We start from the raw sequence: 123,027 nt of genomic DNA on the forward strand, positions 1-123,027 counted from the left end.
CAACACATAAATCACTCAAAGAATCCTGATATAAAGAGATGAAGAAACAACCTCGCATAAAAAGTTAATTTTCCTCGATGTTTAAAACCCTTTCAGAAATTGGTGGGAATTTCCTAGATGGTCTTTTATAGATTCCTTTTATATTCCTAAAGAGCCTCTTATGCACCATCTTTCATCCGTATTTACCATAGAGTATATCCCTTCCATAGTGAGACTAGTTTTTACCCACAGGTTTCAGGAAGGGCTAATGATTTGGGATGCTCCCATGCTAAGGACCCTACCTTGACATACCTGGAAACGTTGAAAAATATTTAAGCTGCCTAAACGGCACCATCCATCACTTTCAAATTGGAATGACTACAGGACTTCTGTTCAGCCCCTACTCTGCTCCATTAGCCTGAGAACCAGACAACTCCTAGGCTTTCATTTACACTATGCTCTCAGTCATGCAGTGTCAAAGGGCACCATTTAAGATAGTCATGCTACTGTGAGGGATTCCCTTCATCTTTGTACTTTCTACAGCTGCAATATTAGGCAATTAAAGAATGTGACTCAGGACATGTCTACACAATGCAGTGCAATGCAGAGATTTTCAGTCTACCACTGATTCATCCCATACTGGAATTTGCCCTGACTCACAAGAGTCATTACAAAAAATGAGATTATGAACAGCTTCCAGAGTTGAGACTTCTGTTACAATAGTTTGGATCTTTCAGTGCCTTCACAGTAACAGAGATTATGTTAGCTAACTGGGAAGAGTTAAAATATTTTTATGCACGGAGAAACATTTAAAAGACACCCTTTTGTAGTTCCTAGCCAAAGGTTGCCTAAAAGACCAACAGATACCTGGTAGAAATTGGAAGACTTCCATTTTTAAGTGTCAGGTGATCAGGACACTTCACTTCTCCTGCCCAGCTTAAAGCTACCCTGAAGAAGCTCGGTTTTCTGAGGCCATCAGGAGCTCATCACTTGAATATCTTGAAATGGAGGCAGTCAGAATAACTACTTACTTTTGAGAATTTGAGCAATTAAAAGTAGAACTCTGCTGCTGTCGTCAGTTACTAATGACATAGCCAAACTGAACAGTTTGGGACAACATTTTCCATAGGATTGTGAGCCTCAGGTTTAGTTTTGCTGGTGTACTGCAACCAGAACGCTGGTCATTTAAAAGAAACTCCTCCAAAACAAGACAAAAGTTCTATATGGTCTGTATTTTACAATTCTAGTGACCTTTTCCTCATTAGAGGTTAGTACTCTCTCCCTTTGAAAAAAGGGGCTTATAATTTGCTTGGGGGGAAGTGCATATATCAAAATCATGCTTTTTGACACCATGTCTGTCCAACTTCACAAAGAATTAGATTTCTGGCCAGAATACAGTTCAGCCAGATCCCTGTAACCGAATTTCCTATTCTGGCTGCATTAAGTGCAAGCAGCAGGCTCCAGACCAACTGTATGTGAGCAAAGCCTCATTTGCCCAGCACCAAAGTGTTGCTATGGACTAAACAGGTCAATTATGAGGAACCAGATCTGTCATCCTGCTTCCTTTTCACTCGCAAGCTGCTGCCCCAGTATCACTGGGCACAGATAGGTAGGAGAATGACAGTGTCCAGTTCAGATCTGGACACAGAGCCACGTGAAAGGCATATTGGAACAGAGACCAGTGTGACAGTAGGAAAGGAAACCAGACTGCAAGCAACAGGAGTTGGAAATGTGATTGTGGAGAAACACTAAAGACAGAACCAGGTGAGGTAGATAGATCATGGGGAGAGAGCAAGAAAAAAGCATGTAGGGGTAGAAGTCCAAGGAGTGAGGACAGGATCCGGGAGAGGAGTCTGGAACAGGTAAGATGACAGGAAGGAGCAGCCTGGGGCAGAGTCAAGGAAGGGCAGGATGGCTCAGGCACACAGAAGATGGAAGAAAGTGCTGTGCTCTGCTGCTAGAAAGCAGCGGCAAAAGCAACGGCAGAGCAAATAGATCATCTGCAAGTACTGAAACAGCCAAAGTGTGAGGAAGTAACAAAAGCCACTGGTAATGCCATGAGGCAGCAGAGCTAACGAGCCCCACATCACTGGTAACTTTACGGTATCATTACAAACCTGAGGAAGTACTTCTCTTTTTAGTGTACTCTAATAAGAGAGGAAAATACGACACACAAGAAAACTATTCCACCACATGCAGAACTCTGTTAAAAAAGCCAAAAACCAACCAAAGAAAGCTCACATCTTTATACAATTTATAGAATCCAAGACTCAGTAATTTCATAGTGACAGAATTTAAAACTACCTTTTCTATTTCCTTCACTTTGTCCTCATTCTCTGTAGTCATTACGACATTTAAGTGCATCTTCACATATTATTTACACAACAATATAATGTTTTTCAATGTTCTAAGCTTCTTCTACCTGTTCTCTTCCATTATCAGTTCAGTATTTTCAGCAGGTTTCTTGAACATTTGACTCCAGACTAAAATAACATACTCCAAAAGAGCAAAAATGCTTAGCCGACTATCTCTCCCATAGCCGATTCAGCATTCCCCCCAAATCACATCAGCCCTTCTGTTTATGATATTGAATTCTGCTGATTGTATACTGCGAACACCCAGTCTTTTGGAAAACTTCTTTTGCCCTGTCACCTTCCTTTAAGTATAGCTTGTATTTTGGTAACAGAAGTACAATTGTACATTGCCTTAAGTAATGTGCGTGCATATTACAAGCACTACAGGTCTCTGTACCACTGTTATATAGGATTCCTTACCTACTATATCCGCAAATCTCTGTCACCTACACACCTCATCAGTCATGATTTTACGGTGTCTTCCGCATCATTGTTCAGAATGTTAAACAGCATACGCCCAAGAACTGAGCCTAAACTACACACCCAGACTCTGTAGGGAAACACACCCAGACTGTGATAATTCCTTTGCTTATAGTTAACCCTCTGGGGTTTAGCAAATAATGGAGCTGGAAATGGAACTCCTCAGAAATTAAAATTTCTTCTCACGAAAACATTTTGCATAGCACATAGAATGCAGCTTTGCTAGAGAATTACATTAGCGTCAAACTCTACTAGCTGCCAGGCAGGGACCATGTAAAACTATCTATACTTACAACGTTTATTCAGGTATTGACAGCCTGTGAATGATCATGCAAAGAAGTATTAGATGTCAGACATACAGAAGTAGGGTGTCTCTTTAGAGACATCCTTAGACATCTCTTCTACAGCCTAAGGCATCAGCAAGTCTTTAATTAAAGGACCACAGCACAGTTCAACAGTGGCCATCATCTGCAGCGCTGAGATTATCCAGGCATTAGTGCAGACTGGCCCTAATAGACACCCCCTCCCCATTGTCTTACCCTTGTTTCCTTTTAGGCAGATTCCTCAGTGTCTGCTGGTCTCCAGAGACAGCAGATTGACAAAAATGAGCAAGAATAGCATCAAACAAGTAGACTAGAGAAATTATTGTCTTTCCTCCATTACTATCCGCAGTTATGATGTACGGTGTTTGACTCCATGGATTTTGCTTCAGTCTGTTAAAGAGAGAGTTATTTGTGAAATTCAGCCCTGAAGTCTGGAGGGAAGAGAGGACTGTGCCTAAAGATATGCAGAAGTGCAGAAACAAAAATGTTTGCCAAACATTATGGAGGTTTATGCTCAGTTTCATAGCATCCCAGGGCTGGAGTCTGCAAAATGTCCAAGAAAGCTCAAAAGTACTTGAGGCCTTGTCTAAGCTTACTGAGATCAATAGGGCAAAACACAGGCCTGTCAGAAGGTGTCCTTAAACACCTCATTGAACCGGGTCTGAAAGGCAAAAGATTGGACGTGATCTTACCCAATCCCAGGATATTAAGCAAAAGGCAAAGGTCATGATAGCTGGCTGTTTGACTTAACCTTTAAAAACTACCCATGCTTTTCAGGCCTACCCAAACCTAATACTGACATTAAAATCTAGCAAGATAACTGAAACAATAGTTCTTTTCTCATTTTCCTTGTTTTATCTGCATATATCAAAGCAGTTGACAACTTTGCACAAACATCAAGACGAAGCAGCTTGCGACGAAGTACTAATTCAGCGGGTCCGCAAACAGGAGCAGATACTGGACTCCAGCCAGCTACACGCGGGCCGTGCTGTCATGGTGTCAGTCAAAGCTCACTCTTTTAAACACCAGGTGTGGTGAAGATGGAGTTTGGACTCAAGGAAGAAATCACTGCCATGGTGCTTGCTCAACAGCTGACTTTCTCACAGATCAAAATCAGACCAGACATCAGAAATGAAATTAAAGAGTGACTCCAGCACGAATGAAAGATTGCTATGGCATTACTGCACGATCCCCCGATCGTGAAAGCCCCATAGGGGACTGCGTAATGGGTAAAACAATCTCAACGTGGAGAACCTCCTCCTGTGAGGAGACAGGCGGTGTGAGACACTGGGGTCCTGCCCGCCACGGCTTCCATCCGTGTACCAGTCTCTTCCCTGTCAGCGGAGGCACCACACCAGCAGCCCCCCGGCCGGCTGCAGCACGGGCCCCTCATGCACCAGCTCCTGAGCCAGCTGGAACCGGCTCTGACCCGCCCGGGGCAGTTCCTGACCCCCCAGGCTGAGGCGTGAGCCTACATGCGGCTTCAGGATGAGGCTCAGTGAGGAAACCAGGGTCGGGGACAGCCTGGGATGGCTGGGGCTGTGGGGGCAAGCCAGGATGTCAGCCCGCAGGGCCCGCAGCCGGGCAGGGCAGGGCTGTGGCAAGGCCCCAGGCTGGACTGAAATGGAGCTGCTGGGCCCATGGGCAGGGTTTGTGGGTGGAGGCCCCAGGTGAGGCTGGGCAGGGCTGGCAAGATCTCTTAGTGCACTCAGTGCCCTGAAGTTACGCTCGACACAGATTGTCTTGCTTTTGTAGTTCAGGTTTTAAGTACCAAAACTTAACTCCCTGCTTACCACCAGCTGCTGTTACCTGCATCTCTGGCACATGTCCCAGCCCGCTGACGGGCGCAGGGGAGTGTCCTTCACAAGGCCAGCTGCCCCAGTGGCTTACCATGGCGACTCCCAAAAGTGATTTACCGTCATCTCACCAAAAGCAAATTTGCATTTACAAAAGCCAGGGGAAGCTTGGCAGTGTCTCAGGTACTTACCTTCCAGGAAGAAGCTTCACCCTTCACTGCACTTTCCAATACACGGTTTTTTCTTTGCTAAATGGCTGACACAATGCAATTTGACCACCTTCATGCCTTAAGGGTTGCTCATCTGCTTGTGTACCTGTAGCTTCCATCACTGCCACTGTTTCACTTTGGTGAAACTTTGGTGTTTTACAAATCAGGCGAGTGCTCTAGTCCCTGAACTAAACAGGTAATTTCACTCACGTTTTTCTTCTTTGGGCCTGCGCATTTTCTGTGAAAAATTAAATACCCTCTGGGCCAGAAGGACAGCCTGACTCACGTGGGCTGTGGGAGACCAAGCTACAAGAGCTCACTTCGCAGAACAGATGTTTGAGATAAAGGAAAGGCTGGGTTTCCTTTTCACTCTGTGACCTCTGGCAAGTCCTGTCATCTTGTACTGTTCCACCCTGGGAAATGGGAACAAACCAGCAACTCTGAAACCTGACCCTGGGTAAAAATTTTCAGAAATAAGGAGCAAACCCATGTGGCTTCACTGAGTGAATGCAACTAGAGTAATTTATTGCACCTGGTCCTTTGAGCACAGCAGTCTGGAAACCTGTTCCTAGCTGTCTGCATGCAAAGAGAGCCTAGAGCAATGCTTTACAGCCTATGGTTACTTAAAAGATTTTTCTAAGTATGTTATCGTATTATTATTTTCTTCATTTTATTCCTCTTCTGGATTTGCATGTTAACACAAGGCAACAGAACTGTTGGATAAAATGAAAGCTGTTTTCTGTAGCAAAATCTTAACTGATTAGTATACTTAATTTTATTTAGGTTTTTTTTTGATACAGCTTTTCTCACAGATTATCCTCTGCTATAGTCCTTGTATAGCAGGCCTAGAATAAAGAGAATTTGTCAGGACTTGGGGGTGTCATACACTCCATCTCTAAAAAGCTTATTCAAAACTACAGGGAAGATTTACTGGTTTGCTTCTCTTGGAAGTCCTGTACTTACAACATTAACAGTGTGAAGGGAATTGCTTCTGCTTCTGTTTCCCAGCTTTACTCAGGTGTTTCTTTATCATTGCTAATTTTCCCATTTTGATCCTAGTCTTAAGAAATTGTTTTCATAAACCTAAACTTGTGGAGTTAAGCAGATATTTTTGACTCTCAGATGGTGTTTTGCTTAAAAACAAACAAGGGAGAGAAGCATTCTACTTCTTTGAAAACCTGAAAACAACCTGATGATGACCTGGAGGCTCAGAGCTCTTAGGGCAGTGAAGAAAAAGCAGAGATGTAAGCTTTGTTATTATTAAGCCATCACAAGATGATTTCTGAAGCCTAACATCAATTTTCAACGCTCACAGTTTTAAGTCCTGCTCATGTACTATCCAGGTAAATCACATGTTCTCTCTTGTCTGGTTTGGCTATCAAAGAAAGATCTGTCTGCTCTGTATTGTGTTATTCCTGGTTAGAGCACGTTTACAGGCACTTCTGCATGCATTCCTGAATGCAGGTGTGAAGAGAAGCTCATTCCATGATGGGTATATATTGCTAATTACATTAAAAAGTCTTCACAATGGAGGTGGTCAAACACAGGAATAAGAAAGGGACCCAGATAGGTCATGGTATTTCTATCGTGACTAGACAAGGCCCAGATCACCTTAATATAATTTTAAAGTTACTTAGGCTTTAAGCAGGTTGTGAATCAGGTGACTTTCAGAGTTTTAATTCCTCCTTTAATTATGGTATGATTCTACAATTTGTATGCATTGCCATGGGCCTGTCCAGCTGGGGAATGTTGGCTGATATAATTCCAGATGAATCAAAACATTGCCATAGTTTTACTCATACAATTACACACGTGGGCATACTATCCTGAAATAAGGGTAAAATATTCTGATATTATTGATCTGCCTTGGAAACTATAGTATTATTGTTCAATTTCCCTATGCCCAAGAAAAGAAGGAAGAAGGAAGATTGTATGTGGCAGATATATCTATTCTCAATGAGGCATCACTGCAGGGGTCTAGCAAAAGTGTTTTCCAGCCCTACATTGTTAAGTATGCAAAGGTTGCTTATTTCTGTAGAAGCTTCTACCTTTCTGGGGTCATATATGATTTTAGGATAACAGCAACGTATTTTATCTTTCTGAATCATGTTAATAGCCACTCATTTCCTTACTCTTATCGGTATAATACAAATCAGTGATGCTCAGCAAGAACTGGGTGTCTCAGAAATCACTACCTTGGCTGTCAACAGCTTTGGCATCCCTGTTTCCAAGAACTATTTGCTTCCTAGGTTTGGTGTGCATTTCCCAGGTCACATCCTCCACTCAGGCTCTTTCTTTCAGCAGTGAGAGGCTACATTGCCATGCCTTTCTACCTACTGAACTCTAAAATAACGTATCCAGAGGCTTTCCTCTTGGGTCCATATCCACTGCTTTGGGCACTCTTTCTCAACAGATTATATCATATTTAAAGGTTGAAGATCATGTCTTAATTTAGGTCGTAAAAGCAATTTATATGCATGTGTTCTGTTTCTTAATCAACATTTCACTTTATAGCAGCATGGTAGTTGGTATTCTTCATCTTTTTTCTACATGTGTTTGACTTTGATTATCCATGATTTTAAGATTCAGTGGCAAACAGGGAAGCTTGGAGGTCTTAAATGTGTAAAGTTTGAATTTTGACCATCAGAACCCAAACCGAAGCATTTCAGCTTGATCAAAATACAATTATGACTTCTACAATGTCACACTTTGAGCAGACTCAATCTGATAGAAAATGCTATCCAACTATCTTTGGTTTCTGGAAAAGGAAATCACAGTCATACACACAAAAAAAATAATTTCCTGCGGCCCGCTGTATTTCCCAAACTTCATTCACATAAATTTTTATGTATATATAAGTATGCAAACACACCCAAATGGCATCTAGAGTCCTACGTGCTTTGCTGATAAGGAACCCCGCTTACCTCCGGAGACATAAGCCTTGTTTTCCTGCATAGCTCAAAACTCAAGTACTCTTTTATAAATACAGTTCACTCCAAAGCAAACAGCAGAATGCTGATCACTTACTCTGAACCCGTCAATGACACAAGTGATCTCCATTTCAGTTTAGTTCATCTCCGATGTAGAGCTTGTAGAACGAAGTACAAATAGCAATGCATTTCACAAGCTTCATACCTTGCTGGGGTCTGGAGTGGGTTTAGTTTATGATCTGGGGAAGACTGAGCAATAGGTTAACTTTCCTGTCTCTCTCCATTGGTAAAAGCAGCAGGAGCTGCCAGACTGAGACTTTTTTTAGCTCAACTCAGTCACCTCTCAGTGGGTTTTCCTGTAGACCAGGCAGGGAGGTGTCTGTGATCTAGGTAATGGAGAGCAGTACATAGCTCCAGTAGTCATGGGAAGTGTAGGATTTAGATCAGAAAAGACATATGAATAGATGTTGACAAGTTTCTTCATTTTTAAGTAATTGATAATTGTACATTTCTATATATTTACATAAAAAGAAAATTGTACTAGGAGTTTTTGTGAAGCAACTGTAATAACAAGGTTTAATAGCTTGCAGGAGCCGTTGGATATCCAGGGCGCTCTTGCTGTAAGAAGTGACTGCACCTTAGGACAATACCTTCAGAGGAAGCAGCCTTACGCAGGAGGTAACAGATGGGAGAAGTCACCCTTCCTGAAATGACCAGGAAGAGGTAAGAGGTTTGCAGGATTACTCAGGGCATGAGGAATCGGGTTGGAAGGCAAAGAATGGCACCAATTCATTTGGGATCTGTAGAAAAAAAAACAACCAGGCACAAACAGCTGTTTAAAATGAGGTTCAAGTAAGTGAAAGGCTTGCTAATGTCAGCATGCTGAGGATGGCAGAGAATGCAGTCTTCATCAGCGTCAAAGGAGTGCGCAATGGTGAGCTGAAAATTCAAACAAACTTCAGTATTCATTAAGCCAAGCCTGAGATTTCTAATTTTAGACACAGCTGCATCTGTAATACCAGTTATGTTATAGAGAGTGAGCCAGGAATCCCTTTCATTTACACTAGAATGAACGAGGACCAACACCACCAACTTTTACAGTAGAATATTGGAATCGAAACAGTGCAAGAGTGGAATCAGACCTTTGCAGTAGTCTAAATCCTTTATCTCTGTAGGTAGCTTGATTTTACAAACTCATTGACAGAAATATACAGCACCACTCTGCCTCTGAAAGAAACTACTCTTAGAGAACAGTCTTTGCAAACCACAGCTTTGTTCTGTATCCAAGCCAAAAAATGTAAAATACATCGTGAGTCAGAAGCAGTCAATTAGATTATCACTGAATAAAAAAAACAACCCTATATAAAGAAGGCAGTTAAAGAGATAAATATCAGCAGTTTCCTCCTGCCAGAGATCTGCTCCCAAAATACGTATTCAAAGTTGTCTTTTATATCTCATCTATTATTAAGAGTCAGACTTGGAAAAATTTCTGGGCTTTTATGAACTGAGTTACTAATCTCATGATTGCAAGTGTAGCACCCCAAAATTAAGAAGACAGTAGTTTTACTTATGATGGTCTTTTCCTTATTCAAATATCCATTGGAATGCCAGCAAAAACTCTATTGCACTAACCGGGAGGAATGTTATATTTTTTACCTTGGTATGCTGGAAATGAAATACATTGTGAGTGTATTTCAACTCAAATATGAGAAAGGTCTTAATAGTTACAGTTTTAATAATACATTATCCATATAGCACACATTTGTAAGCACCTAATAAACTCATGAACGTTACCTTGAAAATGCATTTCTTTTAGGTCACAGTGTAAGAGTACTATTTACATGCAGGAATTTTGTCCATAGGCAATTGACAACTGAGAATACTGACTGAATCTTTTTATTTCTGCTATCTTTTTATTTCTGTTAGCTCTGCACTGTTCAAACCGTAAGAAAGAGAATGAAATTTTAATCCAACACCTGCACTCTAATAAGAATGCTACATTCTGTTTTCAGAATTATTACAGATCTCAGACCAGGAAAAAGACAGCTTGAATTTCAAACCTAAGCTTCAGTTTGGAAAGCCAGCAGTTAGAAAAACAATGTCAGCTTGTGCTCAACAGAACACAAGTACACTCTACTCATCAAAGAAACATCCATTTATTTTCTAGCAACAGAGATTTTTTTTGTGTACTTCCTCCTCAGCCTATCAAAGCATGTTACTTAACAGAGCAAAGGTGAGATTAGTTGCACTTCTGTGATATCTAAATTTATCTGAATTATGGATTTATGGGTGCTGATTGTTTGTGTCATAACTCCTTAGTGAAGGTTTACCAGAGCAGTGATTTGGGGGTGGCTCCAACAAGAGTCCAGCATAGATAGATGTCTGAAGAAGCCAGAGATCTGGTAGTGCCTACTCATACATGACATCAGTAAAGGCAGAGTGGAGCCCAGAGGGCACTGGGAGTTCCAGAAACAGTAACAGATATTACATGCTGCAAAAGCTGACTCAGACATTTGTTAGGACAGAGGAAGAACTTAATTATTACCTGAATAGAAACAACAGAGGGATCCTTTTACTCATGCACATTGTATCAATTTAACTAAAATTGATTCAAAAACCCAATGCAGTTAAGATCCCTATCGGCATCTTCTGCAGATTTTATGGGGGAAATCTGTTTGTGTCACCTAAATGCAATTAGTTCCCAGGAGAAGCACCAGTATGCCTTGTCAACAGGCAGCAGGTGAGGAAAATTTCTAATGCTGGCTGCAGGTGGGGCAAAATCTGTTGTCTGGTTTCAAAAATAAACACAGCAGTATAGAGCACTGGGAAGCCAGTCATAGGGCTTAGCTGCCAGGTGTGCATCACTTGCATCCTTGGTTTAAGGCAGAAGTAAAACATAACTTGTTTATAAGATTGCCTGCAAATGCCCTTCCTTGGAAAGAATTTTAGCTCTGTTGTATTAGAAATGAAGAACTGCTGTTCTTCTTCTTCCTCAGGTTGCTGTGCAGTCCAGAACAGTATTTTTATACAAATGGCAGTGTCTCCCAGGCACCTTTCAGAGATACAAAGCATGCAGATGGAGAAGAGAAAGAGTAGGCCTGCAACATGATCCGTTTGACTGTCGGGAATGCAGGATACTGACACGTTCCACTAGAATCAAATGGCAAGTCATTTCCTTGTCATCCTTCCTATATGTAAAAGAGTTTAATATTTGTCCCTCGCTCAAAAGCCCTAATCAGTACTCCAGTTCACATTTCACAGAGTACCTGAGCTGGCATTAAACAGGAGTGACAAAGTGACAGAAGAGGTCACACAGCATGGCTGGAGAGCATGCCATGTTCTATTGACAGGAGCATTCATGGTGCTGCAGTGCCTCGTATTTGCTATAGGTGAGACGGGGTCAAAGACAGTGCATCAAATGGATGGATGGATTTACCAGAGGGTTGCTTTCTTTCCAAGATGGACTCACATCTTCTTGTCAGAATCATACAGAGCAGCATCAGATTCACGAGGAATTCCTAAATTGTCTGCAGAAGGAAAGCATGTGCGTACATGGGGGGTCCCTTGCTACCCGTTACAGTGCTAAGGACAGCTATTGCCCAGATTAACACTTGCTGGACCAGCATCTCAGCAGCCCTGTGGAAAATGCAGTGCACTCAATGCAACTTTTATCTGAAGGTCACTTGTATTTTCCCCCTCACACTGAGCTCTCCTCAACTGAACTGGAAAAGTGTGGTCAATGGTTTTATGCAGGGAATGTGTCTCTTTTTTCTCTAAATCACAGAAATCCTTTTCCCTGTTTACTGATTGGCAAAAATACACACATTTTCCTAGGAAAGGATTTTTATTGGAGGGGATGATCACCAGCCAAGTGAACATCCACCCTCTGTCTTTGGAGGGGCTTGTGTGGGGCATGAGCTTGTGGCAGAATGCAGCCACAGGCCCATTGTCAACACATCAGTTAACATCTAACTTGAAATATGTTTGTGTTTCTGCCGAGCGTCCCTTGATCCTTCCTTATTTCTCTTGTTTCTGTAAGCAGCCTCCTCAGTTACTTGTTAATGGCAAGTGAAAATATTTTGTGCTGAGCAGGGGGAAAGGGAGTTGAAGAAATTCCAGACATAAATTATGAAGCATTAATGACCTTAATAATCAGAATATAATCACAAGGGGAAACTAAGAGGCCACTTTTCCAGAAAGCCCCAGTCCCAGAGACATCCTCCTTTTAGAAAAAAAAAAAAAAGAGCCATGGTCTGGGGTTTCCAGGCAATGCAAGGAAACACTGTACACTTTCTGATACTCCTTTGATTCTCATTGCTCATGAAATCCAGCTGAAGTAGGGAATTTGGCTGCCTTGGAGCCATTTCTTTGCAGACCCCAATGCAAGAAATACTGTAAAAGAACAGAACAGCAAAGGCCCAAGTGGCGGTGGGAATGATCCGCCTGCTTTTTCTTTGCCAGCAACCAACAGAGACTTCATTGCAGCCCAGAAAATGATCCTTTTATTTTTAAGCAGGGGCAATACGGTCGCAATAATATTTCAGCAAGTTTCTGAATTGTGCCTATGACAACATGACTGTTGTGAGTAAATGGAAAGCTTGTTATCTCCTCTGCTGAGTCCTAGTTTCAGAAAGGGAGAAAATTCAGTCAACATGAGAAATCTCACTTCTACTAGCAGTGAAAGCTGGGCAGGAGTTTTAAAATGAAGAAAGCTGTCTTGCTATGCATGTGAGAAAAATCGCTTTAAAATTGCAGACTTTTTTAATATCCAACAGCAGCAACAAAAATTGCCAAAATTAAATCAATTTCTTCAGCAAACAACTAAGGATGTCAAAGCAAGTGACACGGAATATGATCTTTTGGTCCATATGTGCTTTTCTCGAGGTAGATAACCCAGGGAACATAACTGATACACGGTTGGACAGATTTTTATAATCACCTCCACCCTCTGGTCAATATATTCTTCTGTTTCACTGTAGGTCGTCCTCATTTCCTCCTTGCTGAGTACAGCTGGTGGATTACTATGCAAACTGTACCACACAGAAGACTTAACTCTGTCTTCTAGCATGGGGACCCTCTGGCACTTACAATACACTTTAATTTTATTCTGTATTTCCGTGCTGAATACCACAGGGTAAGTAGCACAGTACTGAATGTAGCTTAGCTGTTAATGATAAATATCTTTTCTTCACTTTTTAAATGTGGAATGTTGTATAATTGAACCATGTCATTTTTAAAATCAAGAAATAATTCAATTTTGTTGTTGCCTAATTCTGCACTGGCTGGCTCCTGTCTGTAAGAGAAACCTGAAACGTGGATTTCTAATCGCACTTCTGAAGAGCAGAGATCTTGACAAAATAACCACAGTAGTTATAAACCACTTTTGACTCTGAATATACCTACAGTAACCTTTGCACTAGGACTTGCCTGATGTGTAACAGTTAATTGATAACACTGAATAGAGAACAAGTGGTAACTTGTGACATCTTTCCCTTTCTCATGGAAGAAGAAATACAGGAATGAACAGCGAAGACAATTTTCTTACTTCATCTGTCCTCATATTCTCTTTCCACCTTGGCCTTAGCTCAGTCTGTTTTCCAGTTGCTTGCTGCATTTCATTGATTAATTGATTGTGTGATATTTGCTCCTAGTCTCCCTAGTTTCTCTGAATACTATTGCTTAGATTTTGAGGGGCAGTGGGGACATTCACTGCAATCCGTTCACTTAAGGACAGATTCTCTATACTGTGTCAAGCACAACAAGGATAATTAAGGAGGGGGCACCCCAGAGGTTGGAACTGAACCCTGCCTCCTGAAACTGTGGACCACTGTCAGAGGATGTCTGCCTTGCAGTCCTGGAAATCCCTTCCCTATGCAAAACATCCAAAGAGAGCCATTTATGCTGTGATCTGTGGTGAGATTTTGGTCTTGTGTCAACTCATCTCTGCAGGACTTTGTAGCACCACAAGGACTATGCATTTGTAACTACTTTTGTTCTGCAGCATTTTCAGGGTAAATTAGAAGAGCTGAATGAGATGACAGCTTTGTGCCATGAGAGATTTGCAGGGGTTAAAGGAAATATATAGCCTTCCAACAAATAACAGCGTTACACGGTATACTAGTTTACTGGCATTTACACACTTTGCAACAGTGGGGATGACGATGCCATGAGCAAGTTAATAGCAAGTCTTTGCTATTATCCTGGTATTGTCTGAGCTGAGCTGCATCCATCCATCCCTTCCATAGCTCCCTGTACCTAGGAGAGCTGGTCTTCTTTCAGTTCAGTGGGATAAAGAGCAGAGGATCCTTCCACACTAGATGAAGTGAACATATCCTACCTTTGACTCACTCTCAGAGCTTTATCATGAAGGACTAAGTACATATGGGAAGAGAAAGAATCAGATATGGATGAAACCCTGGATCTATTCAGTTTTTCAGTGAAACACCCAAAGATATATGTTGAGGTCCCAACATTTTTTCTTAAACAATTTTTGAGTTACTAATTCCACAAAGGCTTCACTGTGTTGTTTTTCTTGGCAGGATCAAGCAAAGACCAACTGGTGGCTTGACAACATGGGATCCTGAAACAGGTAACTTCATGTCATTAGTGCTGTTAACATCTGAGGCAGATTTTGAACATACTAGCTCCTCTTCCTTATTTTAATGTGTTGTATTTCAGCTTACCTCACCAGATGTGATTTTAACAACAACTCAAGACCATTTTGTGACTGGACCCAACCTTGCAATGCCAACCATGGAATGTGGATACGAACCAAGCATGACACTCCGACTGGTGGAACGGGTCCTAGTGGAGACTATCCTGATGGAAGTAAGTGCTCGGTTGTGGCATTGTTGATTTCCTTTTGAAGACAGCTTGACTACCTTTATTCTTCTTTCTTTGAAAGAGAAAAGAGATTCATGAAGCCTGTTGAAATGTGTCAGTTTCGTTTCATGCTGACACCTGTCTTCTTTGACTTTTCATGTGTCAGTTCTGAGTAAATTAAACTGGGTTGCCCCGTCATGGGTTGGAAATCTTTATCAGTGCACGGAAGTAGAAGGAAGCTAATTATGTGATACTTAAGGCCTCATAGAGGATGCAGTGATGTGCAACAGATCATTATTCAAGATAGGTCTCATGGCCAAATTACACCGTTATCAGCTAATGGCAATAAATGCGATGATCTCTCTACGCGCACTAGATAATGTTCATGCTGGCAAAGTATTACAAGATCAACTCTGAAATTAAAGAATATTTTTAAAAAGCTTGTCCTCAGCTACATGTGATTGAAAAATTGGGGTCCTACATAGTCATATCATCAAACAAGTGCTTAGTATGTCTCCATCTCTATCTGTTTGAACTGCTATCCTTGCACTAGCAGATCCATTTATGGGGGATGAGTCTGCAGTCATACTGCTTTCTGTAATTATCCCGAGACTGAAAGATCAGCTACTGTCAGACTCCGAAAGTGGATTAGAACAGTATTAGTTGGGATTTTTGCTAAATAATTTTCTGCATTTTTAGTATTTTTAATTTGGATTCACACAAATAATAATTGTATTGTTTTTTGAATTGACGCAGACCATATAGCTTTAAATGTGATTTACATTTTCTTGGCAACTAAAACATATGACTGAATGTTAGATGCTATGTGTGGAGCCATACTTAACCATATAGAAATGGTCATTCATTTCTTTTTGATTCCATTCCATAGCGAGATGGGAGAGACTTGACTTTAACTGCACTGGGGAAATGTAGCTTTGACTTTAGCCCATGGGAAGAAATAACTTCAGCCCTAGTAGAGCAAAATGTGATCTCATATTGAACCAATTCAGACTAAAGCATTTCAATTCCTAAAAGAAATACTGTGAGTTTCTGAATTTTGAAAAGTTTCATTGCTTTTCATAATGTCAAACGTAAATATTTTCATGGATATATCTGCATTGCTTTCTGTCCCTTCCATTTTGAGACAAAACCAAATGCTGATGGGTTGGAATTTTCCTTGTGCTAGGGATTTGCTCATCTTGAGACCAAAATCTTTAGAAAAAAATATATCCTGCAAGAGAAGGTATATAGCAGGTTGCATTATTTTCCTTTGAGGAAACATTAAACTGAACATGGATCAGTGGGGCACTGTGTTTGGAGATGCTGTCTCTTGAAAGAGGCCTACATCTTTATCTGTGATGCCAAAATAACTGTTCATGTGAGATGGGATGTATTTGCTTTGCTCTCCAGCTCACATTCTAGTTTAGATAACTACATGGTGCTAACCATTGCAATGTAAATTCCAAACACCCTCTACTTTGTTTCTTTGCACTGCTAATGATGCCCTTGATTTCTTCTAGAGTTGGGTTGTACTTCAGTTTTAAATGACACCTAACAAGTTACAAAGATTCAACCATATTTTAATTTTTTTCACTCTGCAGAAGGCTATTTCATCTACCAAGAAGCAAGTAATCTGATCCCATTTGACACTAACAGACTTGAGAGCCCAGATACTGTAGTTTCTGAAAAAATATGCATCGACTTCTGGTACTATATGTTTGGGTCAGAAGACATGAATGAGCTGAGAGTGCTTATCCAAGACAGCACAGGGGAGTCTGTGGTGTGGAGTCGGAAGGGAAACCAGAGTTCCTTGTGGAACTATGGTTCCATCACTCATACTTTTCCAACACAGAGAACAATAAAGGTATTATATTTTCAGAATAAATTTCTTTGTACAGTGTCAGCATTTGTTCTCCCCTTGCAGGCTGCAAAAGGTTGTGCATGTAAACTAGAAAATATAATCAAGGTTTGCTTGGTTTATATTTTGTAAATATAATGGCCTCATGCTTTGTGACAATGAACTAAGAGAAGAAACAAACAACCCCCCGAGTTTTACTGGTGCTGTTAGTTAGGGGACAAAATATATTTAGTTTTCTCTCTTTTTCCTTCCTTCCCTCCTTCATTTTATCACAAAGTCAAGGACTTCAGGTGCCTTAATTAAATGCAGGTTTGACTGGTGTAAGTTAAGGTTTGAACTTTAGGATGCTGCCTACATTGGACTCCTGCATAGAGTCTAGACAACTAGTTATCATAAATCATCAGCCAACAAAACAGAGGACAAAGTTTCTTGAAGTCCTTACCTTATTACAGAATATATATTTTAGGCTTCTGAGGGAAGGTAGAAAAACTATTATAGCCTCAGTTTACTTCCTGCCTTTAGAGATAGACCAGAAAGAATATTTTGAAAACATGCTAAGGGAAACAGTCTCATATTTGCCTAAACAACTCTGATGCAGTGATTCATTTTGCATCCTGCCTAGGTCATTTTTGAGGCTGTCCGAGGACTGACAGAGTATGGGGATACAGCACTGGACAATGTGAGAGTAAGGGATGGATCCTGTGGTAAGTCTGTGTTTGCACCTTAGTGTATACTCCTTCCTCATCTTTGTTTAAGCTGTTGACCATTACTCAATTCCATATACAATACAGAAACTCCTCATAACTTTGAACCACAAAAGAGAAATAACAAAAACTTTACAGCTCGCTTCATTTGAATGTTATGTTTTGTTGTAGTTTCTTCCTAAATCTTTCCTCACCACCTCAAACATTCAGAATAAGCTATCCCCTTCTCTGCAAATGTGACAATTTTCACAAGGTCCAGCAAACTTTACCTTCACTTTAAGTCTGAAGTGCATTTCTAAACCCATCCAAGGCTATGCACATTGGTCTTGGATTCCAGATTAAATGCTCTAATCAGCATTTTACAGCAAATCTCAGTTCATACAAGCTCAGCAAATACACAGCACTGCCATATGTCACAAAAAGAAATAGCGGTGAGTCAGTAAAGCTGAGTTGCACTAACAGCTCTGACTATGAATCATCAATTTGAGCTTGATCCCTGACCCTGTAACAAATCAGCCAAGATTGGCACAAGCTGTGGATGACTAGGATCTGGAAGTGAATTACAGTTTCATCCCGTCTTTACTGACAAGCATGCAATACTTACAAAATGGGAATTGAACAAGAAACTTGCTGAAAACCATATAGAAACTATCATTAGGTCCTAATAGGCCTTGCTCTCTGTGAAATACTGCTCATATAATGACAATACAATGTTTCAAATTTACACTAGCCAGGACAAAGATTTCCATTCAGGTCCACACCCTTTGAACATATAATTTTCTTTAAAATTCTCTGAAAAATACTTGGTGCCTTTTTTTTTGAGGTCTAGGGAGAGCCAGTTCTTCATTTTCCCAGGCGTATTAGCACATGATTCAGCCACTGGATGGTGCACTAACGTAACTCCAAGAGACAAGAGGAAAGTGCTCCTCTCTCTCTTCAACTGTATGGCTACTAATATGATGAAAGTTAAGTGAATTATTAGGTCTGGTAAAAGTCAAAGTCCTCCCAACCTTTTTGTTTGTACAAGAATGTTTGATTGAACAGCCATTTCAGTCACACTCATGAAAACTAAATATATGTCCATTTGTCACATGAAAAATTAGCTTCCAAGGCAACTTTAGCAAGCAGTCTTTAGGTTATGATGTTTGATATTCATACTGTCATTTGCAGAACTTCTTCATCTTAGATCTCAAAGGACAATAATCTTAGGAAGAGGTTTTCTTCTGGTTTTTTTTTTGTGGTTTTTTTTTTCCCTCAGCTCTACAACAAAGTTAACTTAAAGCTTGTTGGGAAGTATCTATTGTGGGAATACAGCCATTATCAGGATTCCTGTAATTTTTCACCAATGTTGAAAGAGCAAAAAGAGCAATTCTGGACTAGATATGCAAAAACTGCATTTACACTGGAGTAGGGAGCTGAATGTGAAGAAATGGGCATATAAGAAACAGGTGTACAAGAAACCAGTGCATGCAAAGGAGCTGATCCCATTTTGCAGGCAGGTTATTACAAAATATCTTCAGCTTTGAAGTTAGAGCTCATTAAGTGAACGGGATCATTTTGTGCAGAGATTTATCAGTATAGTAGTGTATACTAGACTTCAAGTTATGTGAAATCTGTTGGCTTCTTCTAAATTATAATCATAAGTATCTTGCAAAACCCCCACATCCGGCTGAGTTTGAATCACATGGTTAATGCAAAAGCAGTGCCATCATAGTATGTAGTTACTGCATCATTATTCAAAATCTCTAACTTGTCCTTGTATGACTTGTTTTCTATATTACAGCTTACTCCTTATAAATAATGTTAGCAGTGTCAGTAATATGGAAGACCAACTGCCTTACTTGTGGATTCATTTAGGTGATTATATCTAGCGGGGTTCTGCAGGGATCACTTAGGGCCAGTGCTCTTTAATGTCTTCATAAATTACTTGGATGCAGGACTGGAAGGATTACTATCTTTGCCGATGACACAAAACTGGGAGGAGCTGTTGACACTCCTGAGGGCAGAGAGGCCCTGCAGAAAGAACTAGACAAATTAGAGAGCTGGGAGATCACCAACTGTATGAAGTTTAACATGGGCAAGTGCTGGATTTTGCACCTGGGTCATGGCAACCCTGGATGTACATACAGACTGGGGAATGAGAGGCTGGAGAGCAGCCCCGCGGAGAGGGATCTGGGGGTTCTGGTCGATGACAAGTTGAACATGAGCCAACAGTGTGCCCTGGCAGCCAAGAGGGCCAACCGTGTCCTGGGGTGCATCAAGCCAGTGCTTGTCCCGCTCTACTCTGCACTGGTGCGGCCTCATCTTGAGTACTGTGTGCAGTTTTGGGCGCCACAGTACAAAAAGGATACAAAGCTACTAGAGAGTGTCCAGAGGAGAGCCACAAAGATGGTGACTGATTTAGAGGGGAAGCCGTATGAGGAGCAGCTGAAATCACTTGGTCTGTTCAGCCTGGAGAAGAGGAGATTGAGGGGAGACCTCATTGCGGTCTACAGCTTCCTCACGAGAGAAGGAGGAGGGGCAGGCACTGATCTCTTCTCCCTGGCGACCAATGATAGAACCCGAGGGAACAGCAGGAAGAGGGGAGGTTTAGGTTGGATATTAGGAAAAGGCTCTTCACCCAGGGGGTGTGGAGCACTGGAACACGCTCCCCTGGGACGTAGTCATGGCACCAAGCCTGACAACATTCAAGAAGCATTTGGACAACACCCTCAGACATATGGTGTGAATTTTGGGGTTGTCCTATGCAGGGACAGGAGTTGGACTCAATGATCCTTGTGGGTCCCTTCCAACTCAGGACATTCTATGATTCTATGATATACCTATACTGCATCTATAAGTAGTTTGGAAAGCATTGTTCTCCATGAACCAATTCATCACTTGATTATCGCCTTGTACACTGACTGTTATTGCACACTCAGTGCATGGTAGAGGGCTCACAAGGGTGCAATAGGAGAGTACCTGGATGAGGAGAGTTGTTCTTTGTTCTGCAAAGGGGCAGGAGTGAATGCATGCATGCTCTGAAGGTTTTAGTCAGTCTGTTGTACTTCCAAAGATTCAGATCCATCACTCATCTGCATGTCACCAGGTGAATGAACATGACATCAAGAGAATACTCACCCTGGTGTTGCTAGCTCACACATACAAGTACACCAAGAGGACCGCTTCTTTTAGAAGATATCTTTGTGATGGATAAAGAATAGGTGGAGAAGATGCTAATATTTGTTAGCAAGCAGAAGCAGGCAGGAGGAAAGACTTCACAACACGACTCTGTTGTGTCTGTCAGTAGAAGGCTCTTACAGCTGTCACATTCCTAAGAAATAAATATAATTTTGAAGAAACAACAAAACTCTCTGATTAGAAACGACCAGTGCCCTAAGAGTTATTTGTTTCTGCTATATGGCGTCCGCTGGCAGGCTACTCACTCCCAGACCTGCCAATATGTGCAGACAGTATGACCTTCATACACCACCAGTATGTTGGTGTATAAGTAGTGTTCACCCTGTAATGTTATAACTTATTATATTGCCTTGTCTTTTCTACTAACAGAAGCTGTCCCTAACCCTGTACCACCAACAACTACAACAGATTCTTCACCACCTCCATTGACACATAATTTTAGCCAATCACATATGCTAGTCAATGGGTTGTAGAAGGGCACCTACAATTTTTACTACCAGTGCTACTTATTTGCTTCATGTCATTTCTTTGGGTATCTCTCTATGGCATTGCCTTATGCCATATAAATCTGCCTTTCCGTTTCGGTTCTTTCATATGTAATTTATAAAATGGGGAAGATTGTGATTTCAAGTAGGTACAAGGCTCGGCCCGGGGAAGGGCAGCTTGAGGAACATTGCGCGTCTTGTGGCAGTCAATGTGGCTTCTGTCTTGAACAAGAGCCGGTCAAGGAGGACTGATTTGCTTCTACCATTGTCTCTTTAGTAGGCGATGTGACTCCGCCACCACCAGCCACCACCACCGCCACCACCACACCTTCAACAGGGCATCCCACGCTACCACCCGCGCCAGACTCAGGTGAGTAGAGTAGACCCGTCATGGGGCCACCGTCCTTTGTGCAGGGCCTGCCGGGCAGCAGAGGCGGCAGGAGGTGCTTAACTGAATGTTTCCTCTGGTCTTTCCACTGTGAGTAGGGACCTGCGTGGTGGAGGGAGACCCTCACTACCACACGTTCGACAAGCAGCTCCACCACTTCATGGGCACCTGCACCTACACCCTCTCCAAGCTGTGCGAGAGCAACAGCTCGCTGCCCTACTTCAACGTGGAAGCGGCCAATGAGCACAGGGGAAGCAACACTCGCGTGTCCTATGTCCGATATGTGGATGTCGACGTGGCTGGCCAGCGGATAAGGCTGGGGAAGGGTGGAGCAGTGACGGTAAGCGCAAGGAGGAGAGGCGGTGGGGCTGTGCGAGAGGAGAGAGCTGCGCCAAATGGGTTGCTCCAACCCTATCTCGGTTTCTGTCCTTGCAGGTCAACGGAGTGGCAGAGCTCCTGCCCTGCACCCCATCCGTGGGCGTGCAGGTCTCATCCAGCGGGTTCTACACTGTGGTCACGACAGACTTTGGCTTGAGAGTGAAGTTTGATGGGAAGCATCGGGTGGAGGTGATGCTTCCGAGCACCTTTGGGCAGAAGGTTTGTGGCATGTGTGGGAACTACAACGGGATGGCAGCAGATGACTTCCTGAACCCGGAAGGGGTGATGGAGCCAGACTCCACCAGCCTGGGCAACAGCTGGCAGGTGTCCAACGACAGCAGGTGCGTGTGGCCCCCCAGCAGGTCTGGGGACGTGTCGGGCAAGGGGAGGGGGAGGCACCAGGAGAAGCCCACGGATGACCCAGGGGCCCTTCTGCCTGTCCTTCCACAGCTGCGCAGCCGGACCGCTCCCCACCCCAGCCTGCAGTGAGACGGACAAGCAAGTCATTGCCAGCAGCCGCTTCTGCGGGCTCCTCACTGACGCCAGCGGCCCGTTTCAGATGTGCCACGCTGTGGTGAGCCCCAGCGACTACTTTAACACCTGCCTTTATGACCTGTGTGAGCTGGGGCTGGATCGCGAGGCCCTGTGCAAGAGCTTGCAGTCCTACGCGGACGCCTGCCAGTCGCTTGGTGTCAAGATACCTGTGTGGAGGAACGCAACCTTCTGCCGTAAGTCCACACGCGGTGCCGCGGATCGTTCCTCTCAGGAAAACACAGAACAGGAATGAAAGAGTGGGGTGGGGAATAAGAAATAATTTTATTAGGTGCGGTGGGGATTTACAGGCAGTTGTCAGTATTAGAGGCACCATTTTCTGTTTCATTTGATCAGGTATGACTTAGAATACTCACGGAGCCAAGCAGACCACAGAGAAAACACAGACTCTTAATTTTTCAGAGGGGAAAATACAGAGCAAAGCAGTGTTATGTTCCCCAAGTAACGGCCATGTCTTCTGTCTCGGCAGCCATCACCTGTCCAGCCAACAGTCACTATGAGCCCTGTGCTCCAGCCTGCCCTGCCACCTGTGTTGACCCGATGGCTCCTGCTACCTGCAGCCTGCCGTGCGTGGAGGGCTGTGTGTGCGACAGCGGGTACCTGCTCTACAACGACCGATGCGTGCCCAGCCAGCAGTGCGGGTGCTGGCACAACGGGCAGCACTACCCCGTGGGCTCGGAGTTCTGGACGGACAACACCTGCTCCTCAAAGTGCAGGTGTCCCGCGCAGGGAAGCAAAGTCCAGTGCGCCAGTGCCTCGTGCCCTGCGGGCCAGTACTGCGGGGTGCAGGATGGGAAACCCGAGTGCCTCGAACAATCCTACGGCATCTGCCACGTCCACGGTGACCCTCACTACACCACCTTTGACAAGGTGACGCACCACTTCATGGGCACCTGCACCTACACCCTGGCCAAAGTGTGCTCCAACACCACCTCCCTGCCCTACTTCAATGTTGAGGCCAAGAACGAGCATCGTGGGAACACCAGAGTGTCGTATGTGCGTGAAGTCCTGGTTGAGGTGTACGGAGAGCGCATTGTCATTGTCAAGAAGGAGAAGAGACAAGTGCTGGTAGGCAGCGGGGCTGGCAGGAGCGTGGCGCAGCTGCAAGGCGGGGCTGGCTTTTCTTGGCAGGGCCTGGGCTGTACCAGACACCTCCATTGCCCCAAGCCCGGGTGGGTTCCCTTGCAGCCACTAGGTTGCTTTGTTTTCCCTTTCCGGAGGGGTTGGAGGCGGGAGAGGCAAACGGGGAACGTGGCCCGTGTTGAACAGAGGCCCCTGCAGAGTGCAGAACACAGGCACGGGGCCTGCAAGCCACAGGGGCGTCTGGGTGTGAGGGCATCATGGGCGCCGGTTTGCCGGGCCCGGCCTGGCAGCTGATTTCCCTGGGGCAGGAGACCCCAGGGAGGCCAGGGACAAGTCCCGGGCCCATTGCGGTGTGTCTGCCCTAGGTGAACAATCTGCGCAAGACCTTGCCGGTGAGCGCAGCGGGAGGTGCCGTCACGGTGAGCAGGAGCGGCCGCTACATCGTCCTGGAGACAGACTTCAACCTCAGAGTGTCCTACGACACTGACCACTCGGTGGAGGTGAAGGTGCCCACCACCTACTTCAACCTGACCTGTGGCATGTGCGGGAACTTCAACAGCCGGAGAGAGGACGATTACATGATGCCCAACGGGCAGCAAGCCGCGGACTCCAATGAGCTGGGGGAGAGCTGGCAGGTCCCAGACGACGACCCCTCTTGCGGTGTCCCCTCCCCCCCCGGACCCTGCGGTGCAGAAGAGGAGAAGCTCTACCGATCGGACCAGTTCTGTGGCATGCTGACTGCCAGGCCTGGCTCTTTTGAGAGGTGCCACGCCGTGATCAACCCCCAGAGCTACTTTGAGACCTGCTTCTATGACCTTTGTGCCCTGAATGGTGGCCAGGAGGTCCTGTGTGCTGCTCTGGAGGCCTACGCTGACGCATGCCAGGCAGCCGGCGTGAGTCTTCTTCCCTGGAGGAATGCCACCTTCTGCCGTGAGTACCTGCCTTGCAGTTGCCAGAAGGGGAATGTGCCGCTCCCCGTGCCCAGAACCGCTGGCCAAAGCAAGTCTTTGGTCGTCCCCTTCCCAGGAGGTCGTCCTTCCTTGAAGGCTTGCTGGTCCTAATTGTCCCCTTCCCATTGCAGCCCTGCCGTGCCCCGCCAACAGCTACTATGACCCTTGCATGACCGGCTGTCCTGCCACCTGCGTTGACCGACAAGCCCCGCAGAACTGCTCCAAGCCCTGCGTGGAGGGCTGTGCGTGTACCTCTGGCTTCCTCCTCAGCGGAGACACCTGTGTGCCCGAGGCCCGCTGCGGCTGCCTCTTTGAGGGCAACTACTACAGCGTGAGTGAAAAGCCTGCCCTGGCTTGCCCCCCTCCCAGGGCACTCCCTTGCCTCTACTTTCCTGCCTGACGCGCTGACGCTCGGTGTTCCTCTGCCCGCAGGAAGGCGAGTACTCCGTGAACGAGAACTGCACTCGCAAGTGCTGGTGTGAAGCCAACGGCCAGATGGCTTGCTCTGAGTTGTCCTGTGGTGAGGACGAGGTCTGCAAGATCCAGAACGGCCAGAGGGACTGTTACCCAGCCAGCACTGCTCTCTGCCACATCTACGGCGACCCGCATTACAGCACCTTCGATGGGAAGCTTCACCACTTCCAGGGCTCCTGCAACTACACGGTGGTGACGGGCTGTGACAACTCCTCCGTTGGGTTCAGTGTCACCACCCGCAACGAACATCGCGGCAGCCAGAAGTGGACAGCTCTGAACTCTGTGGCACTGTCCGTGGAAGGCCTCCACATTGCACTGCGCAAGAACAAGGCGGTCTACGTAAGCCCCTCATTTTTACACCTGGAAACAACACATGCCCTAGGCACCATTAAGTACCACTCTGTCCCCAGGAAGAGCTTGATATTCCCTGAGCCTGGAGCACGGCGAGGCTCTGAGCGGGGCAGATAGGGCTGCTCGCGCAGCAACAGATTCTCGGCTAGTTTTCCTGACCTTTCGGTGTGCCGTAGGTAGAGTCGCCGCCGTTCTTGTAGGCCTGGACAGGGTTTCCCATGCCATCAGTGCTCCTGACTCACTGGGCCCTGGCGCCATCGCAGTGAAGAACAGCGACCTCTCAGCGGAGGGCATCTCTTTATGCTTCTGTCTCCCTCTCTCCCCCTCATCCAGATCAACGGTGCTCTGGCCTCCCTGCCTGCTTCTCCTGCCCCCGGTGTGACCATTTCCCTGAGCGGCTCCTACGTGCGGGTCTCTACCAAGCTGGGCCTGCAGCTGCAGTTCAATGGGGACCATGAGCTCCTAGTGCAGGTGTCTGAGAAGCACAAGGGCAAGCTGTGTGGGCTGTGCGGGGCGTACACTGGGAGCCAGCAGGACGACTTCATGCGCCCCGACGGGGTTGTCGTGCCCAACTTCAATGACTTTGGAGACAGCTGGATGGTGCCGGATGAGGAGTGGGCGTGAGTCCTTGTTCCGTCGCGTAGATGACGGACAAAAGGGAGCGTGGGGGAGGGGAGCTGTGAGGGGCGCAAGGGGGGAGGGGCGGTAACGGCAGGCATGGGGCAAGGGAGAGGAGGCAGGCAGCTGTGGGAACGCGTGTGCGAGCACACAGAGGCTCCACGGCAGTAGGCGTATCGTCCTTGCGCCTCACAACCCTGCTTCACCCACCAGCGGGATGTCCTGTCTGCAACTGGGTGCCAGACGTGCGGCCGTTCCCCTTTCCCCTCAAGGCTGGCTTGCTTGTGCCAGCGTCCAGGCCCCCCCGCCGCGGTCAGGGTGCACGGTGCTCTCTCCCCCTAGGCGCTCTGCTCTGGGGTCCTCGGTGACCTCTGTGCAGGGCCCCGCTGTCCCACTCCAGACGCTGCATCTCACTGTTCCTGACCCCAGAGAGAGCGGGCCGCGGCCTTGGCGTGATGCTTTTCCCAAGCTGTTGCGATCGCGACTGCCTCGGCCATTTGTTTCTGTCCACCTGATGCCACGGAGGGGAATGGTGACTGTGGGCCACGTTGCCCACCCTTGCGGGTGACAGCCGTGGGTGCCTCGTCTTAGCGAGGGATCTGGACTCCAGAGGCTGAGGTTTTGGCTGGGGAGGAGGTCAGGAAACAGCGTGGCTGGGGTCCACAGGCTGCCGTGAGCTCAGGGCTGTCTGTCTGCTTTGCAGGTGTCACCCAGGCCCCATCCCGCCTGCCTCCTGCTCCCCTTCCGAGGAGGAGGCAGCTAACAAGCAGTGTGCAATCCTCACGCAACTCGGTGGCCCGTTCCAGCCATGCCATGCAGTTCTGCCGCCCAAGACGTACTTTGAGAGCTGTGTCTATGACCAGTGTGCCACGGGTGGCAGCGCGGAGCACCTCTGCAATGACCTGGGGGCCTATGCCGCAGCCTGTGCTGAGGCAGGCGTTGCTCTGGGAGACTGGAGTGCTGGCACTGTCTGTGGTAGGTGTTCTGTTGATCTCCTTTGTGGCCCACATTCAAGGAATGGGGCAGCTGTGGTGCAGGTTTCTCCGCGTGTCACCCAGCCGCTCTGGTGGGCCACCAGCCCTTGGGTGAAGAGACTCTTTGTGACAGGGATACCGTGGAATGACGCTCTGTGATTCCTGCCCAGGGCCTCTCTGGTCGCAGCGTTGGGTGCTTGGGAAGGGTGGGCCAGCTGCCTGCAACAAATCTCCCATGTCGGTGCAGAGCTCCTCTAACTCTCTCTTGTGCTAGGTCCATCGACACCCAAACCCACCATCCCCTTGCCAAGCACTACAACACAGCCTCCACGCACGCCGTCAACACCAAGACCCACACCGACCTCAGGTACTGCCGTGTTCCATTCCCATCTTCTACTGCTTGTTGAAACTGTTCATTTCACTTCCTCCAAGGCCCACCACCCCGGTATGGAGTGTCTGTAGCGAAGGGGCTGCGCGTCTCTTTCTATCCTCCAGCTATGCTGGTGGATGAGCACTTGAGCGCTGGAATTTTTGCTGAGGAGACACTGGGCAATCCCTGCCCTGCGCCCGTCTGGTCGCGGTGTTGGGTGACATCAACCTATTATCTAGGTCGACTAGTCAACACAGGGGTAAGGCTAGAGGCAAGAAATTGCTTCTTCTAGAAGTACCAGAGGTGATTACCAAAGCCAGCGGAATTGGCCGCCTAAGTGTGAGGCTATGACATGAAAAGGCATTCTATAACCTCCTTCCAATTCCGAGACAGTACTTCTCATCCCAGTTTTTAAGCAGTAAAAGGACATGTCAGACCATTCTCATTACGATGTCTAGATTTCCACCTAAGCAGGACTTTTAGAGCCAGCTGAACGCTACTGTGCCAGCTTTGAGCAATTTGCAATGACCAAGGATTATGATTGTGGCACCGTGTAAAAATACAGGATATTAGTGCATTATGGTGACTATTGAGGAAGGGACTTGTAAAAAACCACACATTCTCAGGAACTTAAAATTTCATATTTTATAGTCAATTTTTCAGTCCTGGTCACTTCTACTCATTCCATTATAATATCTTCATATTTTTCATGAACACGCGTGCATGAGACCTAGAAGGGCATTGTCAGAACAGAGAGAAGATTCCAAACCTCATTGTGGAAACTGTTTTTCTTTCTGTACCGTATGCAGCTGCACCAATAGCCTGCAATATGTCCTGCACATTTGATGTTGACTTCTGTGAATGGGAACAGGAAACCAGTGACAACTTTGATTGGATAAGGCACAAGGGGCCGACACCCACACCAAATACCGGCCCTTCCCACGACCACACGACCGGAGGTAGGAACAGCAAAGAATACCTGGCTGTGCTTCTCTTGGAAGAGGGCAAGGACCCTCTTTTAACAGCAAAGCCAGGCCACGTGTTTCCTAAGCTCAGTCCAGAGCCTTCTGCAGCAGTCAGGAATCTGTTGTGGGGTGGATGAACGGTGCAGGACATTGATAAGCATGTGACCTGTTAGCATAAGTTCCTGTAAAGAGCCTTCAGCAAAGGCATATCCAGGCTGAGACTGGATCGCTGTGGCACTCAGCATTTCCTTTAGGAGGCTTTCCTTTCCCTAAGTAGGAGACCAGTGTAATCTGATGGAAATCCATTGGGGGACTGAAAGTTTAATGAAGGTTCTGGGTGAAGAAATGTTGTACTGTAGACGATCTGCAAATGAAGTGACTTGCCTTGTTGTGGCCCATTCATGCGAAAAATTGACACTCTGCTGTTTCCAGATGGCTATTATATCTACCTGCAAGGAAGTAAGCAACAGCCAAGTGATGTAGCCCGCTTGGTCAGTCCCGTGTGCAGTTTGGAAGGACCGCACTGCTTCCACTTCTGGTATCACATGTACGGAGTGGCTGAAGCAATGGCGCTGCGCGTGTATGCAGTCCACAATGAAACATCAACACTGGAATGGAAAGATGCTGGAAGCAAAGGGGACAAATGGAACTTGGGAGAGGTCACGGTGAACAGCACAGGAAACGTGCGGGTAAGGGCGCAGGCTCTCACTGCCGTCTGAGATGAACTGTGCTTTCTAAAGGAATTTCACACATGCGGCCGGAGCTAATGCTGGGAACCATCCCTTCCGTAGATTGTCCTGGAGGGCATGATAGGTGAAGATTTCCGGAGCGACGTAGCATTGGATGATCTGTCCATCGAAAAGGGACCCTGCACAGGTACAAGGCTCGGCCTGGGGAAGGGCAGCTTGAGGAACATTACGCGTCTTGTGGCAGTCAATGTGGCTTCTGTCTTGAACAAGAGCCGGTCAAGGAGGACTGATTTGCTTCTACCATTGTCTCTTTAGTAGGCGATGTGACTCCGCCACCACCAGCCACCACCACCGCCACCACCACACCTTCAACAGGGCATCCCACGCTACCACCCGCGCCAGACTCAGGTGAGTAGAGTAGACCCGTCATGGGGCCACCGTCCTTTGTGCAGGGCCTGCCGGGCAGCAGAGGCGGCAGGAGGTGCTTAACTGAATGTTTCCTCTGGTCTTTCCACTGTGAGTAGGGACCTGCGTGGTGGAGGGAGACCCTCACTACCACACGTTCGACAAGCAGCTCCACCACTTCATGGGCACCTGCACCTACACCCTCTCCAAGCTGTGCGAGAGCAACAGCTCGCTGCCCTACTTCAACGTGGAAGCGGCCAATGAGCACAGGGGAAGCAACACTCGCGTGTCCTATGTCCGATATGTGGATGTCGACGTGGCTGGCCAGCGGATAAGGCTGGGGAAGGGTGGAGCAGTGACGGTAAGCGCAAGGAGGAGAGGCGGTGGGGCTGTGCGAGAGGAGAGAGCTGCGCCAAATGGGTTGCTCCAACCCTATCTCGGTTTCTGTCCTTGCAGGTCAACGGAGTGGCAGAGCTCCTGCCCTGCACCCCATCCGTGGGCGTGCAGGTCTCATCCAGCGGGTTCTACACTGTGGTCACGACAGACTTTGGCTTGAGAGTGAAGTTTGATGGGAAGCATCGGGTGGAGGTGATGCTTCCGAGCACCTTTGGGCAGAAGGTTTGTGGCATGTGTGGGAACTACAACGGGATGGCAGCAGATGACTTCCTGAACCCGGAAGGGGTGATGGAGCCAGACTCCACCAGCCTGGGCAACAGCTGGCAGGTGTCCAACGACAGCAGGTGCGTGTGGCCCCCCAGCAGGTCTGGGGACGTGTCGGGCAAGGGGAGGGGGAGGCACCAGGAGAAGCCCACGGATGACCCAGGGGCCCTTCTGCCTGTCCTTCCACAGCTGCGCAGCCGGACCGCTCCCCACCCCAGCCTGCAGTGAGACGGACAAGCAAGTCATTGCCAGCAGCCGCTTCTGCGGGCTCCTCACTGACGCCAGCGGCCCGTTTCAGATGTGCCACGCTGTGGTGAGCCCCAGCGACTACTTTAACACCTGCCTTTACGACCTGTGTGAGCTGGGGCTGGATCGCGAGGCCCTGTGCAAGAGCTTGCAGTCCTACGCGGACGCCTGCCAGTCGCTTGGTGTCAAGATACCTGTGTGGAGGAACGCAACCTTCTGCCGTAAGTCCACACGCGGTGCCGCGGATCGTTCCTCTCAGGAAAACACAGAACAGGAATGAAAGAGTGGGGTGGGGAATAAGAAATAATTTTATTAGGTGCGGTGGGGATTTACAGGCAGTTGTCAGTATTAGAGGCACCATTTTCTGTTTCATTTGATCAGGTATGACTTAGAATACTCACGGAGCCAAGCAGACCACAGAGAAAACACAGACTCTTAATTTTTCAGAGGGGAAAATACAGAGCAAAGCAGTGTTATGTTCCCCAAGTAACGGCCATGTCTTCTGTCTCGGCAGCCATCACCTGTCCAGCCAACAGTCACTATGAGCCCTGTGCTCCAGCCTGCCCTGCCACCTGTGTTGACCCGATGGCTCCTGCTACCTGCAGCCTGCCGTGCGTGGAGGGCTGTGTGTGCGACAGCGGGTACCTGCTCTACAACGACCGATGCGTGCCCAGCCAGCAGTGCGGGTGCTGGCACAACGGGCAGCACTACCCCGTGGGCTCGGAGTTCTGGACGGACAACACCTGCTCCTCAAAGTGCAGGTGTCCCGCGCAGGGAAGCAAAGTCCAGTGCGCCAGTGCCTCGTGCCCTGCGGGCCAGTACTGCGGGGTGCAGGATGGGAAACCCGAGTGCCTCGAACAATCCTACGGCATCTGCCACGTCCACGGTGACCCTCACTACACCACCTTTGACAAGGTGACGCACCACTTCATGGGCACCTGCACCTACACCCTGGCCAAAGTGTGCTCCAACACCACCTCCCTGCCCTACTTCAATGTTGAGGCCAAGAACGAGCATCGTGGGAACACCAGAGTGTCGTATGTGCGTGAAGTCCTGGTTGAGGTGTACGGAGAGCGCATTGTCATTGTCAAGAAGGAGAAGAGACAAGTGCTGGTAGGCAGCGGGGCTGGCAGGAGCGTGGCGCAGCTGCAAGGCGGGGCTGGCTTTTCTTGGCAGGGCCTGGGCTGTACCAGACACCTCCATTGCCCCAAGCCCGGGTGGGTTCCCTTGCAGCCACTAGGTTGCTTTGTTTTCCCTTTCCGGAGGGGTTGGAGGCGGGAGAGGCAAACGGGGAACGTGGCCCGTGTTGAACAGAGGCCCCTGCAGAGTGCAGAACACAGGCACGGGGCCTGCAAGCCACAGGGGCGTCTGGGTGTGAGGGCATCATGGGCGCCGGTTTGCCGGGCCCGGCCTGGCAGCTGATTTCCCTGGGGCAGGAGACCCCAGGGAGGCCAGGGACAAGTCCCGGGCCCATTGCGGTGTGTCTGCCCTAGGTGAACAATCTGCGCAAGACCTTGCCGGTGAGCGCAGCGGGAGGTGCCGTCACGGTGAGCAGGAGCGGCCGCTACATCGTCCTGGAGACAGACTTCAACCTCAGAGTGTCCTACGACACTGACCACTCGGTGGAGGTGAAGGTGCCCACCACCTACTTCAACCTGACCTGTGGCATGTGCGGGAACTTCAACAGCCGGAGAGAGGACGATTACATGATGCCCAACGGGCAGCAAGCCGCGGACTCCAATGAGCTGGGGGAGAGCTGGCAGGTCCCAGACGACGACCCCTCTTGCGGTGTCCCCTCCCCCCCCGGACCCTGCGGTGCAGAAGAGGAGAAGCTCTACCGATCGGACCAGTTCTGTGGCATGCTGACTGCCAGGCCTGGCTCTTTTGAGAGGTGCCACGCCGTGATCAACCCCCAGAGCTACTTTGAGACCTGCTTCTATGACCTTTGTGCCCTGAATGGTGGCCAGGAGGTCCTGTGTGCTGCTCTGGAGGCCTACGCTGACGCATGCCAGGCAGCCGGCGTGAGTCTTCTTCCCTGGAGGAATGCCACCTTCTGCCGTGAGTACCTGCCTTGCAGTTGCCAGAAGGGGAATGTGCCGCTCCCCGTGCCCAGAACCGCTGGCCAAAGCAAGTCTTTGGTCGTCCCCTTCCCAGGAGGTCGTCCTTCCTTGAAGGCTTGCTGGTCCTAATTGTCCCCTTCCCATTGCAGCCCTGCCGTGCCCCGCCAACAGCTACTATGACCCTTGCATGACCGGCTGTCCTGCCACCTGCGTTGACCGACAAGCCCCGCAGAACTGCTCCAAGCCCTGCGTGGAGGGCTGTGCGTGTACCTCTGGCTTCCTCCTCAGCGGAGACACCTGTGTGCCCGAGGCCCGCTGCGGCTGCCTCTTTGAGGGCAACTACTACAGCGTGAGTGAAAAGCCTGCCCTGGCTTGCCCCCCTCCCAGGGCACTCCCTTGCCTCTACTTTCCTGCCTGACGCGCTGACGCTCGGTGTTCCTCTGCCCGCAGGAAGGCGAGTACTCCGTGAACGAGAACTGCACTCGCAAGTGCTGGTGTGAAGCCAACGGCCAGATGGCTTGCTCTGAGTTGTCCTGTGGTGAGGACGAGGTCTGCAAGATCCAGAACGGCCAGAGGGACTGTTACCCAGCCAGCACTGCTCTCTGCCACATCTACGGCGACCCGCATTACAGCACCTTCGATGGGAAGCTTCACCACTTCCAGGGCTCCTGCAACTACACGGTGGTGACGGGCTGTGACAACTCCTCCGTTGGGTTCAGTGTCACCACCCGCAACGAACATCGCGGCAGCCAGAAGTGGACAGCTCTGAACTCTGTGGCACTGTCCGTGGAAGGCCTCCACATTGCACTGCGCAAGAACAAGGCGGTCTACGTAAGCCCCTCATTTTTACACCTGGAAACAACACATGCCCTAGGCACCATTAAGTACCACTCTGTCCCCAGGAAGAGCTTGATATTCCCTGAGCCTGGAGCACGGCGAGGCTCTGAGCGGGGCAGATAGGGCTGCTCGCGCAGCAACAGATTCTCGGCTAGTTTTCCTGACCTTTCGGTGTGCCGTAGGTAGAGTCGCCGCCGTTCTTGTAGGCCTGGACAGGGTTTCCCATGCCATCAGTGCTCCTGACTCACTGGGCCCTGGCGCCATCGCAGTGAAGAACAGCGACCTCTCAGCGGAGGGCATCTCTTTATGCTTCTGTCTCCCTCTCTCCCCCTCATCCAGATCAACGGTGCTCTGGCCTCCCTGCCTGCTTCTCCTGCCCCCGGTGTGACCATTTCCCTGAGCGGCTCCTACGTGCGGGTCTCTACCAAGCTGGGCCTGCAGCTGCAGTTCAATGGGGACCATGAGCTCCTAGTGCAGGTGTCTGAGAAGCACAAGGGCAAGCTGTGTGGGCTGTGCGGGGCGTACACTGGGAGCCAGCAGGACGACTTCATGCGCCCCGACGGGGTTGTCGTGCCCAACTTCAATGACTTTGGAGACAGCTGGATGGTGCCGGATGAGGAGTGGGCGTGAGTCCTTGTTCCGTCGCGTAGATGACGGACAAAAGGGAGCGTGGGGGAGGGGAGCTGTGAGGGGCGCAAGGGGGGAGGGGCGGTAACGGCAGGCATGGGGCAAGGGAGAGGAGGCAGGCAGCTGTGGGAACGCGTGTGCGAGCACACAGAGGCTCCACGGCAGTAGGCGTATCGTCCTTGCGCCTCACAACCCTGCTTCACCCACCAGCGGGATGTCCTGTCTGCAACTGGGTGCCAGACGTGCGGCCGTTCCCCTTTCCCCTCAAGGCTGGCTTGCTTGTGCCAGCGTCCAGGCCCCCCCGCCGCGGTCAGGGTGCACGGTGCTCTCTCCCCCTAGGCGCTCTGCTCTGGGGTCCTCGGTGACCTCTGTGCAGGGCCCCGCTGTCCCACTCCAGACGCTGCATCTCACTGTTCCTGACCCCAGAGAGAGCGGGCCGCGGCCTTGGCGTGATGCTTTTCCCAAGCTGTTGCGATCGCGACTGCCTCGGCCATTTGTTTCTGTCCACCTGATGCCACGGAGGGGAATGGTGACTGTGGGCCACGTTGCCCACCCTTGCGGGTGACAGCCGTGGGTGCCTCGTCTTAGCGAGGGATCTGGACTCCAGAGGCTGAGGTTTTGGCTGGGGAGGAGGTCAGGAAACAGCGTGGCTGGGGTCCACAGGCTGCCGTGAGCTCAGGGCTGTCTGTCTGCTTTGCAGGTGTCACCCAGGCCCCATCCCGCCTGCCTCCTGCTCCCCTTCCGAGGAGGAGGCAGCTAACAAGCAGTGTGCAATCCTCACGCAACTCGGTGGCCCGTTCCAGCCATGCCATGCAGTTCTGCCGCCCAAGACGTACTTTGAGAGCTGTGTCTATGACCAGTGTGCCACGGGTGGCAGCGCGGAGCACCTCTGCAATGACCTGGGGGCCTATGCCGCAGCCTGTGCTGAGGCAGGCGTTGCTCTGGGAGACTGGAGTGCTGGCACTGTCTGTGGTAGGTGTTCTGTTGATCTCCTTTGTGGCCCACATTCAAGGAATGGGGCAGCTGTGGTGCAGGTTTCTCCGCGTGTCACCCAGCCGCTCTGGTGGGCCACCAGCCCTTGGGTGAAGAGACTCTTTGTGACAGGGATACCGTGGAATGACGCTCTGTGATTCCTGCCCAGGGCCTCTCTGGTCGCAGCGTTGGGTGCTTGGGAAGGGTGGGCCAGCTGCCTGCAACAAATCTCCCATGTCGGTGCAGAGCTCCTCTAACTCTCTCTTGTGCTAGGTCCATCGACACCCAAACCCACCATCCCCTTGCCAAGCACTACAACACAGCCTCCACGCACGCCGTCAACACCAAGACCCACACCGACCTCAGGTACTGCCGTGTTCCATTCCCATCTTCTACTGCTTGTTGAAACTGTTCATTTCACTTCCTCCAAGGCCCACCACCCCGGTATGGAGTGTCTGTAGCGAAGGGGCTGCGCGTCTCTTTCTATCCTCCAGCTATGCTGGTGGATGAGCACTTGAGCGCTGGAATTTTTGCTGAGGAGACACTGGGCAATCCCTGCCCTGGGCCTGTCTGGTCATGGCGTTGGGTGTTTGGGAAGGGTGAGCCAGCTGCCTGCAACAAATCTCCCATGTTGGTGCAGAGCTCCTCTAGCTCTCTTTTGTGCTAGGTCCTGGTACTCTTGTCTCCTGTCCATGTTTGTTACTGGCTGTGCTAGGCACTCTGCTCGTGCATTTCCACTTGGCTGGCCATCCTTACCCGGCCATGACCATGCTAGGGATGTAGGTGTGCCCTGTGTGACACAGGGAAATGGTGACCCCACCCTCACTCTAGAAACTCTGCTTTCCTTTCTGCACCGTATCCATCTCCCCCAGGAGACTGCAATTTCACCTGCACATTCGACAATGACTTCTGTGAGTGGGTCCAGGCAGATTACAGCAGCATTGACTGGATAAGGAACAAGGGTCCAACGCCCACGCAAAATACCGGCCCCTCCTCTGACCACACGACAGGAGGTAGGAACAGCAATCTGTACACAGTAGACCTTCAGGCAGAGGGGTGTTCCTGGGAAGACAGTGACAAACCTCTTCTAAAAGCGAATACAGGCCACGTGTATTTGTGTATCTGTATCTTGATCCAGAGCCGTTTCTGGCAGTCTCCCCGAGAGCCAGAGCCTTCCTTTAGGAAGATTTTCAGCCCTGGGAATCAGTTTGTGGTACCCACAGGTCAGGCAAGGACCTGCCATGCAATGGGGAAAGTAATGCAAAGCTTGATGACACGGCTGTCTCAGGGGAACAGGAATGGGTCTCTCTTTTAGGAGACGCTGGCTTCTCCAGAAGACAATGATGAGTGGGCCCCGAAGCTGCAGAGCCATGCGAGCAGGGTTCATAGGTGGACCCAGGGCTGGGGAGGGTTACGGCTAGCGAAGGACCTGTGTTTGCTCTCCCCTCCTTTCGCCTGACTTGAACCGCAGCAGGCGGTACTCCCAGGACTGTGCTTGGGTTGTCCCTGGCTGCTTTGTCTAGATTTGATATGCGTGTGACAGTGTGGCTCACGCTTTGTTTCAGACGGCTACTACATCTACCTGCAAGGGAGCAACGCCCTCCCCGGCTTTGTGGCTCAGCTGATCAGTCCGGTGTGCAGTTCCGAAGGACCGCACTGCTTCCGCTTCTGGTATCACATGTACGGAGTGGCTGAAACAATGGCGCTGCGGGTGTACGTGGCTAAGGGCGAAGAGCTAGTGCTGGTCTGGAGCAGTACTGGGAACCACGGGGACAAATGGATCTTGGGAGAGGTCATGGTGAACAGCACAGGAAACATGCAGGTAAGGGCACAGGCTCTCACTGCCATCTGAGATGAACTGTGCTTTCTAAAGGAATTTCACACATGCGGCCGGAGCTAATGCTGGGAACCATCCCTTCCTGTAGATTGTCCTGGAGGGAGAATGGGGTGAAGATCTCCGGAGCGACGTAGCATTGGATGATCTGTCCATCGAAAAGGGACCCTGCACAGGTACAAGGCTCGGCTTGGGGAAGGGCAGCTTGAGGAACATTATGAGTCTTGTGGCAGTCAATGTAGCTTCTGTCTTGAACAAGAGCTGGTCAAGGAGGACTGATTTGCTTCTACCATTGTCTCTTTAGTAGGCGATGTGACTCCGCCACCACCAGCCACCACCACCACCAAACCTTCAACACAGGATCCCACACCAACAAACATGCCAGACACAGGTGAGTAGAGTAGACCAGTCATGGGGCCTGAGAGATGTCACCAACTGAGGTGCCAGGCTGTGTTAGAGGCAGGAGCACAGCTTGTCTTGCAGAGCCCTGTGGGCCAGTGATGCAGCCTATGGCCAAGCAGCTGTCCTCTGGGAGAGTGGAGCATTGGCACTGCCTGCAGTCACTATTTAGTTCGTGTATTACAAGGCCCACAGCCAAGACACTGAGCATAGATATTGAAGTGCCTAATCTGCTTTTGTCACCCACCTGTGCTGGTGGCAGAACCCTTGAGTGGCAGGGCTCTTTCTCAGATGACACTGTGCGATCCCTGCCTTGGGCCTCTCTGGTCGTGGTTTTGGGGTGTTTGGGAAGGGCAGACCGGCTGCCTGTAACAAATCTCCCAGGTTGGTGCAGATCTCTAACTCTCTCTTGTGCTAGGTCCATCAACCGCAGGACCTGAGACCACCTTGCCAGACATCACAACGCAGACTCTGCATACACCAAGACCCACACCGAGCTCAGGTACTGCCATGTTCCATTCCCCTCTTCTACTGCTTGTGGCAAGTGTTCGGTTAGCTTTCTTCGAGGCTCATGGCCAAGGGATGGAGTGTCTGTAGTGCAGGACCAGTGTGTCTCCTTTTATCACTCACCAGTGCTCTGTGGAGAGCACTTGAGTGCAGAAACCTCTGCTGAGGAGACACTGTGCAATCCCTGCCCTGGGCCTCTCTGGTCATGGTTTTGGGGTGTTTGGGAAGGGCGGACTGGCTGCCTGCAACAAAACTCCATGTTGCCACTGACCACTTCTGTGTCTCTCTGTAGGTCCACTTCCTTCTACACCCACAACCCCACGGTGTTGGGTGTTTGGGAAGGGTGGGCCAGCTGCCTGCAACAAATCTCCCATGTCGGTGCAGAGCTCCTCTAACTCTCTCTTGTGCTAGGTCCATCGACACCCAAACCCACCATCCCCTTGCCAAGCACTACAACACAGCCTCCACGCACGCCGTCAACACCAAGACCCACACCGACCTCAGGTACTGCCGTGTTCCGTTCCCATCTTCTACTGCTTGTTGAAACTGTTCATTTCACTTCCTCCAAGGCCCACCACCCCGGTATGGAGTGTCTGTAGCAAAGGGGCTGCGCGTCTCTTTCTATCCTCCAGCTATGCTGGTGGATGAGCACTTGAGCGCTGGAATTTTTGCTGAGGAGACACTGGGCAATCCCTGCCCTGCGCCCGTCTGGTCGCGGTGTTGGGTGACATCAACCTATTATCTAGGTCGACTAGTCAACACAGGGGTAAGGCTAGAGGCAAGAAATTGCTTCTTCTAGAAGTACCAGAGGTGATTACCAAAGCCAGCGGAATTGGCCGCCTAAGTGTGAGGCTATGACATGAAAAGGCATTCTATAACCTCCTTCCAATTCCGAGACAGTACTTCTCATCCCAGTTTTTAAGCAGTAAAAGGACATGTCAGACCATTCTCATTACGATGTCTAGATTTCCACCTAAGCAGGACTTTTAGAGCCAGCTGAACGCTACTGTGCCAGCTTTGAGCAATTTGCAATGACCAAGGATTATGATTGTGGCACCGTGTAAAAATACAGGATATTAGTGCATTATGGTGACTATTGAGGAAGGGACTTGTAAAAAACCACACAGTCTTAGGAACTTAAAATTTCATATTTTATAGTCAATTTTTCAGTCCTGGTCACTTCTACTCATTCCATTATAATATCTTCATATTTTTCATGAACACGCGTGCATGAGACCTAGAAGGGCATTGTCAGAACAGAGAGAAGATTCCAAACCTCATTGTGGAAACTGTTTTTCTTTCTGTACCGTATGCAGCTGCACCAATAGCCTGCAATATGTCCTGCACATTTGATGTTGACTTCTGTGAATGGGAACAGGAAACCAGTGACAACTTTGATTGGATAAGGCACAAGGGGCCGACACCCACACCAAATACCGGCCCTTCCCACGACCACACGACCGGAGGTAGGAACAGCAAAGAATACCTGGCTGTGCTTCTCTTGGAAGAGGGCAAGGACCCTCTTTTAACAGCAAAGCCAGGCCACGTGTTTCCTAAGCTCAGTCCAGAGCCTTCTGCAGCAGTCAGGAATCTGTTGTGGGGTGGATGAACGGTGCAGGACATTGATAAGCATGTGACCTGTTAGCATAAGTTCCTGTAAAGAGCCTTCAGCAAAGGCATATCCAGGCTGAGACTGGATCGCTGTGGCACTCAGCATTTCCTTTAGGAGGCTTTCCTTTCCCTAAGTAGGAGACCAGTGTAATCTGATGGAAATCCATTGGGGGACTGAAAGTTTAATGAAGGTTCTGGGTGAAGAAATGTTGTACTGTAGACGATCTGCAAATGAAGTGACTTGCCTTGTTGTGGCCCATTCATGCGAAAAATTGACACTCTGCTGTTTCCAGATGGCTATTATATCTACCTGCAAGGAAGTAAGCAACAGCCAAGTGATGTAGCCCGCTTGGTCAGTCCCGTGTGCAGTTTGGAAGGACCGCACTGCTTCCACTTCTGGTATCACATGTACGGAGTGGCTGAAGCAATGGCGCTGCGCGTGTATGCAGTCCACAATGAAACATCAACACTGGAATGGAAAGATGCTGGAAGCAAAGGGGACAAATGGAACTTGGGAGAGGTCACGGTGAACAGCACAGGAAACGTGCGGGTAAGGGCGCAGGCTCTCACTGCCATCTGAGATGAACTGTGCTTTCTAAAGGAATTTCACACATGCGGCCGGAGCTAATGCTGGGAACCATCCCTTCCGTAGATTGTCCTGGAGGGCATGATAGGTGAAGATTTCCGGAGCGACGTAGCATTGGATGATCTGTCCATCGAAAAGGGACCCTGCACAGGTACAAGGCTCGGCCTGGGGAAGGGCAGCTTGAGGAACATTACGCGTCTTGTGGCAGTCAATGTGGCTTCTGTCTTGAACAAGAGCCGGTCAAGGAGGACTGATTTGCTTCTACCATTGTCTCTTTAGTAGGCGATGTGACTCCGCCACCACCAGCCACCACCACCGCCACCACCACACCTTCAACAGGGCATCCCACGCTACCACCCGCGCCAGACTCAGGTGAGTAGAGTAGACCCGTCATGGGGCCACCGTCCTTTGTGCAGGGCCTGCCGGGCAGCAGAGGCGGCAGGAGGTGCTTAACTGAATGTTTCCTCTGGTCTTTCCACTGTGAGTAGGGACCTGCGTGGTGGAGGGAGACCCTCACTACCACACGTTCGACAAGCAGCTCCACCACTTCATGGGCACCTGCACCTACACCCTCTCCAAGCTGTGCGAGAGCAACAGCTCGCTGCCCTACTTCAACGTGGAAGCGGCCAATGAGCACAGGGGAAGCAACACTCGCGTGTCCTATGTCCGATATGTGGATGTCGACGTGGCTGGCCAGCGGATAAGGCTGGGGAAGGGTGGAGCAGTGACGGTAAGCGCAAGGAGGAGAGGCGGTGGGGCTGTGCGAGAGGAGAGAGCTGCGCCAAATGGGTTGCTCCAACCCTATCTCGGTTTCTGTCCTTGCAGGTCAACGGAGTGGCAGAGCTCCTGCCCTGCACCCCATCCGTGGGCGTGCAGGTCTCATCCAGCGGGTTCTACACTGTGGTCACGACAGACTTTGGCTTGAGAGTGAAGTTTGATGGGAAGCATCGGGTGGAGGTGATGCTTCCGAGCACCTTTGGGCAGAAGGTTTGTGGCATGTGTGGGAACTACAACGGGATGGCAGCAGATGACTTCCTGAACCCGGAAGGGGTGATGGAGCCAGACTCCACCAGCCTGGGCAACAGCTGGCAGGTGTCCAACGACAGCAGGTGCGTGTGGCCCCCCAGCAGGTCTGGGGACGTGTCGGGCAAGGGGAGGGGGAGGCACCAGGAGAAGCCCACGGATGACCCAGGGGCCCTTCTGCCTGTCCTTCCACAGCTGCGCAGCCGGACCGCTCCCCACCCCAGCCTGCAGTGAGACGGACAAGCAAGTCATTGCCAGCAGCCGCTTCTGCGGGCTCCTCACTGACGCCAGCGGCCCGTTTCAGATGTGCCACGCTGTGGTGAGCCCCAGCGACTACTTTAACACCTGCCTTTATGACCTGTGTGAGCTGGGGCTGGATCGCGAGGCCCTGTGCAAGAGCTTGCAGTCCTACGCGGACGCCTGCCAGTCGCTTGGTGTCAAGATACCTGTGTGGAGGAACGCAACCTTCTGCCGTAAGTCCACACGCGGTGCCGCGGATCGTTCCTCTCAGGAAAACACAGAACAGGAATGAAAGAGTGGGGTGGGGAATAAGAAATAATTTTATTAGGTGCGGTGGGGATTTACAGGCAGTTGTCAGTATTAGAGGCACCATTTTCTGTTTCATTTGATCAGGTATGACTTAGAATACTCACGGAGCCAAGCAGACCACAGAGAAAACACAGACTCTTAATTTTTCAGAGGGGAAAATACAGAGCAAAGCAGTGTTATGTTCCCCAAGTAACGGCCATGTCTTCTGTCTCGGCAGCCATCACCTGTCCAGCCAACAGTCACTATGAGCCCTGTGCTCCAGCCTGCCCTGCCACCTGTGTTGACCCGATGGCTCCTGCTACCTGCAGCCTGCCGTGCGTGGAGGGCTGTGTGTGCGACAGCGGGTACCTGCTCTACAACGACCGATGCGTGCCCAGCCAGCAGTGCGGGTGCTGGCACAACGGGCAGCACTACCCCGTGGGCTCGGAGTTCTGGACGGACAACACCTGCTCCTCAAAGTGCAGGTGTCCCGCGCAGGGAAGCAAAGTCCAGTGCGCCAGTGCCTCGTGCCCTGCGGGCCAGTACTGCGGGGTGCAGGATGGGAAACCCGAGTGCCTCGAACAATCCTACGGCATCTGCCACGTCCACGGTGACCCTCACTACACCACCTTTGACAAGGTGACGCACCACTTCATGGGCACCTGCACCTACACCCTGGCCAAAGTGTGCTCCAACACCACCTCCCTGCCCTACTTCAATGTTGAGGCCAAGAACGAGCATCGTGGGAACACCAGAGTGTCGTATGTGCGTGAAGTCCTGGTTGAGGTGTACGGAGAGCGCATTGTCATTGTCAAGAAGGAGAAGAGACAAGTGCTGGTAGGCAGCGGGGCTGGCAGGAGCGTGGCGCAGCTGCAAGGCGGGGCTGGCTTTTCTTGGCAGGGCCTGGGCTGTACCAGACACCTCCATTGCCCCAAGCCCGGGTGGGTTCCCTTGCAGCCACTAGGTTGCTTTGTTTTCCCTTTCCGGAGGGGTTGGAGGCGGGAGAGGCAAACGGGGAACGTGGCCCGTGTTGAACAGAGGCCCCTGCAGAGTGCAGAACACAGGCACGGGGCCTGCAAGCCACAGGGGCGTCTGGGTGTGAGGGCATCATGGGCGCCGGTTTGCCGGGCCCGGCCTGGCAGCTGATTTCCCTGGGGCAGGAGACCCCAGGGAGGCCAGGGACAAGTCCCGGGCCCATTGCGGTGTGTCTGCCCTAGGTGAACAATCTGCGCAAGACCTTGCCGGTGAGCGCAGCGGGAGGTGCCGTCACGGTGAGCAGGAGCGGCCGCTACATCGTCCTGGAGACAGACTTCAACCTCAGAGTGTCCTACGACACTGACCACTCGGTGGAGGTGAAGGTGCCCACCACCTACTTCAACCTGACCTGTGGCATGTGCGGGAACTTCAACAGCCGGAGAGAGGACGATTACATGATGCCCAACGGGCAGCAAGCCGCGGACTCCAATGAGCTGGGGGAGAGCTGGCAGGTCCCAGACGACGACCCCTCTTGCGGTGTCCCCTCCCCCCCCGGACCCTGCGGTGCAGAAGAGGAGAAGCTCTACCGATCGGACCAGTTCTGTGGCATGCTGACTGCCAGGCCTGGCTCTTTTGAGAGGTGCCACGCCGTGATCAACCCCCAGAGCTACTTTGAGACCTGCTTCTATGACCTTTGTGCCCTGAATGGTGGCCAGGAGGTCCTGTGTGCTGCTCTGGAGGCCTACGCTGACGCATGCCAGGCAGCCGGCGTGAGTCTTCTTCCCTGGAGGAATGCCACCTTCTGCCGTGAGTACCTGCCTTGCAGTTGCCAGAAGGGGAATGTGCCGCTCCCCGTGCCCAGAACCGCTGGCCAAAGCAAGTCTTTGGTCGTCCCCTTCCCAGGAGGTCGTCCTTCCTTGAAGGCTTGCTGGTCCTAATTGTCCCCTTCCCATTGCAGCCCTGCCGTGCCCCGCCAACAGCTACTATGACCCTTGCATGACCGGCTGTCCTGCCACCTGCGTTGACCGACAAGCCCCGCAGAACTGCTCCAAGCCCTGCGTGGAGGGCTGTGCGTGTACCTCTGGCTTCCTCCTCAGCGGAGACACCTGTGTGCCCGAGGCCCGCTGCGGCTGCCTCTTTGAGGGCAACTACTACAGCGTGAGTGAAAAGCCTGCCCTGGCTTGCCCCCCTCCCAGGGCACTCCCTTGCCTCTACTTTCCTGCCTGACGCGCTGACGCTCGGTGTTCCTCTGCCCGCAGGAAGGCGAGTACTCCGTGAACGAGAACTGCACTCGCAAGTGCTGGTGTGAAGCCAACGGCCAGATGGCTTGCTCTGAGTTGTCCTGTGGTGAGGACGAGGTCTGCAAGATCCAGAACGGCCAGAGGGACTGTTACCCAGCCAGCACTGCTCTCTGCCACATCTACGGCGACCCGCATTACAGCACCTTCGATGGGAAGCTTCACCACTTCCAGGGCTCCTGCAACTACACGGTGGTGACGGGCTGTGACAACTCCTCCGTTGGGTTCAGTGTCACCACCCGCAACGAACATCGCGGCAGCCAGAAGTGGACAGCTCTGAACTCTGTGGCACTGTCCGTGGAAGGCCTCCACATTGCACTGCGCAAGAACAAGGCGGTCTACGTAAGCCCCTCATTTTTACACCTGGAAACAACACATGCCCTAGGCACCATTAAGTACCACTCTGTCCCCAGGAAGAGCTTGATATTCCCTGAGCCTGGAGCACGGCGAGGCTCTGAGCGGGGCAGATAGGGCTGCTCGCGCAGCAACAGATTCTCGGCTAGTTTTCCTGACCTTTCGGTGTGCCGTAGGTAGAGTCGCCGCCGTTCTTGTAGGCCTGGACAGGGTTTCCCATGCCATCAGTGCTCCTGACTCACTGGGCCCTGGCGCCATCGCAGTGAAGAACAGCGACCTCTCAGCGGAGGGCATCTCTTTATGCTTCTGTCTCCCTCTCTCCCCCTCATCCAGATCAACGGTGCTCTGGCCTCCCTGCCTGCTTCTCCTGCCCCCGGTGTGAACATTTCCCTGAGCGGCTCCTACGTGCGGGTCTCTACCAAGCTGGGCCTGCAGCTGCAGTTCAATGGGGACCATGAGCTCCTAGTGCAGGTGTCTGAGAAGCACAAGGGCAAGCTGTGTGGGCTGTGCGGGGCGTACACTGGGAGCCAGCAGGACGACTTCATGCGCCCCGACGGGGTTGTCGTGCCCAACTTCAATGACTTTGGAGACAGCTGGATGGTGCCGGATGAGGAGTGGGCGTGAGTCCTTGTTCCGTCGCGTAGATGACGGACAAAAGGGAGCGTGGGGGAGGGGAGCTGTGAGGGGCGCAAGGGGGGAGGGGCGGTAACGGCAGGCATGGGGCAAGGGAGAGGAGGCAGGCAGCTGTGGGAACGCGTGTGCGAGCACACAGAGGCTCCACGGCAGTAGGCGTATCGTCCTTGCGCCTCACAACCCTGCTTCACCCACCAGCGGGATGTCCTGTCTGCAACTGGGTGCCAGACGTGCGGCCGTTCCCCTTTCCCCTCAAGGCTGGCTTGCTTGTGCCAGCGTCCAGGCCCCCCCGCCGCGGTCAGGGTGCACGGTGCTCTCTCCCCCTAGGCGCTCTGCTCTGGGGTCCTCGGTGACCTCTGTGCAGGGCCCCGCTGTCCCACTCCAGACGCTGCATCTCACTGTTCCTGACCCCAGAGAGAGCGGGCCGCGGCCTTGGCGTGATGCTTTTCCCAAGCTGTTGCGATCGCGACTGCCTCGGCCATTTGTTTCTGTCCACCTGATGCCACGGAGGGGAATGGTGACTGTGGGCCACGTTGCCCACCCTTGCGGGTGACAGCCGTGGGTGCCTCGTCTTAGCGAGGGATCTGGACTCCAGAGGCTGAGGTTTTGGCTGGGGAGGAGGTCAGGAAACAGCGTGGCTGGGGTCCACAGGCTGCCGTGAGCTCAGGGCTGTCTGTCTGCTTTGCAGGTGTCACCCAGGCCCCATCCCGCCTGCCTCCTGCTCCCCTTCCGAGGAGGAGGCAGCTAACAAGCAGTGTGCAATCCTCACGCAACTCGGTGGCCCGTTCCAGCCATGCCATGCAGTTCTGCCGCCCAAGACGTACTTTGAGAGCTGTGTCTATGACCAGTGTGCCACGGGTGGCAGCGCGGAGCACCTCTGCAATGACCTGGGGGCCTATGCCGCAGCCTGTGCTGAGGCAGGCGTTGCTCTGGGAGACTGGAGTGCTGGCACTGTCTGTGGTAGGTGTTCTGTTGATCTCCTTTGTGGCCCACATTCAAGGAATGGGGCAGCTGTGGTGCAGGTTTCTCCGCGTGTCACCCAGCCGCTCTGGTGGGCCACCAGCCCTTGGGTGAAGAGACTCTTTGTGACAGGGATACCGTGGAATGACGCTCTGTGATTCCTGCCCAGGGCCTCTCTGGTCGCAGCGTTGGGTGCTTGGGAAGGGTGGGCCAGCTGCCTGCAACAAATCTCCCATGTCGGTGCAGAGCTCCTCTAACTCTCTCTTGTGCTAGGTCCATCGACACCCAAACCCACCATCCCCTTGCCAAGCACTACAACACAGCCTCCACGCACGCCGTCAACACCAAGACCCACACCGACCTCAGGTACTGCCGTGTTCCATTCCCATCTTCTACTGCTTGTTGAAACTGTTCATTTCACTTCCTCCAAGGCCCACCACCCCGGTATGGAGTGTCTGTAGCGAAGGGGCTGCGCGTCTCTTTCTATCCTCCAGCTATGCTGGTGGATGAGCACTTGAGCGCTGGAATTTTTGCTGAGGAGACACTGGGCAATCCCTGCCCTGCGCCCGTCTGGTCGCGGTGTTGGGTGACATCAACCTATTATCTAGGTCGACTAGTCAACACAGGGGTAAGGCTAGAGGCAAGAAATTGCTTCTTCTAGAAGTACCAGAGGTGATTACCAAAGCCAGCGGAATTGGCCGCCTAAGTGTGAGGCTATGACATGAAAAGGCATTCTATAACCTCCTTCCAATTCCGAGACAGTACTTCTCATCCCAGTTTTTAAGCAGTAAAAGGACATGTCAGACCATTCTCATTACGATGTCTAGATTTCCACCTAAGCAGGACTTTTAGAGCCAGCTGAACGCTACTGTGCCAGCTTTGAGCAATTTGCAATGACCAAGGATTATGATTGTGGCACCGTGTAAAAATACAGGATATTAGTGCATTATGGTGACTATTGAGGAAGGGACTTGTAAAAAACCACACATTCTCAGGAACTTAAAATTTCATATTTTATAGTCAATTTTTCAGTCCTGGTCACTTCTACTCATTCCATTATAATATCTTCATATTTTTCATGAACACGCGTGCATGAGACCTAGAAGGGCATTGTCAGAACAGAGAGAAGATTCCAAACCTCATTGTGGAAACTGTTTTTCTTTCTGTACCGTATGCAGCTGCACCAATAGCCTGCAATATGTCCTGCACATTTGATGTTGACTTCTGTGAATGGGAACAGGAAACCAGTGACAACTTTGATTGGATAAGGCACAAGGGGCCGACACCCACACCAAATACCGGCCCTTCCCACGACCACACGACCGGAGGTAGGAACAGCAAAGAATACCTGGCTGTGCTTCTCTTGGAAGAGGGCAAGGACCCTCTTTTAACAGCAAAGCCAGGCCACGTGTTTCCTAAGCTCAGTCCAGAGCCTTCTGCAGCAGTCAGGAATCTGTTGTGGGGTGGATGAACGGTGCAGGACATTGATAAGCATGTGACCTGTTAGCATAAGTTCCTGTAAAGAGCCTTCAGCAAAGGCATATCCAGGCTGAGACTGGATCGCTGTGGCACTCAGCATTTCCTTTAGGAGGCTTTCCTTTCCCTAAGTAGGAGACCAGTGTAATCTGATGGAAATCCATTGGGGGACTGAAAGTTTAATGAAGGTTCTGGGTGAAGAAATGTTGTACTGTAGACGATCTGCAAATGAAGTGACTTGCCTTGTTGTGGCCCATTCATGCGAAAAATTGACACTCTGCTGTTTCCAGATGGCTATTATATCTACCTGCAAGGAAGTAAGCAACAGCCAAGTGATGTAGCCCGCTTGGTCAGTCCCGTGTGCAGTTTGGAAGGACCGCACTGCTTCCGCTTCTGGTATCACATGTACGGAGTGGCTGAAGCAATGGCGCTGCGCGTGTATGCAGTCCACAATGAAACATCAACACTGGAATGGAAAGATGCTGGAAGCAAAGGGGACAAATGGAACTTGGGAGAGGTCACGGTGAACAGCACAGGAAACGTGCGGGTAAGGGCGCAGGCTCTCACTGCCGTCTGAGATGAACTGTGCTTTCTAAAGGAATTTCACACATGCGGCCGGAGCTAATGCTGGGAACCATCCCTTCCGTAGATTGTCCTGGAGGGCATGATAGGTGAAGATTTCCGGAGCGACGTAGCATTGGATGATCTGTCCATCGAAAAGGGACCCTGCACAGGTACAAGGCTCGGCCTGGGGAAGGGCAGCTTGAGGAACATTACGCGTCTTGTGGCAGTCAATGTGGCTTCTGTCTTGAACAAGAGCCGGTCAAGGAGGACTGATTTGCTTCTACCATTGTCTCTTTAGTAGGCGATGTGACTCCGCCACCACCAGCCACCACCACCGCCACCACCACACCTTCAACAGGGCATCCCACGCTACCACCCGCGCCAGACTCAGGTGAGTAGAGTAGACCCGTCATGGGGCCACCGTCCTTTGTGCAGGGCCTGCCGGGCAGCAGAGGCGGCAGGAGGTGCTTAACTGAATGTTTCCTCTGGTCTTTCCACTGTGAGTAGGGACCTGCGTGGTGGAGGGAGACCCTCACTACCACACGTTCGACAAGCAGCTCCACCACTTCATGGGCACCTGCACCTACACCCTCTCCAAGCTGTGCGAGAGCAACAGCTCGCTGCCCTACTTCAACGTGGAAGCGGCCAATGAGCACAGGGGAAGCAACACTCGCGTGTCCTATGTCCGATATGTGGATGTCGACGTGGCTGGCCAGCGGATAAGGCTGGGGAAGGGTGGAGCAGTGACGGTAAGCGCAAGGAGGAGAGGCGGTGGGGCTGTGCGAGAGGAGAGAGCTGCGCCAAATGGGTTGCTCCAACCCTATCTCGGTTTCTGTCCTTGCAGGTCAACGGAGTGGCAGAGCTCCTGCCCTGCACCCCATCCGTGGGCGTGCAGGTCTCATCCAGCGGGTTCTACACTGTGGTCACGACAGACTTTGGCTTGAGAGTGAAGTTTGATGGGAAGCATCGGGTGGAGGTGATGCTTCCGAGCACCTTTGGGCAGAAGGTTTGTGGCATGTGTGGGAACTACAACGGGATGGCAGCAGATGACTTCCTGAACCCGGAAGGGGTGATGGAGCCAGACTCCACCAGCCTGGGCAACAGCTGGCAGGTGTCCAACGACAGCAGGTGCGTGTGGCCCCCCAGCAGGTCTGGGGACGTGTCGGGCAAGGGGAGGGGGAGGCACCAGGAGAAGCCCACGGATGACCCAGGGGCCCTTCTGCCTGTCCTTCCACAGCTGCGCAGCCGGACCGCTCCCCACCCCAGCCTGCAGTGAGACGGACAAGCAAGTCATTGCCAGCAGCCGCTTCTGCGGGCTCCTCACTGACGCCAGCGGCCCGTTTCAGATGTGCCACGCTGTGGTGAGCCCCAGCGACTACTTTAACACCTGCCTTTATGACCTGTGTGAGCTGGGGCTGGATCGCGAGGCCCTGTGCAAGAGCTTGCAGTCCTACGCGGACGCCTGCCAGTCGCTTGGTGTCAAGATACCTGTGTGGAGGAACGCAACCTTCTGCCGTAAGTCCACACGCGGTGCCGCGGATCGTTCCTCTCAGGAAAACACAGAACAGGAATGAAAGAGTGGGGTGGGGAATAAGAAATAATTTTATTAGGTGCGGTGGGGATTTACAGGCAGTTGTCAGTATTAGAGGCACCATTTTCTGTTTCATTTGATCAGGTATGACTTAGAATACTCACGGAGCCAAGCAGACCACAGAGAAAACACAGACTCTTAATTTTTCAGAGGGGAAAATACAGAGCAAAGCAGTGTTATGTTCCCCAAGTAACGGCCATGTCTTCTGTCTCGGCAGCCATCACCTGTCCAGCCAACAGTCACTATGAGCCCTGTGCTCCAGCCTGCCCTGCCACCTGTGTTGACCCGATGGCTCCTGCTACCTGCAGCCTGCCGTGCGTGGAGGGCTGTGTGTGCGACAGCGGGTACCTGCTCTACAACGACCGATGCGTGCCCAGCCAGCAGTGCGGGTGCTGGCACAACGGGCAGCACTACCCCGTGGGCTCGGAGTTCTGGACGGACAACACCTGCTCCTCAAAGTGCAGGTGTCCCGCGCAGGGAAGCAAAGTCCAGTGCGCCAGTGCCTCGTGCCCTGCGGGCCAGTACTGCGGGGTGCAGGATGGGAAACCCGAGTGCCTCGAACAATCCTACGGCATCTGCCACGTCCACGGTGACCCTCACTACACCACCTTTGACAAGGTGACGCACCACTTCATGGGCACCTGCACCTACACCCTGGCCAAAGTGTGCTCCAACACCACCTCCCTGCCCTACTTCAATGTTGAGGCCAAGAACGAGCATCGTGGGAACACCAGAGTGTCGTATGTGCGTGAAGTCCTGGTTGAGGTGTACGGAGAGCGCATTGTCATTGTCAAGAAGGAGAAGAGACAAGTGCTGGTAGGCAGCGGGGCTGGCAGGAGCGTGGCGCAGCTGCAAGGCGGGGCTGGCTTTTCTTGGCAGGGCCTGGGCTGTACCAGACACCTCCATTGCCCCAAGCCCGGGTGGGTTCCCTTGCAGCCACTAGGTTGCTTTGTTTTCCCTTTCCGGAGGGGTTGGAGGCGGGAGAGGCAAACGGGGAACGTGGCCCGTGTTGAACAGAGGCCCCTGCAGAGTGCAGAACACAGGCACGGGGCCTGCAAGCCACAGGGGCGTCTGGGTGTGAGGGCATCATGGGCGCCGGTTTGCCGGGCCCGGCCTGGCAGCTGATTTCCCTGGGGCAGGAGACCCCAGGGAGGCCAGGGACAAGTCCCGGGCCCATTGCGGTGTGTCTGCCCTAGGTGAACAATCTGCGCAAGACCTTGCCGGTGAGCGCAGCGGGAGGTGCCGTCACGGTGAGCAGGAGCGGCCGCTACATCGTCCTGGAGACAGACTTCAACCTCAGAGTGTCCTACGACACTGACCACTCGGTGGAGGTGAAGGTGCCCACCACCTACTTCAACCTGACCTGTGGCATGTGCGGGAACTTCAACAGCCGGAGAGAGGACGATTACATGATGCCCAACGGGCAGCAAGCCGCGGACTCCAATGAGCTGGGGGAGAGCTGGCAGGTCCCAGACGACGACCCCTCTTGCGGTGTCCCCTCCCCCCCCGGACCCTGCGGTGCAGAAGAGGAGAAGCTCTACCGATCGGACCAGTTCTGTGGCATGCTGACTGCCAGGCCTGGCTCTTTTGAGAGGTGCCACGCCGTGATCAACCCCCAGAGCTACTTTGAGACCTGCTTCTATGACCTTTGTGCCCTGAATGGTGGCCAGGAGGTCCTGTGTGCTGCTCTGGAGGCCTACGCTGACGCATGCCAGGCAGCCGGCGTGAGTCTTCTTCCCTGGAGGAATGCCACCTTCTGCCGTGAGTACCTGCCTTGCAGTTGCCAGAAGGGGAATGTGCCGCTCCCCGTGCCCAGAACCGCTGGCCAAAGCAAGTCTTTGGTCGTCCCCTTCCCAGGAGGTCGTCCTTCCTTGAAGGCTTGCTGGTCCTAATTGTCCCCTTCCCATTGCAGCCCTGCCGTGCCCCGCCAACAGCTACTATGACCCTTGCATGACCGGCTGTCCTGCCACCTGCGTTGACCGACAAGCCCCGCAGAACTGCTCCAAGCCCTGCGTGGAGGGCTGTGCGTGTACCTCTGGCTTCCTCCTCAGCGGAGACACCTGTGTGCCCGAGGCCCGCTGCGGCTGCCTCTTTGAGGGCAACTACTACAGCGTGAGTGAAAAGCCTGCCCTGGCTTGCCCCCCTCCCAGGGCACTCCCTTGCCTCTACTTTCCTGCCTGACGCGCTGACGCTCGGTGTTCCTCTGCCCGCAGGAAGGCGAGTACTCCGTGAACGAGAACTGCACTCGCAAGTGCTGGTGTGAAGCCAACGGCCAGATGGCTTGCTCTGAGTTGTCCTGTGGTGAGGATGAGGTCTGCAAGATCCAGAACGGCCAGAGGGACTGTTACCCAGCCAGCACTGCTCTCTGCCACATCTACGGCGACCCGCATTACAGCACCTTCGATGGGAAGCTTCACCACTTCCAGGGCTCCTGCAACTACACGGTGGTGACGGGCTGTGACAACTCCTCCGTTGGGTTCAGTGTCACCACCCGCAACGAACATCGCGGCAGCCAGAAGTGGACAGCTCTGAACTCTGTGGCACTGTCCGTGGAAGGCCTCCACATTGCACTGCGCAAGAACAAGGCGGTCTACGTAAGCCCCTCATTTTTACACCTGGAAACAACACATGCCCTAGGCACCATTAAGTACCACTCTGTCCCCAGGAAGAGCTTGATATTCCCTGAGCCTGGAGCACGGCGAGGCTCTGAGCGGGGCAGATAGGGCTGCTCGCGCAGCAACAGATTCTCGGCTAGTTTTCCTGACCTTTCGGTGTGCCGTAGGTAGAGTCGCCGCCGTTCTTGTAGGCCTGGACAGGGTTTCCCATGCCATCAGTGCTCCTGACTCACTGGGCCCTGGCGCCATCGCAGTGAAGAACAGCGACCTCTCAGCGGAGGGCATCTCTTTATGCTTCTGTCTCCCTCTCTCCCCCTCATCCAGATCAACGGTGCTCTGGCCTCCCTGCCTGCTTCTCCTGCCCCCGGTGTGAACATTTCCCTGAGCGGCTCCTACGTGCGGGTCTCTACCAAGCTGGGCCTGCAGCTGCAGTTCAATGGGGACCATGAGCTCCTAGTGCAGGTGTCTGAGAAGCACAAGGGCAAGCTGTGTGGGCTGTGCGGGGCGTACACTGGGAGCCAGCAGGACGACTTCATGCGCCCCGACGGGGTTGTCGTGCCCAACTTCAATGACTTTGGAGACAGCTGGATGGTGCCGGATGAGGAGTGGGCGTGAGTCCTTGTTCCGTCGCGTAGATGACGGACAAAAGGGAGCGTGGGGGAGGGGAGCTGTGAGGGGCGCAAGGGGGGAGGGGCGGTAACGGCAGGCATGGGGCAAGGGAGAGGAGGCAGGCAGCTGTGGGAACGCGTGTGCGAGCACACAGAGGCTCCACGGCAGTAGGCGTATCGTCCTTGCGCCTCACAACCCTGCTTCACCCACCAGCGGGATGTCCTGTCTGCAACTGGGTGCCAGACGTGCGGCCGTTCCCCTTTCCCCTCAAGGCTGGCTTGCTTGTGCCAGCGTCCAGGCCCCCCCGCCGCGGTCAGGGTGCACGGTGCTCTCTCCCCCTAGGCGCTCTGCTCTGGGGTCCTCGGTGACCTCTGTGCAGGGCCCCGCTGTCCCACTCCAGACGCTGCATCTCACTGTTCCTGACCCCAGAGAGAGCGGGCCGCGGCCTTGGCGTGATGCTTTTCCCAAGCTGTTGCGATCGCGACTGCCTCGGCCATTTGTTTCTGTCCACCTGATGCCACGGAGGGGAATGGTGACTGTGGGCCACGTTGCCCACCCTTGCGGGTGACAGCCGTGGGTGCCTCGTCTTAGCGAGGGATCTGGACTCCAGAGGCTGAGGTTTTGGCTGGGGAGGAGGTCAGGAAACAGCGTGGCTGGGGTCCACAGGCTGCCGTGAGCTCAGGGCTGTCTGTCTGCTTTGCAGGTGTCACCCAGGCCCCATCCCGCCTGCCTCCTGCTCCCCTTCCGAGGAGGAGGCAGCTAACAAGCAGTGTGCAATCCTCACGCAACTCGGTGGCCCGTTCCAGCCATGCCATGCAGTTCTGCCGCCCAAGACGTACTTTGAGAGCTGTGTCTATGACCAGTGTGCCACGGGTGGCAGCGCGGAGCACCTCTGCAATGACCTGGGGGCCTATGCCGCAGCCTGTGCTGAGGCAGGCGTTGCTCTGGGAGACTGGAGTGCTGGCACTGTCTGTGGTAGGTGTTCTGTTGATCTCCTTTGTGGCCCACATTCAAGGAATGGGGCAGCTGTGGTGCAGGTTTCTCCGCGTGTCACCCAGCCGCTCTGGTGGGCCACCAGCCCTTGGGTGAAGAGACTCTTTGTGACAGGGATACCGTGGAATGACGCTCTGTGATTCCTGCCCAGGGCCTCTCTGGTCGCAGCGTTGGGTGTTTGGGAAGGGTGGGCCAGCTGCCTGCAACAAATCTCCCATGTCGGTGCAGAGCTCCTCTAACTCTCTCTTGTGCTAGGTCCATCGACACCCAAACCCACCATCCCCTTGCCAAGCACTACAACACAGCCTCCACGCACGCCGTCAACACCAAGACCCACACCGACCTCAGGTACTGCCGTGTTCCATTCCCATCTTCTACTGCTTGTTGAAACTGTTCATTTCACTTCCTCCAAGGCCCACCACCCCGGTATGGAGTGTCTGTAGCAAAGGGGCTGCGCGTCTCTTTCTATCCTCCAGCTATGCTGGTGGATGAGCACTTGAGCGCTGGAATTTTTGCTGAGGAGACACTGGGCAATCCCTGCCCTGCGCCCGTCTGGTCACGGCGTTGGGTGTTTGGGAAGGGTGGGCCAGCTGCCTGCAACAAATCTCCCATGTTGGTGCAGAGCTCCTCTAACTCTCTCTTGTGCTAGGTCCATCGACATCCAAACCCACCATCCCCTTGCCAAGCACTACAACACAGCCTCCACGCACGCCGTCAACACCAAGACCCACACCGAGCTCAGGTACTGCCGTGTTCCATTCCCATCTTCTACTGCTTGTTGAAACTGTTCATTTCACTTCCTCCAAGGCCCACCACCCCGGTATGGAGTGTCTGTAGCAAAGGGGCTGCGCGTCTCTTTCTATCCTCCAGCTATGCTGGTGGATGAGCACTTGAGCGCTGGAATTTTTGCTGAGGAGACACTGGGCAATCCCTGCCCTGGCCCTGTCTGGGCATGGCGTTGGGTGTTTGGGAAGGGTGGGCCAGCTGCCTGCAACAAATCTCCCATGTTGGTGCAGAGCTCCTCTAACTCTCTCTTGTGCTAGGTCCATCGACACCCAAACCCACCATCCCCTTGCCAAGCACTACAACACAGCCTCCACGCACGCCGTCAACACCAAGACCCACACCGACCTCAGGTACTGTCGTTTCCTATCCCCATCTCTTACTGCCTGTCATAACTGCTGAGTTTTCGTAATCCAGGTCCCACAGCCAAGTGTCAGAGTTTTTATACTGGCAGGTCAGAGCTTTTGCTTGCTCACCGAATCACACTGATGTGACAGTCCTTCAGTGCTGGGACTCTTTCTGAGTAATGACTATGGAAGTCTTGCCCTGGGTCTCTTTTGCCACAATGTTGGTGTTTTTGGTAACAGTAGACCAGCAGCCTGATAGTTATTTCACATACACTTTATTGCTATGTCCATAAGTATTTGAATTACTCTTCTTTATGGCAAGATTTCACCTATTATACAGCTGTTATTGTTTGTAGTATTTTGAAATTTAATTTAGCTTCCAAATTTTATTTTTATTTTGGATATAATCCAATTATATGGTCCTAGAAAAGACTGAGTCATTGTGGTTATTTTTATTTTAATGCTTAGGAAATACACTAAAAAAATATCAGTTTAGATAAGTTTTATCTGCTTCTTTCCTTCAATTTTAAGCATCACATCTTCAACATGTGTCAGCTTTTACAAGGGAGTGCTAGCTCGCCTAGTCAGTTTTAATTTCTTCTGTGTTTTTTTATAATTTTTATGTATGTAGTTCCTGGAGTTTTAATAGTTTGGGTGTAAGAAGTTAAGGTTGACATGTAGACAGAACCCTACGTGTAACTGTTTTTGTAACATGCCATCGAAAAGCAGAGAAGAGGTAAGGACCTCATTATTTTTTGTTGTTGTTGATAAACACCATAAAACACCTGCAAGCTCAACTCTGCTAAGATTTGATGGGAAGATTTTTTTTTGCTGAAAATGGGAATTTCTTATTAGCACTCAAACCCTTACCCAGCTTACACACACAAATGCACACACACTTTGTACCTCCATTTGTACATATTATTACTAGCTAATTAACTTCAATCTTTTTTAAAAGTGTGTAAGGGACATCTTGTGTACACAGTGTTCAATAGGAGTTCCGTAACTGACGTGAGTACAGAACCCCAGACAGCTTGTAGTGCAGCGGTCTATTCTGGCTAACCAACCCTGTGAAGTTTTTGAGTAGACTCTTCCTGTTTAGTCAGAAATAGCCTTTCAGACATGGACATTAAAAACTCACTGCTTCTCTTTATATAATGATGTCTTAATAGCAAAGCTTGTTTTAATATCAAAGCTTTTTGCTTATATTTCTTCCTCAACCTCTAGCATAGATTTTTGATACATAAGAGTACAGATTCTTTATGGGTCCAAAGACAGGAGGCTGGGCTGGGCTTTGAAATGTTCTTGACTCATGCCATCACTGTTATATCTGAGCAGAATTTACAAAGTAAAACAAACAAAGTGGGAACAAAGCAACTGCAGAAGTCTGGTAGGGATTCAGAGGGAATTATTATGTCTTTCTTTCTTCCCAGGCCGTGCTTTCTGCAGTGCCTCTGGGGATCCACATTATAACACTTTTGACCAGAGAGTTCATAATTTCATGGGAAATTGCACTTACACCCTCTCCAAAGTGTGCAACGTCTCTGAGAGTCTTCCATACTTTGATGTGTCCACAACGAATGAGCACAGAGGAGCCAACACCAAAGTCTCTTACGTGAAGTCAGTGCAAGTGGAAGTCTATGGCAACCAGATTTCTTTGCTGAAAAACAAGAAAGTGAATGTAAGAAAATACTTGTTTAAAAGACATATATAATATTTTTAAACTGACGTGCAGATAACGAAATATTTTCTCCGACTGTAGAGTTCGTAGCAAACTTTCTTTTGTTATTAGTTAAATGTACCTCCTTTAGTGAGATGTCCAACAAATTTGCTCAGCTCAGTGTTCTTTAATTACTTCCGGTTCCCTTGTGCACAAGATCATATCTTTCACTAATCTATTTTAGCTGCCGGTAGCTGTAGGAGTCCCAGCAGCCGTACACTAACTTTTACAACTTGCTGTACAGGTCAATGGCAGCAGAATGAACCTGCCTGTATTTATTGAGAAGAAGATCAGTATTCAAAGCAGTGGTGGATATGTTGTCTTGCAAACTGACTTTGGACTGTGGGTGAGATATGATGGAAATCACTATGCAGAAGTCTCTGTGCCCTCTAATTACAGAGGTCTGCTCTGTGGCCTCTGTGGTAAGTCATAGGCTTAGTCACTTTTTAGTGAGTTTTGGAGGCTGGTGATTACTTAAACTTTTCTTCTTAGCATGTCATACTCTATACACAACTCGCCCTTGTCAAATGGACTAGAATTTACAGCAGTGAAGAAAACTTGCTAGAATTTTTCAGTTTCTAAGAACTGTTACTTACAAAATTCCTGGTAACATGCTATCTGTTTGTAATGTTGTAAGGTATAACTACAAATAACAATTTTAGCCAAATAAAAAACCTCAATTCAGTTCTACAGTTTAAGTTCAGGAAGAGTAATGATTTGCATGCATCTACTCAAGAATTCTACAAATACATTTTTCTGTTATTTACATTCTGATGTATTTGCCTTTTGTTGGGTGTGAGGAATGCTATACCGTTTCATTTTGTGAATCATAAAAACTTGAGGCTGTTTCCACAGCAGAGAGCAATCTTCAGAGTAGCTTACTGTCAGCATCCTCAGACTTTCCTGCTGCTGTTTTCCTGTGCTGTTTTAGGAGGTATTTGTACAACCCAAATGATCATGTTTATTTGATCAAAGGAAAAAAAAAAGAAGAAGATATAAAAGAAAAAGAAAGACATGAAAAATTAGACTACTAAGGCTTATTTTTACCTACTTTTTATTCCAGCTAAGATAGGCATTGTCTACATTAAAACAAAGCAATGACAAGGATCCAATATGGACGATCCTGAGCTGACAGACTTGATGAATAAGCAAGAAAATTCATACTTTATTTCCAAAATTCAAATACTACAAAACATCAAGTGCTCTATATGATACAAAACACAAAGGCCTTTTAGGGTACTGTAAGAAAGATCAGTCACAAAGGACACATTCTACTGTGTTCTGCAAGAAATTCTGATGCAATAGGATAGCAAAGTAAATAAGTCACAGGTGGCTTACGTAGCTAATGAGAGTAGGAGCTCACTGGAATTAGTAGTGTCCAGTAATTTTTTATCAGCGATGTTGCTAGTGCCTGAACCTGACGAGGTTTAGTTGGAACAACATTCTGAAATCCAGCTGATTCTATGAAATGTACTTCAGGATAGAGATGGGACTGTAGAAATTACGAGAGTAGCTTGTCTTGTGAGTTTCTGATGATTCTTTAATTTGGATCACCTGAAATTTCCTAGTTCAATTATCTCTCCATGGGTTTTTCACACTTTCAATTCAGGAAATCCACCTAAGAATATAATGGTGCAAATAACACCATTTGATTTTTAGTCCAATATTCTACGGGTAGGATCCAACGAAATGAGTTGGGTTTTTTTTAGCTAAGCAATTCTTTCTTGTATGCAATGTAATCTAGTTACATAAGAACTTACGGACTTCTTGCTTCAAGTCCACAAGTCTCTGAACTACAGCTCTTGTCAGTGGTCAAAGTCTAAAACACAATTGAGCTCTTCTTGTTTTGCCCAGTACACATTGATGTTGCATATATACTCTCCCTAGCTCATTGTAGTTTATTTTACAGCCTGAAACCTAGATTTGTTCTACAGGTGTGAACTTCATGTGTCCCATAAATCTCTCTTTACCCTCACAGGTAATTATAACAGCGATCCAAATGATGACAACATAAAGCCCAATGGTGACATTGCAAGTGGTTCCACTGATCTTGGACAAAGCTGGCTTGTGCCTGAGAATAACACCATGTATGTATATTAATTTAATCACATAGCATTTGCTAATCAAACTCTATAAAATCAAACATCTATCCACTCACTGACTTTGTCGTCCAGTGCCATTTTACATCTTCCAACTGCCTGTTAGAAGTAGGGAGCTGCCTCTTTACATTAAACAGGGAATGAGAAGAGGACTTATGTCTTTTAAGTCATGTTTTCCAAAGCAAGAACTGTCTGCTGAGTGTGAGGGGGGATGGGACTTCAGTCCAGTTCCCTGACTGGAAACCATAACTGATCAGATCCCATAGGTCCTTTTTCAGCTAAGAATAAGACTTTGAATAGCCCAGAAGGCATCAAAAAGGGAGTCCATTCAGTGATAGAGCTGACATCAGCTTTTCAAAGAAGCTGGGTAAAGTCTTGTGACTGTAATAAAATACACCCTGTTGTGCACGGTTGTCATGTGTCAATCTTCCACTGAAAATCTGATAGTAAGAGATGTGAAACACACACTTGATTTTGCTTGCTTTCCCCAGATGCTCCAGTGGGACAGAAGAGCAATGTGATCCTGTGCTGGAGAGTGAAGCAAAGAAGAACACAGCATGTGGCATGATCACAGACGCAACAGGTAGTATGTTGGTAGTTCTCTGTGAACCATATGATGGAGCACTTTATAGCTTGTGTTGTCTCCTCTCTATGGTCCATTGTTCTGAGCTCACATTGGAAGCATATAAAACCTCCAGTGTGAATGGCCAATATAAAACTTATAGGTGCTTGGTCAAGATATGTCAACCATTCAGACAGTGCCAATGTGTCCATGAAGATTATCTGAGAATGTGCGCAGGGAGCCATAGCTGCTATTTGCTTTATAGTGACTTGCACTCTGCTTGCTAAAAGGAATAGTTAGAGGGCACTGTCATTGCATGTATTGCAGATACTTTATCTGAAATTCTGTAGAGGTTCCCTGTGTTGGAGAGCCCCTGCAGTTGACTAGAATTAGTGGCTTACCTAGCCAGCAACTCTTAATTTATGTAGGCTATGGTGTATCAACCATGCAAAAAGAAGAAAGCCAGATCCAGAGGGCCAAGTCTCATTGTGCATGCTCCATTTCAAGTGTTGGTTTGACTTACTAAACAAAGTTAGCCTGGAGCACTCACAATACATTTGCCGTGACAGAAGATAGATGGTGGTAGTGATCTTGTCATTCCCAATTTTTTTTCTGTCCTTCTAATATATCTTTCTTGATTTACACAGGAATCTTCAAGGATTGTCATACCAAAGTGCCTCCAAAGAATTTCTTTGAAAACTGTGTTTACGACATGTGTTTCACTGGTGGACAGGCAACATCCTTATGCTATGGACTGCAGGCCTATGCTGAGTCGTGTATCAATGCTGGGATATGCATAGAGTGGAGGAATGCTACACTTTGCCGTGAGTGTTGTGGCTTATAAATATCTATTCTGGATTTAAACTTCAAATGTATGCGCATTCTCCTCTACCTTTTCCATACATGTTATTTCATTTTATGTACTGTTTTGAGTATAGTCTATCTTTTGTCATGTCTTGAGCCTGCTTCGGTTTCAGCATCATTCCAGTATTTGTATAAAACACTAATTTTCATGAACATTTGGATACATGTAGGTCTAATCCTTAAAGTTTTAACAATTTACTATTAGTTTCTTGGAAAAGTTTTATTACATTCAGCTGTATCTTACATGAGCTTCTGCATTGGGGTAATAACTGTTGCTTTGCTCCACTAAAAATCTACCATCCTCAGTGTAAGTGGAACTAGTAGCCCTCCATACACAAATGCTTATTGATGGGTTTTGGGTCAGAAACTAGTTTAAAAGAGACCTCGAGAAACAGCTGTTTCTAGGCAGTTCACAAGTATTTGTCTATAAAGCAAAGAAATCAAATATTCTCACCTATCTCCCGATTAATTCTCTTCAGAATGACCTTATGGGAAATTTCATATAATGAACTCATATTTCTTAGAATAAAGCTTTCCAGGGGTTCCACTGGTGCCGATTTTATGGAGCACTGGGCAGTTTTCTGCTTGCCAGACATCCTCTAAAGGACCTTTATCTCCACAAAGTACGCACATGGAGAAAAAAAAAAATCCTCTAAAGGTCAACCACACTGAAATAAACCATAATTCTTCTCTATGTTTTTTTTGTCTTTTACACTAATTTTAATTATACCAGTTACCACTGTATTAATTTCTGCAGATTTGCACCTTTTTTTTTCTTTTCTTTTTTTTTTTTTTTTTCTGTGATCAACAATTAGCTCTGCATTGAAACTAAACCATAAAAAACCATTGAGAGATTCTGGGAGCTGCTCAGTTTGAAAAAAGAATTGCTGTGACTTTAGAACGGCTTTAAAGCACCCAGTAAGTCAGCACTGGGAGGACAGAGCACAGAGAATTCATATATAAAAAGAAGACAGAGCAAGAAACAAACTTCTAACCCTCCAAATCAGATTAAAGCTATGGACATCCAGACTCCACAGTCTGAGGCCATAGCCCAGGGACTAAACATCTATGGCTCGATTATAGTGATAGAGAAGACTCAGTCACATTAAGAGGATTGACTCTCAAGTGCTCCCTCCATCAGTAATTCAAATAAAAACTCAATTAAGAACCTGACAAAGGGCAGGTACTCTGGCTAGATGACTGGAGATGTTGGCTGTAGTTATCTGACAGGACTAAGAGATCCTGCTGTAGGGACAGAAGTAAATGAGAGTCATATGTAGTGATTTATGACAGAATCTAGCCAGAAACAGTATTTAGGGTTTTTTTAGATGACAGAAATGGACAAATACTTCAGAATTTCTGTATAACATAATGTCTTCCCTGGGGAGCATGCTTTGAGTGGTAGAAGCCCAATTCTACCATCAGCAGGAGGGGTGTGACAGTATAATATATTTTCCTCAATGGGTCTCAGTGAAAGACAGAGTCTGATTTTTAGTTCTAGTTTTAAATATATGGCAGGTATTCAAATAGTAACTACAGTAATGGGGCCATATCAGCTGGTATGTGAAGAGATTCTTCTATTCCCTTCATGGAATGACTTTACATCTTTAAACCTGCAGAAAAAGATTTACTAAACCAGGCACAATTAGTCCTAGATGATCACATCAGACCTGCCCTCAAAGCAAGCCTACAATGTTTGACTTCCTTTGTGAGATAAAGTGCAGGGTAGCCCACCTGTCTTACCCACCTCTACCAAAAGCCACCCATCTCACACTGCAAGAAAATCCTTTGTATGCAGCAGTCTCCAGTGTCAGACTTTCTAATAGCAATTTTTATATATTTTCAGGAGCAAACAGTGAAAGCATCAGGAAAAATTTTACCATGATTTTGGCCTTTTGAGTGACCTTATTTTTTCTTTTTCTCTCTAGCCATGTCCTGTCCTGGAGGCAGCATCTACAAGAGCTGTGGTACTAGGTGTCCCTCTACCTGTTTGAACATCTCAGCAGTTGATTCCTGCAGTTCCTTACCAGTGGAAGGTTGCTTCTGTAAGGAAGGCTATGTTTTGAGTGGAGACAAATGTGTGCCAGAAAGCAGCTGTGGTTGTGTTGATAAAAAAAACCAGTATCACCAGGCAAGTTACCTCAGACATTTAAAGAAAAAAAAAAAAAGAAAGAACAGGGGATCTCATTTTTTATCACTATGAGAGAAAAAAATGTTAATAACACTAACACAATTATTATTTACACCATCAATAATAACAAAATAGACTCACTTTGCCAACCTTCTTGATCTGTGAGCTGTGTGGCTACAATTGCCCAAATGATCATCTATCATGCATCTTCAAATACTAGTAATTTGATCGTCCCTTACGGTATTACCTTCCAATTTATCTTATAGTATATACTTGTACACTCTTTTTTCCACTCAGCTGGATGAAAGCTGGTTCACCAGTTATCCCTGCACTGAACGCTGCACCTGCAAGGCTAACAACACCATTGTATGCACATCCTGGGAGTGTGGAGTCCGAGAGGAATGCAGTATTCAGGATGGTGTGCTCGGCTGTCATTCCAATGGTGAGTCCTGCCTGAAAATGGTTCTCAATGTCAATTCCATAATTAGATCCTTCTTCTCCTTCTAGCTTTATTATAAATATCTTTTCATATGTGATGGCAGAGAAGTCCCAACTGACTGCTACCAGTGCTAAGAGATGAAAAGACATGATGATCTGTCTTGGAAGCACAGATCCCCTTCCTCTGTTATAGTGGATATCAGCAAAAACTGATGCTGCCCAAAAGCTTGCAAAGTCACTTGGGTTCCTTTTGTCTTGATAATACAAATTCAAGTCCCACATCACCAGTGCTGCAAGCTCTAAATATGGGAATAATTGAGAACTGCATTTCTGAAAGTCTGGGTGATGGCAAGTGCATTAAGTATCTATGTATATAGATGCAAATTTATTTACTTTTATATTTACATGTATATGTATACATATAATTATGTATTTTCACATACCTAAGTACAAAAGCTCTGTATTACTCTCAACTACCACAAATCATAGCTACAACAGCATATAGAAATGTATAAAGAGGTTCATTTGCTGCCAACTTGCCAGTTTGTACAAAATTTGCAAATTAAATTTAGGAGGCACTTTCTGGATATTTCTTACTTCCAAATAAATGCCATTGGCACAAACCTGAGATACCTTTGTGAAGTTTTGCCCACATAATAATGATCAGGATTAGGTTGCTGCATTAATGCAAACATCTTTGGTCAGCTGTGTCCATGGTGAAATCCAGTCCAAAGTTCTTAGATCATTTTTTCACCTTCAGGCCAAGCAACATGTCAAGTGGCAGGAGATCCCCATTATTTCACTTTTGATGGAATGATGTACACTTTTGTGGGTACCTGCACCTACACCTTGGTTGAGGTTGTCAACAAGAACAGTGTCATTCCTATAACCATCCTTGGCAAGAATGAAGACAGAGGACTAAGAGGGGCCACATACCTGAAAGAAGTCTACATAGATGTGTATGGTGTACGAATCACCCTTCAGAAAAGCCAAGGAATCCTGGTAGGTGGTGGTGCTCCTTATTTTGGCAAGAAGCATCTTAAAATTAGCTCACTACAGTAGCTGTAGGAAAAAGGATCTTCATGTTTCTTAATGAATATGTACGCATATGCTTAATACTTGTGGGCACCTCCATTAACTGGATATCATGGGGAAATATCATTTCTTACTAGTTCCAAGGCTTCTTGGTTTGGGTTTACTGTTCTATTGGCCGTATCTTGGAGATGGAGCCCAGAGCCCCCAGATCAGAGAATTGTTGCCTGAACTAAAGAATGGGGCTCCCCACTTCAATAGCTGTTGTAAACCCAATCAGCTATAGCTAGCTAACAAGAGCAGAGGAAAAGCAAGTCATACTGTATTGGTTTAGAACAGCAAGGGGATCTGTGGCAGTACCAGAGGCAGGGAATCCACCCTATGGGTGGGTAAGAGCTTGCTTACTACCAGGGATCTTTCCAGCTTCCTGTTAAAAGGCACACACTACGAGTTCTGCCCAGCTCTCCTCAGCTAAAAGGCTGATTCCTGCAACCCATAGTTAGAATATACAATGGTGGAAATGTAGAGGAGCTAAAACTGTCATAGAGAAATCTTCAGCACTGCAAGGAATATAGATTGTAAGCAGAAAAGCTTTCACAGAAGAATGTCCATACTGATAAATGACATGTCTCTCCAGTTGAACAACGAGAGAGTCTACACTCCAGTGGAGAACCGGTTGCGAGGCGTGTCCATTGGAAACGTTGGCAGATTTATAGTAGTGGAAACTGACTTTGGTGTGATAGTGAAATATGATGGCAATCACCATCTGGAAATCACCCTCCCACAGTCTTATTTCTCAAAGGTAAGATTTAGCATGTAAACATTTGGCACTGTTTCAAAACCACTGCTTTGTGCATTTACTTTTAATTTCTTTTATTCCTGTGTTTTGCTATTGCATCTTTCTTTTGTAATCTTCTGTACTGTAATACATATCATTCTTTCCCTTTCTGTTTTTTTCTCTTCACAACAATTTCCTTGAGTTCCAAGGGGTAGTTAGAGAAAATGAGCTGGCTAGGGGAATACATCCAGCTTATAGAATTAAATGCCTTGAAGCCTAAGGGAACCACAGATTTACTGCAGTTTCTATTTTATTTCTCCATGGGTGAAATAGTCAGACACTAGTGAGTATGTCTGAAATGTCTGGTACAAGATTGGTTGTTGGTGGTGATTTGGTCACATCATTTCATAGGCAATGAATAAGAAATTATTGGGGAAGCCGATGTAGAACAGATTGTGCTTAGAATACGGTTATTGTTCATTTGCAGGTACATGGCATGTGTGGTAACTTCAATGATAATCGTGAAGATGATCTGTCCTTGCCCAATGGTACACTCGTCAATGTCCCACAGTTTGGAAATAGCTGGAAAGTGGAGGAAGACAGTGATGAAGGGTAAATGTAACTTCTTTTCATACCTTCTGTCTTCCTTCAGGAAACAGTCTCCTTTCAATTGTTTTGACTGTTTGCTACTTTGTAACATATAAGTAGTGTATATGAGACTTCTCTTGAACTTGAAGCTCAAAAAAAAGCCATCACCACAGGAAACCACTGCACAGGCCAGAGGGGAACCACAGCCATTCTTTTGACCTACATACACACTTGGGGAATTAGACTTTGGGGTAGTCCACAGTGTGGACATAGCCTCTGTTTATTTTACACTGAAAATGCCTAGAGCAGGATGATGGTGTTGGGGAACAGTGAGGGCCAGCTGCTCCCTAAGGGACAGGGAGCCAAGTGTGATAACACAGCCAAGAGAACAGTGGCCTCACCAGCCAGGACCCATCCCGCACTACCCAAGCAAGGCAAGCAGGGCAGGCCCAGGGGTGGAAGCCAGGGGAAGCCAAGAGTCCAGATCACCACACAAGTTTGCAGTGATGAGACAGGTCCAAGGCCAAGATGAGCAGTCAAACCTCTAGTCAGGGTCAAGTTCAGTGAGAGCAACGAGGGTCAGACACAGTATGGTGATTGCCAGGCAAGTCTACCTCTGCCTAGTCTTTCACTCATAGACAGAAAGAAGACTGTAGTTTTTAGTGTTCTTTGTTTAATACCTTTCAGTAGAAACAAACTTTACAGTTTCAGTCTCTGTCTTATACATGCCTTTGAAACTTAAATGCAGCTGTGTCTGTGCTTTCATACAGTTGTTTATCAGACTTAAGAGAAGATGATGTTCCTCTTTGCACTGCTGAGAATAAACCAGTCATTGAAAGCCAGTGCAATGTCCTAAAATCAGACAAATTCAAAGCATGTCATAATCTAGTCAAGCCTGAAGACTTCATACAGATCTGCATCTATGACATGTGCCAGTACGATGGCATGAAGTCTGCTCTGTGCGACATAGTTCAAGTCTATGTGGACACCTGCAGGAATCATGGAATCACCATTAAGTGGAGGAATAGCACATTCTGTCGTAAGTGCACAAGCAAGTGAAAAAACTGAAACTTGGATGGCTGATAGCATGAAAACAGATTAGCAGTATTGGGTGAACAAGTTATGTAAAAGAAAATTAAACCCAAATTTTCACAAAATGCAATTCTATTATTATGATTTTATGGCTCCATTTTTGCACTGAACTGTGTTCAGGTTGAGCTAAACCCAGTGATAACTCAGGACTAGACAAGTTATGGATAATAATGTGGAGTTAGAATGGCTTTAGGAGCCAAAAGAGGCATTTGCAGCTGAACTGGAATACTGAATCTGAATGATCTAGTGCCAGGTGCCACCAGTTCAGGCATACCTGTAACAGAACTGAATCAGCAGCTCCAGAGAGGGTTCTCTGTTTTGTTTTTGTTGTTTTTTTTAAATAAAATATAGAAAATCAAAGCTGGTTGATGATCAAAATCAGCTATTAAAAGGCAATTCTGTACTACCATTTTATAGGCCAAGCTGTAGCTTTCAGGCAGGCACATGTGTTTGCAGTGCACTTTCTAAATGTCTTTAATAATGCTGGTTCTATTCTCTTCACCCACACAGCATTGCCCTGTCCACCCCACAGCCATTACACGGACTGTGTCTCCACCTGCCCATCAACATGCAATGACATTTTTGCCTCTTCCCTTTGTGAGAAGACAGACGAGTGCACAGAGGGCTGCGAGTGTGATAATAATTATGTGCTCAGTAATGGCAACTGTGTACCTCTGAGCAAGTGTGGCTGCAGGGATGATGACAACAATTACTACAGTGTAAGTAGTGTGTCTGTGGAGCAAACCTCTGGCTGCAAAACTTGTAGAAAGTTAGTCTCCTGTCCATCTGAGTGAAAGAGAGAGAGAGAAATCTTCAAGCTCTACCTCTTAAATACCTATTAGCTCATTAGTAAAAGCTGCAGGCTCAGGTATTAGGAGATGCAGGAGCTTGGTACTTTGCACCTGAGGCCAAAATTGAGGCATATTCAAAACTAGTCAATTGATCAGAGTTATTCAGGCAGTCTGTCCTAGTCCTGTTCTGTGTTCAAATTCTCATGTCGAAGACAATAATATGAATGGACTGGGATCCCCCCTCCCAGGCTTTTGGTGAGAATACACCTGGATTGAGCAGTTGTGGAATCACTAGCTGGACAGGTTGCACCTAGCCAGCCCCCACACCCTTTGCTATTGAACTTTTATTGCATTGCAAAGCTGAGCACCTTGATAACATATTATTAACAAACACAACTTGTCTCCAGGCTGGGGAGACTTGGATAACTCCACACTGCACCAAAAGATGCCAGTGTCAGAAGAACGGTGTCATCAAATGTAAGAGCTATAGCTGTGATTCTAAAGAAACCTGCGTGATCAAAAATGGAAAACACAAGTGCAATCCAACAGGTACGTGCAGGCAGCTCTTCACTTGGTGTTCCATGAGGGCTGGAGAAGGAGGAAGGATGTGGGTGTCCATTCTTTCTTCCATGGCACTTCCAGTCTTTTCCACAGGGCAAAAAGGCAGCTCTGACAGTGCTGTTGATGACACATTATTGAACACAAAAAAGCCTCAGTTCTCAGAATAGAAAGTTCCAGTACAAGACAGAGAATTTGTAGAGGGAAGTGGAACAAGAGTTTGAAAATTTACTTATATCTAGAAACTTGACGGTTTGGTCTGACTAGTTTAAATAAAAAAAAAAAAAAAGAAAAGAGATTTGTGCTGCATCTACCAAACCCAAAACTCAGATATGTATGTGAATCCTTTGGCAATGATCTTGTTTCTTCCATTGCATGTTGATTTGAGAACAGAAAAAAATAAAGGCAAAACAGGACAGAGAAGATCTGAACAGATACGTAATAGGCCAGTCAGAGAACTTTGGTGGTTTTTCATTCAATAGTTGCTTTGGCTAAGCAAAGTTAATCCCATATTCTCCAGGTAAATTGGATTATTTAGGAGACAGCTTGTTGCCTAGTGACTCTACACTTCAATTTTGAAGAATAGTAAGGCATAGTTCCTACTGTATTGATGATCAGTACAAGAGCATAATGCAAATCCAGCTTCCCCCTGCTCGTTTTTGGTAAAATACCACAGCAGAGGCACCCCAACAGTCTTAAGGAGAGACTTGCTCCTGGGATAATGGTTTGCTCGGCGCTCAAGGGTCAAGGAGAATACTTAAGACAATAGTCACTGCATCTGATTGTTAGGTCTGTTGAACCCAATGATCAATTTAGTAACCTCAGAAGAAATCAGTGTAACAGCAGTGAGCCAGCCATAGTTAGACATTGCTTTTCATGTTCCAATAATTTTGTAGCAACACATTGCTGAGGATTATGAAACCGACATCTCTAAGAGCCCACTGCAAGCCATGCTCTGTGGCAGAGTCATTCCTCTGCAGAGGACCAATGTGCACAACTTAGTCTCTATAAAGCCTATAAACCCTAATGTTCTGCTTCAGTTCAGTTGGCTCACACTGGTTCTCAGCAGAGGAATGAGTTTCTCTGGTCGTCTCTCCATTTGAGTGTCCATTCACTAGTGTGATGCCTGAGCACCCATCTCTACTTTAGGAGACCTGCATGCTAGCAGCAATTATTTTTATGATGTAACTTATTTTAAACTGATCCATGCATGGGATCTGGCACATGCACATTCAGACTCGAGAGTAATGAAGCTCTTCCCCTTTAGGTTTTGGGAAATGCCGGGTCATGGGCGACCCACACTACATCACCTTTGACGGTCTGGTGCACCACTTTCAAGGGAAATACACGTATATTCTGTCTCAGACCATCCCTGACCTACCTGATACTCTGACGCCATTCAGCATTGAAGGCATGAACTATCCTTTTCATCGAAGTCGACATATTACTTACCTGAAAGAGATTGTCGTCAATGTTTACAATCACACAGTGCGATTCAGGCAGAACAAGCAGCTTGTGGTAAGTCTTTTTCTGACTGCAGAGCACAGAGAAAGGCCCTCCCTTGGAGTAAAACACCTTTGAGTAATAAATGTCTGTTTTGAAGAATTTAAGTATTAAAGTTAACTGTATTATTACAGCAGTGCTATTGGGGCAACCACAAATGTGATTTTCAGTTGTGTCAAGTCTTTTTTCTCTATAGCTATGACCAATATAATTCTACTTCAAACAAATAAATTAATAAATAGAGCTTTAGGAATAAAACACCAAATATCCCAAGACTTACAATAAAGCCATACAAATTTTTATCAGTGGTAAGGAAAAGAAAAGTGTGAATTACGCTAGGAAAATTTTATTTCCATCCCCTTTATTAGTGCATAACAATATATATAGCTCATATATACATTTTTAGCTCAATAATAGAAATCTCTTACGATGATATGAAAATACTGTGCCCAGATCACTTTCCTCAATACATGATTTTGTTAACTTTAAAAAATTGAATACTGAGTTTTTTACCTTGTTAAATTATCTGAGATATTTATCATAAAACCAGAGAAGGGGAGTGTTCATTTGTGGCACTGACCTGTACTGAAAGCAGATTTGAATTTGACCTATATATTATGAATTTTAACTTATTCTTTCCCTGTTAGTTGGATGGTGTGAGGGTGAGACCCCCTGCTCATCCTCATGAAGGTATTCATATACATGAGAGTATAACAAGAATTTACCTGAAGACAGATTTTGGCTTATACCTGAGCTTTGATGGCAATCAAAATGCAGGTAAGTGATACTAAAACAATGTACAGGAATATTAATGCACTGTCTCAAAAAATGTTCTCATTCCAAAGGAGGTCTAAACCCAGCAAAATTAGAAACCTTCACCCTTTGAGCCTATGGCCCTTTGTAATATGAACTTCCAGAAAATTAAAACAAAAAAGTTTCCCAGGAACCAGAAAAACCATAGAACTAGCATTTCTTTATCTGGATCCACCTGAACTTAGGAGAAATGAGGTGTAGAGTCAGACTGTTCTACTTTTTTTCATGTTAAGTAAGGCCTGAGTGATAAAAACGAAAGCAAATAAGAACGATGAGGTGAAGTCTGGATCTGCCCCTTTGCCAGCTTAATCCAGTCATAGGACTGAGGGCCTCAAGCTATACAGCTGTGAATGCATCCTTTTACATCTTCCTCTCAAGCCTGTTCCAGGTAAATCTCATTCTTTAGTGTTTCTCAGCAGGACTCTTATATCACATACATGCAACTCACTCATGTAAGTTGAACACACGTTACCTCCTCTGTTCAAAGCAGAGTTACTCCTGATTTACAACAGAATATAGCCATGTTATTTCTGAGTGTGTGGTGAAAGTGCCAAGCCATTTATACATACAACCATCATTCCAAACCCTAAAATTGCAACTGCAGAAAGCAAAGGTCTGTTTTATAGGAATTCTGTTTCTCAACGAGCAAGTAGATTGTAAGTGAATGGCAAAAAGTGGGTGGTGCATTCAGTTTGTTGCAAAGCAGTAAGTAGTACGCACCAAGAATGCTCAGGTGGTGATGTCATGTTATATAATACCTTATTGGCTGCAAGAAAAGACTTTTTTTCATGATCCATGTTGCAGAGCACAGAAACAGTCCTGTGAATGCATGTATGATTATGTATGTTTAGGGCTGTGTTCATATCCTACGTATGTGGCCCATATCACATTACCAGCTCCGACCTGAATTATGAAATGTGGTACTACACACTGCTTTCCACCTCTTCCATACACTCAGAAGCAGAGATTTCTGTGTAATGGCTTTTTTTTCTTCTGAACTTCCCTAGATATAAAGCTGGCCAACACCTACAGAAACAGAGTGGAAGGCTTGTGTGGTGACTTTGATGGGAGACATAGAAATGACTTCACAAAGCCAGATGGTGTTTGGGTGAAGAACGTGGATGTATTTGGTGACAGCTGGAAAGTTCCTCTGAAAAGAAAAACCTCTCGTCTCAGGTACTTAATTTTCTGCTTAATATCCATGGCAAGCACAGCCACTGGAAGTGACTGAATTAAGCCATAGTTAATATCCAGGAATTACTATACTGTCTTATTTCTGGTCTTTCTTCTTCCCTTGGTCTGTGTGTAGGGACTTTTCCTGCTCATCACTAAGGTGAACTATCAGTGCCCTTCTGTCTAGCCAAAAGAGGCTTGAACTATCACTGCATTACTCCAGTAGCCCTCTTTGGAGTCACAGCCATTACAACTGCTAGGGCACAGGAATGAATAAGATCTTTGCCAAGCTTATGGTTCCTGGCAATGATAAATACATCATGTTGTGCTGGATGGGCCTGAGGGAGGGCAAATCCTGGTTCAGTGTCATCCCTCCCTCTGGAACAGAAGGAAGGTAGCTTTGAAATCCATCAAGATGAATTCCCAATTCCTCCCAAAAGAGGTTCTTGAAGAGTCTGATTTCCTTACTTTCATGGCTATCTAGTGTTTTCTGCCAGTACACAAAAAGTAAGGACATTCTTTTGAGTATAAATGAGCATGAGATTTGTGGTCAGGCAAATTCTGTGCTAATTAGTCCATACAGAACACTGAAACAGGTAGGAAAAGAAGTTTCCTTCCTTCCTTCTCAATTTGCTTTGAAAGACCTTTGGAGGTTGCTTAGGCACTAACACAGAACTCTTTCAGCAAGTAAATGGAATTGTATTAGCTGCCAGGATATAATTTGGCTGCAAAAACTTTTCTGCCAGAATAGCAGAAAGCAGTATGTAGGCTAGTGTTGAGCATAAAGGGGCTCTGGAGGCGATGCCTGCAGGAGAATTCTGGCACCTCAGGCATGCAGCCAGTTGTTCAGTGAAAGTGAGCATAGGTCCAACAAATAGTGGCCTATTCCAGCTGCATCATTCTGCCTAACGTTCAAGTTTTATTGAATAGATTGGATGAAGGTGATATTGAATGAAGCCTGTGTCATGCAGAATTTCCAAAGAGATAATTACAGCATCCCTTTTGATCTAAATACTCGTAAATCTCTGAGATGGTAGGAAGTATTCTAGGACATCTTTGATTTGCTTTGTCTATCCCCTTTCAATTCAGGATAAATCATGAGAGAGAAATAAGCTTATACTTGCACCACAAGGCAGAAGTACTCTTGTGGTGTTACTTAGAGAGTAGTACCATGAATGCTGGATGTACAGAGAATTGACGGTTTCATAATGACTTCAATTACAGACGAGATGTCATCTCAAAAGATGAGTCTGAGGAGGAACCAGATCCAGGGCTCTTCCAAGGCTGCAATGAAAAACAGCTGAATAAAGAAAACAGAACTTCGAGATGTCAAATCCTGACTGACTCAAATGGTCCTTTCGTAAAGTGTCATTCTACGGTCTCACCAAATTTCTATTTCACGTAAGTGTCTACTGCAGACAGTTATTCTCCCCATTTGCTAAATCATTTTGGTGCTAGTTTCTGACAAGAACTTTGCATCTTCAGTCTCCAGGGTATTAACAGGAAATGAGGATAGTAAGTGTCTTTGGAAAACTGGGCCCAGTGATTCCATTATTGATATACTTAAATCCTCTTAATTATTTTTAAATAATTGTGATGATCTGTCTTTCCATCTAGAGTTTCACTTTTCTGTTAGCTCTAGAAAGTAGCTTTCCTCTTTCCCTACACAAATAAAGCAGCAGTGTTAAGCATTTTACCTGTAGGCTGGGATTTCCAGTGTGCTTACAGTTCTCATCCACATTCAGTGAGAATTTAGTACCTGGCTCTATTAGTTTCCTTTTAGCAATTCTAGCTTCATAAAATCTAGCCTTCATGCTATAGCCATAAAGGCTAAATCTGTCAGTGACACTTCTTGAATCTTTTATGGAGAAGTGAAAAAAACAGATTAGTGAACAGTAACTAACCCAGTATCTTCAAGAAAGTTCCTTCTGCTGTGTTTCAAGGCTGCTCTGGCCTCCTACATATACAATTCCTACACACCTAATTTTGAGCTGTATGAAACCTGTTGATTCGTCCCGACATTCATCAGTCATCAGTCACAAAATTGCCAGGTAGCTGCCAGTTTTCTTTAGTTATATAGTTGTACCTAATGTTTAAAGGTAGATAACACCCACCCCAGTCCTCTTAGCTGCGAGAAGAATGTGAAGGTATCTTAAGCCAGATAAACTGGACCACTAGCTTCAATGTATATATCCTGATTCTTAACATAAGCCTACTTTTCTCCTCATTCTAGAATTTGGTTGGGCAGCCTGTTCTGCCTTTGTAGTGGTTGCCTGATTTTTCTGAGGTGCTGCATACTTGCAGATCCCGTTCATCTTGGATCTCAATGCCTCTGAAAATCAGGCCATGGATATCCAGATGATGAGCAAAGCTGAGAAGGTAGCACTGGCAAACAAACAGAATTCTCTGTTCAATATTCAAGGCATATGGACATGGGGAGGGCTCCCATGTATTGAAAGAAGCGTGTAGTCCAGCTATAAGACTTAGAAGCATTAAAAAGTGCTCTATAACCAAGATGCAGCCATGCTAGCCCAAAACAGAAGCAGATAGCAAAGAATAACTTACTGTGACAAGCGGTCAGGTACCTGTTTATTGCTTGTTCATATATGAATACCTCATATGTTAGCAGCAGCTGCACAACAAATGACCTGATCTTCCCAATCATGTGGCTGGGGTTTTTTTATTCCTCTGTTTTCCTGTCAGCCAGACACAGGAAAACAGAACTAATTCAGAGTTGGGCAGAAAAGCAGCTGAAAATAAACAATAGCAAAGGAATTGGGAATGAACGCTTTCTTATCTTGCACATAGGAGCTGCCTGTTTGATATGTGTGTGGAAGGAGATGAGGATGCTACCTTATGTCGCAGTCTGCAAGAATACGTGTTGGCTTGTCAGGAGCAAGGAGTCCGTATGGAAGGCTGGAGGCAACAGACAGTTTGTGGTAAGCACAGGAAGAACCAGAAAGTATGGTTTCTGCCTAAAGGGCTCTCAAAATCTGAGATTTGAGGCTTTTCCTAGATGCACCGTATATCAAAGCTTCTCAGGGACCAAAAGCACGTTGATTCATGCTTCGATCACTGTTCACAGTTTAGCATGAACACTTGCTCTTGTGGCCTCTCTTCTGTGTCCTATGCTGACTTTTGCATTTAGACCCCAGCTTAGAAAGCTACTTAGGAAAGCAGAGCTCCTCTGTCATCAGAAGTTTTGTGAGAGAAAAAAAAAGTCCCCATTCCCACTGGGCAAAAAAGTTAAAATTTTGGAAACCATCACAAGCCACAAACCTGAAGGAAAAACATTTCATTTCAATCTCTTTTTAAATCTACAAAATATACCAATTCTCTTTTTTACCTGTGAAATTTCAAGATGCAAGATTCAACTGAAAACTCCAAATCTTTCAGACTAAAAAATGCTGAAATAAAACTTATAATAACATCAAACCTTTTTTTCCTAATTTTTTTTTTCCAAGTTGGGAGATTCATCAAACCATACTTCCCCTACATCACCCATGGTTAGATGACTTTGTATTCCTGGTGATACACAGTTCCCAGAGTTGTGAAACAGCTCTGGTACTTGGAGGGATAGCTACCTTGAATGTGTGAGAAGTTATTTGAGATCAGTGAAGACCAGGAATGAGAGCACAGCATTCAGAGAGCTTTGACAATGCATTTCCTGACTTTGGAGTGCTTTACTTACAACTTCAGTACTACTACATTTGTATGCACATCTCTGTGTATGTGTGGTCATCATATTGCCTCCTACAAAATGGTAACATCCTCTGGATCTCAAAGGGCATTGTGTAAGTAAGTAACGCACAACAGCCCGCTGTAACTGGATTCTCCTTATTTTTACAGCTATGTCATGTCCTGCCAACAGCAACTACAGCTCATGCATGTCTGCATGCCCAGCGTCCTGCAGCGATTTGACCAGCCCCTCTGAGTGTGAATTACCATGTGCTGAAGGCTGTGAATGTCTCCCTGGCTATGTTCTTAGTGGTCTTGACTGCGTACCTTACAAACAATGTGGCTGCACATACCTTAACAGATATTATGAGGTACAGTCTCTCTGTGGGTCAGACAGCTCCCGCAGCACCAAACAATATTTTCTTCTGCTAATTATTTTGACAATCTCCTCATTCTCCTCAGCATGTAATTTTGCATTAGAAACAAAGAATAATTGTTTAATAAAATTCTGGCCTCTGGAGGAAGGGAAGAGAGAGTAGATCACTCAGTCTGCCTCTGCCTGCCAGAATACTCAAGGCAGGTATTTGAAGAAAGTATGATTACACTCTGACCTCCATGTAAATTCTCCACCTTTATTATGCTAGATAACAGCCTCATAGGCTCTAAAGTTTACAACACACCAGTTGCAGAGAAATTCTGTCAGTCACTGTGGTCCCTCTCCTCTCAGTGAAGGGTGGTATAGGAGGGTTGGGAGTCTGTAGAGTTGCCTATGACATGAAGAGAGCCCCAAGCAAGGCTGGATTCTGAGGAACACAGACTCTTCCATTATCACTGCAGGACAAAACAGCTTCATAATCTCATAGCTTTCTGTTTTAACACTAGAGATTTGGTACAGGAAAGGCCTAAACCAGGAAAGATTGTTTTATGGGAGGAGGGAGACACTTACTATGAACAGGTGGCACTTGCCAGAAAAAATGGCACATAGCATTTCCACATTGCCTTGGAGGCATGATGTGATGCATCTGCCACTCTCTCTTACCTCCAGCAACAGTTGGACATTGTTGGTTGCAGACATACCCCACCTGGGGCTAGGATCTCATACCCCAAACTCTTCTTTTTCCTTCTTTCTTGGGCCATCCTTGAGTTTCGAAGAGCTGGATTAATAAGCCGCTTGCTTTCTTTTTTGTACAAACTACTAAAAAAAACCCAAAACTGCACTGTTGCCATTCATCACAAAGGCATCAGAGAGAGTAGCATGGGGCCCCAGTGCTCCATTCATGTTTTTTTCTGGCTAATTTTGACATTTTTTAACACTTAACTGCTGTCTTCCAGATTGGAGAAATATTCACCACCGATGACTGCTCTCAGAGATGCCAGTGCACAGACAGCTCCACTGTCTCCTGCTCTAACATAGCGTGTGGCTCTGATGAAATCTGTGGCATTTCCAACTACAGTCGTGAATGCTACAGGAGTGAGTCAACCATCATCATGTTGTCTTTGATGTTAAGAAGTCTTGACTTGCTGCTTATAGGACATCACTGGGTTGGGGACAGTTGCAACAGAGTGTGTACAGAAGGGATCTTGCTCTGATGTTTCATTGTAGCAACAGTGTTTCTTTCCCTTATTCCTGTTGTCAAGTACAAGTAATGTGCCTTAAAATACAGGGGATGTCCAGCATTGGGAGTCAGTGTAATCTAAGCAAGAACAGTTCTCTCAGGGGTGGATTATCTGAGAGTCTGAAGTGTTTCTCCTTCCTTTTTGCTAGGTGGACCATGTATGCCAGATCCTTGTAAGAATGATGGAGTTTGCTCTGAAACTACCAACAGCTCTGCTTTCCCCTTCTACTGTGAATGTTCAGAACTGTACACAGGACCAAGCTGTGAGACTGAAAAGATTGGTAATAAAACTATTTTGGATTTCAGTGTCTGCATTACACACACCACTTTCAAAAATGGGTGTCATTATGGAGAAGACTGAGCTTGCTCTTCATTTCCATGCTGTAAATTAGTAACCCGGTGGGTAAGGGCCTGTAGTCATCCAAACAGAAAGAAGGAATCAGATCCCCCAGTAGAGAGGTGCTAGAAGGCATGACAGCAGGGCTCTGTAGAGCATACAGGACCTGGGTCAGACACCGCTCCAGAAAGCCACATTCATCAGAGAACACAGTATAAACCAAACAGACAGGCAAGGGTTGAGAAAAAGTTTCTGTTCACAGTATGGTGAGCTTCCACTAACAGGGCTCTTATTTCTTCTTCATTTGAAGACTCTCCCATATTTGATCCTGTGGACCATACAGTCGCCATCGTCATTGGAGTTGTGGCAGGCGTAGTTGTTATCGTCATTCTCATCTCCTCTGCAGTGTACCTTTACAGGTAAGGCTTTTCCCAGCTTTGCTATGTTCAGCAGAGTCAAGACACACACACCCCTTTTAGCACCTGTAAACCTCAAAACTCCCATTAATCACATACCTGCAGGACCAAAATCTGACTTCATTCATGCTCACACCATTATTTGACCTTTCTCTACAGCTAATAGAAATTAAAAATGGTTGTTCTTTTTTTTTTTTTTTTTCCATTGTACAGAAGGAAGAAAAAGATGAATACAGCTCCGAATTCAAGGGATTCTTCTTTTAAATGGTCCAGGAACAATCCGGATGACAGAGTACATGATCAAGATTATGGCTGCATCATGAACACTGCATTTGATCAAAATGAATCCCAAAATACTTACCTATAGTTAGCAATATTTTTCCAATTCATTTGTATTACTTTCTGCTCTTGTATTTTAATAGTATTTCTAATAATTTGAGATGGTATAATAATAAATAAATCATTGCATTTGCTGAGAGCCTTTTTTGTATTTTAATAGTATTTCTAATACTTTGAGAAGAAATAATAATAAATAAATCATTTTATTTGCTGAAAACCTTTGAAATTGTTCATCTGAAATATCTCTCAGATCTCATGTTGTAGACCTAAATTGAAATATGTCCTAACTCACATAAGAGACTGTGTTGTCTTCAGAGGCTGTTTAAAAAATGAAGTCCGGACAGAATTTGCCAGCACAAGTGTGCTGCATACCATTGCATACGTACCTCTGATAGATGGACAAACTGCAGACTGATGCAGTCAGAATTAATTATAGCATCCCAGGCAGAGCTTCATGAGATCATCTTACCCAGTCCTTCCATGGGGAGTGTGCTGGGTCTTCCATGAGCTAACTGAGCTGGACACAGTCCTTACTCCTCTTCTGGCAAGGCATGTCCAACTGGGGAGAGAAATATATAAGAAGACACTGAGCTCATCTGGTGACAGGTGTAGTAAAAAGGATGACCCTCATTGTCCCCCTTGGGAGTGCTGGACTGAAAGAAGTGATTGTTTGAAGAAGAGCTGCCTCCTTGCTGTCAGGGTGGAGTGGACAAGAAGTAGGGCTGTCATCAGCCCCTGGCCTGTGGGGGCTAAGCAAGAGCATAACTTAACAAAAACTTTCTGAAGAATGAGATCCTGTCATAAACTCTCCTTGAGGTCTTTGCAAACTCTGAAGCTGCCACACTCCGATGAATGTGGGTAGAGATCTGCATCGGCGCAGACCCAGACCATGCTAAGGACCACCCTACAGCAGAAGATCAGAGAGGTGTTTGTGGCAAGGCCTAATAACACGCAGCGTGCGAGACACCCACCCCATGACAGACCACTCACAAGGCTCGGGGGACCGAGGCACTGCCTGGGCCTTGTACAAGCCCTGAATGAATTTCCAGTGCCATGAGTGAAGCTTTGAGAGACAAGGCATGCACCATTAAGGCTTCTCTGATGCTTTTCCAGTTCTTTGCAGGTTCACTTCTGATTACAGTGAGGAACAGTGTGGGCTTCCCCTTGTTTCTGCCATAATGCTGGTTATTACTTACTTACCTACCCTTTCTGCATCCCTTGTATCTATAAACTCATGTGTGCTGTTAGCCAAAAAAGTATTTGTAACCTCCATGGACAGTTAGGCAGATAAAAGGCATTTTATTCTAGTCCATTCAAGAATATGCCAGCTGCCCATACACGCACAGGTCAGCTATTTTGGAGAGGATGTGAATGGAAAGGGGCTTTCAGCCTCGTTACATAATGAAAATGAATCAGCGCGAGAGACCTACCCATGCACAAATGAACTGTCAACCTTATGCTGGAATTTCACTGCAGTTATAAAAGCATTTTTCCTGCCTGTTCAGCGGCAGCTTCCTATTGCGCTCTCGCGCTTGCCAACAGTGCGATTCTGTGAACACTGAGCAGTGCTGACCATGCTCGCCTCCCCTCGCAGCTGGTGGGAGCACAGGCCCGTCCCTACCCTGCAGGATCCCAGCCCAGGTTCTCCCAAGCAACAGGCCCCAGCTGTGCCCAGGTAAAGCAGATTTCTGGGTTTCCATGGACACATCTTGCTATTTCAATACCTCAAGAATTGCCTTGGCTTTCCACTGAAAACCTTGCAAATACTTCAGACTTGAAACAGGGGCTAATACAGAGTGCAGAATTGCAATTCAGTTCTCCACCGAATTAACTATGTTATGTCAATAGAAGCCAGAGAGATGAGGGATCTTCTGCTGCTCTGATCTTTTACATCAACTGGCTTGCTCATCTGACTTTCAAAATGATGGGCTGCAAATACACTGCTGTTGTGGTTTAACCCCAGCCAGCAACTAAGCACCACACAGTCGCCCACTCACTCCCCCCAGTGGGATGGGGGAGAGAATTCGGAGAGTAAAAGTGAGAAAACTTGTGGGTTGAGATAAAGACAGTTTAGTAGGTAAAGCATCTATGAGCCACAGTCTCTTCAGGGGTATACCTGCTGTGGCATAGACTTATCCGCAGCCACAGTTACTTTGAGGTGCACCTGTTCCAGCGTGGCCTTCTCCATGGGCCACAATGCCTTCAGAGGGATACCCGCTGCAGCATGGCCTTACCCACAGCCACAGTCTCTTCAGAAGTAAACCTGCTCCAACATGGCCTTACCTATGGCTGTAATCCCTCCAGGGGTGTACCCGCTCTGTCAAGGGCTTATCCATGGCCACATGCTTTGAGGTGCTCCAGCATGACCTCATGCACAGCCACTGATGCTTCAAGGTGTACCTGCTGCAGCATGGACTTATCCACAACCACAGATGCTTCGAGCTGTACCTTCTCCAGCATGGACTTATTCTTGGGCCACAATCCCGTCAGAGGTATACATGCTGCAGCACAGACATAACCACGGCCACAGACGCTTCGAGATGTACCTGCTTTGGCATGGGCTTATCCATGGCCACAGACACTTCGGGGTGTCCTGCTTCCATGTGCACTCATCCACAGGTCACAGTCCCTTCGACTCGAGTTCACACTGGGGTTCCAGCCTGTCCAGTACAGCAGCACAGAAACAGCAGCGGTACCCTGGCCATCTGCCAGCCCAGGCGCATCGCCATTCCTGCTATCAAAATGTTCCCAGGCACAGCAGAGTAAGATGATAAGCAGTGCAGCAGCACAGCAAGCAGCAAAAGCAAAAAAGCAGCCACTAACAAGCACCAGACTCTAACATACAGTGAGGCACGCAAGCCCCATGGCAAGCACAGGAGCCTGCCGATCAATAGCTAAAGGGCAATAACAGCTATAAATTTGATCTAGCACATTCCAATCAAATCTGTTGTTACCTTGAACCCTTTGAGCCCCATATTGGGCGCCAAAAAAGGACTGTCGTGGTCTAAACCCAGTCAGGAACTAAGCACCAGTTCGCTCGCTCACTCCCCCCCCAGTGGGATGGGGGAGAGAATCGGAGGAGTAAAAGCGAGAAAACTCGTGGGTTGAGATAAAGACAGTTTAATAGGTAAAGCAAAAGCCACGCACGCAACCAAAGCAAAACAAGGAATTCATTCACTGCTTCCCATCAGGGGGCAGGTGTTCAGCCATCTCTGGGAAAGCAGGGCTCCATCACGCGTAACAGCTACTTGGGAAGACAAACGCCATCGCTCTGAATGTCCCCCCTTCCTTCTTCTTGCCCCAGCTTATATACTGAGCATGACGTCATGTGGTACGGCACAGCCCTTTGGCCACTCTGGGTCAGCTGTCCCAGCTGTGCCCCCTCCCAGCTTCTTGTGCATTGGGCAGAGCATGGGAAGCTGAAAAGTCCTTCACTAGTATAAGCACTACTTAGCAACAACTAAAACATGAGCATGTTATCAACATTATTCTCATACTAAATGCAAAACACAGCACTATACCAGCCAGTAGGAAGAAAATTAACTCTATCCCAGCTGAAACCAGGACAACTGCTTCGTTCAACTCACCCAGGGGACAGTTTTGCTGACAGCGAGCCCTCCTTTTCAGCATCCTGCACCGGCAAGAGCCAAGGAGCCAGCCGTACCTGCTCGGCTGCGCTCAGGCTGCCTGCCCTGCCCGCCCCTCAGCTCAGAGGACTCTTGCTGGGCACAATCAGGAGACTTCTCTGATGTCCTGAAGGAAATTCCTGGGCCACAACATGAAAGACACATGAAAAGCCATCCTAGAAATCTCTTTGCCCTAAAATGGCCACTGGGATTTACCCTGAGCTCCACCTCCTCTGCTTCCCTTCGCCAGCAAAGAAGTGAAACGGCAGCTCTGCGCTGCCTTTCGCTCGGGGAAGGTTTCCCGGTGAGGGCTGCCCGCGTACCCCTCGGCTCGGCAGGACAGCTGCCCCGGCTCCGCGCACCGGAGCCCCGGGAGCCGCGGCCGGCGGGGCCCCGGGAGCCGCGGCGGGGCCCCGGGCAGGGAGGCGGTGGCCCGTCTTCCGCGGGGGCAGGACGAGCTTTTCCACCCGGACGGGTGGTTTTGGCAGCACCCGCTGGAGCGGAGCCTCCGCCGGCGGAGCGGAACGGCTGCTCGGCAGGCAGGGAACTCCCCCCGGCCCGGGCAAGCGCCGCCTACCCAGAACCCGCCCGGCTCCTCGTTATTTACAGCGGCCGGGAGGAGCCAGGCCCCGGCCCGGCTTCCGCCGCTGCCCCCCCGCCCCCGGGGCGCAGCCCTGCCGGGGCAGCGGCGGGACGGGCGCCGGCGGTGAGCGGGGCGCGGCGCGGGGATGCGGGGCAGCGCCGGGGGTGGGAGCAGGCGTCTGCCAGCAGGATGTGGCCCCCTTCGGGGTGCCGGGTGCTGTGCTGCGCTGCAGGGGTGCCGGCGGCGGGCGCGGCTCTGCCGAGCTCCCGGGGGTGCCCCAAAGCCTGGGGACGGGCTGGGCGCCCCGGGTGCCCCCCCGGGGAGCTGCGACCCCGCACCGGGGCTGGCCCGGTACTGGCACAAGCAGAGCCCCGAGAGGAGCGCGGCCGGCCGTGCGCCTTGCGGCGGGGACGGTTCGGAGCGCCGGCCCGCGGAGGGCGAGCCGGGGACGGGCGCTGCGAGCTGGTGCCGGCCCGGCACGGCTTCGCCCGTCCGCAGCGCTGGGCGGGAGGGGGCGATTGCATTTCGTACCCGAGGGCAGCGCGTCGGTAGCGGGCGGGACCGGCTGGCCCTAGCCAGGGCCCTGCAGAGAGGGGCACCTCCGCAGCAGCGGTTGGGTGCCAACTCGACGATGCTCCGCAGGCAGTACCAGTGCCAGGCCCTAATGATCTCCCTGCCTGCGATCCCCCAGCAGATGCCCTTGGCACATCCCAGATCTCCCCTCTCCACCGTGCCTTGCACTGAGCCTGCCCAGCAAGAGGGGCATGTCCTGACCTCACGCTCTTGAGATGGCATCTATCGAAAGCTTCAGCGCCGCCCACCCCGGAGACCCCCAGCCTGGGGACCTGATCGAGATCTTCCGGCCAGCTTACCAGCACTGGGCCCTCTACCTGGGGGACGGGTACATCATCAATGTGACACCTGTAGGTAAGGCTGGCGGAGCCCAGCAGGGTGCAGAGGGGGCTTTGGGGTGACCTGGGAACCCAGTCTCCCTCCACAGACCAGTGGTGGACCCCATGTGTGTAGATGGCATTTCCAGGAGCCAGCCAGAAACCCCTCTGAGGTCTTGGAGGGGCCAGACAGGGCCTGCCTGGCTGATCCCATCCCTGCCTTCCCCAGATGAAGGGCCCCCAGCCACGTTCAGCAGCGCCAAGTCAGTGTTCAGCAGAAAGGCCCGGGTGAGGATGCAGCTCCTGAAGGACGTGGTGGGAAACGACACCTACCAGATCAACAACAAGTACGACGGCACCTACACTCCCCTCCCAGTGGAGGAGATCATCCGGCGTGCTGAGTACCTCATTGACCAGGAGGTATCCTACGACCTGCTCGGCAACAACTGCGAGCACTTCGTGACGCTGCTCCGCTACGGCGAAGGGGTCTCTGACCAGGTAAGTAACACGGGGTAAGCCCCTGCGTGCCCCACAGTGCACCTCCTTGCTGCTCTGTGTGAGCCCCTGGACCAGAGCACAGCTTGCAAACTGCATGGGGACAGCAAAGCCCCAGGCACGAGGTCCAGATCATCACTGCCTCTGGCCTCACTGGAGACCCTGGCCCAGGAGGTTCAGCATGGTCTGTCTGCACCCTGATAGTGCCATCTTACTGAATGCCACAGCCCGAGGATAAAAGCCTGGGTGTTACCCCTTCTGCTTATGGGGCAGGTGTCTCTCATTCATTTAATTGCTTTGATTATCTCTGCCTGCTCTTCATTAGTGTGCCTGGGGGTAAAAAAAAAAAAAAAAGCTTATCACATTTCCAGCCTGTGTTTTGCTTCGCCTTTGCAGGCCAACCGAGCAATTGGTGCCATTGGGTTTGTAACAGTTGCCGCCGGTGCCTTCTCCTTGCTGGGCTTGCTCCGGAGCAGATCCAGAGAGAGACAGTACTGATGGGCCGCTGGGATGAGCTCGGAGCAGGGCAGGGAGCCCCTGGCCGGGAGGGACCCAGGACAGTTTGTGGCCACAGCTGCCACCGAGACTTACTAACAACTGTGTTGCCCTTGCTGAGAGCGGCACTAGCCTATTTGCCACATCTGCTTTTATTTCATTGCCTGTGATGATTTTTGTGGTAGTCTGGGAGCGCTTGCAAGCAAATTCTCCATCCTCACACCCCCGGTGCTCTGCTGAGGGCTGCCACGGGCTTTCTACACACATCCTGGTTTTATCAGCTACATCCTGTGGGCCCTTTCTGTGAATAACCTATTTCAACCCTAACATTTTTATTTTTTTAATCAAAAGTAATGTAAAAGATTGCTGAGGGTTTATTGTGTGTCCTCCAGCTAAGGGCTTCTGCAAGTGGAAAACCCCATGTTCCCAGGCCTGCGAAAGGGCAGACAAGGCATGTACTCTGTCTCAGAGCCTGTGCCTGTGGTGCCTAAACTGAGCTGATCCTGCGAGGGTGGGAGGGAGGAAGGAAGGGCAGGTCGTACAGGCTGTATCCCTCTGTTTTAAATGAGTGCTCTGGTTTTGGCATGATGGTGCTTTGCTCTGTTTCCGTCTGCCTGGAAAACATCCCTTTCCCTGGCTTTTCTGACTTTGGGAGCAGCAGACTCACAGTCTGGGGGGGGTCTGACAAAAAACCCAGCTAGCTTTTTCTCTGGCAGCTGTTCTAGGTTGGGACTACTGTGCCACTGAAATTTCCCTCTTCATCCCTGTAAGTGTAGTAATTGTTGGCATTGGACCTGACCAAGCTTACCAGATGATCTTTAAGGTCACTTCCAACCATTCTATGATTCTACTCCTTGGGCTGCCAAAGCACTGAGGTTTAAAGAAAGATCACCATGGATTGCAAGGGCAGCCCCCTGGAGCTGGGGCCATTGGCTCTTCAGTGACCAGAAGTTGAATTTAAACAGTTTGTAGCCCCAGCACAAGATCGATCTTCCTCCAGCCAGCAGGAAGGCAAAGCCAGGGTCCCTGCAGTGCTGTGGGCAACATAGCTGGAGAATGAGCTGTGGCTGCACCTACGCCCCATCTCCAGATCTATAGAGCCCCACTATTTCCTTGTCACAAAGCTGATGTGTGGCTTGTCTTAGAAGAAAACTGTTTTGGAGAAGTGTCATTTGTTACTCTTTACCAGGAGTATCTAGCTTGTGTGTTTGGAACCATGTTATTTGCAGACCTCATGTAAGAAATTAAATCCTGTGTTGCTTTCACCACATGCAACTGCCTGGACTGTAAGAAGAGATGAGAGCAAAAGAGCTGTCTGTAAGAGGCCTGCTATTTTTGTCTGCTCTTAACATCTACATAGGATCAGAAGCTTTTTTTAAACATCAGTTGTTTCAATGTTTGAAATAACAAAACCAAGACTTCTGGTCATATTTTGTAGTGCCCTCTGTTATTACATTTAAATAAAGTTCTTTTATAATATGTTTTCCCATATTAAAATAAAAGTGAACCTGAAAGTCCTTTTTTGCTTCCTGCAAATGTAATCAAAAGTTCTTTCATGGCTAAACTAATGAGGTTGTTGAACAACTGAAGATAAAAGAGCAAGTAGAGAGGGGCTCAGTTTCTTGTGCCTGTCCAGCAGCCGTGCGCCAGAGCACATTAAAACCCCTGCTCCGTGGCATGACCTAGTTACAGCAAGAAGCCAAGGCTTAGCCCTGCTTTCTGCCACGTGACGCCAAACCTGGGCCAGGACGTGGCAGCAGCTGAGCGTGAACTGGGGCGTCATGTGTGCCCAGCAGCTCTGCTGTCCTCTGCCTTTGCAAGCTTAAGTGGAGCATATCCTCTCCAGCCTTCCCAGGCTGGTCTTACAGCAATCTGTGAGCTTTAACCTTTCCTGTACTCAGAGGATTATGTCTGCAAGAGCTGGCAAGGGAGAGCTGGGTGAGGGCAGTGTATGCACCCTCTCACATCTGTAATTCACTCTGGGATGCAAGAAAACTGGAATTACTTCATCTGGGGAACGTTCTTGGAAGCCACAGCATTTCATTTAACTTGGGGTTTTGCAATTGTACACGTGCTCCTCTGCGGTCAAGATTAGGTCAATTGTATTGGACTGCCCTTCCATCGAGCCTGATGGGTGCATTGACTGGATTTGGCGGAGCAGTGGCTGAAACATGGAGTGAAAGTGTGACATGGAGCAGCAGAAGCCATCGCTTTGCTGTATTCAGTATTTTTGAGCCTTTGTAGGAGATGTTGGCAAGGCCCAAGATCTGCTGTTGCCATGGAGTAGAGTCAAGGCTGTTATTTTACCAGCAGCCCAGAGAATAATCCTTGCCTGTGCTCCGGGGCACAGACAGCACAGGCCCAGCCTGCCCCTGAATGGATGGGTTTGTGCAGGGACATCAAACATCTGAATCTGGTGTACGTCAAAGGATGAAAACACAGGCTGTTCAGCACAAGCCGGGGAAGCTGCCAGCACTGCACAGCCCCATGCCTGGCTGCAGGGTCTTGCCTAGTCCTCAGCGCTGTATTCATAGGTGGGGTTAATGTAAATCTCGTCCATACTTTTTGCTGTAGTCTTTTGCATTCATGGGAGGTCAGCTGGGATCCCTCTGCAGCATCCTCTGCCATTTTCGGTACTGGCTGTTTGACTTGTACCCAAACCAGGCTTTAATCAGCAGCCAGAGGTGCTTGTTCTGCAAGATAACCTTTTGGGCCCCTCACTACAAGAAGGACATTGAGGTGCTGGAGCGTGTCCAAAGAAGGGCAATGAAACTGGTGAAGGGTCTAGAGAACAAGTCTTAGGAGGAGCGGCTGAGGGAGCTGGGGTTGTTTAGCCTGGAGAAGAGGCTGAGCAGAGCCCTTATTGCTCTCTACAACTGCCTGAAAGGAGGTTGTAGCGAGGCAGGGTTTGGCCTCTTCTCCCAAGTAACAAGCAATAGGACAAGAGGAAACGGCCTCAAGCTGCGCCAGGGGAGGTTTAGGCTGGGTATTAGGAAAAACTTCACTGAAAGGGTAGTCAGGCATTGGACCAGGCTGCCCAGGGAAGTGGTTGAGTCTCCATCCCTGGAGCTATTTAAAAGGAGGGTAGACTTGCTTGAGGACATGGTTTAGTGGTGGACTTGGCAGTGCTAGGTTAACGGTTGGACTCAATGATCTAAAGGGTCTTTTCCAACCTTAATGATTCTATGATTCTATAACGTCCTGCGGAATGACATGGCGCGGGGTCAGTGCTGTTGCCCTTCACTGGAAGGGAGGACCACTCGGGGACAAAAGCCATCCCTTGCTACACGTGCAGTCCCCTTCAGTAACACGGCTGCCAAATGCCACCTTCCCCATCCACAGGAAGGCTCTGCTCAGTTATAGCAGGACAACGCTGATCTCAATCTGTTTAGCTGAAGGGGATAATCAAGGGGCAAGATTTTCCTCCTGGGGCTGTGGGACAACCAGGCACTGCTGCTCCTTGCAGGGGACAATACCCAGTGCTGGATACAGCCAGCCTTGACCCACAAAACACTTTAGGGCTTAGTCATTACTGCAATATCCAGTGGCACAAGCCAGCGCAGTCTCTGGCCTGGTCGATTGTAGGACAAGAGGCAAGTAGTTGTTTCAAAATCACTGCCAAGCCCCTGACCCATGCTGCTGGCTCCCATCCCCTGGGAGCTGGGGCAGCAGGCTCCTCCCAGGCAGCTGCACTTCAACTCCCTCCCTCTCTAAAGGCTTAAGAGATGTGGTCTAAATCATCTCTGGGGCTGCATAAAATGGATTTGACTGACACACATTGAGTCTTAAGGAAAAAAAAAAAAGGCCTGATGCTTTATGCTTCTGCAGGAAGAGAGTGCTGCTGCAAATGGGGATAGAAAGACCTGACCAGACACTGCTTCTGTTCACCCTGGGGAACAGGCGGTAAACAAATGCACTCACCTCCGTAAAAAAAAGATACAAAAAAGGTGACCAAGAGCATCAGTAAGATGTAAACTCTCCAGATCACAGGAGTGCAAAGAAACTGTTGGAAAAGACATGAACAGCAATTAGGTTTAAATGCTTTGCCAAGATTTGCATCTGTTCCTAATGATTTGAGAGGCTGACTAACATTTTCCCAGTGGCAAGCATGGAGGAGGCAGTAGGAAGTGACAGTAATTCCTTGTCACAGAGATCTTGGAAGGTTTGGTGCCAGATTCCCCACGGCACGGAGCTGCCTAACTTATTTTGGCTACTTAAGCTACTGCTGAAACCCACAGATCAGGTGCCTGGGGCAGGATCCAGTGCCCAAATACTTCTGGAGAGCTGCAGCTAGTGCATAACGTGCAGCTCCTCTCCGTCTGTGTATGCCCACCCTAACGCCAGTCCTCCACCCGAGTCCATCCCGTGCAGGATGGCCGGGGACGAGCCGCAGGGCTCGGCCATTCCCGATGTTGGGCAGCACGGCTGGAGGCAGCTGCCTGCGCTGTGCCCTGGCTGAGCGCCCGGGAGGGCCGAGGCAGCTGCAGCCCCAAGTGAGCTCATGGTGCTCGGGGCAGGGGGAGCAGCAGCAATCCCTGCCCACTCGCTTCTCTGGCCAGCAAGCCTCCTCCAACATGCAAAACCACAATCCACCCTATTGTGCTTTTCTGTCAAGAAGAAAAGCTCAGCAAGCTATAAGCACTTTTTGTTCTCCCTGTTGCCACCCAGTCTTTAGAGGAGAGGAGGACTGTCTCATTAATCAAGCCCTTGTCAGGAGGATGTTAGAGAAGTTTGAAAGGGCTGCCCAGTCAGCATCAGATCAGCAAATTCGTTTCCAAGATGGCCATAGCTGTAGCTTCTGCTCTGTACACTTAGGTAAAGGGCCAGCAAAATGCGTGGCATGAAAAGAAAATGCACTTTTTTGTTTGCACTTACCTGCATGCCACTGTACACAGCATCAATGTCAGCGGAGGAAGAGGCAGACTGCAAGCTGGAGGGCCAGGAGGACTGAAAATACATCTAGGGAAAGAAGAGCATTTGGGGCCCTGGGAGGGAGGGGGATTGGTGACCAAACTCTGTAAATATGCTGACAGGAGCCCCAAGTGCTAATGCTGTAAAACTGCCATCATGTAAAATATCTTTCTTTTTTTTCCCCCGCTAAAAGAAGAGCTGTGGAATTAAAACTGGAGGAGCTACTCCCCAGCAGCCTGTCGCAAAGCTCACCACCTACACTGGCTTTTCTTGCACAAGTGATTTGGCACTTTCTGATTCTTGCACAACCACAGAAAACTGCCTCAAAAGGGCACTGCTGTGAGCCACGCCAGCATCCCTTCCCCTGCGCTCGCTCTCCCACAGGCTCACCCATACGCCTGGACCGCAGGCAGCAGAGGAGGCTGCTTGTTCTCAGGGGCTGCCCTCCCAGGGAGAGCCAGGTGCTTCTGTGACCCACAGGGTGCAAAGGTCGACTATACCTGTGCCTTCCACAGGAAGAGTTTGTCTGGATTTGCATCCTCTTCCAAAGGAGCAGGAGGCCACAGAGCAATGGCAAATGGCTCAGACCTCCAGAAGCACCAAATTCCTGGCAATTACCGGGAGCTGAGCATCTTAAAGCTAGCTGGTAAATTGGGTCAACAGCTGCAACGGCCTGCTGGCAACCTTCTCACAGCCAGGGAGGAGAGGGGACAGGGCTGAGTGGGTGGCAAAACCAAGGGAATTGCCCTTTGCTTCCTCCTAATGAATTGTCCCCAAACAGGGACAAAACACAGAGAAGCGCGTGCAGATTTCTCAGCTGACAGAGTCCTCTGTCCCGTCTCAGCCTGGCTGCTTGCTGGGCAGCTTCTTTCTGGGCTCACCTGTTTTCTGCAGGTGATCAGTGCTCTGTGAAATGGGTTTGGGACCTGCCTTTTAACAAAATACTTAACAAAATCAACTCTGCTAAGATTAAGCAAAGTCCTGCCCTCTCATCCACGAGCTGCAAGTGCAAAGGAGCTATCAGTCAACTGATGGCTAGAAGAGCTAAATCATCTCAGCAAAACACAAACAGAAAAAGAAAGGTTATTGTGAGAGGATTTTAACAGTGATGTTATCACGGGCTTTTCTCTCTCATTTCTAGGAATGGAAGTCAGGCAAGGTAAGACTGTGAATCTCAGAGGAACTCTTTTGATGCGTGTATTTTGAAACAAATACATCTGATCCTCATATGCTCTCTGTGTTCACAATAATAGACAGTTCTGCTCTAAATCCAGCCCATCATCCCCTGGAAAGCACACATTTTCCAAAATAAGATGCAGTCTCCTTTCCCAGCTCTGCTGCTTCTCATCTCCAGGAAGAAGCTAACATAAGCAGTGCTCACGGAGCTTTTTTAGAAACAGAGAAGTAGGAGCTCAAATACACCAACAATTATTTTACATGCCAGTCACTGGTGTGGGTACAGAAAAATCCACAGCATCCCTTCCCTAGAAGCCTCTCCTGCCAGGGTTATTTTGGGGCAGGAATGAGAGTCTGTGGAGCACGTTACTCCAGCTCTACTCCCAGTTGGTGTAGATGGGCTTCCAGAAGGGCTTTCCCTTGGAAAAGACAAAGACCACCATGATGCAGTTGATAGAAGACAGTGGCCACAGTGTAGTGTCTTCATAACTGAGGACAGTGCTCTGGGTACCGCTGCTGGTACCGTTTCCCCCTGGGCTGGTGGGGGACACGGTCTGGTTCCCTGGAGAGCAATGTCTGTAAGGTAACACCCAGAATTTTGTTTCTGCTCTCTCCAGCAACAGTGAGCTGCAAACAGCAATTCGCTTTTCTTCCCAACTCAGCCTACTATAACCAGATATGGCCCACAGGAGTGAAAACCACATGTTTTAAAACAAAAAACCCACAAATCCCAAAAAAACTCAGCTTAATTTTCTGGTTTGTGCCAAAATCTTGGCTCTCAAGTGGGCAACGATAGCAGTGTTCAAGAGACATGGCTATGAAGATGCGTGCCCCAGCTGCCTGCACACCACTCTGGCACACTCGCCCTGTGATGCATCCATGCAGCCGCAGGGAAACGGCCCCAGCGGAGCCCTGGCATCTGGGAGCATCCCCATTGAAACACTTCACTGGGCCTCCTGCCGTACCGGTTCATTTCTGCGTGATGATATGCTGGTCATTAATACATATATTATAATATATTATATAATGTTATATATATAATATATAATACAATTCAGCTCTGGAATATGGAGGGAGACTGGAGCGTCCCCCGCACACAGCAGCAACATGATCTGCAAGCTGGGGATCAGAGACAGAAAGAGGGACTTGCCTCTGGCTGGCCAGCGCTACATACCAGGGCTGCTGCTTCACCAGAAGGAAGCCATGGGTTTGCATGATTATTGTAAAGCACAGGTTGAGGATGATGGAGAGCAGCAAGGGAGGAGAGATGAGCTGGCCAGGAGGGCGATAAGGTGCCAGCTTTGGATAGGCTTCAGTCAAGCTCACTAGAGAGAAACGGGAGACATTTGCAGTCCATGGCAGCTCAACCCACCAGCATCCCTCTGTGTTTGCTGGGCAAGCAGAGCCGCACATAGACCCCCATCCACTCATCACTGGTAAATGCTGCAAAGCCTGGCCCTAATAAGCAATATCACACCAGCAACAGCAGCCTCACGGCCCTGATGCACCCCCATGAAGACTAGCAAGCCCAGCTTGTAGGCTGTCAGCTGGGTCCCACTGAACCCCTTGCTAATTCATAGCACTTGTGGGCGACCCAGTGGCATTTGAATATTTTCCCACCAGATACCAGCGCCTCTGGACCGCCAGATCAGGTCACACACTCCCAGCCCACAGCAACAGCAATGACAGCCAGAGTTTCACTTTGTGCCAGTTTTGAAATGTCTTTAGGTAGTGGGGACATGGACAAAGTTGGCGTGCCCAGAGTAGTGGCTGGGGAAGCTGTCCCCATGTGGTGGCCCACCAGCGCTCCCTGTTTGCCACCAAGCCTTGGCTGTACCTTGCAGCTTCGCAGCAGCTCACTGTGCTTTTTGCCTGTCACCCTCTGCGGGACTGTGGACAGAAGATGTGCATGAACTGAGCCAAGAGAGGTGCCCAGAGTAAAGCCATACATGAATTTCCTTTGCTGTTTTTCTTTTCCTGGATTAAACTTTTAGAGGATTCATCACATACTGGTGATACACAATGGTAATTCTTCCTTAACCACCCTCCTTCATCTGCCTGATACTTCTTTTTCAAGCTTTTCTTCCAGCTGAGAGAGGCAGCTGCTCTCCCAAAGCCCCCATTTTACAGCAAGTCCTGCTCCTGGGCCTCCACCACCCAGCTAGGCAGGACTCACCACCCTGCTATTGCCCTTTTTCTTTTGGAAGAGGTAAAGTTTTATCACTGGGCTTTGTCCATGACTCTGGGGGTCCCTACAACCTATCTACCCCCTGCTGGTAATTATCCAGCTTTTCACATCTTTGTTATTCCTTGAAGCCCTGTATGCCTTTTCTTCCCTGCCGAGTAATACCACTAAAGATAAAAACCTACAGTGAGCACAGCATACTGACAAAAGATGGGCACAAAACACTTACCCAAAACAGCAGAGCAGTACGGACAAACTGTATCAGGCCGTAAAGGGTCAGGTATTTAACCACAGCGAAGGAACCAACAAAAGCAGCTCGACCTTCCCTGCTCAAAACACAAAGCAAAGCTAAAAACCCCACTTACAGCTACCATACGGCGGTTTTAGTGCTACAGATGGTTTCTGCTTCTAAGGAGGGTAACTCCTTTTGTTTAGGATCTCTAAGAAGAATAGAAAACAGTTCAAATTCCATATACAAATATTTTGGCCTTAAGATACTGCAGAGCCACTTAACTACCCTTCATCTGCAGTGTTTTGTTTCTTTGTTTTTATTCTGCAGCCACAATTTTAATACCTGGATTAAGCTGCTAGTGCTTTTTCATTACTAATTTGCTCAACGGTTCTGGGAATCAAGCACACTTCTACACAAACAGGTAATTTTCTTTGCATACATTTGGTTAAATGGCATTATTACTGGCTGCTCCATGGCTGTGTGCAGCATATGGATGTCAATATTTTAAAGTAATAACAAGCAAATCTATTCTGTGGTCACTGTTATACCTGCGCTTTTATGTGACTCTCCTGCTGTACCTGTTCCAAAAATATCAGCCACCATGGGCAATGCTCTCCTAAAACCACAAAAAAACTCTCAGCACTGGTATTTGAGGATCAAAAACAATTTAAAAACCCTTCTGCTGTATTTTATATAGTAACTGAGGAATTAGGTTTGGTTGAGCAGCATCTTTGAGGGTAGTTGCGCGCCCACTCGCGACCCCACACGCTGACCTCAGAGCAGGCAGCAGCACCCTGAGGCTGCACCAGGGCAGCACCCAGCAGACCCACCTGATCAGCTCCGGCACGCACTGCACGTTGTGGATTTGGGAGGTGAAAGGCGAGGCCACGGACGCCTCCTGCTCTGACAGTGGTATCCCTGCATGGGCCGTTTTCAAAGCCTGAAATCCACAGGAGTAAGAAGATGGAGAGACATCCATCCACCCCTCCCACCCGGCGCAGTATGTTTACTGGTGCTTTACCAGTTTTGCTTCAAGTGTCCTTTGTAGTTGATCTTTCTCTATTCTGTGGCCCAGCTGATCTCATTTTCCAGATATCTTCCCATCCCTGGAGCTTAAATATTTCTTTTGTTCATTTAATCCCATTATACCTATTTACAATCCTTTGAACTACCCTGTATGCTGGTTCCCACACCAGAGTTTGTGCATACCTCTCCTGTTAAACAGTTTCCTAAAGTATTTAAATTACCATTTTATCCTCTTTCTATTCCTTTCAATCCCCTGTTCATATTTCTTTTATTGCTGTCTTATGAGCTCCCTGGCACCTGGCCTTGTCACCTCTGGTGTAGTGGTCAGATGTAGGCTATGGACAATTTTACAAAGCAAGCTAATGAGTTATTATAAAATTATATTATGATAACATTTATTATAATAATATAATAGCTAATAATTATTTTTATGGCTAAGACCCTCAAATTTACAATTACAAATTTGAACAAATGTGTAAGAAAAATTCCCTTGCCCCCATTTCTGGGGGGAGAAATATCAAAACTGTAATCCTCTATTGTCCTGTATGTTAGTATAAAAAAAAAAAAAAGTGTGTAGATAGCATTGTACAGTGCCACGCTGACCGAGCGTACCCATGGGCTAACTTGGGAAGCACTAGTGACAAGTGGCGTTGGGCAGCCTCTTGTCACAGCACTCCTTAGGCTGAAAGAGATGAAATTTAACAAGAACAGGAGATGTGCTCCTACGTACCCCGCAGTCGTTGGCGCCATCACCACACATACCCACGTAGTAACTGATGGAGGAAGAAGGAGGAAAACACATAAACCTTGCACGTCGCTGTTTGATCCCGCGGTGGAGCACCCGCTGGCTTGCGGGTACATCAGAGCAGGGACCTCATGTTGGCCCTGGAGAAGGCAGTGGCCATTTCTAGAGGACAAGTGGTATATGGGGAGCGGCTGGGGCAGAGTGCACAGAGCAAAATTAGGATTAAGTTTTGAAAGAGGCTGTAATGGGAAAGGGAACACTGCCACTTTATTCCAGACAGTGTTCTCCCCTTGGTACCAGGGCCACGGAAAGGGAGCAGGGTTTGCAGCAGCTCCTGCAGCTGCAGCTTGGCTTTTACCAGTATTTTCTCCTCAACTGTCTTTGTAGACCCAAAGACACAGGAATTGCTGAAATAATACAGCAGTTCCCAAACCCCCACACGTGAGGTCCCTCTGAGAGGGCAGGGAACTTCATCCCCAGAGGAAGCACCTCATAACCAATAATTAACTTGCTTTTTCAGAAAGGTATTACATCTTGTTTACGCTTAGCAAGCAATACCCATAGTCAGTGTGAGTCTTGTTTGGGGGAGGAAACATTCCTTTGGGGGACCTGAAGGAGCATCTTTGGGGTCAAACTCCCCACTGCATCAGGCAGTTTTCAGCTTTGCTAAAGCTGCAGCCAGGACAACACCAGCAGCCACGCGGGAGCTCTGAGAGTGGGGGCTATTTGTATACGTGGGGGTCTGCCTCTGTATTTTTATCTCAGCCTCATTTAATGCTGCCTTCTGTGCGGCACCAGCAAGAAGCAGTGGCTAAGTCTGGGCAAGGGGTGCAGGTACTCCTGATGCAGAGGGATCCCTGTAGGGGAACTGGGAGGAAGGCGACCACAAAGGATGTGAACAGGGGTCACATGCGGAGGAAGGGAGGGTTGGAAAGATGGGCCTGGAGCAGCGCTAGCTGGGACGATCACACTTCAAAGAAAACACGGTATTGGTTTGGGTCAAGAAGAAAACAAAAGAGAACCTTACTTGAGTTTCTGAAGCTCTTCAACGAGGCTGGACTTCTGGCCAGGAGACATCCTAGCAAAGACAGTCGGGTTCACCAGTATCTGCAAGAAAGAGCAACAGGCTGCCTTGGTCAAGCATTTGTGCCTCCATCACTCCACCAAGACAGGATCAGGCCTCCCTGATGGGTGCCTGACACTTGTAAAACCCTCTAATCCTGTCTCCCAAACTCTACCATGGTTTTGCTACCCTTAGGGTTCAGGTTTCCTCAAACAGATTTACCCTGCTCTGTTTTCTGCCTTGCCTGCTCTGTAGGAGGTGCTGGGAAGCCAGCGATCACCACGGGCTCTGCAGCAGCCTTTAGAGCAGCAAGGCGTTATAAGTGCTTCCCAAGCGCAGAACAGATGGTTGATGACAGCAGCAATAACACTGCTTGGCCCGAGGTTTCTCCTACTGGAAAATCTGGCCAGAGAGTATAAAATCTGAAAATCTGTCCCAGCACCGGCTGTTTTATGGACTGGGGGACAGGAATTGAAGATTTTTGCTGCTAGATATGGGTATTTCATGTTCCTGGTGCCCCTGCTGAACAGAGGCCATTGCCACCTATGGTAGTGGTACATGGGAATGGGGCTGACGTTTTTAATTAAACTGAAATTGGGAAGGTGACCATGGGGTAACTCCACTGCGCAGCTGCTCGCAGCACCACAGCCACCCCTGTCATTTGAGGTCTTAGAAGATGCTGAAAGCAAGCTGTTTGGGTTAAACCTGAGGCATGGTGGGAGGCTGCCCAGAGCTGTCAAAATGTGAAGTGACAGCACTACAGCTACCGACAGAAAAACACCTTTCCCCAGCTGGAACACCACTGCCACTTAATAAAACAGGGAGGGCAAGTAAGTGCTTTGTTTCCTCTGAACTTACTTTTGGCAGCAAGTTGTAGAAGTGCTTTATAATAACTTGATAAGACTTTCCATTCATTACAAAATGGCAGTTGCAGGTTTCTCCTTCCAAGGTGATCTTTTCCTTGGTATTAGCACATACCTCCTAGAAATAAGACAGCGTTTATTCTCAGACTGAAGTCATAACATGCCATTTCACTTCCACCTCGTCAGCCTCCCACCAGGCAGCCTGGGACACAGCCTTCTACAGCATCCTTTTGTAAAACTTCATGCCTGGCAGTACTTGATTTTCTAGCTGTGTTTCCACGCGTAACTAATCCCTGTTAGCCACAGGCTGCTAGTTTAGATGCTGAAGTTTGGTCCAGCAAATAGTCACCCAGACTAGTATGTATAAATTGCATTAATTCTGCACACTTCAAGTGTGACTGAAGTGGCCACTGCATCTGCAGAGCCTTGCCAGTTATTCATGTAGTTATTTTGCATGTTGCCCTGGGCAAAGAGCCACTGTATTAATTATTTCTCCCTAATAGGTGCATGGTCCACACCACACCTCCATATACCCTGGAGCAGATACAAACTGGCCCCCCGGTTTCCTCTGTTCCTCAGGGCTACTTCCAAATCCTTAGCAAGGAGTCCAGGCCTAAGGAGCCTGGACATTAAACATTAATTAGACATTAAAAGCTTTGTTAATTCCCCCTGGTGCCTGAAAGCAACCGTCCCTGGCTGTGCTTACATGGGGAGCAGCTGTGTTTGCTTTGCTGTCTTCTGCCAGTCACCAGGCAATGGCAGCTGGAGTGGAGCCCTCCAGTTCGTTTGCTTCGATAAGGATGACTGTGCTGCCCGTGTGAATCATACCCACGTTCCTGGCCACCACGGTAGCTGTCTGCAGGTTGTTCCCTGCAAGGATAGTGGAGAGGCAGGCTCCTCACATCTGCCATAGCACAGTGGCAGCACCATGGACGTGCAATGGAGGATGCTGGAGGATCAAATCTCTCCTGTGTGCCCCACATCAGCCAGCACGGCCACAGGAGGAGCCTGGGAGGATTTACCTGTGACCATGATGCTCCTGATGCAGGTGGCAGCCAGGTCTTGTAGCTTGGGCTTCATCTCCTGCTTCAGGCAGTTCTCCAACACCAGGAGGCCCAGGGACACCAGCCCAGACTCTGCCTCCTCTCTTGGAGCAAGGACAGAAACACATGTGCTGTTTCCCGTGGATGGGACAGAAAGCAATTCTCTCCATTTTTGTTCAACAGGAAAGCCGCGCTCAGTGGGAAACATGCTTGCTCCGCAGGGAAACACAACTGCTACGAGTTCAAGACAAGCAGTGCTCAACAAGCACCAACATTTCTGCAGCTTCAGCCAAGCTGCTGATCCACTACATTGCTGTCTCTAGGAAGGAGCAATGCAGCAGAGATACATGTGCAGAGAGAGGGACAGGGATTTGCAGGAATGGCTGAAACCCACAGATTATGGCATACAGAATTTCTGTCGCAGTCCCAATCTGTTGCCATTCAGAAGCACAATAACCAGCTTTCATTACCCTTTGATAACAGATTCTGAAATTCAGCTCAGTGAGCCTTGCAAGAGCTCACCCTAAAGCAGGCACTTAACAGCGTCATCAGCGCCTGCTGAGAGGAGGGTGTTACATGGTACAGCTTCCCAAGAGGCTTCCTTTGGCAGGCGAGGAGGGGAAGGTTTGGGTCAGGGCAGAATGGTTTGGGGCAGGATGTAACAAGTAGATAGGAAAGCAACCCCACAGCGATACCAGCGGTTCATCAGCACACCTTACCTCTCTGTGTTGCTCGCATCTACATCCTTTCCTAGGTTTAGCACTTTATGGGCCAGGGCAATGACTCTGAAGCCTTGGCTTGTGTACGTCTTAAGCTCCCTTAAGAAATTAGCTGGGACTGTTTACAGGAAAAAAAGTTTCATGGTTAGAATATTCCATACTTGCTGATTGCTTTTCTAGGGTTAAACGTCGGTCCTTTAAACCACTTTATAGCCTTAGTTACAGCACTGTGGCCTCTCACAGAAGTCAGCTGTTCTGTACTGAGGCTGTGTAACTGACTGTTCAAATAAGCGATCTATGCATCTGTTTTATATTTTTTAAATGCATGTTAAGGTGCAGGTAGGTAATATGAATTACTGGGCAGAGGACAAATGACTGACTTCGTAATTCTGTTCTAAGCTTTACTGCATACACGCTGAGTGACTGAGGAAATTGTTTTTATGTTTATGCCTTATTGTGAGAATTATCCCAAATCCTAAATTTTCAATTCTCTGATTCCTGTGGCTCTAAAAGCAAAGGGTTCCTGTTAACTTTGCAGTATTCTGTACTCACTACATACTGCAATCACAGCTTTACAGTGCAGTACCCAATTATTCATTAAGCTGAAATCAATATAGAAACAATCAAGACAGGATAAGAGGAGCTATTTAGAAACCTGCGAAAGTGGAACATAATTTTGAAGACATTTTTATTGCTGATGTTGACTTGATGGAGGTTTGTGTCATTAGATCTTAGGTTGTTCTAAACTATATCTTTCCATTGTCCCTCAAAACTGTTTTCACCTGTTTTCAGGTCAGTGCCATCTGAAAGAACAAACCACAGAGCCACAGACCATTGGTACTGTGTTTGCTTAGCATCCTTTTGAAGTGTTCAGTGAATGTGACCCGAGTTTCAAGTTTGCAGACAAATCTGAGTATAAGCCTATAATATTGTTCACATACAAAAAAGAAAAGCCTATGTTTAATTCCAGAGAGAGGACAGAAGTCTTGGCTTGAGTGTTAATACCAATTATTCTTAATAACAGTAATTTGCATGTCCACAGCAATTTTCCCATCGTTGAGATTTAAAGCCTTTGCAAGTTGGGTCAGTAACTCAATGCTGAATTTACAGGGCAATAAATTAGCAGGAAATTTAAGAACTTGTAGAGTACAAGACACTTGCTGTGACACATGCAATTAGCATGATCCTATGTCAGCTCTGGGTATCCTGACATATCAACATTTTTATTCACTATATCTTCAGCTGATGCAAGCCAGCTAAGGGATGTATAGGGGCTGAACCACAGGCTGTGCATCTCACTAGCTGTTGGGCTGTGTGCATCTTTAACTTACAAACAAGCAATGAATGTGGTATTAACTCATGACATTTAACAAGCCCAGGGCTTGCTTGTGGGAAGAGTCACACACATGCAGTTGCAGTGTGGCCAGTGGGAAGAGTGAGTGCTGAAAACCTTTTAGGATTAGAGCCCCAACGCAAACTCTGGTTTGGCTTAAGTCCAGATAAACAGTGTAAAGCTGCCCTTTCCCAATTCTATACCAGTTTCTTCTCTACAAAAGCTGGACACCATTTCTGGTGCTCCTGTCATGTACAGGTCATACTGTTCCTCTCCGATCTTCTGTGAAACAACAGATATCCTCTGCAGTCCAGAAGAAAATGGGAATTGATGTAGGATTGCTATTCCTTCCGCAGGAGCCTAGAGAGATCAGGAAAGTGAGGTGTTATCTGAGTCATTGATTACACAAAGCAAATCTGTTCTGAACTTCAGCTCATTTGAGGCTTTCTTGCTAAGGTGATTTATTATTAATAGGAGATTATTTCACTTTTGCTGCCTTCTGGCTATGGGATCAGATCACTGATTACAAGTTTAGGAACCACAGTCTCAACAACTCTGTCTTCCCAGTGTACTTCCTAGGAACCTCAATGTTTTTCTTTATATTTCACTGGTTTTCCAGGCTTTGTTCCATTCTTTCTCTTAAGAACAACATATTAATGTAATATTCCTTTATCTACAGTCCTGGGAACTAAAATTTGATATGTTACAGTGACATTACCATGGGAACAGAGCAATACTAGAAACGAGATTGATTTCCTTGTTGCCACAGCACTGTCTTCCTGGTATTGCTAGCAGAAATCACACTCCTTCCACCGGGAGGATGCTGGCTGGTTCAACATTTGGACTGGAAACATAACAATTTTCAACTCTCAAAACTTGGAGCTTCCTAAGTGTACTTTAAGAGAAGAGTGAAGCAAACAACACGGTGCTTTGGGGTGATGCTGGTAATTCTGCTAGTGGGGTTGCACAACCATTACCAGCAGGACTCATGGACCCACGTCCATGCTTCTAGCTGTAACGCCTTGTCCTTCCTCACATTGCCTCCGCCTGCAGGTGAACTCATGCTTTAGACATTTATTCTGTTTACACAGTTTCTCTGCATTAGTTTCCACTTAAACTGATTGTGTGGTTTCATTTTGCCAGCAGCTTTACAGGGTGAGGACTCGGAGAAGTCTGTATCTTTTATTAGCGCAAGTAGTGGAGTTGGAAATGAGGGGGTTTTAAGGCACATGAAGTGCTTTAGATGCCACTTCGGAGCAGCATCTCCACTTCAATCAGAATTTGCTTTTCTGGTCCTATGCTTCCAGGTTGATTTGGGGGAAGATGCAACACAGTACCAAGAGTGGTTGAAAGGCATTTTGCAATGACTGCCGGTTGAAATCACAGAATATTAATTCTCAGAAAGAACTGGACTTACACGGCTGGCCTTCGGCCCCAGTCTAACGATGCAGGTGTCGAGAACATCAGCCCCATCCTGAGCTGTGCTAGAGTCATCTGTCTTCTGTACAAAGAAAAGTGTTATTTCTGATACTTTTTTTTTTTTTTTGGCTTCACACCTGTCTGTTAAAGCAGGAGCAGCAGCACATGGGAGCGTGTTTCCCCCTTACTGTTGGCACCCAGTTGCAGAAGTGTTTTGTTATGATCTAATTGGTCTTCCTATCCATCGTCAGGGACAGCCTCCCCGCAGCCTTGTTCTTAGCAGAAGCCTACATGGCCCTACGTCTTTTGACTTGATGAGAGTAAAAACCTGTGTTAAATTTTGTGGTTTCTCTAAGCTCAAGTTACACGTAAATTTAATGCTATATCAATGATGTAGGGAAAGAGAAATAATTATCCTTATCTAGCTGGTTTTACCTCCCAGTCTCCTGCTTTGAAAAGACTCTCACTGATGTTCTGTGCAGAAACAGGGTGGTAATTTTCAGTGTAGGATGCTCTTCGCCCTCCAGCTCTGTTACTTTACGTGCTGCCAAGGCTCATTCACCCTTATAGTTCCCTTCTGCCGTCATGTGGCTCTGCTGCTGCCTGCTCTTCCACAGGAGCAAGCACCAGCATGATGCCTTCCCCGCAGTGCTGCTGAAAGAGCTGCCATCTGTTTTACTTATTGATTAATCTCTCTTCAGCAAAAGGTTGAAGGAGAAAAGATGATGAGGCAGTTAACTGCAGAGACCCAGATCCCTTCCAGGCTAGGAGGTGGCAGGGAGCAGAGCTGCCCCTTTCCTTCTTGTGCCTCCTCCCATCCTGCTCCCACCCAAGCAACTCTCCATCCCCACAGACGAGCCCCGAGGCTCAATCTCTTGCCTCCTCCCCAGGGCTCTCTGAGACTTGCTGTTCACTCAGCTGGAGGCTCCAGCCTTGGTTTCGCCATAGGGATGTCCCTTTGGTAACCAGAGATAACAACCTTTAGCTTAAGGGCATAAAAACCTGCCTGTGCATTTCCTTGGCTGTGCACCACGTGGCCAACGGCATGGTCTGATCCCCTGCTTCCAGCAAGCAGCAACCAGGCTCCCCCTCTGTTTCCTTACACTCCAGTGTTTCTAAATCAAATTAAGAGAGCAAATGCAGGCAGCCCCAAGGAAAATGATTGCTGGACTATCAAAAAGCAGCTGCAGTGCTGCAAATCTGCCATGCAGTTAGCAGAAATAACAGAGCAAATTCCAGCTGTTATAACCAGGACTGCAAAGGAGTTTTCCCTACAGGCATGTATTTGAGCTTGACTTGTGAGTAAACCCCCATGGGCCGGGTTGGGGGTGTCTGTGCTTTGGGTGTGTGCAGAGGATATAAGACATTACCCAGTGTGTGCCCTCAAATATTTTCAGGTCCAGCAGATCTCCCTGAATTTTCTTGTCCAAAACAACCAGTGAATGACAGCTTGCCATGGCTCCACACACAGGTCCCCAGGGCAGAGGATTGCTGGATGGGATCTTATGGATTCTCTGAAACGTGATTAAAAGCAGAAGGTTAATGGGACCGCTTATAAGAGGGATGCAGAGACACAACTCCTCAGCTAGTGCATACAGGTGCTGCTCTGCTGCATTCGTCCTACCCATCCTTCTGATTAGCAGGTCAGATGCATTCAGGAGATCAAAAAGTACCCAATATTTAATTGGCACAAGTTCAACTTGATGTGAAGTAACTGAGACAGTAAAACACGCAGAGGGGCTGGCACAGACACAGGAGTCCTGCTTGGCAATTGCTGTTTGGTATTAGACAAAGCAGAGAAGACACTATCAGAGAGGAAACAACTTGCAGCAGGGATCTCAAAGAAGTTTGGCAATGTGCCCTAGGAGATTTGTGAAGCTGCAGTATGGAAAGCATCTGCCTGGGCTGGTGCTCTGCACCCACCAGGGTGGATAAGCACCACCGGCCTGCTCTCAGCACCCCTGGGAGCCACGTGGGAGAGCCACGAGCAGCCCGACCTTCACTTCCAGCTGTAGATTTGACATCTGCATAGCCGCAGACACCAGATGCTTGTCCCTCAAACCTTGTTTTTAAAAACGGTTAAGTTGGTTAACTCGTATTGAGTTACACCAAAGCACGCTGTCAAAGGTTCATACCCCAATTTCTTTCTGTGGAAAGCCTTGAGGCTTATTCCCTCCTTGGCCCTGCAGTACAGACTGAACACATGTGAGGCTGGGCTGAGTGAAAGCTCTATAATTTCATCATGGAAGTTATTTCTCAGAGTCCTATCTTCTCACACACACATTTTTCCCCTCTAAGAAACTGGCTGACTGACAAGCTGTGTCTGCCAGATCACAACGCAGCCCATTACTATTTAGGCTGGCATGTTAAGGAGAAATTTAAATAGATTTTATTTACCTTTGATCACCACTAGCATCCCCTGTTACTAACACAGGCGCAGTGAAATGCATCTGGAAGCAAGCAGCGTGACAGCTCGCCGCTTTATTAAAAGGAACAATGAATCAGGGACCTGTTGTCCCTCTGGGCTATTCAAGTCTGTTCTGTTTCCAGCAAATTATACCCTCTTCTCAGCCTGGTCATAATTGCCTTATTAATTAATTAATACTTGAGAGACACTGTGAAACTGCTAAACACCACATAAAACCAACAAACATTTATATCTTATTAAATATACAATAGGATATTTTGTAAGTTGAAAGAAATTCCTTAACTGTCCTTGCCTCGCAGCATTCAGCTTAGCTGACAGCTAGTCTTATAACATGTTTAAAAAAATCGACATTTAAGAAAGAGTAATTATGCAAATAGGCTAATGAGATCAATGCAGAAAGCAATAGCTCCTCCTTGCGTTTTGGCAAGCCATTGGCACCAGTTCCCAGCTGAGTGCAGACTGGACATGTCCGCAAAGACAGCCTTATGTTTTGATACCTTGCAGAGGTTTTTTTATTACGTGAATTTATTCCGATATATGGATCCGGTTTTTTTCTGCTGTTCATGTGAGCAGACACTACTTGCAAGGCTACCTTGATGGAAATCATTCTGGCACTACCATGAGCTGTCTGCTGTTGGTGGGCTCCAAGCCTGTTCACCATGCACCTATTCAGTGTGGCCTCCCTGCTGCGCTGGCGGGGGGCCAAGAAGAGACTGTCCTGTGTGCCTGCGGTTTCTTCCCACTGGAAGAGTATTTTATTGGTTGACACTTATTAATCTCTTCTCATTAATTTGGATCACATATAGTAATTTTCTCTCTGTCCTTTGAGGAAGTATTGGGAATGTGATTTTTCTCCTCTCGCAATGAATTCATCCTTTCATTCATTATGGCATGATTATCTCTATGGTGTTGAAGTACCTGATATATTCACAGCTACTAATGAAACCTGGGAGCTGATATGGGGTGTGTGATTTGTCCTGGCCCCTGCAAAAGATTAATATGTTGAGTTTGGCATAACATGCACTGCAGAGCTGAAGTCTGTTATTGTATTACAGTAACATGAATTGAATAGTATCATCCTGGATATAGTCAAGTTTAATGTTTACATAGTGGTTATTTCTTGAGGATTTCAATGGTCTTTGGGCTTGGAATTGAGATGAAGCCTGCCATGGGTTTGAGGGAGTTCCTAAGGACAGACCTGCAAAGCTCAGGTGATCTGTGGTCTCATGGATTTTTTTTTTTTTTTCCACGGCATTTACAGAAGGTAGGTGAGATGTGACAGGCACCAAAGTCAGCAACACTTAATTTCAACAGAAGGAGCATTATCCTAACATTTAAATGATGAAAGGTTTATTGACTAGATTAAGAATATTTATTGAACTGTGCTGAGAATCACATAATTGAAAAGCTCTGTGCATATTCTCCAAATCCCCTCAGGGTAATTAAAAGCACACATGCTGCTGCAGACTTCTGTTTGCCTTGAATTAGCAGTAACCTTTACAGCTACGCCTGCCACAGCAGTGCCCAGATGCTCTCCTCAGAGGGAAGGAGCTGAGTAGGGAGCAGGGACACCCATTGCACTCTGCCTCCCCAAACGCACCCAAACATCTCTTGCTGCATGCTGTTTGCTGTCTCTCTGTACTCTATGTGACTGCCTCCCCCCCAACTAGACATTTGGGCAGTACATTCATTCACACTGGAGATTAGTTCTTGCTAAATGAAATCCTTCCTTACCGGCTTCCCTCAGAAGGGATGATGCCCCGCAGGTCCAGTCCATCTTCTGTCAGCGTACCTGTCTAAATTTAAATAAATATCTAGTTACCCTGCTATTGCTTACCCCTTCCTCCTGCCATGTCCCCAGAGGTCCTTCCCTGGCTCCCTAGCAGGGTAAGGAAAGCCTCCTGCCCACAGTGTGACCCTGCTGCATGGGCACCTGTAGGGGATTGTTCACTGGGGTTAGAGCAGGGTAGATGGGGTCCAAAAAAATTATCCCATGTTCCTAGCAGCCCCCAGCATCTTTCAGTGCCCAAGGAAGCACCTTACTTTGACAAAGCAAACAAGGTTGATCTGCCCACAGATATTAATCCTCTGTGGGCTGTTGCAGAAAGTCTTTTTCTTCAGCCTCCTTTGGGCATAAACAGTGCCTGTTGTCAAGGCAGCAGGGATAGCGGGAGGCACAGCCAGGGTGAGGAGGAGGAGGGCCCTAGCCACCACTTCTGCCACTGGCTTCTGCGAGCAGTGAGAGCAACAGGGGTGGTGGGGTGGGAACAGCCTCCCTCCCCTGCTACTGCCACTCGCGGGGGGTCCAACCATCCTGCCCAGGAGCAATGCACCCCAAGCTCTGCTCCTGGGGATGACAGATTTATTCTTTGTTCTGTCCATCTCCCCCACCCCCAATTCTGGCATCTGAAAACTGAATTACAGAAGTGAACAATCTTCTAAGGATCTTGAGTGACCGAGGGCTGCAGCGCAGAGGCATCCCTCGTAGTTACCTTGTGGGACACAAACACACACATGGTGTAATGAGTCCAAACATGCCAATGACAGAGAGGCCTACAATGAACTTGAAGGCATCTCTGTAGAGTTTGAAGTTCACTGGCTTGGGGTAGGGGATGGATCTCACCAGGTCACCTTTAGCTGTATTGAACCCTGTGTGAAGACATGTGCCATACATTGCATACGTGACATAGCAGCATCGTACTGCGTTAGTCCTGTTTGAAAACGGATAACAGTGCAGAAGCCTTAGCCATCAGGTGCCAACAAGCACTTCTCAGGTATAGCAGTCCTGTGCTGGACTTGAACTACAAAATGAAACCAGCTCTCCTACCAGCCTCTGGGGCCACCCATTTCCCTCTGCTCATTAGCAACTAATAAAAGAAATACCAGTTTGCAGCACGACGGCTCTCGCTGGCCCTCTGCCTGTCAGCTTCGTCTGTGTGACTTCTGTCCTGCAGAAGAGGACATGTCTCCGATAGTCTTCTATGCTGTGGGTTTTCCAGGGCATTGGACCCTCCATGAGGGGTAAGGGGGCACAGCAGCAGGGAGCTTCACTTAAAGAGGATTTAAAAGTCTATCAGATTCTGCATATTAGAAAGTGACAGCACCCTGTAGGTGCTCAAGCTTACCTGACTAATTAGCTTGCTTATATGCTTACACATGTGGATTTATGGTGACAGCCATTATAGTTCTAGTTTCAGAGTACATCAGGTGGCTTCTCTGAGCATTTTCTATCAATGGGCTTGGGTCAAATTCTGCCCCTGACCCAAGTTCATGCCTTGTAGTGGCTCAGTGTTTAGGTATAACACTGACCCCTGTGCTCATACATTGCCTGCCTGAACAGAACTGCTGCAAGATCAGAATTCGAAAACTCAAATACATACTCAGTGTATATTTTCACTTTCTACTCCTGACAGTGTATTAATCCTACTTGTTTTTAATGTGGATAAGAAATGCATATTACACAATGGCAGTGTTCAAAAGCCCAAGACAATTGTGAATTATTCAAGCCGCAGTTTTTCCACCTCCTGCTGCAAACTATTCTAATAAATAGTAAATAATTTGCTGTCAGAACAGATAGAGAGATCTCCCTGACAGACAATCTGCACAGGCTGTTAGCATTTCAAACTCTAAGGCTGCACCTGTGAGCATCCCTTCATTCACAATGCAGCTTCCATCAATCAGGACAGCATCACATGGGAGAGTGAGCTTTTTTCCATCTAAAAGAAACATGTCTCTGGGGACTGAGTAATGGGACTCCAGCTCTTTGCAACCTGTAGAACAATACAAAAATGAACTTTACTTGTGCACAAGTTCTGGGCAATTAAAAAGTCTCAAGGCACACACATCATCATTAAACTTCTACACTGCATGATTTAAGGCCAGAGCTTCTTAGAAATAATACTGACTGAAAAGCAACAGGACAAAGATCTGCCCTTATCTAAACATCTCCCTCCAAGTGGTTGTCTTCAGTTTTATTTGCTTAGTGTCCATAAAACACTCTGACCAAGAAAACCTATTCAAGGTCTTTACATCTCCCATCACCCTAGCAATTGCCCATCTCAACATCTTTGGGAGGCAAAAATAGCTATAACCCCTATTTTACGGGCAAGGAACTGAGACACAGAAGAGAAAGTGCATACCTCGGTGGGAGCCATATATCTGGACTCACAAGCTATTTGGCAAGATTGTGAAAGTAGCCTATAGCAGAGCAGGGAAGCAGGTCTCAGAAGGCCAGAGTTGTTATCTAGTTGCTTGTTTGTGAAATTAAATTTTCCAAGCCATTCTCAACTCTTAACACAAATTACTAGGTTCACCTCTATCATTACAGATGCCACAGATATAAATGATAATGATGCAGATGCATCATTACCACACTGCATAGGCTGTGCCCACGCTTCTCGCTGCCCTGCCCGGCTCACCTCCCTCTGCCCCATTCTCCCTACAGCTCGCCCTTCACATTTCAGCTGTAGAAATCAACAGGAGCTGTGCAATTCCAGGTAACATTTCAACATGTTAGTTAATTATACAGGCTGGTGAGGGAAATGAGACACAGATGACTCACCTTCGCTCTTCGTGCAGACTGTAACCTGGACTTTGTTATGCTCCTCAACAAGGCCATGCGGTTTGGTAGACTGCTGTTGATGGGAAAGCAATTGCAGTGTTGAAACACCAATACTCAAGTGATCACGCTAACATCACAGAAACTGAACTCTGCTGAGTTATCCCGGGAAGGTTTCACATTGCTTGTTAGAAGTCAAGATGTGAGTTCATCAAGTTAACCTAGAACAAGCTGCTGTGGGAACATGGACCTAACTTTCCATTTGCTTCCAATTCATGCTGCTGTATCTCCCTCAACTTTCAAGGGGCTATTCCTGCTTCGTGCCAGAGTAAGCCTCCTCAGCTGCAACATTGCTATCTGCAGTCCCTTCTTAGAAAGCTTCTTTGTGCTCATCAGTTTTACCCTTGCTAAGAGGCTATCAACAGGACAACCAAGTTGTAAAGACTATCATTACAAAACTGCCTTTGCAAGAAGAAAAACAGAAATTCTAATTTAGCTGGGTGTCTGTGCTTTGCCAGTTTTTGCAATCTAATTCAGACAATTACATATCCTGAGATAATGATGAAGTCAACTGTCATTGCAAGACCATTAGAGAGAATGCCTTATCTTGATTTAAAAGTTGCAATTGCAAAAAATGATCCCCAAGCGTGGATTTCTTCATTAGCATTGTTCATGTGAAGATATCAAGCCAGTTTGAAGAATATCCAGAGGCCTCAAACATTGTAATTCTTCCTTCCTGCCAAAATTATCAGTCACACAATAAAACCGGCCTTGCCAAAGAAAGCTGAATGGACCTTATCTGTCCTTCGTGCTCTGCAATACCAGGACGTGACACCAACACTTAAGTACAAAGGTGCGCCTAAAGAGATGCGAGTGCTTGTTCAACATGGGAGTGCTAGCCATCTTGCAGATATTAGTCAGAGATACAAAAACATGATGCATAGCCAACGCACCTGTGCTGGCAAAAGCCCCAGCTATTCACAAAGCCCTCGCTGAGATCAGTGTGAGGCAGCGATAAAAGCATGCCCTTGGCAGGGCAGAGGCTGCGCAGGAATGCCTTGTCAGCACAGCGCACCGGTGAGCACAGACTGCCCGAAGCCCCGCGAGCCCGGGACCTACGCGGGGAACGTGCTGTGTGCCTCCACCAGCCCAGGGAAAAGCAGAGTCAGGGACCTATGCAGGGAATGTGTTGTGTGCCTCCACCAGCCCGGGGAAAAGCAGAGTCAATTCAAACAAAAGCCAGCTCCTGGAAGGGCAAATTATTGCCTCCTCCTGGGAAGCACTTCACAGAGCAGTGTGCTGTACCACCTTCTCAAGGAACCTTTATAAGGGCCGAATCTTGCCCTTCCCCAGTAATTCAGTGCAGGAACAATGATTTTAGCAGTGTATTTGGAGGCAATGTGAGCTGTGCCTGGCTTTGAAGCAGAATAGGAGCATGACTGTCAGGCCAGTGCACCCCAGACCTGCCATCCCTTCACCCTGCCACCACCTCTAATCACATCACACTGTCTGCAGGAACTGTAATTCTCAATGCTGTCCTCTAACCCTGATGTTTTCCCTGAAGATTAAAAAAAAAAAAAAAAAAAAATACATTTACCAGAACCCAGGAATCCCCAGTTCATTTTTGCTTTTAAATCTTGACAATGCAGAGGAATGTGCTAACCAAAAATCCAGACCCAAGAGACTAAAACATTGTCTGCCAGACTCCTGTTCCTATCACTTTCCCATCTGTACTTTCATTCACATAGTTTCTCTTTTTTCCCCTATTATATCCTTTCTCCATGTGATTTTTGCCTTCCCTGTATATTTAAAGTGGGCTCAGAAATCACAGAGCTGTTTTCCCAACTCCCAGTGAGAGTGTTCTGCGTTTCCAGCAGGAAGCACCAGGAAGCTCATCCGGCTGCATGAGGATACTCAGTGGCAGGCAAACATTGTGTAAGGCTCAGCTCGATCTATTTGCCTTTGCCATAGAGACTGAAGGCTTCAGGTTTATCACAAGTGAATGCTTTAGGTCAAAAAGTGAATGAGCTGAGACTATTAGAAAATGCTTCCAAGCAGCTGTGTCTGTGACAGAAGCGTTGAACAAATTTGAGAAATAAAAAGTCATGCTTCTTTTTGCTGTTAACACCTGATACTTAGCAAACCTTGAGAGAAGTGAATCCTCCTGAAATTACAGTAGGAACCAGACTCATGGATATAGTCCACCTTCATGAAGTCTTACAAACACCAGGTATCAATCATCTTTAATTCTTGGGAAGTTCAAGACTCCCAGGTATGACCCTTTTAACTCTTCTATAGAAATAAATCCGTAGTAATACAGCAGAATACACAGCAATAAAAAAGAACCAGAAAGAGCATACAGCTACTTGTGTCTGTAGTAGATGAAATTGCTAGCAGAGTGCAGGATAGGGAGCTGGCATGCTGCACGGTAGACTCACCTGTCTGAGGTCGTGCATGGTTAAGCCAACAGAAATGATCGACAGGATTGCGACGGCCACTGAATATTCAGTGTAGCCTTGGATCAGCCAAAGGATGAGGGTGAAGGCTTGGAACACGCAGAAGGGGTTTAAAATCTACAAACACAAATGTAATGCTTGTTAGGGGATGCACATAACACAGGAGAGATCGAGTGCGGGAAGAGGCAAGAACATTTCATTACAGCGTCCAGGAGTCTTAAACACCAATTTGAAGGGCTGTTTTGCCATCCCAGGACAGCATTCTTTCATGGCTGTTTTAGAGCATTAATAGCCTCCAGCTCTGAATTTACCAGCTTACACGTAGTTCGTGGTGTTTGTAATTAAAAACTGTTGCTAACCAGTTACTATGCAGCAGCATCTATGCTGGCGACTTTAAGTCAGACTTAAGGGACTGTAAGTCAGTTGGCTTCTCACTGTAGCCACCTAACAAACGTGACCTTGACATTTCTGATACTAAGTAATTGCTACACAGGAGATACTACCCAAATGTGGAAAAAGAGACCAAATTACAGTAAATGTCTTTAATACTTTGTGATTTAAGAAAGCCACTATGAATATATTTATTTGGAAACAGAAAAAATGGCAAAGAAGAACTAAGGGTCTGTGGGCCCATCAATAATCAGTCTTAGACTACAGCTAAAATGAAGGCTTGGTTTCCTTGTACTTCCATACTTTTGGCTACTCTACATTGCATCAGTCTTATAATACCAGTCATCGCTCACTCTAATGTGTTATGCTAAAACAGGCAACGAGCCCCACTGAAGTCTGGGAATGCAATTTTGGTTATCATGGTATCTAACTAACAACAAAAGAATTCGATGAAGTTTTTCAGAGATTTGCCCACCACTTGACTTGTCTGAAGGAGTGACAGACTTTTCTGTAGACCTGGTATAGCTAAAATAGCCACTGAAAGAGCTTTCTACATAAATTGGAACTGAAATGAATTATTCATCTGACAAATTTTGTCCCTCAATGAAAATTTAATACTTTCTTTGACATTCAGTAGGACAAAGAGACAGACACTAAATCAGGATGCCAGTCTTCGGGCAGTGAAGCTGTATCTGGACTGAAATACCACAAGCTTATGAGGACCAGTCTGCCTCCAGGCACCACCATTAATATTTCAAACATGACGCTTCAGCCTTGGATGGAAGTGCAAAGTTCAAATTAAATAAACTTTTTAGAGTGCTAGACTGGAGTTCTCTTCAAAACCATCTCCAGGGGGTACTGAAAGGTTGGTAACATCAAATGCAACCAATTTCAGGAGCCCTGGAGCTTTTCATGTATTTTGTAGGGTTTCAAACAAACTCCACTTAAAGTTTAGACACGTGCTAGCTTGGAGTCCCAGCATTCATAGCTCTTTTCCATTTTAAAGACATTCATGTAGCATCCATAACCCACTAAAGTGAACACAGATGACATGACAGTATCTTGTATGCAAAGACTCTGCTTATAGGCCAGCACAAATACATGTCCAGCATTTCTATATGCAAACTCGGCAAGTAACCATCCATATGTGTCTCTCCTCTTAACCACAAGATGCATTTGTTTTGTCCTCTGTAGAGGAAGAACAGTCTTGCAGTGTGTCCTTATTTATGGAGGAAAAAAAATTGTCTTACGTCTATATCATAGGAGAAAAAGAAGTTACTAGGTGAACAAGGCAATTATAAAATAGGAATTTTGCAAAATGTTTTCCTCCATTCTAAAGCACACTCCTGATTTACACTGCTGTTGAGGCCACAAGCAAGCTTGTACAATGCTGTGTACTACCTTTGGACTACTAAAACAAGGCTATTAAAGAACAAGTGTGCCTTCATTGTACCAATAACATTTTCACTGCAGATCATTATCAGGAGCCTACATGAAAGGACGGAGTTACTGATGTGGCTATGGTCAGTCCTAGCAGTTGCAGAAAGCACGAGCACTCCAGGTGCATGTCACTGCTCAGTCACAAGGCAAGATCTGCAAGCTTATGGGAGATGTTCAGTCGTGAGTAAGGGCCTACAGCAGAGAAGGAGGACATCAGTCCTCCCCACTACTGCTCTCCAAGAACAGACAGTCTTCATGAGGGAACCATTCAGCTGTTAAAAGTATGCAGCATCAAGCATCCTCTTCGCTTCATATTCTTCCGTGTAGCCTTCTGCCAGGAATGTGTGCTAATAGTTATAAAGGAGTTTCACCAACTTTCCTCCATGGCTTATGCCTCTGAAGCATCAATCACCCCACGCAGTGTACCCAGGTAAAGTCTTCAAAACACTTCAAACCTGTCCCACCAAGTGCTAGTCCAACTTACTGACCTCTTTAAAAAGTAACTTCCAAATAGGACAAATTTCAACTTCGATGGCATTTGGTCCACACACCAGCTGCCTGTAGGAAGGTACAGAAGAGTTCCCCATGTTATAGCTTAGTCGCGTAGGGTAAGACTTCATGGGGAAAAACTATTCACCCAAACAACATTAACACTTGTCTAAAAAAGTAAGTCCTGGGGGCACCATATTGCTGAGCAGGAAAAATAAACCTGTCAGGAAGCTGTTGTATCCAAGAGGACTTCACACAGAGGCAGAATTTTACTCTTTCCTTGCTGAGAGGATTGTCAGTTTGCTGCTAAACCCTGTGATGAGCTTTCCAGAGTGCTTTCAAGGAGATGATGGCAGAGGAAGCCAGTCACAGCTTGCTGTGCCCTGAACCCCAGGTGGAACCAGTGGCGTTTTCCCCAGACTTAGCCTGGCATCACTGAGAAGATAATGAGCTCAATAGAATGTAAGGCATAATGATTTTGCACCTTTCTGAATGTCACCCACGCAGTTTGCACTGCCTTACTACTAAGGTGAGTAGCAAGAAGCTCACATGAATTTGAAAGGAAGAATTAATAGGCCACACTGTCACAATTAGCTCATACGTCTACTCGTATGTAGACTGTACCTGATCTTCTGTTCTTCCCTTGTGAGGCCAGCTCCAAACTTGTGGTGTATGCTGTGACATGTGTTGCTGTCTTCTAACGATCTAGGACAACAGGAGAAAGTTCAGGCAAGGGAGTTCCCTACCACAAAGGTGTTTGTAACAGGCTGTTGACACTCACCCAACTTTCTTGAATTCTTTTACAGAAAAGTCCCAAATATAATGGATTTTCTGCACCTGGATACATCTCATCTGCAAGACCAAATAGCAAAAATGCCTTTTGCCATTCAAGGGAAAACCATCTCACTGTCACAGAAGTGCTTTCCCATGTTTTAGGAGAAAACTTGAGCTTATGTAAACAGGATTTGCAGGAAGATGCTGCTAGAGCACCCTTGGGAGCCTCCAGGTGCCTTGACTCCAATTTTCACCCACCTCCCCCCTGCCATCTTCTCCATTTTATAGGTGACTTACCTTTAACTGTGGCTTCATTATGGCTCTGTTTATGATAGAGTCTCTATCAGCTACAAGAGGATCATCTGAATTACTACCAACAGGTAGCGCCAAAGTGGACAAATCAGTCCAGGTCACCTTCTTGCAGGTGTATCTCTGAAACTTATCCTACAGAAACAGAACACAGTTCAGTGACAAGCCCAAAATGTTGCCTGTGATGTTTCCTGACTCTGGGAAGTACATATGAAATTCCCAGAGAACTACAGTACTGTGGCATCATTTTAAGAATATCATTGCAATGTTGAATATTAAGTGTCTTAAGCATTTGCTCTGCTAGAATTGAGTTGGGTTTTAATTTACAGTCATGGACTCTTAGAATATAACTAATGCCTGAAATCTAGCTCTCTAAAACCCACCTCCTCAGCATTCTCCAATAACTTTAAAGCAGAAAGGCTACTAACAGCCACAACTTCTGAAGATGATCCCTCCACTGAAGCCAGTTGACTGCACCCCATGCACATAAAGGAAGGGACGAGGCAGAGCTGTGTTACGGAACACGTTGTTGGCAGAGGGCAGCTGCAGGGGCCTGCGGATGGGCAGCAGCAACACCTGAAGTCTGCTTGGTGCCCAGCCCTCAGGCAGAGAAGTTGTGCTCTTGTTAGTGTAAACATGATCTTTTATGCAGTATTTCAAACTCTGCAAATCAAAATGGTTGGTCCTCTGCCGCTTAACTCATCCTTGCTGCTCCACCTCCAAAAGTGGAAAGTGTTACTAACCTGCTACATCATGCAAAGACAGGTAGGCTGCCCTGTCTGTGAAAACAACAGGTTTTGCAAATAACAATGAGCTAGGAAGGTTCACCTACTGTTGTTTGAGGAGAACAGCGTCTGCTTCTTCCAAGCTGCAGCGGATGCAGTTTGCCCACACATCCCACTCTGGCTTCCAGTAAAACAGCAGCAGCAGAGCCCCACAGGAGAAGAAGTATCCAGCAATGCACAAGACCCTCTGCCAGCCTTGGGTTTTGTAGCCAAAAATCTCCTGTACAGCAAAGAGAAAGCATTCTTTGTTAACAAGTTTGACCTTGGCATTTGTTCATCAGGAAACCCAAGCTTATTGAAAAGAAAGGCTGGTGACTGAAGCCCTCCCTCATAACTGCTCAAGGTCATTTTTGGAAATGAGTTTGCTGATTGATATGCCATAGTTAAGAATACAGAGAGCTGCTGAAAGGAGGATGCTGCCCGGGCTGCTGCTGGCAGAGGACCATTCTCACATCAGCTCTCCCAGGATTAATGAAGAATTAACTCCAGTCTGGAGTTTTTACCATCAAGACTGCAGCTGACCCGTCATGGTAACATTTCTCTATCTGCAGTGCTAGCACCATCAGCCCTGCCTGCCGCTTAGGAGGATGTCTCCATGCAAACTTAGTGCTGACTGCTGAAATCTACCTTACAGCAGGGGCACAGAATCTGCCTCAGGGAAAGAACACTGCCAAGCTCCGAGCAACTCCTCTCAGGTACCAGGTACCATACCTACTGGTGTGTTACCTTCCACCACATACACTTTATCTTGAAAACAAATATAGACGGGCTCCTTTTGCCCTGTACAAATTCTTCCTCCAACTTATTCCCCAGGTCATCTGTCATCTTCCCTACTTGCCCTTTCATTTTGATAGCCCAATAGTCATCTATTCAGTGATTCTCCATTGTCTGTGAAGGAGATTAAGTCCATTGTTAAGTCCATAGCTTTAGTTTTTCCCCTTGAGAAAAACTTTGGATTTTTGTACCCTTTGGTTTGCTTTAAACCTGCCCATGGCGCTAACATTAATACCTGTAGCGTAACTGGATCCTTCTGTACACACCAGGTGCTCTCCCAGCCCTCTTAGCACCCTGCAGGGCATGAGGGAAAGGGGGAGACACGCCATCCACAGCTGGCAGCTCACAGCACCCAGGGATGCCAACCCTTTGGACATGTCACTCACATCCAGCCTGGCCACAGCTCTCACAGCAGTGAGACCACAGCCTTGGTAGGTGCCAGCCTGGCCCTACAGCCCTACATCCACCCCCTCAGCAGCCATGTGTCTGTCCCTTTCTGCTTCCCCACAGGCACCAAGGCAGGGACCCAGGCAGCCCCCACGATAGGGCTTGCTTTTTCCCACCCATGCTATGGTAGATTGCATAAAAGTTTATTTGGGAAAATAATTTTGGTTTAAGGCTGAGATAAAAACCTAGAAAAAGAGATTTAATTTGTTGTGTTGCACCTACTGCTGGGGGGAAAAAAAAAAAAAAAAAAGTCTATTGCTTCCCATCAGGTGTCTCCATTCCTGCTGCAGTGATCCATTTGTTTCCCTGTACAGGGCACTTCCCAGGCACCTGTCAGCTCTCTTCCCTAGTCCAAAAAGCCCAGCTCCAGGCAATGCTGGTGACTTCACCCTAGGGCTGACCGTGAGGGCAGGAGGGCACCTGCACTCAGAAGCGAGCGGAGGAAGCAGCAGCATCGCAGGCGAGCGGCTGTGGTGCTGCCCTGCCCGCGCCGGGCCCATTGCTCTGGCACCAACACAGATGCTGCCAGCCACCCACTGCTTGTGGGTGCTGCAGGACAGGCCCGTGCAAGGAGCTGCAGGAGCAATCTTGCGCCATCACCGAGGTGAGATACCTAACCCAGACCACAGATAACAATTACCCACCCACTGGGCAGCGGGTGTGTGAGGCACCTGCCCCTGAGGAGGTATCAAGTGACCCTGCTGACACAGGCAGAGGTAGTAAAAGGAAGTGTTCGTGTACATCTACTTGTGACTACACTGAATGTCCTTCCAGAATAGCTTGCCAATTAAAGTACACAATGTGGTGGGATAGTGTAACCTATTGACATGGCTTATGCTGTTGAGAGGAGGGGGAGGAAATGGTGTTTCGAATTATTAAAAAAGAATAAAAATGAGGAAGTCCCATATCCAAAATATATGCCAGAGAAATGCCAGGAGGACAACTGGTGCTTTACAGGATAGAGTTTGCAACAAAGCAGAGCTCCTTGGAGAGGGCTTGTACAAACAATTGTACTGGTTCAACTTCAAATATAATTTTCAAGTGATTTAGAGGCAGCAGAGTAAGCACCTATGTAGGTTTAAGAGAGCAATTAACTTGATTTATCTGAACTCTGATCATAATCAACATAAACTAAGCTGAAATCAATGCAGCTCAAGTGAAATAAAGATAATAATGCAGCCCTTATACCAGGTTAGCAAAATCCATTTCAGACCAGCTCTGTAGCTTTTAGATGTGCAGCCCTGCTGCATACAAAATATTATTCCTTCAGAAGCCACAGAAGTTTAAATCAATAGCTACAAATGGTGTTTCCAGGGTGGGAGGACAAACCACAGTGTCCACAGCTAAGGAAATTAAAGGAGGTTTTCATTTTCTTGCCTTTTCATTGGAAGACTTTTTATAAATACACTCTGAATGCAGGCCTGGAAAACAAGGAGCCTGTTAGAGGGGTGGCTGGAATGGCAGGAGATGTGTGGGGCCACAACTGATCTATCACCCCACAGGGACAAGTGTGATGGATGCGCTTGACCCCTTGACCAGACTGGTGGTGGTTTGGTGCAGGCTCCAGAAGAAGTAAACTGCAGAAACAGTTACAGGAGGAAAAGGAAAAAACCTGAACATTAGAAGAAAGGGTCAAAATGATGCTTGTGCATGCTCCTCATCTCCCTGACATTATACAGATTAGAAAAATTAATTCCCAGAAGAATTGGATGGGAATATATGGGGTAACCCTGATAATAGTGATTCAGGAGATGATGACTCTCTACTTTCTTTAAATCCCTCTGAATATGAAGCCAGACCTATTATTAAAAGAGAAATATCTGAAGGACCTTGGGGTGGTGCTCCACGATATATTGTACAAAGCACTCCCTGGGATCTGATACAATTGGCAAATTTACAAGAAAAATATGGCAGAAAGCCAGGTGAAACCGAAACAGAGTATTTGTGGAGAGTCTGCTGAGTGGCAGCAACTCAATAATGCTGGCTGGAGATGAAGCAAATGGCTTTTGGGGTCCAGGAGTTCTCTTAAATCTAGGACCAACCCGGCATATGCATCCCACTCTATTACTAGCAGGATAGCTTATTGGGCTAGAGGAATAGATGGGATGGAACGAGGTGAACCCTCCATCCCCACAAGATCTCTTAACGAGCTCTCTACAGCCATCACAAAAGCTGCCTGCATACAAGCCATGCACAGACAAGAACCTGGTGGTATCCCAATATCTGCTACAATAAATTTTGCAATGCTAAAACCACTACTTGGAGGGGCCCCAGAAGTTCCTAAACCCTACTTAATTGCAAAGCAGGATGAAATTAAAAGAAACACAGAACACAATGACAGTTTAGATGAAAATGATCACCACCATGCAGCCATTAAAGCAGAATACATTCTGATTCCAGTCAGCCCTCAATGACAACTGGCGAAATTGTTAATAGGTATGGGAGCACAAATTTCAATACTAACACAACAGGATGCTGAGATGCTGCCTGTACAACCTGGATGGCAAAGAGTTAAAATTACTGGAGTGAACGGAGCAAGTGCTACTTGCCAAACTGAAAGTTAATTTATGGCTCCCAGTCACGATGAAAATATTTTGGGGTTTGATGTTTTGATCGGACAAAACTGGCACTTCCCAGACCGCAGCATGTGGTTCTTCGGTTCAAATATTAACCCAAACCTTGATAAAAATCAGGAGGCTACAGCGTGTGTGCTCCGCGCTGCCCCTGCACTCCCCGATTCAAAGATTATTAATGTACTGCAATACCCGACTTCTGCTGCAGCACGAAATGGGATTTTTGAAGCAATAGCAGACTTAGAAAAGCAGGACATTATTTCCAGAACCCACTCCCTGTACAATTCACCCGTCTGACCAGTCCGAAAGCCAGATGGGAGATGGTGGCTGACAATGGATTATCAGCACTTAAATGCCAACACAGCTCCAGTAAGGGCTGCAGTACCTAATACTGCAACTTTAACAGCCACCTTACAAGCAGCCGCACACACATGGATGGCAGAGCTAGATGTGAAGGATATGTTCTTGATGGTCCTCTTGCAGGAGAAGCATAAAGAGAAATTTGCTTTTACTTGGGAAGGTAGACAACACACCTTTAACAGACTCCCACAGGGGTATAAACATTCATCTACAATGGCTCATGCTGCACTTGCTGAGCTCTTTCTTACACAGTCTTGCTCCCTCAAGATATGAAACTGTACCAATATATAGATGATATCCTAATTGGAGGGACCTCCCTGAAAAGGTAGGGAAGCAGCAGCAGCAATGTGTTAAACACTACATAAAGCAGAAGTTGAAATTTCACCTGAAAAATTTCATGGGCCGGAGTAGAGAAGTAAAATTTTTAGGCACTTTGTGGATTGCAGGTAGTGCAGCAATCCACCAGACACTAAGTAAAATAGAACAATTGCAGATACCCCAATCTAGGAATAAATTAAAACAACGTATTAAGGTACTGGAGAGAACATTTACCTGGATTTTCTGTCATTGCTCACCCACCGTATTCACTTTTACAAATTGTAAAACTGTGGAAGTGTAACCTAGAGCATGAAGAGGCAGTCAAAACTCTAATACAGGAATTAAAGACACATCAGTCACTGGGGCCAGTACACCCCCGTGACCCTCTTATAGCAGAATGGGGGTTTGCAGAACATGGTACTTACTGCAATCTATTCCAGACCAGGTCAAGCAGGCCAAAAAGACTTTTAATGTTTAGCTCGACTGCATTTAAAGAGACAGAACACAGATACTCCGAGCAGGAAAAAGGACTTTTGTCTTTAGTTTAAGCAGTTAAACAAGTTGAGTGACTGAGGGATAACCCATCTGGAAAAAACCCACCAAGGCTTGTATTGTTTTCTCTTTCCAGGAAGGCACCAGGAACAATGCCAGCACACCTCCCCTGGGGGTCAGGTTAACCACGGAAGGATTGCTTACCCTTCTTGCGGGAACAATCGTCAGCAGCACAGACCAAATCTGGCTTATAGGCCAACAAGCCCAACACACAGGGTGGAGACCCTCACTTCCTTTATTTACTCTAATCAATATAGTACATTCTGCACCAGGCATGTTTCTCAGTTGTGGGTGCAATGTACTGTAACAGCAGTTATAAGGGAAGGCGATAAGGGTACCTTGCCCACTGAAATTCTAGAGGTAATTTGGGATAATGAGACTCAATTTGAAAGGAAACTCCAATCGAGGAAGCACTGAAGGCCAGAGCTGAGGGAACCCATGTTCACGACTGATTCACCCCACTGAGCCTGCCTGCAGTAAGAAGGGATTTCTGAGAAGTGCAGTACCTGGAAGCAAGGCTGCTCCAGCAAACAGGACCACAGGAAGATGTATTATGAAAAGCACTGCTCAGCCTGATGCAGACAGCCTTGCACAAGGCAGGCTGTGTCAGCAGCATCCAGGGCAGAGCCAGAGCCCTTCGCTGCCAGCAGGGTTGCGGCCACAGGCTGGATGGGGCAAGGGAGGTGTCTCCTGGAAGTGGGTACAGCTTATATCTGGCGTGCACAGGCTCCCAGCTAAAAGGCTGCTTGTGGCAACAGCCCCACTCCATCCACCCCAGCACTCCATCCTCATCAGGGAGCTGGCATCCCCATTGCTTCTTATGCAAGTAGAGGCAGGCATTGAGGGCCATATCCACACGCCAGCTAGTGACCCCCTGAAGAACATTCTCTGTAGCAATCAGTATGACACAGATAATCCCTTGCTGATTCCTTACCTGTCTCCCACAGCAGATTTTTTTCATCTTGTGCTGGATTCAGGTTGCTGCAACTGGCCCAAGCTCCCTAGTCTGAAACAAGCTCACGTGAGCAACAGCCAAATCCCAACAGGAATTTACTGAAAGCAACCAGAGAAGCTGAAGCCCCATTGCTATTAGTAGCCCTGCAAGCAATCCTGGTACAGAGGTGCAGGTGTGCTCTGCAGAGCAGGATCTCTCCCACCTGTGCATGCCCTGAGCACCTGCATACCCATGACGGAGGCACTTTCTCAGTCCCCAGGGCTGGGCAAACAGTGACACTGGAAATGCTGGGAAACACCTGCTAGCAGCCTCTGCTTGCAGAGGACAGGGACTCCTATCCTGGGGGACCATGCTGCTGTGCTTCCAGCGCAAGCAGTACATATACATCTGTAGCAAATACAGGAGTGACAGGACTATATTTTGCACCTGTGCAGAGGCGTCTGCTTCCATGTCCACTTCATGCACTGTAAATATCTGGATTCCAGTTGTTCCTTGCACAGAAAGCTGGAGGACAAAGTCTTACTCCCACCCTCACCGGGGTCTCTGTAATTACTCTATGTTAGCAGGTAGAGGAAGAGTTTCCAACTCACTGTGTTTGCAAAGCACTCACTTAGCGTAGCCCTTCCAGGCTGCTGCACATAATCAATAATCAATCACGATCAAAGACAGAAAGTAGATTCAATTAACATTAATAAAAAACCCTTGTAAGGACAGAGCAGCTCCATAAAAGCTGCTGCAAAAGACTGAGAAACAAGGGATTCTTGCCATGAGAGCTGCAGTAGACTTTGGTGATCTGCTCAGTCTTCCTAGACCTGCTAAGGAGCAAAGACACTTGCATTTCAGGAAAAGTGATTTAATCACTACTTCAGACAATTGGCTGGGATAACAACTTACAACCCATTTGTAAGCACTTTCCCTATGACTTGCTTTCTGATACATGATGACCCAGTAAGGAAACGTGTACTCATTAGTAAAGATCCTCACAATTAGGATGGAAAAGACAATGGAACAGTGGGGAAAGGGACTCTGCTCCCTGGCCAGATGACTTCTGGTGGGCAAAGAGGTCTCTTCCATGTTTCATGCCTCTGGACTGAAGTAGTATGTTCCTCACTAAGCCCTTACTTTGCAAAAATCAGTCTCAAAGTCAGCAAGGACTGATCCAGGGTTTTGCCTTCACCAATGCTATGTTGAAGAGACAGTGCCCAAATGGGGAGTGAAGGTGAAGAAGCAGCGGAGGCACATCCAAAATGGGCATGCGGGAAAACAGGTGCACAAGGAAACCAAAACCCAGTGCAGTCCCCCACTCCTTACCAGCTCATTTTCTTCATCCTTGTTGAGGAGCACACAATGATCCTTCCAAAGCTCTTCCTCCATCTGATCACGTTGTTTTCAGTCCTGGATCTCCTTGACGGTGGCATCAAGCAATGTTGAACGCAGTTACTGACTTGAACTCAGGCCAGTGTTAAAGTCGGCTCTCACCATCACCCCGTCTGCTGCCTTAGAAAGCCTCACAGTGCGCACACTTCTCATTAGGCTCCCAGGAGAGGGAAGAAAATCCACCCTCATGTGTAAAGCTCTTAAATGTCTGGCTTATGTAAGACATGCTTTTCTCTGCCTCCTGGCTTTGCTGCGCTCAGCGGGGTGGAACAGGCTGGAGCAGAGCTCAGGTGGCCGAGGGAGGGAGGGCACCTGTGATCCTGTGCAGGGAAGGTGGCTCTGCAGAGGGCTCAGAGGGAAATCGAGGCACATGGCAAGGAGAAGGGTGGGAGAGTGCCGCAGCCCCGCACAGAGCTGACCCCAGAGCAGCTACCCTAGCACCGGGAACCACCTCCAGCGTGTCAGAGAGAAGCATCTGCTCTGGGGAGATCACAGTGTCCGGGCCCAGGCTTGGTTTCAGCGCAGTGGAGGTGCATGCTGGAGCAGTGGTTTTCAGGTGTGGATCCAGTCTGAACTTCCCCACTAGCTCTGGGAATCACCTCAAACACGAGCTTTGGTTCAAATTCTGCCTGAGTTACAAGGAAAGAGCAACAGGACTGGATGACTCCTTTGGAGAAGCCCAGCTGGGCAACACGGGACCCTTGAACAACGTGCAGCGTGAACCCTGCGAGGCAGGGAGAGATGGGGGCTCCAACCAGTCCCCCTGGCAGGGACAGCAGCGGCAGGCAGGCTTGGGAGCCCCACCGCGCATCTTCCAGTCCCTCGTGTCCCAGCTCTCAGCGTTGTCAGAGACATTTTTCAGGCGTTAACCTGAAATTGTTCTGTCTCCCCCCATTCTCCTTCTGTCACAAAGTCTGAAAGCAACCATTTATCCAGGCAGGAAAAATGTGCTGCGTTATTGTCCTGGAATAAAGTACGTGTTTGTGTGAATAGAGACAATGGCTCTGAGTATGCTCAGAGCCTTTTTGGCTCAGCCACAGGAAGCAATTCTCTATCACTGATGAGACCAGGGGATTTAAACTCTATAAAGAGACACGGTCTTTGCACACAGTGTATTTCCCCAGTGATGGCAAATCAGGAGTTCTTCCAAATTCTCCTTCCCCCAGGTGGGAGAGAGAACGATGCCCAGGGACTGCAGTGACGCATGTCTGGAGTCCTCTAAATCTCTCTCAATCTGCAGCTCCATCCTGGAAAGAGCTCCAAGAACTGAGAAGCTCCTTTCACTAGGCAGACTACTAAGGAAATAAAAGCATTTATCCATGTTTCTTCTCTTTGAAACAGAGCAAGGACAGGCCAGGCTGTCTGGCCTTAGAATGACTAAAGAGCAATTGTCGCTTTGCTGCACCCCGAATCTACCTGGGGCTGGCTCTGCACAGTCCAACCAGATCCATCTTTGGGGGGTTCTTCCAGCTGCAGTTGTACCCATGAAACAGCAAAGATGGACCAAACACTGAAGAATCCTGAAAAACCATGCTGGTGGTGGAAAAATACATATTTTTCTTTTTTTTAAGCATTGTTGTTTTGAACTGTCTGAAGCCTGAATTGAATCAGATTTCAATGTAAGTAAACAGCCCCCCTTTGTCTCTACCTGCCTCTGATCAGGCGTGGATGAGCTCGTCCACCACACTGTTCTGCACATCAGCCACTGCCATGCAGCTCCCTGGACAAGACATGCTTGCAGTCATTCCACTCCCTGGTTTTCAGAAGCAGTGCCCATTTCTAAGGGTCTTGTACCTTGCCCTTACATGAAGTCCAGCTGTGTCCTTTGTGGACATTCTTGTGGCAAAAGGCTTGTACACAAAGAGATAAAGTGCAACCCACGGTAAGCAGGTGATTGCCTACTACCAGGCAATGCCTCCTGTAACGCTCCAGGGGAAGGAAACTCAATAGGGGTATCATTAGCTGGGTGGTTTTACTAGTTCTCAGTATTTTGATCATCCAGGGTGAGGTGCATTTCATTTACAGGAACATGACCTCCAGTCTCTGGACTGGCGTCTCAGCAGTTTCCCTGCGTGGGGCAGCAGGACGCCCACCACTACCACTGCAGCCTGCGCTTGCAAAGTGCGCCCCAGGCTCTGTGGGACATCTCCAGCCCCAGTCCATCAAGCTGTGGAGCCAGCACCTGAAAAGGCAAAAAAGAAGGACTCAGGGAATTACAGGACAGTCAACCCATCCTGAATACACAGACGGATGTGAGAGAAAATTCTTAAGCAGTCAGTTTGTAAGTACCTAGGGGATAATAAAA

The 123,027-nt window shown here is 48.0% G+C and overlaps 3 protein-coding genes and 1 long non-coding RNA gene across 7 annotated transcripts; 2 read left to right on the forward strand and 2 right to left on the reverse strand.

The window, feature by feature from the left end:
* Window positions 1-14,824: 14,824 nt before the first annotated feature.
* LOC309593895 (IgGFc-binding protein-like) lies at window positions 14,825-65,676 on the forward strand (the record flags this gene model as incomplete). The annotated part of the gene is made up of 70 exons (XM_082319046.1): window positions 14,825-14,899; window positions 17,374-17,455; window positions 21,401-21,490; window positions 21,607-21,848; window positions 21,944-22,227; window positions 22,337-22,614; window positions 22,908-23,506; window positions 23,887-24,451; window positions 24,603-24,802; window positions 24,904-25,284; window positions 25,630-25,916; window positions 26,618-26,889; window positions 27,163-27,255; window positions 28,656-28,912; window positions 29,015-29,099; window positions 29,231-29,320; window positions 29,437-29,678; window positions 29,774-30,057; window positions 30,167-30,444; window positions 30,738-31,336; window positions 31,717-32,281; window positions 32,433-32,632; window positions 32,734-33,114; window positions 33,460-33,746; window positions 34,448-34,719; window positions 34,993-35,085; window positions 35,592-35,732; window positions 36,285-36,541; window positions 36,645-36,729; window positions 36,861-36,944; window positions 37,371-37,503; window positions 37,752-37,802; window positions 37,871-37,963; window positions 38,206-38,225; window positions 39,364-39,620; window positions 39,723-39,807; window positions 39,939-40,028; window positions 40,145-40,386; window positions 40,482-40,765; window positions 40,875-41,152; window positions 41,446-42,044; window positions 42,425-42,989; window positions 43,141-43,340; window positions 43,442-43,822; window positions 44,168-44,454; window positions 45,156-45,427; window positions 45,701-45,793; window positions 47,194-47,450; window positions 47,553-47,637; window positions 47,769-47,858; window positions 47,975-48,216; window positions 48,312-48,595; window positions 48,705-48,982; window positions 49,276-49,874; window positions 50,255-50,819; window positions 50,971-51,170; window positions 51,272-51,652; window positions 51,998-52,284; window positions 52,986-53,144; window positions 53,531-53,623; window positions 53,925-54,017; window positions 54,319-54,411; window positions 55,855-56,080; window positions 56,370-56,547; window positions 58,104-58,212; window positions 58,716-58,807; window positions 62,980-63,221; window positions 63,889-64,053; window positions 64,517-64,641; window positions 65,388-65,676. 70 exons carry the CDS (start codon window positions 14,825-14,827, stop codon window positions 65,674-65,676), a joined length of 16,710 nt encoding a protein of 5,569 aa, XP_082175172.1.
* Window positions 65,677-66,871: 1,195 nt separating this feature from the next.
* On the reverse strand, window positions 66,872-81,057 carry LOC309594313. 2 transcript variants are annotated; one of them, XR_014229009.1, is made up of 5 exons: window positions 80,776-81,057; window positions 80,521-80,699; window positions 79,480-79,667; window positions 71,718-77,492; window positions 66,872-67,178 (listed from the first exon to the last, which is right to left on the reverse strand). It is a non-coding gene; the product is annotated as an uncharacterized lncRNA (long non-coding RNA). The 2 variants fall into 2 exon arrangements; XR_014229010.1 differs by having other exon boundaries at window positions 79,480-80,699.
* A 114-nt stretch (window positions 81,058-81,171) lies between these two features.
* PLAAT1 (phospholipase A and acyltransferase 1) lies at window positions 81,172-84,533 on the forward strand. 3 transcript variants are annotated; one of them, XM_082320442.1, is made up of 4 exons: window positions 81,172-81,265; window positions 81,837-82,069; window positions 82,262-82,530; window positions 82,899-84,533. In XM_082320442.1, exons 2-4 carry the CDS (start codon window positions 81,931-81,933, stop codon window positions 83,190-83,192), a joined length of 702 nt encoding a protein of 233 aa, XP_082176568.1. In that variant the 5' UTR covers window positions 81,172-81,265; window positions 81,837-81,930; the 3' UTR covers window positions 83,193-84,533. The 3 variants fall into 3 exon arrangements, with proteins under 3 accessions (XP_082176568.1, XP_082176570.1, XP_082176569.1); XM_082320444.1 differs by having other exon boundaries at window positions 82,924-83,158; XM_082320443.1 differs by having other exon boundaries at window positions 81,187-81,265; window positions 81,834-82,069.
* A 655-nt stretch (window positions 84,534-85,188) lies between these two features.
* LOC309593896 (putative cation-transporting ATPase 13A5) lies at window positions 85,189-120,719 on the reverse strand (the record flags this gene model as incomplete). The annotated part of the gene is given in 34 exon segments (XM_082319047.1): window positions 85,189-85,591; window positions 85,596-85,616; window positions 85,620-85,738; window positions 86,944-87,025; window positions 87,898-87,931; window positions 87,933-88,007; window positions 89,491-89,685; window positions 90,260-90,434; window positions 91,496-91,620; window positions 92,357-92,466; window positions 93,283-93,325; window positions 94,325-94,404; window positions 95,219-95,341; window positions 95,930-95,968; window positions 95,972-96,093; window positions 96,246-96,370; window positions 96,986-97,103; window positions 98,522-98,678; window positions 101,108-101,258; window positions 103,900-103,961; window positions 104,209-104,394; window positions 104,658-104,689; window positions 104,692-104,814; window positions 105,049-105,210; window positions 105,771-105,935; window positions 106,727-106,799; window positions 109,162-109,296; window positions 111,498-111,567; window positions 112,123-112,203; window positions 112,280-112,350; window positions 112,570-112,716; window positions 113,414-113,421; window positions 113,424-113,586; window positions 120,657-120,719. Coding segments are annotated over 34 exon segments (3,495 nt in total). The 3' UTR covers window positions 85,189-85,531.
* Between the last annotated feature and the right edge of the window lie 2,308 nt (window positions 120,720-123,027).

This window comes from Platalea leucorodia, assembly GCF_965183815.1.
Source record: "Platalea leucorodia genome assembly, chromosome: 8".
NCBI classification, from domain to species: domain Eukaryota; kingdom Metazoa; phylum Chordata; class Aves; order Pelecaniformes; family Threskiornithidae; genus Platalea; species Platalea leucorodia.

What these genes read in the sequence shown, in the direction of transcription:
- PLAAT1 (XM_082320442.1), top strand. Translation starts at nt 81,931, where the DNA reads ATGGCATCTATCGAAAGCTTCAGCGCCGCCCACCCCGGAGACCCCCAG. An exon ending in CATCAATGTGACACCTGTAG is followed by an intron (nt 82,070 to 82,261) that starts GTAAGGCTGGCG and finishes TGCCTTCCCCAG; the next exon opens with ATGAAGGGCCCCCAGCCACG. An exon ending in GCGAAGGGGTCTCTGACCAG is followed by an intron (nt 82,531 to 82,898) that starts GTAAGTAACACG and finishes TCACATTTCCAG; the next exon opens with CCTGTGTTTTGCTTCGCCTT.